Source organism: Phyllostomus discolor, chromosome 1 (genome assembly GCF_004126475.2).
Source record: "Phyllostomus discolor isolate MPI-MPIP mPhyDis1 chromosome 1, mPhyDis1.pri.v3, whole genome shotgun sequence".
NCBI classification, from domain to species: Eukaryota; Metazoa; Chordata; class Mammalia; order Chiroptera; family Phyllostomidae; genus Phyllostomus; species Phyllostomus discolor.
This window is the reverse complement of record NC_040903.2, coordinates 113,667,307-113,810,933: the sequence shown is the minus strand read 5'-3', so window position 1 is coordinate 113,810,933 and position 143,627 is coordinate 113,667,307. Positions and strand designations below refer to the sequence as shown.

General features: G+C 43.4%; 4 protein-coding genes, 1 long non-coding RNA gene, 2 other non-coding genes and 2 pseudogenes across 13 annotated transcripts in view; 2 read left to right on the top strand and 7 right to left on the bottom strand.

Annotated features, from left to right (window-relative positions):
* The window catches only part of PTPN9 (protein tyrosine phosphatase non-receptor type 9), an 87,600-nt gene extending 33,853 nt beyond the window's left edge, over nucleotides 1-53,747 (bottom strand). The window contains exons 1-5 of the mRNA XM_028505933.2: nucleotides 53,081-53,747; nucleotides 24,206-24,349; nucleotides 20,499-20,588; nucleotides 19,646-19,770; nucleotides 16,015-16,120 (exon numbers count right to left, since the gene is read on the bottom strand). Of these exons, the coding sequence (XP_028361734.1) occupies nucleotides 16,015-16,120; nucleotides 19,646-19,770; nucleotides 20,499-20,588; nucleotides 24,206-24,349; nucleotides 53,081-53,143 (528 nt within the window). The 5' untranslated portion in view covers nucleotides 53,144-53,747. The remainder of the gene's footprint in view (nucleotides 1-16,014; nucleotides 16,121-19,645; nucleotides 19,771-20,498; nucleotides 20,589-24,205; nucleotides 24,350-53,080) is intronic.
* Nucleotides 53,748-56,651: 2,904 nt separating this feature from the next.
* Nucleotides 56,652-60,131, bottom strand: LOC118501022 (annotated as a pseudogene).
* Nucleotides 60,132-64,623: 4,492 nt separating this feature from the next.
* On the bottom strand, nucleotides 64,624-103,942 carry SNUPN (snurportin 1). Of its 6 annotated transcripts, none has more exons than XM_036027602.1 (9): nucleotides 103,871-103,942; nucleotides 100,852-101,014; nucleotides 98,239-98,386; nucleotides 92,187-92,291; nucleotides 91,625-91,721; nucleotides 84,878-84,975; nucleotides 68,265-68,342; nucleotides 66,666-66,746; nucleotides 64,624-65,139 (listed from the first exon to the last, which is right to left on the bottom strand). In XM_036027602.1, exons 2-9 carry the CDS (start codon nucleotides 101,007-101,009, stop codon nucleotides 64,816-64,818), a joined length of 1,089 nt encoding a protein of 362 aa, XP_035883495.1. In that variant the 5' UTR covers nucleotides 101,010-101,014; nucleotides 103,871-103,942; the 3' UTR covers nucleotides 64,624-64,815. The 6 variants fall into 6 exon arrangements, with proteins under 6 accessions (XP_035883495.1, XP_035883494.1, XP_035883497.1 ...); XM_036027601.1 differs by having other exon boundaries at nucleotides 103,612-103,913; XM_036027604.1 differs by having other exon boundaries at nucleotides 100,852-101,022; nucleotides 103,739-103,913.
* Nucleotides 68,546-69,631, bottom strand: LOC114491456 (annotated as a pseudogene).
* On the bottom strand, nucleotides 72,016-72,119 carry LOC114493603. The gene has a single exon (XR_003684235.1). It is a non-coding gene; the product is annotated as a U6 spliceosomal RNA (small nuclear RNA).
* Nucleotides 103,943-113,154: 9,212 nt separating the features above from the next.
* On the bottom strand, nucleotides 113,155-114,291 carry IMP3 (IMP U3 small nucleolar ribonucleoprotein 3). The gene has a single exon (XM_036027596.1). The coding sequence runs from the start codon at nucleotides 114,200-114,202 to the stop codon at nucleotides 113,648-113,650; it is 555 nt and encodes a 184-aa protein (XP_035883489.1). The 5' UTR covers nucleotides 114,203-114,291; the 3' UTR covers nucleotides 113,155-113,647.
* Nucleotides 114,292-115,459: 1,168 nt separating this feature from the next.
* Nucleotides 115,460-115,626, top strand: LOC114493473. Its single transcript, XR_003684146.1, has one exon. It is a non-coding gene; the product is annotated as a U1 spliceosomal RNA (small nuclear RNA).
* A 510-nt stretch (nucleotides 115,627-116,136) lies between these two features.
* Nucleotides 116,137-120,959, bottom strand: LOC118501015. Of its 2 annotated transcripts, XR_004903591.1 has the most exons (3): nucleotides 120,666-120,959; nucleotides 119,693-120,031; nucleotides 116,137-117,740 (listed from the first exon to the last, which is right to left on the bottom strand). It is a non-coding gene; the product is annotated as an uncharacterized LOC118501015 (long non-coding RNA). The 2 variants fall into 2 exon arrangements; XR_004903590.1 differs by lacking the exon at nucleotides 116,137-117,740 and having other exon boundaries at nucleotides 119,617-120,031; nucleotides 120,666-120,955.
* Nucleotides 120,960-121,097: 138 nt separating this feature from the next.
* Nucleotides 121,098-134,592, top strand: SNX33 (sorting nexin 33). Its single transcript, XM_028506091.2, has 3 exons — nucleotides 121,098-121,362; nucleotides 121,669-123,758; nucleotides 129,569-134,592. Exons 2-3 carry the CDS (start codon nucleotides 122,291-122,293, stop codon nucleotides 129,820-129,822), a joined length of 1,722 nt encoding a protein of 573 aa, XP_028361892.1. The 5' UTR covers nucleotides 121,098-121,362; nucleotides 121,669-122,290; the 3' UTR covers nucleotides 129,823-134,592.
* The last annotated feature ends 9,035 nt before the right edge of the window (nucleotides 134,593-143,627 follow it).

Sequence of the window (143,627 nt, the reverse complement as noted above, 5' to 3'; positions counted from 1 at the left end):
TGCAAAATGTTTCCCTTTGAGGACTTTTTTCATCAGGGAAACAAAAAAATGTCAAAAGTTGGTATGGGCGAGATCCTGTGAACAGGGTGGGTAGGGCACAGGAATCGTGCTGTTTTTGGTCAAAAACTGAACACTCAGCGCAGTGTGGGCAGGTGTGCTTGTAAATCACCCATCATGAAATGGGTACACATGTTGAAAGAGTTTTCAACAAAAATTCACTAAAGCCAAACACAACCTCTCACAACAACACAACAGCAGGTATACAGACACAGATGGCTTCCTAGAACACTTACCTAGAAAGAAGAAGCCTGTACTAAAGGGGCCTGCCTTCCAGAAGATAATTACGTTTTTTTTTGGGGGGGTGCTCTCTCTGATATGTGTGTATCCTTAAGTTTTGCGTATTAAAACTTTAAGGAAAAATTAGATCATGAATCAACTGAATATGAAAGAAACACTTCTCTCATAATTTTACTTTTATTCTGGTATCTGTGTATTTTTAATTTTTTTTTACTGAACTCTGTCTATCTATGTATTCATTTATTTAATTGATAAATACAATCTAGTGGGCCCAGGTGCAAATGAGGTCCAAAAGAAAAGATGATCTGCACGAGGCATAAGAATGAAAAACAATGACTTTGTAATCCAATGCTCTAGGTTTCTTTTAGTTTCTCAGTATCTCAGCCCTTCTCATAGGCAGAGATACCATGTAATATTGGCAACCTAATGGAGAAGAAATTGTTCCCAAGGAAATAAAAAAATAAGAGAGGAAACTACAGCTAAATATCTTCTATCACTTTGTCCCTCTTCTTTTTCGAAAGGCTGAGTCTTAATTTGACATCACGCTGTGGGTACGCTTCAGTTCTATGAATTTTGGGGTCTCCAAACATTCCCTACAGAGAATATACAGCAGCCAGAACAAAATTCTCCAAAGGCCTCTTCACTAAAGTCTGAAAAATTACCTTTCATTTCTCTTCCCTGAAAGATGCAACAATTTATTTTCAGGGCCTAACTATATGGCCAAGCCCCTTTAACAGCCAGATCAAAAGCCAGTCTCAAGAAACTGCTATGTTTCCACAAAATGATAAATAGAAAGTGGAAGCCATTACCTCTGCTTTCAGGGCAAAGAGATACAGACTTAGACCTAGTTCTGTAAAATGACTTTTTGGCACACAGATACTGCTGATGTAACTTAGTAACACCTTCTAGAAGGCATCTGGCAGTATATATGGCCTTAAAAATGTGTATCCTCTGATTGCGTAATTCCATTTCTGAGACTCTATTCTAAGGAAATAATGAGAAACACAAAGATTTATAAATAAAAATGTTTACTAAACTTTTATCTCATCTGGGGAACACACAACCAAGGTATGTGCCCCAACTGGGAATCAAACCCACAACCTACTGGCAGATAGGACGGCGCTCCAACCAACTGAGCCACCTGGCCAGGGCTATACTTTTATTTTTGACAGTTAAAAATAATACTTTAAAACTGTAAATAATATATGTCGGAAAATGGGTAGTGGCTAACAAAAATGGTGTATCTCTTAATTAAGACTGCTATTTAAAATAAAGATTTCAAAGATTTTTTAGGCTTCCAGCCAAGACGGAGGTGTATGTAGATATGCTTTGCTTCCTTGCATAACCAAAAGGATAAAAAATTACATACTTTTACAGAAAAAAGATTATAAAAATTATATTAAAAGCTAAATAGTTTACTTCTTATAAGTGGATCATGAGTAATTTTAATTCTGTTCTTTACATTTTATTTTCTCTAATACTTTGCATTATTTTTATTTTTTTACCTCATTTGAAATGTTTATATTCTTTATTCCAGTAGTTCTACTTCTAGAAATTCACTTCAAACAAATTATTTAATGTACAAACAAAATATGGATATAAAAATGTTTGTTAAAAATGCTTATTATAAAAAATTTAAAAGTCCAACAACATAGAAATGGTTAAATAATTTTCAGTAAATACAGGATAGAGTAATACTCAGCAATTACAACTGCTCATAAAAAAGATGATGGAGCTTACTGTATATGAAAATTATATAAACATAATTAAGATTGTCATTATAAAACCTCCAGAAGTGCCATACACCAAAATGTAAACTGGTTATTTCTGCATGATAGTATCAAAGGTAATGTTTCTTCTTAATGCATATTTGGAGTTGTCCAACATTTTCTACAATCAAATTTTGTCTAATTATAATAATATTTTAAACAGTAAACTATATATATGACAAAATAAGCCCCCCTATAAATAAAAAGCATAAAAGTATAATGGTGAACACCTGAGTTACAACAGCAGTTGTGCACACACACAGCACTCACACACCCTATCTGCTCATCTTTCTCCCTCCCTATAACTCACTGGTCTTAGAAAAAAGATTATTTATCCTTGGTGTATGCTATGTTTTTATAAATGTATGTATATATTTTTAGAAATCTAAAAAACATGCAAGATAAATAACTTTAAAACTTTATTGAATGGCATAACAAAAAGACTTTTAAAAAGCTTAGCATTTCTGAATGGGAGAATAAAATACTATAAAGATGTCAATCCTCCCTAAATTAATTTATTAATTCACTATATTCAAATAAAATCCCAAAGTGTTTTATTTCATAAAACTTGACTAAATGATTCTAAAGTTCATCTAATCTAAAGATAACAAAATTAAAAAATTTTTTTTCATCAGATTTATAATTTTGAAAAAGTTACTTCTGGGGAATGGCTCTTGGGTGGCTAAGGGAGGGGAGTCAGAGACTTTTCCTTAAATTGTTTTCATAATTAAGACAACTAGTTGTAAACTTCATTTTAAGTATGCATGTTATATATATCATAAAAACTTGAATAAAAGCACATGAAAGTATATATAAAGTACTTGTAAAACAGTTTAAAACTACTTAGAAATAAAAGATTATGAGAAAGCTTATCCTAGAAGATATTAAACTTTATTATAAGGCTGCAATAAATAAAACAGTGCATATATTAGCCTACCTGGCTAGATAAATAGGACAGGGAGCCCAGAAATAGAAACACCAACCATACAGGAATCTAGTACAAGATAAAGGTATTATCCCAAGTGAGTAGGAAAAATCTATTAATTAGTAAATGTTGCCAATATAACTACTTGATAGCAAATTATTTTAACTATATTATATATCAAATATAGATGGTATATTGTTAAATATAATACATATACTATAGCATATAAAAATTACAATGAAAAATAAAGTAGCCCTGGCATGTGTGGCTCAGTGGACTGAGCGCTGGCCTGTGAACCTAAAAGTTGCCAGTTCTATTCTGGTCAGGGCACATGCCTCAGTTGCAGGCCAGGTCCCCAGTTGTGGGCATGCGAGAAGCAACCAATAGATATTTCTTTATCACATCAAAGTTTCTCTCCCTCATTTCCCCTCTCTCTAAAAATAAATAAATAAAACCTTAAAAAACATGAATATGATTAAAATCTGAATGATAAAATCAATGTTGATGAGATTAGTCAAAAAAGGAGTTAATAGGAGTGTAAATTTGAACCAAGTTTTGAGGGTTATTTGGCAAAATTTCAAATACAGGTACTCTTAGACTGTACAAATTTACTTACAGCAATTTACCCTGAAGAAATGATTGGTCAAATATGCAAAACTATATGTAAAATGGTGTTCACTGCAGCCTTTAGAATAACCACCCACCCCTAAAAAAAGGCATGTACTTCATTTTTCTGCTCCAAATATCTGCAACCATTAAAAAAAGTGAAGAAGCCCTGGCTAGTGTGGCTCAGTGGACTGAGTGCCAGCCTGTGGAACCTGAGGGTCACTGATTGGATTCCTAGTTGGGGCACATGCCTGGGTAGTGGGCCAGGTCTCCAGTGGGGGGCGCATAAGTGGCAACCACACATTGCTATTTCTCTCCTTCTCTCCCTCCCTTCCCTTCTCTCTAAAATAAATAAATAAAACTTTTTTTAAAAAGTGAAGAAAATATGAGTAACAGCTATATATACTGACATAGAAAGATGAAGAACATAACACTGTTTAGTAAAAATTGGCCAATCACTGGATATAACACAAGTCCATAACTGTAACAAAAAAATTATATACACATACACACACATATACTTTGAAAGCCTCAATCAAGCTCTTTATACTGATAATATCCAAGGATTATAATATCTTAGCCGTCATGTAATAGCTTGTATTACCTTTGACAGGTTCCTAAAGTCTCCAGGTCTAAGTTTACAGATAGGTAGGATGGGGATAGTAATACTAATAGCCATCACACCTCACAGTACAGATGTCAGGATTAAATTAATTTTAAAGCATGAGAAGAGCTTAGAACAGGATGTAAAGCACTCAGTAAGAATAATTATTGCTTTATAAATGTCTGCATTAATGAATTTTTAAACCTATATATTTTAGCCATGTGTTTCAACCATGCATTTCGTAATCAGAAAATAAGATGTATCCTTCAGGGGTGAAGTCCACATTGTCTGGTTTAAAATGGTTCATCTAAAATAACAATTAATGCCCTGGCCAGTGAGCCTCAGTCAGCTGGAGTAGTGTCCTAAAGGTTGCGGGTTCCATTCCTAGTCAGGGCACATACCCAGGTTATGGATTCGATCCCTGGTCCGGGCTTATACAGGTGGCAACCCATCAATGCTTCTCTCTCACATCAGTGTTTTTCTCTGTCCCTTTCCTCTCTCCCTTCCTCTCTCTCTAAAAGCAATAAAAAAATGTCCTCAGGTGAGAAATTAATTAATTAAAAAGAATAATTAAAGTTAAGAATCCAGATGATGACAACAATAGGGATTATGACATTTTGAAGTTTAAAATGAAAATTAATCCTATGAAATTTATGAAGATGTTAAAATCTACCCAGAGCAATTTAAGATGTCAAGGATTATTATTTTTATTCCAGTGTCATATTTTGACCCAAATCCTCATCACAGTAACTGCTGGAAATTAATTTGTGCTAAATAGAAATCTAAAGTATGAGACTGTTCATTACAGAAAAACTTCTATTTACAACTTTCATGAGAATGAAGATGGTAGGGGATTATATTTAAAATTGTATCTGTTCACAATGACAGAGCAACTAAGTCACTAATAAGACCATGATATACAGATTCTAAAGCAACAGGACTTTTACTGCAGCCTGTCTTAATTTATATAGCAAAAACAACAGAATATCTACTTTGGTTCAAAATAATGAAGGACACACAAACTGCATTAAGAAAGTGGAAAAGAGAAAGGACACAACTTTGTTATTACTTAAAGGGGTTTGCACAAATAAAAAAAAGGAGGTTATTTTAGAACTTCTAACTTTACTTTTTTTTTAAAGATTTTATTTATTTATTTTTGAAAGAGAGGAAGGGAAGGAGAAAGAGAGGGAGAGAAACATCAATGTGTGGTTGCTTCTTGAACAACTCCTACTGGGAACCTGGCCTATTTGGCATGTGCCATGACTGGGAACTGAACCGGTAACCCTTTGGTTTGCAGGCCTGCACTCAATCCACTGAGCTATACCAGCCAGGGCTAACTTTAAAAATATAGAAAAATTAGAGTTCAGTACTGGGATGGTTCAAGGAAACAGGTAACTCATACTTGTTGATGACAATGTGTTCCTTTCCACTTGTATCAAGGGTAACCTAGTGATGTATACAAGAGATATAAGAATATTCATAATCATTAGCCAAATAATCCAAGTCTTAGAATTATCTTTTTAAAAATAATTTAAGAGGAAAAGCTAAAATGATCACAAAAGTATTACTTAAACAACCTGAATAACACAGAAAGTTAGATGGTTAATTGAATTGTCTATAGTATATTAACTTACCAGGGTACTGTGACTTTGTTAAAACTGAGAGTCTAAGTCGTGAAAATGAGGGACTATTTGATATGTAAAACTGGGGAAAAAATAGCTATCCACATGGGGGAAAAATCAGATTCCTACATCTTGTACCATACTGTAAAAACAACTCCATAAACTAGAAACAAATGGCCCTCAAAAAATCAATTCTAGATATATAAGGTTATAAAAAACAAAATTTTAACCTTTTTTTAAAGAAAAGAGACTTCCAGTTAAGATGGTGGCACAGGCAGACATGGCTTGTTTCTTTACACAACCACATGAAAATTACAACTCAAATACAGAACAACCATTACTCAGAACCACCAGAAATCGAGTTGAATGGAAGTCTGACAACTACGGATTTAAGAAACCACATCCATCCAGGCTGGTAGGAGGGGCACAGACACAGAATGGGCTAGTCCCGCACTCATGTGTGGTGAATAAAAATTCAGGAGGGACAACTTGGGAGCCAAGAGTCCCAGACCCACACCAGGCCCCCCAGACCAGGGTTCCAATTCCAGGAAGATAAGTCCCTACAACTTCTGGCTGCAAAAACCAGCAGGGATTGAGCTGGTAGAATAAACTGATGGGGCCCTAAGCAATTCCTCTTAAAGAACCCACACATGAACTCACCTACTCAGACTCACTCCCTCTGAGCTACAGCACCAGGGAGCAGCTTGATAGGCACCAGTGGCATACAGCAAGAAACTGGCATCAAGGTGAGCAGAGGCCACTGCTCCTTTTCTGAATCTTCGCCCCACAGAGCCGGCAACCTGGTGCCAAATCTGAAATTCCATTAACCTGGCTAACACTGTTTGATCCACTTTGGATATCTCCAGGGACTCCATTCCACCCCACCCAACTTACCAGTCCACCTGAGCTGCTTTTCCATACGAATGGCTGGTCTTGGCTCATATTGTACATCTTCCTATATCCTCTCAAACAAGCAACAACTGGCCTCACTGAGCCCCAGGCCAGGCATACAGCAGCAGCCAGCCTAGATTCATAGCTTGGCTTTATCTAAGAATCTCCAAGCCCAACACAGGTGGAGGCTGAACTTGGCCTGTACCACCATGGAAACACCAGGGGCAGCAAACCCAGTGGACAGCTACAGACCACACTGGAGAATCACCACCCTGTCCCTGCACAGCTGATCTTCCACAGAGGGCGGAGGTTGGTGCTAATTGGTCACAGCCAATACTTACAGTTCACTGGCCTGGGTAAATCCCTCCCATTGATCTGCCAGTGGCAACCAAGGCTCAACTACAATAGGAGAGTGTACTCAGCCCACACAGAAGGTGCACCAATAGTACCCAGCTTGGATGATAGGAGAGGCTGTGCCACTAGACCCTGCAGGATACCTACTACATTAGGCCACACTACCAAGACATGGAGTCAAAGCAGCTCTACTAATACATAGAAACAAATCCAGGGAGGCTGCCAAAATGAGGAGACAAAGAAACATGGCCCAAATGAAAGAACAGATCAAAACTCCAGAAAAAGAGTTAAACAAAATGGAGATAAGCAATGTATCAGATGCAAACTTTGAAACACTGGTTATAAGGATGCTCAAGGAACTCAATGAGGAATTCAACAGCATAAAAAGGATCCAGTCAGAAACGAAGGATACACTTATTGAAATGAACAATTTACAGGGAAACAACAGCAGAGTGGATGAAGCCAAGAATCAAATCAATGACTTGGAACATAAGAAAGCAAAAAATAACCAATCAGAACAGCAAGGAGAAAAAAGAATCTAAAAAAATGAGGAGAGTATAAACAGCCTCTGGGACAACTTCAAGAGATCCAACATTTGCATCATAAGGGTGCCAAAAGGAGAAGAGAAAGAGCAAAAATTAGAAATCTATATGAAGAAATAATGTAAGAAAATTTCCCTAACTTGATATATGAAACAGACATACAAGTCCAGGAAGCACAGAGAGTCCCACACAAGATAGATGCAAAGAGGCCCATAGCAAGATACATCATAATTAAAATGCCAAAGGTTAAAGATAGAGAATCTTAAAAGCAGCAAGAGAAAAGCAGTTAGTTACCTACAGGGGAGTCCCCATAAGACTGTCAACTGATTTCTCAAGAAACTGAAGCCTAGAAGGGATTGGTGAGAAATATTCAAAGTCATGAAAAGCAGGGACCTATGGCCAAGATTGTTCTACCCAGCAAAGTTATCATTTAGAATCAAGGGCAAATAAAGATGTTCCCAGATAAGAGTAAACTAAAGAAATTCATCATCACCAAACCAGCAGTATATGAAATGTTAAATGGACTTATTCAAGAAAAAGAAGAAGATCAAAACTATGAACAATGAAAGGGCAAAATATAAAATGATAAAAAACTATCTAAAAAACAAACTAAGCAAACAAGAAGAACAGAGACAGAATCATGGATACAGAGAGCGTTTTGATGGTTGCCAGGTGGGTGAGTATTATGGGGAAATGAGTGAAGAGGTGGGGGGATTAAGAAGTACAAATAGGTTGTTACAGAATAGCCATGAAGATATAAAGCACAGTATGTGAAATGGAGTAGCCAAAGAATTTACACGCATGATCAATGGACATGATCAAGGTGTGGGGACTGCCTGTGGAAATAGGGGATGCTAGGTGGAGGGGAACAAAGGGGGAAAAAATCAAGACAACTGTAATAGCATACTCAATAAAATATAATAATAAAAAAAAGAAAATAGCTCCTCAAAATGTTACATGTAGAATTACCCATTATCCAACAATTCCACTTCTAGTGTATGTGCAAAAGAATTGAAATCAGGGACTCAAACATATATTTGCACACCAATGTCAACAGCAGCATTATTCATAAGAGCCAACAGGTGGAAACAACCCAAATGTCTATGGACAGGTGACTGGATAAACAAAATGTTGTACATATATATAATGAAATATTATTCAGCCTTAAAAAATGAATTCTGATATATGCTGCAATATAAATTAATCTTGAAAACATTATGCTAAGTAAAATAAAATACACACAAAAGGATAAACATTGTGTGATTCTACTTCAATGAGAACCTAGAAAAGGCAAAATACCAGAGGCTGGGGGGTTGGGCCAGAGGCTGGGGGGTTGGGGTTATTGGAAGGCATTGTTTAATGGGGACAGACTTTTTCTTTGGGATAACAAAATAGTTCTGAAAATGAATAGTGGTGATGGTGATGCACTGTGAACATATTTAACGTCACTGAACTGTACACTTAAAAACTGTCAAGATGTTGGGGGCCGGGACAAGCCTGAAACAGGCTGATGCAATCATGGAGAAGGATTGCACCTGCACAGACAGGATGTCTGCGGTCAGAAGCCATGCGAACGCCCGACCAATCAGCGCCCTGATCACGCGCCTATCACGCATAAGCCATGCGAACGCCCGACCAATCAGCGCCCTGATCACGCGCCTATCACGCGTCCCTTAACCAATCCCAGCTAAGAGCACGCCCCAAGCCCGCCAATCAAAGCTACTTCCCCTTTCTGCCTTCCTCTATATAACTCCCTCCATTTTGAAATAAAATTTGCAGCTTGATCAGAACTCTTTGTCTTGCTGCCGTTCTTTCGCGCCTCCTGTCCCATCCCTTTTCATCCGTTACAGGTGTATCGGCGACCCCGTTGACTGCCTCGCGGGCCGAGGCAAGTGGCGCCCAACGTGGGGCCCCGCTGACAGCCTGTGTGGACCGCTGTCCCCGTTGATCGCAGCGCTCCGTTAAGAGAGACGCCCGGCTCACCGCGACTACCGCCCGCGCGCCGGCATTTCCAGACGAGTCCCCCCGTTCCCCGACAGCGGCATTTCAAAGGTAAGGCCCAACCATGGGACAGGCATGCTCACAACGTGATTTATTCATTGGACAGTTGAAAGAATCTCTCAAGGTGCGTAAGATAAGGGTTCGTAAAAAAGACTTAAATTCCTTTTTCACTTTCGTTTTTAAAATCTGCCCATGGTTTCCTCAGGAGGGTAGTATTGACTCCCGCGTCTGGCACCGTGTGGGCGACTGTTTAAATGACTATTATAAAGTTTTTGGTCCCGAGACCATCCCTATAACTGCCTTTAACTATTATAACCTCATAACAGACATCCTTAAAAACCACAATAACTCCCCTGACATACAGCGCCTTTGTAAAGAAGGGCAAGCAATTCTCCGCAGACACTCCCAGCCCCCTCAAAGGCCCCCTCAGTTCACGGCCTCCCCGGCGCTCATGCTAACTCGCTTTCGCGACCCCCCTCACGAGCGCCTTCAAATTGCCCTTCTGTCTCCATCCAGATAGATACGGACCCTCAAGTCCCGTCTCTGTACCCTCCCCTCCAGGAGTTCTATTCCTCTGCTCCACCCCCCAATTCCCAGGACCCCGGCGACCAGTTAGATCCCTCTGAACAGGCAGAATTAGAGGATGAGGCCGCTCGCTACAAGAATCCTGACTGGCCACCACTCGTGGCGGCAGTCCTTCCGCCGTTCAAACCGCCTCCTTATAGTACCTCTCACGCACCCGCCGCCGCCATTTTGCCTTCAGCGCATGGCGCATCCGCCATTTCACCCGCGGCGTGCACGGCACCTACTACCTTGCCCCTGGCGGCCACCGCCGTATTCACTCCGTTTCCAAAGCCTTTCCTTCAGGAAACCCTCACTTTCATCTGAGATATTAAAACCATTGCCAATGTGCTCTCCGTTCTTACGATCAGTCCCCCTCCCCACGAGACTTTAGCGTTCCCTGTTACTAGATCCCAGACTCGCTCAGTTAGAACCGAGAATGTAGATAGTTCAGCTGCGGCTGCAGCTACCCCCCTTCCTGATAGCGACAACCCCGAGGACTCTGACAGCTCCTCTTCTGATATAGACGAAGCAGAGCCCAGTACAAGACATACTGCGGCCCCCCAAACTTATTCCCACACATACAAGAAACTTAGCCTTAAAGCATTAGAAAAGGTCAAATCTGCTGTAACACATTACGGGCCCACAGCTCCCTTTTCCCTCGCCCTAATTGAAAATCTTAGCGCTGGCTCACGCCCAATGATTGGTTCTTTCTAGCGAAGGCAGCGCTAAGTGGAGGTGACTTTATTCTTTGGAAAAGCGAATATGAAGACACCGCTAAACAGTTTGTTCAGCGCAATATGCGAAAATCCTCCTCTAAAAATTGGACCATTCTTAAGTTTCTTGGCTCTGCCCCCTATCATAGCAATGAAAAGCAAGCTCAATTTCCCCCCGGACTTCTAACCCAGATCCAGTCCGCGGGTCTTAAAGCATGGAGGCGCCTTCCACAAAAGGGCACCGCAACCACCTCTCTTGCAAAAATAAGACAGGGCCCAGACGAGCCATACAGTGATTTCATAAGTAGTTTACAAGAATTAGCTGAGAGGCTCTTTGGCGCGGGCGAAAGTGAAAATGCTTTCGTCAAACACCTAGCTTATGAAAATGCCAACCCCGCTTGCCAAAATGCCATCCGCCCCTATCGCCAAGGAGAGCTCTGTGACTATGTTCGCCTCTGCTCCGGCATTGTCTCTGCCCATGCTCTCGGACTTGCCATTGGTGCTGCCTTGCAAAATTTTATGCCCCCACAGCCGGCGCGCCCCCCTAATCGCCTTTGTTACAACTGTAACGAACCTGGACATTTTTCCCGAGCCTGCCCCCAGAAGACCCAAAATCAGACTCAAATTCAGATCCAAAACCCAACAAGGCCTAGTACTAATAGTCCAGGAGCCCCTGCCATGAAATGCCCTCGCTGTAAGAAGGGTTTTCACTGGTCTTCAGAATGCAGATCTAAGACAGACATTTATGGACAGCCCATTCCCCCAAAGCAGGGAAACTCCAACAGGGCCCAGCCCCAGGGCCCCATACTGGGTGTGAACTCCGGGGCTACACAGTTCGTTCCCCAATCACTCCACTCACAGATCCCTGCCCTCCCAGTAATCAATCACGCCGCTACGTCACAGACCTGTGGAGGGCCACAGCAGGCAGCACAGGATTGGACCTCTGTGCCGCCACCGACACAGTACTAACTTCAGACAATAGTCCCCTAATAGTCCCTACCGGCGTTTTCGGGCCCCTACCGCCTAATACTTTGGGGTTTATCTTCGGCCGAGTCAGTTCCACTCTACTAGGGATACAAGTCCTCCCTGGCATTATAGATAATGATTTTGAAGGACAAATCCAAATTATCCTTTCCACCACTTCAGATTTAATTACCATCCCCAAAGAAACTAGGTTAGCCCAATCATCCTCCCCCTGCATCTATAAGAACTTACAAAATAATTCTTTTGATATTTCTGTTGGTTTCGCTAGCTTTACCAATTGCAGCCACACGCTTAATTACAGCACATCCCTCTGCCCTGGTCCAGGACGAGCATTCGTTTGTGGTAATAATCTAGCTTTCACCGCCCTGCCCGCCAATTGGACAGGGCTATGTGCCCTAGCTGCCTTACTACCTGACATAGACATTATCCCAGGGGATGAACCCGTCCCCGTTCCTGCTTTTGACCACTTCGCAGGACGACACAAAAGAGCCTTAGTTATTATTCCCCTGCTTGTTGGTCTAGGAGTTTCTGGAGCGGTAGCTACCAGAACTGCAGGATTAGGAGTTGCAGTTCACTCCTATACAAAACTTTCCAAACAACTTTTCGATGATGTCCAAGCCTTGTCCAGTACTATTACTGACATTCAAGACCAACTAGACTCCCTAGCGGAGGTAGTCCTCCAGAATAGACGAGGCCTAGACTTACTCACAGCAGAGCAGGGAGGCATTTGTTTAGCTTTACAGGAACGATGCTGCTTTTTTGCCAACAAGTCAGGCATCGCCCGGGACAAGATCAAAACCCTTCAAGAAGATCTGGAAAGACGACGAAACGCTCTGACTGAGAGCCCTTTCCTTACAGCCTTCAACGGACTACTCCCCTTTCTTCTCCCTCTCCTCGGGCCTTTAATAGCTATCATTCTCTTCCTGACCTTTGCTCCCTGGGTTCTCAGGCGCACCACAAACCTCATCCGAGACCAACTTAACTCCCTTCTTGGCAAACCTATCCAGATACATTATCATCAGCTAGAAATGAATGAACCTGGCACTGACTCGCAGCATTTTCTCCGAGAATGCCCTCGCGCATAAATTCTCCTGTGCACCCCCACCTCTTATGAGAACAGTATAACCCTTGGCATTATACTATACATGTAAATTGTAATGGATACCGCTAGGTGCAGAGCAAAGCATTGCAAGGAGAAGCTGCCCCGAAGGTGGCCCTGCCAAGTCTCCTGAGAGGCAAGTCGGCTTGCATAGAGGTCAGTGCCCCAACCCTCTCCTCCGAAAAGGGTCCCTCAGAGCTCGGGACGAGCTCAGGAGGAGCCAGACCACTGCCTCCCCTAGTCGGTTAATGTCCACTCCTCACCTTAAAAATAAAAATAAGGGAGGAGATGTTGGGGGCCGGGACAAGCCTGAAACAGGCTGATGCAATCATGGAGAAGGATTGCACCTGCACAGACAGGATGTCTGCGGTCAGAAGCCATGCGAACGCCCGACCAATCAGTGCCCTGATCACGCGCCTATCACGCGTCCCTTAACCAATCCCAGCTAAGAGCACGCCCCAAGCCCGCCAATCAAAGCTACTTCCCCTTTCTGCCTTCCTCTATATAACTCCCTCCGTTTTGAAGTAAAATTTGCAGCTTGATCAGAACTCTTTGTCTTGCTGCCGTTCTTTCGCGCCTCCTGTCCCATCCCTTTTCATCCGTTACAGGTATATCGGCGGACCCCGTTGACTGCCTCGCAGGCCGAGGCATTAAAATGGTGAATTTTATTATGTATATTTCACCACAATAAAAAAATCAACTAAAAAAATTAATACATATGTAATCAGTGGTAAATCAGTAAAAAATAGTTAATATATTTTTTCTGACTTTGGAATATGAAAGGATTTAAGATGCAAATACATGATACAAAAAAAATACTCAAACACATTTAACCATATTAAAGTTAAGAAAGAACTTCTATTAGTTAAAAAGACTTAAGTGAAAACACAAGCTATAAACTAAGACAGTACATATTAATACATATGGATATATAAATGGATAATAATAATATATAAAAAACTACATAAATGGACATACCAATAGGAAACTGGGTAAAAGCTACAAGCAGGCATTCTGCAGAAAAAGAAAACATATGGCCAATAAATGTATAAAGAGATAATCTCATTACCATGAGAAATGCAAGTTGTACAAGATGCCATTTTGTCCCACTTGATTGGGAAAACATTAACAAGTCTAACATCACTAAGTGTTGAAGAAGAGGTGGGCCAATGGAAATTTTACACATGGCAGGTGGATACAACCATTTAGGAAAACAATTTGACACTATTTTATGAAGCTGAATCTTCACGACCTTATCACCCAGTAATTCTACTCCTAAGTGTATGAGCATGCATTCCCAGTGGGGTGATGATACTACCCCCAATGGGATAAAATGAGTTTTAAGGAGAGTGGAGAATGGGCAAAAACATCATAATCTTTTTCTGCATAAACCACAGATATGCATTCAGTACATCATGATATATATAGTACATCTGTGGTGTTAGAATTTCATTAAAAGAACTGTGGGTGAGGGGTAGGGAATGTCTTCAACACGCTCCTTAGTGAGGTAATAATGAAAAAATGGTTGAGAAACACATGCACTGGAAGATAAGTATAAACTATTCACAGAAGCACTGTTCATCATAGCAAAAATCAGGAAACAATCCAAGCAACCATCAGTATAAGAGTAGATGAATAATCTGATACATTCACCAATGGATAAGGAATTAAAAGGTAACAGTCCTTCAACCATCAATAAAAAGAAATGAGTCACAGTTACATGCTGCAAGAGGAATTTTAATAAAATAATGATTAAGTGAGTTCCAGAAAACAGCATGCAGTATAATACTTTATTTATATACTTTCTATTGTAAAGCTGCAATAGTAAATAAATATCTCTAGCCCTGGCTGGGTGGCTCAGTTGTTTGGAGTATCATCTGGTACACAAAAAATGTTGGGGGTGTGATCCCTGGTCAGGACACGTACACCAGGCAACCTATAAATGTTTCTCTCTTTCCCCTGCTCCCTTTCTTTCTCTCTGTTGTCACTCACTGGGTCCTGAAATTAATTTTATAGGTGATGACTAATATTTTTAAAATATGAACTAGAAGGGAATAATCAAAGTGACTGCCCATAGTAAGGATAAAGCTTACTTTGTGTAACTAACTTTTTTGTTTTATAAACATGTACACACAGACATACATACCTCTATTCAGATTCTGAAATCTAAATAACTCTGAAAACCTTAAGTTTCTTTTGTAAGTTTGGTGCAAAATTCACAGGGCAGCAATAGCTAACCTGAACTGCCCTAGGCTATTTACAGCCCTTATTCTTCTCCATTCATTAAGAATAATACATCCCACTGCAGAAATATTAATGTTGGATTATAGAGTGGCATACATATTATCCTTTAAAGTTCAGTCCTGGCTGATGTGCCTCACTGGATTGAGCGCTGGCCTTCAAACTTAAAGGTTGCCGGTATAATTCCTAGTCAGGGTGCATGCCTGGGGCCAGGTCTCCAGTTGAGGGCATACGAAAGGCAACCATTAATTTGCCTCTCACACATTGTTTCTCTCCCCCTCTTTCTCTCTCCTTTACCCTCTCTAAAAATAAATAAATAAATGAAATCTAAGGTTCAAAATATTAAAAAACGCCCCTGGACCTAATAGTTTGGGATAAGAGATTAAGAACCTTATTTATGTATGCAACTCTACATATATGTTTAAATGTACAAATACTTTTGTGGACTAAGTCATAACATAAAACATATTTCTGACTAGATTATGTTTAAAAAACTCTGAAAGTCACTGGCTAGGTGACATTTTTCAAGGACACTGGCCATACCTAGGCCTTCATTTACTCTTATTCTGCCAAACTCCAGGATGATTCAGAATGTTCCTGTACATTCTTATTTAAATTCTTCCCACTTTACTTGTAAGACCATTTCTTGTTCTGAAGAAGCAGGTATTAGTCTTCATTTACAGGTTGACCTTTAAATAGAACACAATGTCTAAAGTTTACATAATTCATAAATCTCCCAAAGAATAGAAAAAGGTATCCTAACCATTGTAGGACAGTTGAGAAGACCCTGTCACAGCCTTACCTTTAGCAAGTTTAGGACTTTCTTGCCAAGATCCAGCTCAAAGTTGGTATAATTAGAACCGCACATGTCATAGATAAACACCAGTCCATTCCTCTGAGTTTCAAAGCTGTAAACCAACCATTGAACAAAAATATTTAAGTAATCACATGAATGTGGCCGGTTGAAAGCCTGGGGCTAAAATATGGGACACATTTGGGACCAAAATAACCACCTCCCTAAACACTGGTCTTAAAGAAGGATGATTTATCTTTGGTATCTGCTATGCTTATTGTGATATTGTGACTTGTAATAAGAACTATATATTTAGTCTTTGACCCTGAACATTCTTGGAATTTCCTAAGTGAAGAGCTCAATAAAGGTGTCTGTTATGTTAATGAGGTGACTGCTGGAATGTCCTAAAGTCACCTAGGATGAAGATGGTTGCTAGGGGAACCACCCACTTGATTAGAGGGTTGCTGCTTTCAATACTACCCCCGCACCCCCAACCTGGGCAGGAGGGGTGGGTGAGGGGCTAGAGACTGAGTTCAGTCACCAATGGCTAATGATTTAACCAATCATGCCTAAGTAATGAGGCTTCCATAAAAACTCAGTAGGATAGGGTCCAGAGCTTCTTCTGGTTGGTGAACATGTTGAAGTGTTAGGAGAATGGCCCTCTCAGAGAGAGAGCATGGAAACTCCATGCTCTTTCCCCATACCTTGCTCTATATCCCATCCACCTGGCTGTTTCTGGACATATCCTTTTATCATAAACTGCTAACCTAGTAAGTAAAATGTTTCTCTGAATCCTGTGAACCATTCTAGCAAGTTCATCAAACCCAAGAAGGGAGAGGTTAGAACCTCTGATTTATAGACTGTTGGTCAGAAGCAGTGGTGACAACCTAAACTTGCCATTGTTTTCTGAAGGGGGTAGAAAGAGACAGTCTTGCAGGGTTATAAACCCTTAACCTGAGGGAGACCTGACACTGTTTCTAGGTAGACAGTTTCAGAACTGAGGTAAATTGTGGGACATTGAGCTGGTGTTGAAAAACTGTGTGGTGTGGGGGAAAGCCTCTCATGTTAAAACTGAAAGTGAAATTATACTTACTGACGCTTATTTGTCCAGATTTATCAAATACCAAACTTGTAAGTTAAGAAGGTTCCAGAGCATCTAAGTTGTCAAAATTTGAACTGTTTCTTCCTGTCTCTGAATGTCTATACAAATTCTATAACATTCCATGTTTAGCTCAAAAGTTTCCTCTTCCATGAAGATCTCCCTAATAATTGTAATCAAATGTACTACCATCCTTCACCTTCTTGAAACCCTGTAAATCTTCCTGTGGATCTTCATTGTGGCACTTAAAGTGTGCCACCTTTGTGTGGCTATCTGATTCTCCCCTAGAAGGAAGTGTATTTTGTTCATTTGTTATCCCCAACAGTTCCCCAGCACAGTCCGCGCAACACAAGTCCACAGTGAATGATCACTGAATTGTAATACAGTGGACTGGAAGCTATCACTCAGAAAATACTTTGGACTGTGAGAAACTGTAAAATAAAACTCTATGCTTAATGATTGTGAATTTGTGCCTTTTGACTTGGAGGAAGAAAACCCAAAAGGGGTTTTTGGAAAATATCTTCAAAAGTGAATGGTGATCAGCCTATTCCCAAACTGAAGTTAGGAATGCATGCAGATATGAAAGTATTCCTTAGTGCAATCTCCTAAATGCCTAAGGACTTTTCAAAGTTGCCCCTACGCCGAGCCAGATCCTTATTTGCTTTATTCTGTACACAGAATAAATTATTTGGCTGGATTATCCAGAGATGACAGCACCAGTTTTCACATTTACAGTGGTACCTCAGTACTCATCATTAATTTATTCTGACAAATGGCGAACATACAACTATTGATGAAATGTTTTCTATTACAGAGTGGTGTTGTGACTCATAGAAGTTGTAGCAAGTGCAAAGAGTGGTGAGTAAGCGCCGAGTTCTGAAACTTATCCTCATCAAAATACAAGTACCAGGTTTGACCAATTCTGAAGCTGATGAGTACCAAGGTACCATTGTATTTAAAACTGAGAAGTCTTGGCACAAAACACAATCCTGAAATTAGGGGTCCCATGTTATTTTGTATACTATTGGATTAGCCAAAAAGTTTGTTTGTTTCCTTAAGATGTCTCTAGTGGTGCTTGTCTTTAATGTCATTCAAAACAATTTTGTTAGATAGTATTATGACCACTGTCAGATCAGTGTTCATCAAAACTTATCAAAACTGGTGAATTTTTGTGTAGCCATTTTAATGTTGAAGATGGAAGAAAATATGCGACATTTTGGGCATACTATGCTTTATTATTTCAAGGTAAAAAAACACAGCTGACAAAAAAAAGATTTGTGCAGTGTATGGAGAAGGTGCTGTGACTAATCAAACATGTTGAAAGTGGTTTGTGAAGTTTTGTGCTGGATACTTCTCACTGGATGATGCTCCACAGTTGGATAGAACAGATAAATTTGGCAGCAATCAAACAGAGACATTAACTGAGAACAATCAGCATCACACCATGTGGGAGATAGCTGACATACTCAAAATATCCAAATCAATAAAGTTATTCATGAAATTAAAAAATGTGTCTTTTATTTTACAGAAAAAACTAAATGGGCTTTATGGCCAACCCAATAATTTTTTTTTAACTCCCATAAGCCTTTATACCTTTTTCCTGTCAATAAAATCCAAGATGGAAGCACTCACTAATGAAGTAGCATTTCAAAAATCTCTAATTGTGAGGTAGATCCAAGTTTCTCTAGTAGCCTTAGGTTCAAATCAAAAGAATTTATTTACTTATTTTTAGAGAGAGGGGAAGGGAGGGAGAAAGAGGGGAAAGAAACATCAATGTGTGGTTGCCTCTCGCACACCCCCTATGGGAAACCTAGCCTGCAACCCGGGTGGTATGCCCTGACTGGTAATTGAACTGGTGACCCTTTGATTCGTAGGCTGCCACTCAATCCATTAAGCTACACCAGCTAGGGCTGTTGTTCTACTTATTTATGCAATCATTGGTTGATTCCTTTTTTTAATTTTTAAAAAATTTTATTTATTTTTATAGAGAGGGGAAGAGAGAAAGAAACAGAGCGAAACATCAGTTGGTTGTCTCTTACATGCCCATAACGGAAGACCTGGCCTGCAACCCAGGCATGTGCCCTGACCAGAAATCTAACAGGTGACCTCCCAGTTTGTAGGCTGGTACTCAGCCCACTGAGCCACACCACTCAGGGCTCATTGGTTGATTACTGTATGCACCCTAACCAGGGTTTGAACTAACAACCTTGGTACACTGGGACAATGCTCTAACCAACTGAGTTACCTGGCCAGGGCTTCTCAAAAAGTAATTCTTAATACACTGAGGAATGATATTTAATTGTCTCTCCCAACTTCTGTAATCCTGAAAAGAGCCAAGCAAGTAAAGATACAGGAAACCCACCATCTTGATAGTACCTAGAAATATGTCAAGCCTTTAAGGACATGGGTCATTTTCACAGCACTCTCTGCCCAGGGCACATCCAAGGGGCATAGGAAAGGGACTGCTAAGTTTTACCAAATCAAGAACTGTCCCTTTCCCACCTGGATGCAGCCCACCTAAAAGATAATCTCCATGCTCACCTATCCACAGCTCTGTCTAGTAAGTAAAACAGAGCCTGAAGTACCACATGTTGGACTGACTTGTGTGGATGATGCAATCTGGCAGTGAAGAGGGCGATGGAGGCTCCTGTTGGATCCCGAACATTCTAGAGTAAATAAAACAAGAAACATTTAGAAATCAAACAGAAAATCCCGATAATCACTACAACTTCTTATATCCTGGATACAGCTTTCCAATAAAGAGAGAACAGATACCGACAATACTTCTCTGGCTTGCATCAATTGCTCCAGAAAGGGAAGAAAGTTTATGTCATCTTGTGCCTGATTTTTTGCACCCTCTGCCCCCCACTATATATTGGTGACAGGAAAGAAACACATTATCTTAACTGGCTGACTGGCTAATTTCCCAGGCAGGATGCCCAAACAAATAGCAGAGGTAAACAATAAAATCCACCCATTGTATAAATCCTTACCTGAAAGGCTATGGCCTCTAAGTGAAGAGATCTTACATTCAGTAAGGTAGGATGGGCCTCTAACAGATTATATATCCACCCCAAAAGCCTTTACTAACTTATAAACCAATGAAGAAACTTTTCTAAATCTACTGTACAATTAATTCCCAATAATTTCAATTATTACTAGAATAATTTTATGCCAAATTACACAGCTGTTTCACATCTGCTCCCAACTGCTGAGATGCTCTATAGAGTCGGGATACAGTATCCAGTGAAAAAAGTCCAAAGAGGACAACAGCTACAAAAAGAAATAATGAAAAAAAAAGGGAAAAATAAATAAATAATAAATCTTTAATTTTTCTCCTGTTAAAAAAAAAAAGGAAATAATGAGACATTACAAGAGGTCCATGAAGACTCACTAAGATGGTGAATTTTCCACTAAGGATCTCAGCACGAAGAGGTTCATCATGAGGTTTCAGCTTCACAATGCCTTCTTTCCTTCGTGTTTCCTAAAAATAAAGCATGCAAGATAAATTAGTATCAAAACATTGTATATCCAGAACAGATTTATACAATCACCAAATTTCAGAGATAAGGGACTTTACAAGTCAGTTAACTGAATCATAAACTCCTTTGTAACACCCTTCCAGGCCAACTAAGTGTTACCAGAATTCCTGTCCTAAGAACACCTTATCAGCTCCTTAGGTAGAATAGTTCCCCATGAATCAGGGAGAATCCTAACCCTGAAGACCGATCAATATGTATCATTAGCATACAGGGTCAAATTTCTTAAACATGCAGCAGCACAGATATTGGACCAGGATATTAAATATTCACCCAAAGCTCTCCATAAGCAGGTACTCTCACACATCTTCCAGGCACAAACCTCTCCTTCGAGTTTCCCCTCCTCTTCCCTCAATACTCTTAACAACAGCTACCATCACCTCATTTTTCCATTTTTCTCATCTTCATGGCCACATTCTTTTTTTTTTTTACTTTATTAGTATTTTATTAGTATTTATTTTATGCTGAATTTACTCCCAGGCCATAAGGTGTTGTTTCTTCGGTTTCTTCTGGGATATCTTTTTCTTCTGTGCAATGTCCTCTCCTGGTTCAGGAACAACCTGCTCTTTTTCAGCAGGATCATCTCAGTGTGGCAGGGAGGGCTCATGTGTGGGTTAATGTGCCCATGAGCTGTCAGTTCTGCACTGCATCTTGGGAGCCTTGTTCACCTGGATGTGCTCAATGACCAGAGAATCTACATCTAAACCCTTAAGCTCAGCATTAACTGCACTTTTAAGCATGTGCAGCAAAAGTCCAGCACTCTTTTTTGGGCCACCCGACCCTGTGTCCAGCCCCACTGTTCGGCCTGGGCACACCTACCAACTCCACCGTTGTAATGACGGAAAGGCACACATTGCTTCTGTAAACTGGCATCCTTCACATACTTGGTGGCTTTTTCAAATATGCATACCCTTGATGGCCTGGGCAGTTTCATGAGTTCTTGAAGTGAACACAAAGATATAAACCTCGTGATTTGTATGATTTTGTGGGGTTTTCTGGGTCAAGTGAATAGTGAACTATTTTCAGAGGTCACCTCTGGCTGCTTTGGGGAAGAGCCACGGTCAGATTCTTTAAGCTTATCCTCAGCTCCCTTAAGCGCAGTCTACTGCATTCTCATTTTGTCTAACTACAGAAGGTCCTTACTGTCACTGAATCCAGTGGCCATTTTCGGTCCTCCTTTATGTGACAAGGTTGACCACTAACATTCCCTTCTTCTTGAGACATTCTCTACCTTTGACAGAGAATAATTTCAGGGTTTTGCTATTTCTTCAACTATTCCTTCTAAGTCTCTTTTGTGGGCTTTTAAAAAATTATTATTCATTTGCTCATTCACTCATTTATTTATTCTGCAAATATTTGTAGAACAACCATGATGTACCATACACTGAGCTAAGTGCTAAGAACATGCTGGTGAATAAAACAAAAGCAGGTCTTCCTCAGTCCATCTCTAAAATCAAATTCAAATGCCTTCAGTAGCAGGTGAAGACAGTGTCAGTGCTGGGATCACAGAAGAGTACATGCTCTACCTAAAGCATTCCAATTCAACTTTTAAAAGGACTTTTCAACCAAAGAAAGCAAAAAGTCTGAGGTGAGAATCTGTCTTACATACTCTCCCAGGATGACCTCACCCATTCTCATGGTTCCAACATTCAGCTCTACTTTGTTCACTCCAAATCTCCACTTGTAGTCCAGATTTCTTTTCTAAACCCTAGACTTATAGTCCAACTGCTTAGAGGACATGTCTACGTAGATATCCCAATGGCACTTCAAACTTTATATGGCCAAACGGAACTCATGGCTTTCTCTGTCTACCTACCTGCACCCATTCAGTGTCTCCTATATGGGTGAACACCCTTTACATGTACCCTGTCATCCAAGGAACAGAACTGGAACCTTGGTCTCCTCCTGCCTCACACATCAGTTTAAGCAACCCTGTCTTACTGATTTTACTTACAGAATCACACCACTTTTTATTTATTACCACTTGACATTATTTCTAAAGACACCACAATCATCTCTATTCTAGTAAGTGCAAGAGCATTTTATACTTTTTAAAAAAAGATTTTATTTACTTATTTTTAGAGAGAGGGGAAAGGAGGTAGAAGGAGAGAGAAACATCAATGTGTGGTTGCTCTCATGTGGCCTCCACTGGGGACCAGGGCATGTGCCCCGACTGGGAATTGAATCAGCGACCCTTTGGTTCGCAGCCTGTGCTCAATACACTAAGCTACACCAGCCAGGGCATACATGAGCCTTTTAAAATTTGTCTGGCTTTAGCTTACCATTCTGATCCATTCTCTAAAGTAAAGTAAAGAAAAATCTTTCCAGAATGCAAATCTGATGAAGTCATTCTGCTGTTTATACCTTCAGTGAATTTCTCTGCCATAAGAAAAAGCAGTATGGATAGACCTGGAGAACATATGCTAAGTGAAATAAGCCAGTCAGAGAAAGACAAATACCATATGACCTCACTTGTATTTAGAATGTAATGAACAAACTGAACTAACAGGCAAAACAGAGACAGACTCATAGGTGGAGAGATGACAGCTAGTGGTGGGGGTTGGGGATGTTAGGGGGTGGAGGGATTGAGCAAAAAGGAAAAAAGACTCATGGACATAGACAACAATGTGGTGATTGCTAGGGGGAGGGGGTATAAGGGGACTAAATGGCAATGGGAAAAAATACAATAAAGATTAAATTAAAAAAAAAAAGAAAAAGCAGATAGATACTCCCTTATCTGACCCTGTTTACCTCTGCTGCTCAATCTCTTGCCATACCCCCACTCCTAGTCAGTGTTTCTGCTTAGCTCAATTTCTCCCTAGGTATCAGAGGCTTGTTATTACCTTTGTCATACCTTTGTGAACTTTTTTCCTCTACCTTTTTGATTCCTACTCATTCTTTAAGATCTTAATTTAGAAGTCATCTCCTTCAGAAAGACTTGCACAGAACCCACTAATGCCCTATCATAACATTTCTATAACTGATTGTTTACTCTGTCTTTCTAAATAGTAATCTCTATACCTGGAGCATAGCACTATACAATAAATTTCTGCTGAATAAATGAATAAATACAGAAAAAGATGACCCATAAGACAGGTCTAAGGAGCTTTTGTCTTAAACTAATCCTCGTGATTCTTAACCCCCTATGCCTCTCTCTCTTTTTTTAATTTAGGGAGACATGTCTTCACAGAAACTCTCTGACGCCAAGGTAGAGCTCTTGAATACTGACCCACTTTTTAAGTTTTAGAGAGAGAGGAAAGGAGGGAGAAATAGAGGGACAAAAACATCAATATGTGAGAAACGTCAATTGGCTGCCTCTTGCATGCTCCCAACTGGAGACCTGGCCCACACCCATGCAGGTGCCCTGAATGGGGTTCGAACCAGCAATCTTTCAGTCTGCAGGCTGGTGCTCAATCCACTGAGCCACAACAGCCAGCACATTTTTTTTTTAAATGAGAGTGGGGAGAACATGCAGAACCACTGTGTGTAGAGAGTGGCAAAGAAAACAGGAATATAAGAGAGCACAGCTGCCACAGGTCTGGTTCACCCCTGAGCTACATACCCTGTAGGTGTGGAACAACTCTATGGCACGGGGCACATCAAACTTCCGGGCCATGAGGAACTTTACAGCCACATTCCAAGAGAGAGGGGAAACGTTGTATTGAGCTGTCCACTTGTTAATCTCTTCAAGAAACTGCTTGGTGGCCTGTTGGACAAAGAAAGTAAAGAATAATGAGTAAGTAGAGAACATATTTACTGAATCAAAAAACAAACAGGCAAGAAAAAAATCAATCACCCTCTCCCCAAGCAAGTCTGAAACCATAGTTTACTACAGGGAGCAGGTAAAGACAAGAGTTGGAAACACATCTAAAACCAGAAATAGTGAAATTCATTCATACAACTCATGGAGCCCAGATGAAGGGGGGAGACAAAGGATCCCAAATGAGATGCAAACTACTGGCCCCAAAGCAAAAGTAAAGTTTGTTTTTGTTGTTTTTTTAAGGTTAAAAAAGGTAAACGGGCCCTCTGAAGGGTTATTGCATGACATGCTAAATAGTACAGGAATCTCAGCTGCTGCTGTGGTCCCACGAGCTGACTGGGCACAGCAAAACAATCAGAAAATGGTTTTGGCTTTGGAATTAGTAGTACCATTTGAGAGTACTATTTGAGAACTATCACGAAGAACCTCACAAATCAAAAGGACAATTGTTCTTTGCAGCAAACTGACCCCACAGGCCCTCTTCATGCTTCCCATGGCAGCCAAAACCGGACATGAGTGACCAGAGAGTCATTATAGCCCTTTGGTAATGGTTTGTCTGGGAGAGGGGCATGGTGGGGAGCCTGATATTGGGGGGAGGATGGTAAATTTTCACTTTTACTGCCTTATACCAAGCTGGCAAGATGCCTCTTTGTTCCTATCTCTTGATTAACCCATATTCTTTTATCCTCTCTCATCCTATTCCTCCTTACCTTTTTAACCAGTTTCCACTCTAGCCGTACTATCCTTTTTCTTCATTACAAATAGGATTTACATGAGGATTTTTGCACACACAAAAAAGTAAATTGTTAAAAATTTTCTGCAGAGCTATTCAGTTCTTTCCACCCAAAAACTGTTCTCACAACTGGTCTAAAAGGTGAGATCAACTTGATGAGAAATCTGAAATTTAATTAAGTAATCAATCCACAGTTAGAATGTATATATATTAAACTATTCTGTTCTTTATTAACTATTTGTTAATAGCTATGATAAGAATTATAAGGAATACAAAAATTAGGCGTGCTTCATAAGGTGTTACAGCCAACCTACTGAAAGGGAACTCAAGACTTGGAAAATTTTAACTTAAGGTAAAAAGTTATAAGTCTAGCAAGTAATGTGTATGTTAAAGCTTTTGTTTCAGAAACTACAGATGAGGCCCATCCTGGCTCCTGGGAAAACAGCTGACCTCCTGGGGCACTGCTAAAGATTACTGCCTGGGGACAACTGGAGGCATCTGGACCTTTGTGTTCCAGGGAGAGACAGACAACCACCCTCCCCTGGAAAGAGCTAACTAACTGCCCAGGACAGCAATGTTGCAGCTTCTGAATCTCAAAGCCCTCACCACACCTTGTTCATTCCCCCCTCACCGTTATAAAAAATCTGGTCTGGAAAAAGAAGACAAGATGGTCTGTTAGGGTATGAACACACCATCTTCTTGGATCCCCGGCCATCTGAATAAAGCGCCTATAAAGATTCAATAACTGTCATTGCTTATTGGGTTTGGTAGTGGCAGGCAGCATGAGCGCCAGTCTCTTTTCTGGTTTCACTACTACTATGTGTCCATGGACAAGGCAGTTCTCTCTTTACCGCTAAATTTTCTATTGAAAAACAAGGGGAGAAAGGGTAACAGCAATGACCTACTTTAGAGTCTTGGCAACAAGTCCTACCTTGCAAGTACAATCCAAATTTGCCACCTATGTGTTTAAACAAGCAGCAAACTAGAGTCCTAGAAGAGTTAGCAACCCCTCACCACAAAACACCTGATTTATTCATTCCCCAATTTCTAGGAAAGGAAAAAGGCACTTTACAAACTAGAGCAAAATCTAAGAGGCCTGAGGCAATATAGTTTACAATACTGGAAAAGGAGAGAAGCAGCAAAACAAATCAGGCAAAGAGCATTAAATGAACCAAGAAATAAAGGCCATGAAGAAAAGCTTTCAGGCGATCACTTTGGCTCAGAACCAGCTGAAGTAAGACCAGAAAAATGAATCCTAAAGAAGACAAGACAAACTTAGAATACTCCCCAGAAAACAGTGTGAATAGTCTCAGTGGAGTGAGCGGCCAGCATCAGAATGAGGAAGAACTGAATGGAAAAAGGAGAGAAGTGGGCACAGAAAGATCCCAGAAACAAAACTTCAGCCAGCCGGGAAGGTCCCCAGGAGACTTTGTAAAGGAGCAGTCCCCCAACCTTTTTGGCACCAGAGACCGGTTTTTCCACAGACAAGGAGGGGAAGAATGGGGGGGGAGGGGACAGGAGGTGGAGTTGAGGCGGGCAGGGTCAGAAGGAGGAGCTCAGGGGAGCTCCCCTCAGTGGCCTGGTTCCCAACAGGCTGACCTGGTACCAGTCCACAGCCCAGATTTGGATTTGGGGACCCCTGTTGTTTATTTTTAAAGAAGATACAAGGATGTATCAAGAAACAAGATACAAGAAACAACAAGGATTTTTATTTTTTAATTAACATATCACCTTTCAAATCCTGCCCTCTCCTGGGCATTTCTGAAGTTGCTTGTGGAATAAAACACCAGAATATTAGTAGACCATCCTTTTCCTCTTTTTCTAATAAAAACAATAGGCAAATCAACATGCAGGCAAGAGGAAAAATATATATACATTTTTTCATGCAGGCAGGAGAGTTAAATGACCAAAAGATTGGTTATACGAATTCATCATATATCTGTTATGACGAGTTTTCATAAGTAAGCCATGCCCCAATAAGAAAGACACAAGTTTCAAACACTTCTTTCAATGTTTTGGTTGGCTACCTTCTATTAAATTCAGTTCGTTCAAGGTTCTCAATGTCCTATAGCTCCCAAGAGCTGTTGCCTTGAACTGACCTCTGTCCCCTGCTGGTCAGGGTGTTATTCTTGGCTTTAAGCAAGGGAACAATTCCTGATTTGGTCTGTCTAGCTCCTGCATGAGGAGAATCTAGTGTACTGTAAGCAATGATGTGATATTTACAGATGCAAACACATACTGCCTTCCTCAGATTCACCCTCCTGCACAACCCATCCCTCTAAAAAAAGTCAGAAAGGATGGTCTCATCTTTTCTTTAAAAAGATTTCATTTAGTTATTTATTTTTAGGGAGAGGGGAAGAGAGGAGAGAAACATCAGTGTGTGAGATATACAAAGACAGGTTGCCTCTTGCACACCCCCAACTGGGGACCTGGCCTGGAATCCAGGCATGTGTCCTGATGGGGAATGGAACTGGTGACCTTTCAGTTAGGTTCACAGGCTGGCGCTCAATCTACTGAGCCACACCAGTCAGGGCGGGATGGTCTCATCTTAAATAGCCTTTCTCTAGATAGTTATTCAGATCACTCGTGTTTACACATGGTTTTGGTACAGTCAGTGAGTACAGACCAAGCTGTGGTCCTGTGGCTACCAGAAAACAAAAAGCAAAGCTTTCAGACAATTCAAATATATTAATGAGCAGTATACTCTTCAGAAAGGATAATTAAAATTCCTGAAATAAATATTCACTGTATTTCCTGGTGAAAGAAAGAATGAGTCAAAAGATCAGTCATAGCTTACAAAAAACCAAAAACAAACAAAAAAACCCCCTGAACTCAAAGTCAATGATTTGAATCTATCTAAGCTTCCAAATAACCATAGTGCTTAACATTTGGCAGCTAAAACAATCCTGAAAGTTTGAAAGACAAACTTTCAAATATATATTGTTCTAGTTCAGAAAATCATTTCCTTTTTGGCAACTTGTTATGCCCAGCAGCAGTAGTATTCCCCTTCAGGGCAACAGAACAGTAGAGCTCTTTCAGGCAACCAGTCATGTAGTCAGTCAAGCATTTACAAGTAAGTCTCTGTTGAGGGCCTACTCAGTGCTAAGCATACAGTAGCTGCTGAAGAGACATAATTTAGAGAGATAGAGACTCTATGCTGAGCAGCTGACAGTCATCTAAATATGGAGACAGATTTATTAATAGGTTACTATCATATAATTTGATACGTTCTAGGGCAGATTAGTGAACACAGTGCTTTGGGACTTGAACTCTCTCTAGGACAATTTTTAAAAAACTTTTCAGTTTTGACTGGCGCAGCTCGGTTGGGAGTCATCCTGCAAAAGAAAGGTTGCTGGTTTGATTCCCAGTTGGGTCACATGCCTGGGGAATGGTACTTTGGACTCCAGTTGGGGCGCAGACAAGAGGCAACCAACCAATCTTTCTCTCTCCCCTTTCCCCTTGATCTAAAAATAAATTTTAAAAAATCTTTTTAGGACTTCCGGCCAAGATGGAAGCATAGGTAGACACACTGTGCCTCCTTGAACAACCAAAATAAGGACAACAACAATTCAGAAACAAAATAAAAACCAGAACTGACAGAAAATTGAACTGTATGGAGGTCTGACAACCAAGGAGTTAAAATAGACCCGTTCATCCAGACCAGTAGGAGGGGCGGAGTCGAGCCTCAGAGAGAGGTCATGGCAAAAAAAAAAAAAAAAAAAAAAAAGGCAGTGGCATTGGGTGCACAAGGCAGCAGCTGACAAACCCCTGGTGCACAAGACGGCAGCGGGTGGACACTGGGTGCGCAGGCAGTGGCTGGCAGACCCTGGGCATGGGGTGGCAATGGGCAGACCCATTAAGGCAGCGATTGTGAAGCAGGGCATGGTGCACAAGGCAGCTGGCTGACCTGGTGGTCCCACATTTGTGCACAGATAAACCAGGCAAAACTGGGGAGTGAAACAGACAGCACAACCCAGGGTCCCAACATGGGAAAATAAAGCCTCAAAACACTGATTGAAAACACCTGTGGAGGCTGAGGTGCCAGGAGAGACTCCCAGCCTCGCAGGAAAGTTTCTTGGAGAGACCCATAGGGTCCTACCCCAAACACAAGCCCACCCACATGGAAATTAGCACCAGAAAGGCCCAGTTTGCTTGGGGGAAGCGGCAGAAGGGACTGAAATCCGACAGAGAGCTGAGCAAGCACCATTATTCTCTCTCAGAGCCCGTCCCACACACAGTGTAACAACTCAGCGAGGTGGGTTGCCCCGCCCTGGTGAACACCTACCTAAGGCTCATACATGTTAGGCACGACAAGACAAAAAAAAAAAAAATGGCCAAAATGGAAAAACAGATCAAAACCCCAAAGCAAATACAACTAAGGGACCAAGAGACAGCCAACCTATCAGATGCATAGTTCAAAGCACTGGTGATCAGGATGCTCACAGAATTGGTTGAATTTGGTCGCAAATTAGATGACAAAATTAAGGTTATGCTAAGTTGAAATGAAGGAAAATGCACAGGGAACCAATAGTAATGGGAAGAAAACTGGGACTCAAATCAATGGAGTGGACTAGAAGGAAGAAAGAAACGACCACACAGAAAAGAATGAAGAAACAAGGACTCAAAAAATTGAGGAGGGGCTTAGGAACCTCCAGGACACCTTTAGACGTTCCAACATCCGAATTATAGGGGTACCAGAAGGAGAAGAGGAAGAGCAACAAGTGGAAAAGTTATTTGAACAAATAATAAAGGACAACTCCTCCAATCTGGCAAAGGAAATAGACTTCCAGGAAGTCTAGGAAGCTCAGAGTGTACCAAAGAAGTTGGACCCAAGAAGGAACACACCGAGGCACATCATAATTACATTACCCAAGATGAAAGATAAGGAGAGAATCCTAGAAGCAGCAAGAGATAAGGAGACAGTTACCTACAAAGGAGTTCCCATCAGACTGTCAGCTGATTTCTCAAAAGAGACCTTATAGGCAAGAAGGGGCTGGAAAGAAGTATTCCAAGTTATGAAAGGCCAAGGACCTACCTCCAAGATTGCCCTATCCAGCAAAGCTTTCATTTAGAATGGAAGGGCAGATAAAGTGCTCCTCAGATAAGGTCAAGTTAAAGGAGTTCATCATCACCAAGCCCTTAGTATATGAAATGTAAAAGGGACTTATCTAAGAAAAAGAAGATAAAAACATGTATAATAAAATGACAGCAAACTCACAATTATGAACAACAGCACCTAAAACAAAAACAAAAACTAAGCAAAGAACTAGAACAGGAACAGAGACACAGAAATGGAGATCACATGGAGGGTTGTCAACAGATGAGTGGGAGGGGGAGAGAGGGGAAAAAGGTACAGAGAATAAGTAGCATAGACGGTAGGTAGAAAATAGACAAGGGGAGGGTAAGGATTGTATGGGAAATGTTGAAGCCAAGAACTTATATGTATGACACATACATATGAACTAAAGGTGGGGAATGTCGGTGGGAGGGAGGGTGGAGGGTGGAGGGGAGTGAAGGGGGGGAAATGGGACAACTGTAATAGCATAATCAATAAAATACATTAAAAAAAGAGAGAGAGAAAAGGAGAGTGTTACCTACAATGGAGTTCCCATCAGACTATCAGCTGATTTCTCAAAGGAAACCTTCAGACAAGAAGGGGCTGGAAAGAGGTATTCCAAGTCATGAAAGGCAAGGACCTACATCCAAGATTGCTCTATCCAGCAAAGCTTTCATTTAGAATGGAAGGGCAGATAAAGTGCTTCCCAGCTAAGGTCAAGTTAAAGGAGTTCATCATCACCAAGCCCTTATTTTATGTAATGTTAAAGGGGCTTATCTAAGAAAAAGATGATCAAAAATATGAACAGTAAAATGACAACAAACTCACAACTATCAACAAGTGAACCTAAAGATAAACAAAACCAAAAACAAACTAAGCAAACAACTAGTACAGGCACAGAATCAGAGAAATGGAGATCACACAGAGGGTTTTCAGTGGGCAGGGGGCTGGAGGAAAATGATGGAAAAGGCACAGGGAATAAGAAGCATAAGTGGTAGGTACAAAATTCAGGGGAAGATTAAGAATAGTATAAGAAATGGAGATGCCAAAGAACTTATATATAAGACCCATGGACATGAACTAAGGTAGGGAAACAATGGTGGGAAAGGGAGTCCAGGGCGGAGGGGAATAAAGGGGAGAAAAAAATGGGACAACTATAATAACTTAATCAATAAAATATATTTAAATTAAAAAAAGAACCCTGGCTGGTGTGGCTCAGTGGACTGAGCGCCAGACTGCGAGGTAAGGGTTCGCTGGTTCATTTCCCAGTAGGGGTGCATGCCTGGTCTGCAGGCTGGGTTCCCTGGTGCAGGGCATGTGAGATGGGACCACACATTGATGTTTCTCTCCCTCGCATTCTCTCTCCCTTCCCCTCTGTCTATAAATAAATAAAATATTTAAAAATAAAAATAAAAATAAAATAAAAAAGAATGTTCCCTGTAAGTAGGGATCCTTGTCTATTTTATTCACCTCATTGCTAGCACTGTGCCTAGCAAAAATAACTACCTCTACTAGTATTTCCTAATAAATATGTATGATGGAATGAATAACAAACAACAGAACTCTAAAGTATTTACATTTACAGGACAGACAGAAGAGAAAGAACCAAGGAACTTCTGACTTACTTTTAGAAATACTATGACCACTAAGTAACAAAAATATATAAATTAAAAAATGAAAGTTATCAAATATCTCCTACAAAAAAATCATAACACCAACAGGTTCAGATGATTTTTATTCCATATTCTATTAAACTTTCACAGTATAAATAACTCTCTTGTTATAGTAAGAGCAGTACAATAGAGGAAATATTCATTATAACCAAAGAGTGCTAATCCCAGGAATGAACAGATGGTTTACTATTAGGAGATCTAGCAAAGTATTTTCTTTTTTTTTTCTTTTTAAGATTTTATTAACTTATTTTTAGAGAGGGAAGGGAGGGAGATAGAGAGAGAGAGAGAGAAACATCAATGTGCGGTTGCTGGGGGTTATGGCCTGCAACCCAGGCATGTACCCTGGCTGGGAATCGAACCTGGGACACTTTGGTTCCCAGCCTGCGCTCAATCCACTGAGCTACTCCAGCCAGGGCTAGTATTTTCTATATTAACAGATACCGAGGCAGAAAAAGTACATACAATCTTCTCAACAGACATTAAAAATGCCCTGAGTAACATTCAGTACCCATCATGATTTTTTTTTTTAATTTAGCAAACTAGGAACAGAAGAAACTACCTTAATTTGGTAAAGATTATCTAGTAGAAACCTAAGCAAGCAATTATCATACTATTGATAATGATGAAACATTCAAAGTATTTTTTTTTTCTATTAAGGATGCGAAAGCCAGGAAGCCTTCTATTACCACCACTATGTAACATTGTATTGAAGGTTATATAATGCAACAAGACAAGAAACCTGATACATAAAGACAGAAATTTTAAACAGAGAGCCCAGAAATAACCCTATGTATATTAGGGGGTACCCCCCCCAAAAAACAACAACAAAAACAAAAACCAGAATTATCTTCTAGAGGGTGGGTCCTTTGTAGTACAGGCTTCTCCCACTAGGTGAGTGTTCTAGTAACCCATCTGTATCAGTGTACCAGCTGGTGTTGTTGTAAGAGGCTGCACTGGGTGGGCTTCAGTGAATTTTTCTGAAAGATTCTTTCAACATTGTTGCCCATTTCATGATAGGTGATTTATGACTATGCCTGCCCACACTGCACCAAATGTTTGTAAGTTTTTGACCAAAAACAGTGTGATCCAGTGTCCCACCCTCCATATTCGCCCAATCTTGCCCCAAACATTTTTTAGTTTCCTCAGATGAAAAAAGTCCTCCAAGGGAAACATTTACAGATGGGAAAGAGGTGAAACAAAAACAGCAGAAGCACTAAAAGGCATCAAAATCAACGAGTTCTAAAACTGAGCAGTGGAAAAAAACGTAAGAATAAATACACAATTTTTAAATAAATACCAGTTTTGGGGGGGGTCTTCCCTCGTATATACTTTTTTAGTCACACATACACATATATGAATGAATGATTCAAGTCACATACCAATTAATAGGAAGTGTTTTATATGAGTTTGTTCGTATGTGCATAAAATACTTGTAGGAGGATTTATTTTAAAACTGGTAATATTGGTCACCTCTGGGGAGAGAAACTAAATTGGGGCCAAGAAACATGATAGGATGGTAAACTATAAAGTTTCATGTCTTTCAAACCAGGTCCTTATATAACCTAGTAAAAAGCTAAATAAAATGTACAAAAAAAGATAAATTTTAAAAAGGGATACCATTTCTATCAATTGACAAAAATTAAAATGACTATTAACATACAGTACTGGCAATACTACAGAAATGGAGGTTTTTGCATCATGTTGCAAGTACATATTTCACACCACTTCTTCATATCAATATGGCATTTAACCAGCACAGTCTTAAATGTGCAAACCCTATGACCCACACCTCCACTTCTAGGAGTCTACTGTACAAAAATATAAGTGTGATGGAACAAAGGCATTATATATCTGTTGATTACCTATGTTGTTCCTAACATTTTGCTATCAGAAACAATGCTGCAGTAAATATTGATATATGGTTATTCACTGTAGCATGGCTTTGTTTGACCCTAAACAAATAGACAGCCAGATATTTCTCCAGCAAAATGGGTTTATTTGGGAACAACAGAGAATTCCACTTTAGGACATGCCATCTAATGGTGAACACGTGCAATCCAAAGTACAAAGGCGAGGAAAGTTGCCTTATAGAGGACAGGAGATATTCAGAGGGGCTGTTGTAAACAGAGTCCGTTGGAGGAAACTGGTAGTTTTAAAAGTAGCTTTTCACTGGGTGAGTTTTAAGTCTTCTACTGGCTAAATGGCAGGTAGCCAGGTAGAGAAGATCTTCCTTCTTCCCACTGGAGTTGTAGGGTGGAAAAGCATCTTCCTGTTGGAGATGGCCAATAAGGGCTCTTCCTGTTTGGGATAATTGATGATGAGTGGTAGGGCCTGAAAGATACCCCACAGGTACTCCCAGATCCAGTATAAATGACGTTTCCATTTTTAATCTTCAGTTTCCTATGGCAAAGTATCAGAAATCGACTAAATGACCAGAAATATCAGATCTGTCCAGAAAGCATCCAGCCACGTACTATGAAAAATAGAAGCATTATTATTTTTTTAAAAAATACAAGACACAAGAAACATTGTGCATAGGATAATGACACCTCAGTTCCCTTCAAAGTAGGCACCTTGGGAGCTCACACAGTTATTCCAATCACCACCAGCTGTCCTGTTGTATTTTCCTGAATCTCATCAACACTCTGAAATCTCTTCCCTTTCAAAGGTGATTTAAATTTTGGGAAAAGCCAGAAGTCACAGGGTACCAAAACTGGGCTGTAGGGGGGCTGAGTCACCTGGGTGATTTGATGTTTTGCCAAAAAACTCTGCACTAGATGTGATACATGAGCAGGTGCATTGTCAGTGATAGAGCTGCCAATCACCAGTTGCCCATAGCTGTGGCTTTCTGAATAATCAGAAGTTTCCACAGAGCAATGCTCAAGATTATCACAAAATCTGATGCAGATTCATTGCTCTATTCACTCATTTTTAATGGAACAGTCACACAGTACACATGCTCACTCAACGGCATCTACTGCCCCCACTGACTAATACAGTGAAGTCCTCATTGTTCACATATGTGCATTCCAGTCCATTTTCCTCAGCTGCCAGGTTACATCGATGCCACACAAACTGTTCTCATTATATCAACAACAGCTGGACTATTTCCAACAGACCTTGTACATAGGGAAATTAAAAAATTATGAATGTCGCCCCTGGCCTGTGTGGCTCAGTTGCTTGGGCATCATCCCACAAACCAAAAGGTCACAGGTTTGATTTCAGTTAGGATTCAGCTGGGTTCTGTCCCCAGACAGAGCATATACTAGAGGCAACTGATCAATGTTTCTCTTCTTCTTTCTCCTTCCTTCTCCCTCCCGTCCCCCCTCTCTCAATCAATAAAAAAAAATGTTTTTTAAATTATGAATCTCTACATAATGGACCACTATGCAGGTATCAAAATACATCATAGTTAGCCCTGGCTAGTGAGGTTCATTGGTTGAATGCTGGCCTGTGAACTGGAGAGTTGAGGGTTTGATTCCCAGTCAGGGCACATGCTTCAGCTGCAGGCCAGGTCCCCGGTTGGGGGCATGAGTGTTTCTCTCACACACCAATGTTTCTCTCCCCCCTTTTCCCTCCCTTCCACTCTCTCTAAAAAATAAATAAAATCTAAAAAAAAAATTCAGCTTATAAAAAAAAGTACATCACTCTTAGTTTTCTGATAAAAAACCAAAAGAAAACCTTAAGGACCCCAAACATGACAATCTATAAAACATTGAACCAAAAACCTTTTATTCTTTTGCTTGCACATTTTCTAACACTTTTCTTCTAGAAAAAAAGAAAATGAAAAATATACATGAATTTCAAATTAAATCCAAAATAGTTCTATTTGCTTACTTAAGTCACTATAAATATTACTTAAGTTATACTATAATTATTACTACCACTAAAAACTTTCTAAAAATGGTGGAGGGTGGGAGTCCCTCCAACGGGCAGCCCTCAAAATTTCTAAACTCCTCCAAACCCCCAAAAAGTTGGAAGTGAAAACCAAATCTAAGCAGCCATTTCTAACTATAAATGGTTCTCATTTTAAAGGCAATAATGAACTTTATCATTTATTTTTAAAAAAGAAAAAAAATTTTTTAATTAAAAAAATCACAGATCCATAGATCAACTAACCAAATAAAAAACTTAACATTTCAATGATTTATCATTTGCATTCCAAGTGTACCTCAGCTGGGGTCAATTCCTGGATCATTTTTACAGGTGAAAATACATACAGGAAGATAGTAGAGGTGGTGTGTGCAATCAGACCTGCTTTACTTTATTTTTTTCAAAGTATTTACAGTATATTCAAGTCGGTCCTACCCCCTTTTCTTCATTGTCCCTATTTACCTGCTCTATTTCCACAGAACCACCTCTTTTAAAAATCTGTTTTACTTTCTAATGCTTGCCTTCAAAAAGTCAGATAAACTATAGGATATTTTAATGTCTCTAATTTTTTTCCTAATTCCTAGTACAGGCCTTAGCTATAAGAAATTCTATATTTCACGCTTCCTATTATGTAAAACATGACATACAATTCCTAAGTGCACATATTCAAATGAGAAAGAGTTTCTACCTTTCAATGGTTCCCTCATTAAGGTCTTCTCTACCAGTCAATATACTAAATAGCAAGTCTTTTCAGAGAGGACACATTAAGTGTAATTTTTTCATGAAAGATAAATCATTAACAGGACTTACACTGAGCTATCTAGATAACAGTATTTTGGGAACTGCAATCAAATTCTTAAAACATCCAGCATAGAACCCTACACAGTGAGTACTCAAAAATGTTCTTATTTAGAACAGGGGTGTCCAGCCCCGGCTGGTGTAGCTCAGTGGACTGAGCACTGGCCTGCTAGTCAAAGGACCGTGGATTATATTCCCAGCTGGGGAACATGCCTGGGTTGAGAGCCAGGTCTCTGGTGGGGGGGGCACACGAGAGGCAACCACACATTGATGTTTTTCTGTCTCTCTTCCTCTCCCTTTCCCTCTCTCTAAAAATAAATAAATAAAATCTTAAAAACAAAACAAAACAGGGGTGTCCACATTTTTGGCATCTCTGGGCCACACTGGAAGAAGAGTTGTCTTGGGCCACACTTTAAATATACAAACATTAACAAAAACTGATGAGCAAAAGGTCTGTGCATAATTTTTGTGATATCCTCCACCACAGATAAGCAAAAATGTTCTCACATAATAACCCTAATTATGGAGTACCGGCTAAGATGGAAGCATAGGTAGAAACCCTTAGCTTCCTCGCAAACCAAAAGGAGGATAACAACAAATCTAAAATCAGTAAACAATCAGAAGTGGCAGGAAATCAAACTACATGGAACTCCGACAACCAAGGAATCAAAGAAAAAATCAACCAGAACAACCAGATCAGTAGGAAACAGCCGTGAGGCTGTGAGGGTGGGTCCAGCTCAGAAAAACCATAGAGAGGTGGTGGACAGGGCTGGCTGAGGGCGAAACTGAGACTCAGGGTTGACTGTGGACTACGGTGGTTGCCATGGTGCATGAAACTTCCAGCCTCACAGAAGAGTTTGCTGGAAAGTGGGCTAGAACTGAGCAGGTGAGTTGCATTGTTCCCTCTCTGGCCCCTCCCCCACAGACTGCACCACAGTGCAGCAAAGAGGGTTGTCCTGCCCTGCACCCTTATAACTTGACAGGTGCACTGAGACAAAGAATACCCAAGGCCCCACACCCTTATAACTTGAGGTGCACTGTGACAAAGAAATAGGGCCCAAATGAAAGAACAGAGCAAAACTTCAAAAAGACAGCTAAATGATAAGGAGACAGTCAACCTATCTGATGGAGAGTTAAAAGCCCTGGTAATCAAAATGCTCACAGAACTGACTGAACTTGGTCGAAAAATAAAAGAACAAATGAAAGATACCCAAAGTGAAATAAAGCAAAATATTCAGAGAACTAACAGTGACAGGAAGGAAACCGGGACTCAAATCAATGACTTGCAACAAAAGGAAGAAATAAACATCCAACTGGAACAGAATAAAGAAACAAGAATTCAAAAAGATGAAGAGAAGCTTTGGAGCCTCTGACACAACTTTAAACATTCCAATATCCAAATTACAGGGGTGCCAGAAGGAGAAGAACATGAGCAAGAAATTGAAAACTTATTTGAAAAAAATAATGGAGAACATCTTCCCCAATCTGCCAAAGGAAACAGACTTCCAAGAAGTCCAGGAAGCTCAGAGAGTCCCAAAGAAGTTGGACCCAAAGAGGAACACACCAAGGCACATCATCATTAAGTTACCCAAGATTTAAGATAAGGAGAGAATCTTAAAAGCAGCAAGAGAAAAGGATACAGTTACCTACAAAAGAGTTCCCAGAAGGCTATCAGCTGATTTCTCCAAAGAAACCTTGCAGGCAAAAAGAGGGCTGGAAAGAAGTATTTGAAGTCACGAAAGGCAAGGATCTACATCCAAGATTACTCTATCCAGCAAAGCTTTCATTTAGAATGGAAGGGCAAATAAAGTGCTTCCCAGAGAAGGTCAAATTAAAGAGTTTACCATCACCAACCCCTGATTATGTGAAATGTTAAAAAGACTTATCTAAGAAAAAGAAGATGATAAAAAATACAAACAGTACAATGACAAGAAACTCACAACTATCAACAACTGAACCTAAAAAACCCTCCAAAAATCGAACTAAGCAAACAACTAGAATAGGAACAGAATCAGGGAAATGAACAACACATGGAAGGTTTTCAGTGGGGAGTGAGAGGGAAGGAATGGAGAGAAAGGTACAGGGAAGAAGAAGCATAATTGGTAGGTATAAAATAGGGAGAGGTCAAAAATGGTATGGGACACAGAGAATTCAAAGAACTTATATGTACAACCCATGGACATGAACTAAAGGAGGGGGAATGCTGGAGGGTTGTGGGGTGCAAGGTAGGGGGGATAAAGGGAAAAAAATTGGAAAAACTGTAATAGCATAATTAAGAAAATACACTTAAAAATCAGTAAAATTACATTATCAAACTATAAGTGGAAATAACGCCTATTCTCTTTTCCCTTCCTCACCAGCTGCGTTATTCACTAAATGAATTAAAACCTGTAACATGCTTAGAATAATATTTAGCCATTATTACTTTTACTGTAGTAAAATATATATAATATTTATCATTTAAAAATTTTGTAAGTATACAATTCAGTGGTATTAAATACAATCACAATGTTGGGTATCCATCACCGCTATCTATACTCCAAAATTTTTCGTCACTCCCAGTAGAAACTGTACCCATTAAACAGTAACTCCTCCTTCCCAAATGTTCCCACAGCTCCTAATATTCTACTTTCTGTCTCTGTGAATTTGCCTATTCTAGTATAGTGGAATCATATACTTGTCATTCTGTGTCTGGCTTATTTCAGTAAGCATAATGTTTTCAAGAACCATCCATATTGTAGCATATATTAAAATTTAAATCTTAGCCCTGGCTGGTGTAGCTCAGTGGATTGAGCGCGGGCTGGGAACCAAAGTGTCCCAGATTCGATTCCCAGCCAGGGTACATTCCTGGGTTGCAGGTCATAACCCCCAGCAACCACACATTGATGTTTCTTTCTCGCTCTCTCTCCCTTCCTCCCTCCCTCCCTCTCTCTCTCTCCCCCCCTCCCTTCCCTCTCTAAAAATAAGTAAAATCTTTAAAAAAATTTAAATCTTTAAAAAATATTTTACTTATTTTTTAAGGGAGTGGGGAAGAGAGGGAGAAAAACATTGATGTGTGAGACAAACATTGATCAGTTGCTTCTCACACACCCCCAACTGGGGACCTGGCCCTCAACCCAGGCATATATGCCCTGACTGGGAATTGAACCAGAAACCTTTTGGTCCACAGGCCTGTGCTCAATCCACTAAGCTAGGGCAAAATTTCATTCCTTTTTAAGTCTGAATAATATACACCACATTTTGTTTATCTATTCATCTGTCCATGGACACTTGGGCTGCTTCTATCTTTCAGCTACTGTGAATAATGTTGCTATGACATGGACCTACAAGTATCCATTCCAGCACCTGCCTTCAGTTCTTTTGGATTTACATCTAGGAGTGCAATTGCTGGGTCATATGGAAATTCTATGTTTAATCTTTTGAGAAACTGACAAACTGTTTTCCACAGTGACTGTACTATTTTACATTCCCACAGCCATCAGCAAGGCTGATGTTTTTCTTTTCTTTTTTTAATTAGTCATCTTGGTAGGTAGTGCTTAGCCGCTATTATCATCACAAGTTTTGATATGGGCTTTTTACCAATACTTGTAGCACTATAAGGGCATCATGACAATAATCAGAGGCTCTGACTAGTTTACAAGTTCAAGTGGTCCTAGCAGTTTCATTTAAAACATATTCCCAGTTGTGTCTAATTTTCTCAGAAAATCATCTTCAAAGCTAGCATTTCCGTAGCTTGGTATCAATTAAGGAAGAAAAGGACTCTTGCCCTGACCAATGTGGCTCAGTTGGTTGGGCATCATTCAGAAAAGCAATAGATCACCGGTTCAGTTCCTGGTCAGGGGACACGTCTGGGTTGTGGGTTCAGTCCCCAGTCAGGGCATGAGCGAGAGGCAACGAACTGATATCTCTGTCTTCCATCAATGTTTCTCTCTCCCTCATTTTCCCTCCCTTCCCCTTTCTCTGAAAAGAAATAAATGAAATCTTGAGAAAGAAAGGGAGGAAGGGAGGAAGGAAGAAAATGACTGTTTGGGTAGCTGAAAAAAAAAAAAAGAAGAATTGTTTTCAATTAAAAAAAAAAATCTCTTGCCCTGGCTAATGTGGCTCAGTATATTGAGCTCTGGCCTGTGAACCAAAAGGTTGCCAGTTCAATTCCCAGTCAGGGCACATGCCTGCATTGTGGGCCAGGTCCCCAGTGGGGGGCCTGTGAGAGGCAAGCACTCATTGATGATTCTCTCCATCCCTTCCCCTCTGTCTAAAAATAAATAAAATCTTTAAAATAATTAAAAATAAAAACATCTCTTATAATTTAATTCCAAATAATGCTGAGTTTTACCTATAGACAAAATAGTGCACAGGCATTCAGTTTAAGAAATGCCAAATGGGCCCTAGCTAGTGTGGCTCAGTTGATCAAGTGCTGGCCTGCGGGGGTGTGAGACGTAACCAATCAATGTATCTTTCACACAGCCATGTTTCTCTCCCCCTCTTTCTTCCTCCCTTACCCTCTCTCTGAAAATAAATAAATAAAATCTTAAAAAATAAACGTCAAATGGTTTTCCTAAAACTTTTATAGAAGGATTTTTGAAAACAAAAGTATATTAGAAAAGCCTATATATTTAAGCATTGCTAGCTATATTACTTTCAGGTCTCTTCCCTCACCAGAAATACCTTTTTCACTTCACTTGGGTTTTCCAGCTATGGAAGAGCTAAAGCCTCAGTAAGACAAACAGCTATTCCCAAATAAAACTGTTTTCTTGTGCTCATGTATTACATCATGTATTAAAGAAGGTATCAGGCCTCTCAGTCAGTAACTCTTTTTCTTCCTTTATGAATATAAGAAAGAAAAATGTGGAAGTAGATAAACAGGAGAAAAACACCTTGTTTTTGTAAATGTTTTCTTCTTCAACTTTCATACATGGCAAGAGTTGAGAAATAAAATCTAGTAATAGTTCAAGTACAGACAAAAACATGGGCAAAGTGAAGGTATCGTTAAAAAAACCCAAACAATTAAAAAAGCTATACCAGCCCTGGCTGGTGTAGCTCAGTGGATTGAGTGCGGGCCGCGAACCAAAGCATTGCAGGTTTGATTCCCAGTCAGGGCACATGCCTGGGTTGCAGGACACCGCCCCCAGCAACCGCACATTGATGTTTCTCTCTCTCTCTCTTTCCCCCTCCCTTTCCTCTCTAAAAATAAAATAAATAAAATCTTAAAAAAAGCTATAGCTTCATCCTAGTTATATATACTTCCCATTATGCTGATAATAATATTAAAAAAATTACACTCCACCAACAGAAAACTAAAGACTGGTTTTATAAAGACAAAGAGCAGGCCTATGACATTTGAGAGGTACAGCCAAAGAGCTATACGAACACTCAAGTTCACTAACCCCATTATAAAAGCATATAATTTCTTTCATAAATAAATATACAACAAGCCACTAGGAACAATGGAGCCACATCACTGTAGAGAAACTTGTGAATGGCTAAAACCAGGAATGTTCAATTCACAAATGCCAAGAGAGAGCTATTTCTGGTTTATAGTAGAACCTTAGTTCTCGAATTTAATTTGTTTTGGAAAAATGTTTGAGAAACAATTTGTTTAAAAACTGAATCTCCTTTGTCACCTGAGAGACATGTGACTGGTCATACAGGTATCGGCATGAAAGTGTCAGGTAGAGAAGAGACCTGAAGTTTTGTTAGACAACCAAGTCATTTTTTCCATTAACAACTTGGTGGGGAACAGAACTAACTATTCAAGAACCAAAACATTCAAGAACTGTATATGTATATAGGTATGTCATATCCAGAAACCCATGGTTAAGATAGATGAAGCTTACTAGAGAGAATGCTGCATTTAATCAGAAGATTTTGAGTCCCACTGCTGCATTCCTTGGTAAATTACTGAAAGCCTCTGAACATCATACCTGTATCATAAAGATAACCAACCATCCTAAACAAAGCAATACACACTTCATGGGTTGTGTAAGAAATAAATAATTTCAATACAGTTTCATTTATTCTTTAGCAAACATATTTTGAAGCTTCACAATGTACACTAAAGATGCAGAGAAGATCAAGTTCCTGTCTTCACCGTACATATGCATAAAAAGTTCTCCTCCTTGCTGGGTACCCTACAATTCAAGAACTGTTTAGACAGAACTAGAAGGGAATTCCTCAAGGACAGAACCCCCTATCCATGCTTAAGAAGAACCTGGCAGACAGCAATAGACAATAAATGATTGCTGAGTGAATAAACAAATTGTCTTTCTGTTTATGATCTGTAAAACCTTAACTTTCAGTCCACATTAACCTGAAAAGGAAAAGAGATAAATACATAATAACCACCTCAAGGCCCTGGCTGGTATAACTCAGTGGACTGAGTGCTGGCCTGCGAACCAAAGAGCTGCCGGTTCCCAGTCAGGGCACATGCCTGGGTTTTGGGCCAGGTCCCCAGTTGGGGACCATGAGAGGCAACCACACATTGATGTTTCTCTCCATCCCTTCTCCTCTGTCTAAAAATAAATAAATAAAATCTTTACAAAAATTTTTAAAATAGTAATAATCACCTCACTCACTGGAAGAACAAAGACACTTCATAGCAGCAACACTCATTTGGAGGGAAAACCAAAAGTGACACTTCCCATTTTTACCACTCCATGGCAGGGCACAGTAGTGTTCTGCTGTCATATAAACTGCTCCATTTCTGAAAACCCTCGCAAAGGCTGTGCAAATGACTTCCTTTGTCCTCTGTGATGGTTATGCTGCAAAATAATTAAGTTTTAGACTAGAGTTTTTCAGTATGTGAAGCCAATCACTGAAACCGGTATCTGAGGGCACCTATTTGAATACTAAATGTGTTGACTAAAGACCCATCTTTAACTAAAATGTGGGAACTGAGCCCTGATTGGTGTAGCTCAGTTGGTTGGATGTCATCCTGCTAAGCCAAAAGGTCACCAGTTTGATTCCAGTCAGGGCACATGCCTGGATTGTGGATTTGATCCCTGGTTGGGGAGTGTGAGAGAAGCAACCAATCAATGCTTTTCTCACACATCAATGTTTCTTTCCCTCTCTTTCTCCCTCCCTTCCCCTCTCTCTAAAAATAAACAAATTAAAATATATACTATTCTTTAAATGTAAGAACTATTATAACTGTTACCATCCCCACGCCATCTCAGTTAGGTTCTCAAGTGTCTTTCAAAATTAAATATTAAAATGCTCATTCTAGTAGGCACAGGCCCTCCAGCACTGACGAGTACAAGCTAAACTACCCGTTCTAGGAACATTTGCCCCTACTGCAGGAGGAGACTATTCCAGAGCCAGAAAGAACAACCAAGGAGCTCTTGAGTTGGAGGTGTGTAAAGGGGGAATGTGATATTGATTGGTTTGGAAAAAGAAAGTACCCCCAGTTGTCTGAGACTTCAAGGCAGATGACAGAACAGGTATGAAGTGGCTGAAACTACACTGGAGGGTTTTCATATCTGAACAAATAATCAGAATTAGGGGGTGTGATGTCTAATTTTGACACTGCAGCAAACCAGCCATTCTGCTATAAAAATAGGACTTAATATTTAGAAAACGAACTTGAAGTATCCCAACATTACTGTTTTTTTCCAATACAATAAAAGTATACAAGTCAGCAAAGGAAAGACTCAAAAATACTAGCCTACAATGAGTTTTCACTGTTACCTCTGTAAAAACAGTTCAGCTCTGTTCTAAAGCAGGGTCTGTCTTACTTTTCAATTCATTAATAAGTATTTAAGTTCAGGTTTCTGAGAGAAAAACCTCCAGGTTCTCTACCATTTGCAAAACTAAAGTCCAAGACCCTTGATATGCTCAGATATTTTAAGAGTAAAATTCTTACATCCAAATGAGATTTTTACCTCATTGCTAATTACAGTATCATTAGTAACTGGTAATAACGAAAATAATGAGAATTCTTCATCCTTCCCTCCTCTCCCCTTTGCCTCTCTGGAAGACTTCAACTTAACATTATAAATCATGTCGTTCTTGACATATGGCTACTTCCGGAAAGACAGCTGACATTTAGCACAGGACATGCGAGGCTGTGGGAAAAGAGAAGTTCTTGGCCACAAGAACCAGGACAAAACCCCCGGCCTTGGAAAAAATTCCAAAAATCTCTTAACTCTACTGCAAGATAGTTAAATTTTTAGCTTTAGAAGATTCTAAGATCACAAACCAGAGCACAGAATTAGGATAGATTTTTGAAAACTACACTATAAAGTTGCAAGATAACTAGTTTCTGGTATTCATAAAAATCCATGCTAAATGACAGTCCCCAGGGAAATATGAATATTTTTCCCCCTTGGAATTGTTTTAAGCTAACTTAGCTCTAAAATCTTTCACTGTTCGAAGACAGCATTGCGAAAGTGGCTGACTTCACTAAGGGTTTACTATGGAAGCATCAGGACACATGCTCTACATGTATTTGTTTGTTAAGCCTTCCACAATGCTATAAGCTCCAAACGATATAAACTCTAAAATAGGAATTTTCTTTAGATGCTCTGAAAATAAATGTTAGGTTATTTGTTACAGCAACTTTAAAGAACTCATGAATTTTTTTAATGTAAGAGAAGCACTATGAGTTATTAAAACCATCTTTTGCCTAAAATGATAATATGAATAAAAGCCGAAGTACTTTAGAAAGTTTATTCTATTAATCACTACTTGGGAAATCCATGCCAAACCAAAAGATCCTAAAAGGCTATAACTGCTGAATTCAAATATCCTCAGAATCCTAGTTGAGGGTTTTTGTTCTATGGTTTATTAAAAAGAGAGAGTTCTACTCACAACTTATGCCCAAATACATGTAACCTAAGGAACCTCATTTAACTTTCTGTAGGTTACACAAACATAGAACATAAGAACACAGGCATATGACATAAAATACTTTTAGCTATCCTTAGTGGTCAAGTTAATCATAATTTAGCAAATTCAATAAAATTTCAGGTCAAGTTACAAATGTGAGTACATGCTTTGGAAAAGTAAAGTTAAGATAATAACACAGAATAAAGATTAGTACTGATATATAAAAATTACCCATCACACTGCCAAGTTTAGGCTGGTAGGAGTGGCAGAGACAGGCAGCCAGGGCAGAGGATACATGTGGCAAGGTAGCAACTGGGTGGCCCCACATTTGTGTCTGGATAAACTGGGAGGAACAACTGGGGAGCCAGAGAGACTCCAAAACCCAGGGTTTCAGTGCAGGGAAAGAAAGCCTCAAAACCTCTGGCTGTAAAAACATGTGGGCGCTGCGGCAGCGGGAGAAACTCCCAATCTCATAGGAGAGTTCACTGGAGAGACCCACAGGGTCCTAGAATGTACCCACCCAGGAATGAGAACCAGAAGGGCCTAATTTGCTTGTGGGTAGCTGGGGAAGTGATTAAAGCCAGCTGAGAGCTGAGCAAGTGGCATTGTTCCCTCTCTGACCCCTCCCCAACATACAACGCCACAACAAGTGACCTAGGTTACCCCGCCCTGGTGAATATATAAGGCTCTACCCCTTACAACATAACAGGTGCGCCAAGACAAAGAAATATGGCCCAAGTGAAAGAACAGATCAAAGCTTAAAAAATAGAAACTAAGTGATGAAAATATAGTCAACCTATCAGATGCAGAGTTCAAAACACTGATAATCAGGATGGTGACAGAAATGGTTGCGTATGGTACAAAACAGAGGAAAAAGTGAAGGCTAAGCAAAGTGAAATAAAGTAAAATATATAAAAAACCAACAGTAAAGGGAAGGAAACAAGGACTCAAATCAACAATTTGGAGCATAAGGAAGAAATAAACATCCAACCAATGTTTATTCAACCGATGTTTCTTCAACAGAATGAAGAAACAAGAATTCAGCCCTGGGTGGTGTAACTCGATAGATTGAGCACCGGCCTGCAAACCAAAGGGTTGCTGGATTGATTCCTAGTCAGGGCACATGCCTGAGTTGCAGGTCAGGTTGGGTCGGTCCCCAGTGAGGGGTGAGTGAGAGGCAATCACACACTGATGTTTCTTTCCCTCTCTTTCTCCTCTGCCTAAAAATAAATAAGAGCTTAAAAAAATAAAAATAAATGAGGAGAGGCTTAGGAACCTCCAGAACAACTTTAAACAATGTTCTAACATCTGAATCATAGGGGTGCCAGAAGAAAAGGAAGAGCAAGAAATTGGAAACTTATTTGAAAACATGATGAAGGAGCCTTGGCTGGTGTGGCTCATTGGATTGAGCACTGGCCTGCAAACCAAAGGGCCGCTGGTTCGATTCCTAGTCAGGACACATGTCTGGGTTGCAGGCCATGTCCCCACTGGAGAGGAGCATGAGAGGCAACCACACATTGATGTTTCTTTCCCTCTCTTTCTCCTTCACCCTCTGTCTAAAAATAAATAAGTAAAATCCTTTAAAAAAGGAAGAAATCATAATGAAGGAGAACTTCCCTACTCTGGCAAAGGAAATAGACTTCCAAGAAGTCCAGGAAGCTCAGAGTCCCAAAGAAGTTGGACCCAAGGAAGCACACACCAAGGCACATCATAATTACATTACCCAAGATGAAAGATAAGGAGAGAATCTTAAAAGCAGCAAGAGAAAAGGAGACAGTTACCTAACAAGGAGTTCCCATAAGACTAGCAGCTGACTTCCCTACACTTTCAGGCAAGGATGGGCTGGAAAGAAGTATTTGAAGCCATGTAAGGCAAGGACCTACATCCAAGATTACTCAATCCAGCAAAGCTTTCATTTAGAATGGAAAGGCAGATAAAGTGCTTCTCAGATAAGGTCAAGTTAAAGGAGTTCATCATCACCAAACCCTTATTTTATGCATTATTATATGAAATATAAAAGAGACTTATCTAAGAAAAAGATGATAAAAAATATGAACACTAAAATGACAACAAACTCACAACTATCAACAAATGAACCAAAAAAAAAAAAAAAAAAGAAAAACAAAAGCAAACTAAGCAAACAACTAGAACAGGAACAGAATCACAGAAATGGAGATCACATGGAGGGTTATCAGTGGGGAGAGAATGGGGGAAAAGGTACAGGGAATAAGAAGCATAAATGGTAGGTACAAAATAGATAGGGGGAAGTTAAGAATAGTATGGGAAATGGGGAAGCCAAAGAACTTATACGTATGACCCATGGACATGAACTAAGGGGGAGAATGCTGGTGGGGGGGGTGCAGCCTGGAGGGAAATAAAGGGGAGAAAAAAATGGGACAACTGTAATAGCATAATCAATAAAATATATTTACAAAAATTAAAAAAAGACATCAAAAAGGATGTATTCTTGACACAAAAATGCCTAGGTTTTAGTTATTTCTCCTTTACTAAAGAAAAAGAAGATATATAAATTGCATTTTGCACTCTTGGTGGTAAATTGATGTAGCCACTGTGGAAAACAGTATGAAGGTTCCTCAAAAAATTAAAAATAGAACTATATAATGACCCAGCAATTCCACAGAGTATCTGAAGAAATCTAAAACACTAATTCAAAAAGACATGCATCCCTATGTTCAATGCAGCATTATTTACAATAGCAAGGATATGGAAGCAACCTAAGTGTTCATTTATAGATGAGTGGATAAAGAGATGATACATATGCATACAGTAGAATATTACTCAGCCATAAAAAAGAATATAATTTTACTATTTGCACAACATGGATGGACCTAGAGGACATTATGCTGAGTGAAATGAGTCAAACTGGGAAGGAAAAATACCACGATTTCACTTCTATGTGGAATATAAAAAACAAAACATGCCCTGGCTGGTGTGGCTGAGTGGACTGAGCGCTGGCCTGGGAACCAAAAGGCTGCTGGTTTGATTCCCGGTCAAGGCACATGACTGGGTTGCTGGCCAGGTCCCCAGTAGCAGGCTCATGAGAGGCAACCACACATTGATGTTTCCTTCCATCTCTTTCTCCCTCCCTTCCCCTCTTTCTAAAAATAAAAAGTAAATTAAAAATCTTAAAAAAAAACAAAAAAGAAATAGACTCATAGATACAGAGAAAGACTGATATTTGCCATAGAAGAGGGGAATTGACAAGATGAGTAAGAGACCTACAAAATTACAGTTACAAAATCATCATGGGGAAGATGACCTGTTGTGGAATTGTGTACCTGAAACCTTATATAATTTTGTTAACCAGTATCAACCCAATAAATTGAATAAGAAGTAAAATAATGCCTCACTTAAAAAAAAGTTGCCCTGCCTAGTGTAGCTCAGTGGATAGAGCATGGGCCTATGAACCAAAAGGTGGCTGGTTCGGTTCCCAGTTAAGGCACATGCCTGGGTTGCAGGCTAGGTCCCCTATGGGGGGTGCACAGGAGGCAACCACACATTGGCGTTCCTCTCCCTGTTTTTCCTTCCCTTCCCCTGTCTCTAAAACTAAATAAATAAAATATTTAAAAACAAAAGTCACGGGAACGTAAAGTACAGCGTAGAGAATATAGTCAATAATATTGTACTAACTATATATGGGGCCAGGCAGATACTAGACTTATGGGAGGGATCACTTAGTAAGTTATATAAATGTCTAATCATTGTGTTGTATGCCTGAAACTAATATAATAATATAAACTATAACTGGAAAAAAATAAACCTTTTTTTTTAAAGATTTTATTTATTTATTTTTAGGGAGAGAAGGGAGGGAGGGAGGGAGGGAAAGAGAGAGAGAGAGAGACAGAGACATTAATGTGCGGTTGCTGGGGGTTATGGCCTGCAACCCAGGAATGTACCCTGGCTGGGAATCGAACCTGGGACACTTTGGTTCCCAGCCCGCGCTCAATCCACTGAGCTATGCCAGCCAGGGCTAAAAATAAACCTTTTATATATACTACCAAAAATAAATAATTTTTTAAAACTACAATTTTTATTGACTACACCTCAAAAAGGAGAGCTGCCAACTCTATCTTCAGGAACAAAATTTTCTTCAAGAAAAATTTCATCACAATTTCTTGTACAGACTGTATGATGTTTCTGCTGGCAATATATAGGTCTCACTAAAGGTTTCCACATTTTTTCCTCTGCCGGACTTTTTAAAACCATATTTTAAGAAGCATCATCAGAACGAAACACATGTATCAATATTAAAACCCACAAAATTAGTTTTCACATATCCATATAGGCATCTAAGTAAGTTGGCTAATTGCTTCATGAGAAGTTATATAGTATATAATAGAGGCAACATTTGCAGTGGAGGCAGAATAACTTAAACTTGGGTGGAAATCATTGCCCCATCATTGCTAGCTATGTGACCTGGGCAATTTTCTTCTCTTGGTCTGAGTTTTCTCATTTGCAAAATGAGGTAATAGCTCCAATCTTATGAGGATCAACTGTATGTGAAATGCCCAGCACAGAGCCTTACTCAAAGCAGGAGCTCAGGAAACAGTTACTGCTATTACTCTGCTGTTGTTGGTGCAAGCTCCTCAAAGGCAAAGCATAATTTTTCCTGTAACTCAACTGTAAGATTTATAATTGAGACCTGAAAAAGTAAAGGCAAGAAACATCAAAGTTACAAATAATGAGACTATGAAGTAACAATGATGACTGATGACCTTTACCCTCGCTGGCATGGCTCAGTGGATTTTGTGCTGGCCTGAGAATCAAGATGTCACTGGTTCAATTCCCAGTCAGAGCACATGCCTGGGTTGCCAACCAGGTCCCCAGTTGAGGGCAAGCAAGACTTAATCACACTGATGTTCCCTCCCTCTCTTTCTCACTCCCTTCCCCTCTCTCTAGAAGTAAATAAATAAAATATTTATAAAATAATAACAATGATGGCCTTCAATACATATCAAAATGAACAATGTCCTTATTTTTATAAGCCACTCTAAAAGGAGATGATACTGTCTGTGTACAATCCACATGTAGAATTACTTTCATTCATTCCACAAGTATTTCCTTAATGTCCATAAAGTGCCAGACATTATGCTAGGCAATGCTCATATGACGGGGAACAAAAGCAGACACAATTCTAGTCCTTATGGAGCTTCTGGTCATGAAATCGAGCAGAGTGTAAATTTGTTATATGTGATATAAAGGACAGTACATGGTACTCTGAGAGCCAATAACAGAGATCTAACCTAACTGGTGATGTCAAGGAAGGCCTTTCAGAGAAAGTGAAAGCTGAGAACTGAAGGATAAAGAGGGAGTTAGCAGTGAAAAGTATTTCTAGACACACAAAAGCAGTCTCTACACAGACCTTGTGGCACCTGGCAAGAGGTAGAATCAAAAGGCCTGTGTGTCTGGGGCAAAGAGGAAGTTTGAGCATTAGCAAGGGCTCTAGACCACTCAACGGCTGAGGCTTTGCAGAACACATTCAAGAGTTGCGATGATCCAAGAGCAGTGAAAAGGCCACTGAAGGGTTTTATGAATGCTTATTTTGGGGGAAGGTAGGCTGAAGGGAAGATGCAATCAGATCTGCAGTTTGCCTTTGACTTCAGGAATAAGAGCTAAGGAAAGCAGATGTGTCAAGCAGGAAACAAGTTCTGTCAGGATATGACAGTTGGGGAGTAGGGTGATGAAGGTGGTGGTGGAAGAAAAACAATGTAAGAGGTATTCAGGAAAATCTGATGATGTATCCATATAATACACAGGGGCTGAGAGAGAACAGTGTTCAAGAGAACTTCTGGGTTTCTGATTCACAATACTGTATGGAAGACAGGTACCACTCAGGAGGGGTGTGCTCCAGAAGCATCTGTAAGGCAATTTCCCACACCCCAAAAAGGACCTAAATGCATTTCAATTTTGCCTTAACTCAGTTGATTCCCTATTTTACTTTTGAAATCAGGTTCCAAAGGATTTTTTTGCTATTTCCAAAAATCAAATTGACTTTCAAAAATAAAAAATTTTTCCAACATTGAAGATACTTCTACAAAGATTCTGCCACAGCTTTAAAATCAACTCCAAATGAGTTGTAAAACTGGTTTCGGCAAAGGGCTAGCATTATGGAATGAATGTGTCATTTCCCATGATGACTACTTTGATAAGACTAATATGCATTTGCTACTTAATTTAAATATTTTAAAGAAACCTTAACAGTTAAAAATATTCATACATGATATTAAAGTAAAATATGAAATTTCATCAAGCTTTACAATAACTGGAACTGTACTTGAAAATATGCAGCTTTTATGTTTGTTTCAACATTTTGAAATGTCAGTAGAGAACTTGGTATTTTGTAGAAAAGCAGATGGTTATTTTAAAAAAACACGTAACTCCTTGATTTTGATTCCATCCAGTTCTTGTAATACCCATCACGATCATTTGATGTAAAAGATTTTTACTAAACACACTTTATGTATACTTTTATCAATACTATCAATATTTGTTTCCTAATACTTGCAACCTAATGCCATTTTCATAGTGGAATATTGATGTCATTAAGTCTCAGAAACATAGAAACTTCAAATTTGACTAACCCTCCAAAAGAGGAGTGAATAAGATCACTTCTTAAAATCAACCTAACACATCACACCTTAGTACTACAGTATTTCTTTAATTTTGGCAGGTTGGGTTCCTTGGCCACCTGCTTGTATTAGGCCCTGACTAGCATTTTATTAACGCTCAATTTCAGTTACCAGAATGTTAACATGGCTTGCACAACACAGCAGCATTTTTCCCCCATGCCGATTTTGTCTCAAAGCGTCAAAAGGCAAGACTGCAGTTTGAGGCCAAACATGAAAAGTGTTATCTCCACAAATGAGGAGAAAGGGGCTTTTAAAAAATCAGGTCTTAAGCCCATTAACCAATATTACTTTGTAAAACCAGATTGTCTCCACGCTGGACACTGCACTATCAAGTGTGGTTCTTGGAAACAAGGGTTTGGAGAGTTTGAAGTGGGTTACCATCTTATTTCAGATTTTTATTAAAACATGGAATCAAACTCATGGCTCTGAGGCCGGGTATGGGCAGTGCCAAGAAAGGCAGAGAGAAGCCGGTAGGGGTCCCTTCTTACCCCAAGGTGTGGTCCCTGTCTGCTCCGCAAAAATGTGCGAGAGGGAGTTAGAAGGCCTGGCTTTTCCCGTACCAAAGCCCTCAAAATGATACCGCAAACCACTTCCTTCTGGGAAATGACGGTCCCAAGAGTTAACGGACAAAGGAGCTGCACGCAGGCTCCGGAAAGATGGAGACCGGAACGAGACAGAGTCGGGCAGCGGGCCTGCGGCACAGGGCGTTCCAGGCCGGGGTTTCGGAAGTATGGGAAGGCCTGCACCTTTCACGACGTGCCCGCACGTTACCCGGGCTGCGCGGAGCCCGCGGCTCTTGTCTGCAGACCTAGTGCATCCTCGAGAGAGCAGGAGGTCCCCGCAGGAGCCCTGCCGCCCAACCGGGGTATTTCCTGTCCTAAAAAACACAAACTCGCACGGAAGGAAGTAAAACCTGTTTAAGGAGGCAAGGCCCGAGGCAAGGGGTTGCGCAAACTTAGGGCCCGGGAGGCCTGGGGGAAGGATGGCAGGGGCGCGGCCGCCGCGGACAACCCCCGCGGGCTGGGGCGCGCATAGCCGGGGGTCCGACACGCCCACTGTCGGGCCGCTTACCTGCTCCTCCTCCGGGGTCAGCTCCGGCGCCATGTCGGTCTGGGGCGCGGTCGCCGGCTCCATCCCGCAGCCGCGGTGGACACAACCCACGGGGAGCGCGACGCCCGCTCAGCAGTCCCGGGACGGCCCGCGCATGCTGGTCCCGCGCCGCCGTTCCTCGCCCAAAGGCTCCCGAGTGTCGCCGTCTTCTGGGCGGAAATCCTTGCGTATTTTCTCCGCTCCCTCGCTCACTCCCACTCCTCTCCCGGAAAACAGCAGACAGGAGCTGAGAGTCCTCGAGAGGCAGGAGGAGGAAATGAAGAACGTTAGAGGCCTCGGCGGCGGCGCCCCGCAGCCACCCGAGCGTGACGGGTCCTCCGGCTGCCGGTCTGGCCACCGCGGCCGCCTCAGCGCAGCTCCTCAGAAGCCGAGCAGGCCACAGCGAGGGACAGGGAGGCGGCAGGACCTCGCGGCCGCCCGAGCTCCGCGCGGCTCCATTGAGAAACTGCGCGTCTCCTTCGCTAATGGGCGGGCCGCGAGCTGGGTCCGCTGGGCTGGGACGCAGTCCGGGAGGGGGCGACAGAGAGGAGCCGCTCAAGCAGAAGGAAGAAGGGCGGGAGGAGGAAAAGCAAGGCGGGAGTGTGCGTTTTTTGTGAGGCGAAGATCCGTGGAGAGAAGAGTGCAATCTTTCAGAAACGAGCTGTGGCGGGGCGCGTCACTGCGGTGGCGCAAGTGAGGGACAAATCCCCCGCACCTGTCCCCGTCGCTGGCAGACTTAAAGCCGGGTCAGCTCCGCCCAGCTCTCGCTCTGCCGCGTTATCCCGGACTTCATTGCCAACGTAGCTAACTTTACTTCTCCCGCTACAGCAGCCTCGCACTTGGAAACCTCATCCAGAACATCGCAACTTCTGCAAACCTCCGATTCCCCTAAGGCGGTACCGCGAGTGGGGTCTTAACAGTGTGGCCTAGGCCCGTTCGGAGTCACAGGGAAGGCAGACCGCTCTTCTGTTGCTGCATCATCCCAGACCAAAAACAATGTAAAGGGCTGAGCCCTGGAGAGCTTAGGAGAGACCCAACCGAGGGTCTTCAGACAGCTGAAGAAATGCTTCTTCCGGAACTTTAAACGCAGCCTCTGACCTAGCCTCATTGCTGCCTGACAGCCACAGGAACTTCAGTGCTTGCCCTTGCTTGGTTAGAGAAGACACCCCTGGTACTCGGTCGTTATTTTACTCTTGGCGCCAATAAGGCTGACTCTGGATTGACCTCATACCCCTTACAGAAGCTACAGTTTGTGTTACACCGAAGCGCTCCCCTGGGAGATACTACTCCCAGAAGATACTACTTATTTAACAAATATATTTCTTTGTCAGGCACTGGGTTGTGCACTGGGGCAACTTCCACGTGTTAGAATTTGGAATGATCCCTGAGCTATACTATAAAGTGAAAAAAAAAAAGAAATACTGTGTGTAATATGCTGTCATATGTATAAAGGAAAAAATACATCTGTAAATTTATTTGTATATACAAAAGCTTTGGGAGGACACAAAAGAAAGGTAACAGTGGTTGTCTCTCAAGGGCGGAACTGGGAGTCCGGATCAGAAGGGATAGGGAAACTTTTTATATGCTCTTTTGTACATTTTAAGTTTTTTTTCTTTTTATTGAAGTACATATACACAAAAGGTGAAAATGTAAGTTGAACAGCAAGATGAACTTTCATAAACTTAACATATTCATGTAACAACCAAACAGATCAAGAAGTAGAACATTCCCACCCTGGCTGGTGTGGTTCAGTGGGTTGAGTGCCAGCCTGCCAACTGAAGGGTTCTGGGTTGGATTCCCGGATGAGATTCTCAGTCAAAACACATGCCAGGATTGTGGGCCAGGTCCCCAGTTGGGGACATGCCAGAGGCAACCAATTGATGTTTCCCTCCCTTTCCCCTCTTAAAAAGAAAAGAAATAGAACATTCTCAATTTGCCAAAGTGACCTTAGTCACTACCCCCAAGTCACTATCTTCCTCAGAGTAACTCTTGGGTTGTAACAGCACTGTGTAAGTTTTTCATATGGATGTATACATGACCTTTTCCAAAAAATTTTTAAATAGTAACAACACAGTTGACCCTGATCAACACAGGTGTTTTGTTTTGTTTTTTTTGCCGGGACCCCTCTCCGCCTGGTGGCCTGACTCTGCCCCTCCTACCTGTCTGGATGAATATCTACTTAACTCCTTGGTTGTTGGACTTCCATACAGTTCAATTTTGTCAGTACTGGTTGTTTTTTTGCTTCTAAATGTTTGTTGTCCCTATTTTGGTTGTGCGAGGAGGCACAGTGTGTCCCCCCACGCCTCCATCTTTCCCGGAAGTCTCTGAACACCACAGATTTGAAGTGCATAGGTCTATTTACAGGTGGAAATTCCTGTGTACTTTTTCTCCCCCAGGGAGGCAAATGGCTGAAGGAAGAAATGGCAGGACCTGAGTAGTACAAACCACTGAGTAGACACAGGAGAGGATGAAGTCTCTCAATCCACTATTTACAGTTCTGTATTTGTTTTGCCCAGTGAACCTCACTCAGTACACCAAGGGTCAGTGATTTGTCCAAAGTCACACAGCTAATGAATTAGTATTGAACTAAAACTTTAACCCAGGCATTGTAATGACTAGTGCAGGGATCAGGTGAGGAAAATTAATAAAGGGAGAAGTTTAGCAGAGTGAACTGGGAGAGAAAACTCAGCAGTGGTTTAAGCAGCACAGCTGTGTATGGGAGCGCGTGGGTGTGAAAGGGAACAGTTCTCAGAACTCACAGGACAATGTTTGGAAGTTTCTGAGCAGAGACATGTGGGTAACAAACTAAGTTCAAGGCAGCTGTCTAAATTTACTCTGAGAGGTAAATCTTAGGATAATCAGAGTACAAAGTCTTGTCTGTAACTGTAGGCTCAAACCAAGGAATCAAGTATGGTACTGCCATCCTGCTCAATCAAACCTTAAGAGATGCAAAATGGTTTGTAATAGCAAAAGAATGGGCACAACATAATGGCCTATCAATTGGAAAGTCAGTAAATAAACTATAGTACACATACACACTGAGAATATAAACTCACATTTATTCCATCCTTAACATATGCCACGCTGTTCTAAATGATTTGCATTAATCTATTCTCACCACTATAGACTGAGATAACTGAAATTATGATCCTTACAAAAAAATGCATATAAGGTAGACCCATATGTATAGACATAGCCTTCTTGCAATTTTAAATGCCTGGCTGCAGAGCCTCTAAAGAAAGGCTAGGGTAGGATTGGGGGAGTGTAGGTGACAAAAATCACATTTTTATTAAATTAACCAGGGTAGGGGGAGGAGGAAGAGGATGAAAGCAGTCAAATACAAAGTGAAGGAAGGAGACTACCCTTTCAATGGTGAGCACACAATAGAGTATACATGTTGTATTATAAAGTTGTACTCCTGAAACTTATTTGTTATTAACCAATGTTTTCCCCAATACATTTAATATAATTAATTAACATCAACTGAAATCTGAAAGTGGAAAATAAATTATAAAGAGGGAACCGGGAGGGGGTGTTATGGGTTCTATTTTTGTTTTTTGCTTTTAAAGCACTATGTTTCAGGTCTCTGTCTAGAAAGCTTATCCTCCCCTTCTTCTTACCTTCTTCACCAGACAAATCTGACTCATCCTTAAGGTCTCAGCTCAGAAGTCACTTCCTCAGGAGGATCTTCTGTGGCTACTCCCTAAACTGAATTAGACTCCCTGTTTGCTATTCTCACAGTACCATCTTATCTTTTACCAGAGAGCTAATCACAACTTGCTGTTGTGTATTTGTTCATTAGCCTAGTGTCTGTCTGCTCTATGAAACTGTAAGCTCCAGGAAGGTAGGAACCACACCTGTCCTGTTGGCCCCTGGAACCTCAGTGGCTAGAGCCTACCATCTAGTAGGCAGGCACTTCATAAATGTGTGTTCAATAACTAAATCAATGAAAACAGTCATCTTAACTCTGAAGTCTCTGTCTTACCATTTTCTCCTGCCTAGTTTATATCTGTTCTTGTCTAAGAATAGAGATACTTCCAAAGTTGTGATTAGAATGTTATAACCTTTTCCCCAAAACAACTTTACTTCTAAAATCCAAAGCTCCTCTCAAAATACTGCTCCAAAATACCTACTGCCTATGAAAGAGACGTGTATTGTGCTATATAAGATGTGCTTTGGCTATAAAAAATCCAAAGTTCTTATTGTCATTTTTTTTGAGCAGTCATCTGATTTATAAAAAGATGTAACAAATATTAAAATGATACAAAATACCATTTTTAAAACAACATAAAAAAGTGAGTGCATTTAACCATACTTAGCTCATAACAGAGCAAATGGGTGAGTGAAACAATAATAGCTCATTCTGTAACATGTTTAATAAACCAGCAACAGAGAAAGGTAGTTGAAGGAAAGCAGAGGAACTTTGTTTTTTAAGTATTAGAACTGAGGGACTCCAAAATCATCTGCAATTCACTCAATATTGTACCTATGGTTAGAAATGTACATGTTGGGAACTCCAGGGATCTTCCCAATTCTTGGTTTAAGGTCCTGGTCAACTGTGATTGCAATGTAACACTTGTGCTGAGTTCCTCTCTGTACTAAACCGTCATCTGTATAGGTTCCTTTGTTCTGTGCATGGTAATTGTTCAAATCCCGGATCCTTGGCGATCCTTAGAGCCACTTAATACTTCTGCCCCAGTTTCTCAATTTCAGCCACTACACAGTCAGTTATACAAGGGATACACTTGGCATAGAGACAGCCCATCACTGACTGCACTAAGTCCAGTTTAGCCTTAATGGAAAAATTGATGAAGTTGATATCAACCAGGATGTGGTAAGGTGGGCCCAGTTGTGTGTTATATTGGAAGAATAAGCAGAAAGGGTATTGGAGAACATCGCTTTCCTTGAGTGCATTAGGATCTTCCTTTTCCTTCTTTTTAGGTTTTAATCTATCCTTTTCTTTCAGCCTCTGATCTCTCAGACTAAGCATTCTCTTCATGGTCACATATTTCCTTGTTTTCTTTTGCTTCCCCATGATCACGCCGCACTCTTGTTTCTTACTGCCATTTTTTCCAAAAGACAAACAGATACAGAGTAAAGAGGTCATACTGCTAACCAATGTCTTAGGGTGAATATTTTTTGTTTATGCATAAGCCACGTCTATATAATCACTAGGATGGCTGAAGGTGAGCTCTATAAAGAAGTTGAAAAATTTTATCCCATTGTACAATAGATTACATTTTGCCCCATTACTGCAGGGACTGGTCTTTACCATGCCTATTCTCTTTGTTTGTTTCTTTTAATTAAAATATGATCTGCCTCTTTCCTCACATAATTTTCTCATCTGACATTCCTACTTACCACTCTCAGATCACAGGTTAATCACTACACTATGTTAATTTTATACCTGATACTTGTGTCTAGAGTTTATACAACACTCTGAATTATAATTATTTGCTTCCTTGGTAGTCTCTCCCATTAGACCATGAGCTCTTTGAGGGCAGGGACCATGTCTTATTACTCTTTCTTCAGAACCAGCACAATATACACTACACAGTAGGAGGTGCTCAGTCGGTGTTTGCTGAAAGAACGGATCTGTCCTTTTCTAGCAAAGTCCAATTCTTACCAAAGAATACCAAACAAACAGGTTTGGTTACGGTGGATACTTAGTTGCTTGTGAAAAACATTCACTATAACAGAGAGGTACCATCTGAATTAGATTACATCACTTTCACTCACTTTGACTTGTGTGTGTTAATGGGGAAGCCAGAACAGACAGAACCTTATTTAAGCTTTCAATTTCTTCCCTTGCTAAAGTTGCCAATGAGAAGCAGAACTGACAGATTTGAATTTTATTTCCCCAGGCTGACTGCAGAGAAAACCAGAAGGGCAAAAGCAGAGAGACAAAAGGCTTGAAAGACTGCCAGCCCACTGGGAGGGAGCAACTTTGCTACAAATGCAAACAGTCAAGTTCTAGCCAGAAGTGATCTCTAGGTTTCAAAATTTGCCTCTTTGGATCCCACACTGTCCCTCAAAAAGCAGAGAATGCCTCTGGGCTAGGCCAGTGAGGTTCACCTTCCAGTTGCCCAGGCTGCCTCCGGGTACTTTTCTGCCTCTGCAAAAGAGATGAAAATTCATCTTTTCAAAAGACTCACCATCACTTGAAATGCATGTGAGAAATAAATGTACACTTGCCCCTTCCTGCATATTTGTTATCTAAGGCCATTCTTTATTCACTTTCCCTACTGCCAGCCTTCCAGCTCTCCCAGGTCCTTTCCACCTGCCTCTGCCTTTTTACTAGACGGTGGGCCCTTTGGGGAGTTGGGAGGAGGTAAGGCACAACCAAATCAAGACCCCAAACCAAATATCTCAGCACTTGGTAAAGAAACATAAAAAAATTCATTTGGTTCTCCTTTGATGTAAAAATTGGGTATAATCACAAAATTGCAAGACAGGATGGGAGTCAAATACCACCTCATCTTACCAAAGCAAGCAGTCTTCTTTCCCTGCCCTACATATCAGAAGGCATAAAACAAAAGATACATTTGCTTTATAAATATATTGTGCAGTGGTTTTTACTCATCCCCTTATTAGAAAGGAAGGCTGTAGCTAAGAAGATTGTTTCTTTCCCTCCTCCAGTGTACACAGTGCTAAGTTTTTAGGCTATACTTTTAATCACACCCACAGAACTAAATACAGTTCTTATTATTAGCAGTCTGCAGCACATCCAACCACCTGTTTAGCAGCCAGCCACACACCTCCAATCAGCCTCCTCTCTCCAGGGTTACCCCTCTGTGCAGTGGGAGAGGGAAGTGGGCTCTCCTCCAAAATGTGTTCTCATTCCCACTCATCATTTCACTTACTGAACCAACATTTATTGATAAAGTGCCAGGCAGAATGCCAGGCACTGGGGATCTAAAGATGAATTAAGATCAGATCCCAGTCATGGCTGATATGGCTCAGTGGATTAAGTGGCAGCCTGCAAACTGAAAGGTCACTTGTTTGATTCCAGGTCAGGGCACATGCCTGGGTTGTGGGCCAGGTCCCCACTGAAGGGCATGCCAGAGGCAATGGATTGATGTTTCTCTCACACATCATTGATTGTTTTTCCCTCCCTTCCCCTGAAAAGAAAAAAAAAAAAAAAAAAAAGACCAGGTCCCTGACCTGAAGGAGCTTGTAACTGAAGAGAGGAAGTGTGTAGTCAAGAATTTAACCTTGCCCAGAGAAAGGTTGGCCTTTGCCCTTGGCTTCTGGGAATTAACCTAAAAGTCCTTGGAATGATCTAATAGTAGTGTCTTTGTTTACCTGGGGGTCTTTGGCCCTACCAAAAGTCCAGCAATGTGACTAGGGGAGGGGGACTTTAAATCACATGTTACCTGCTACACCACTGCATGGGTCTACAACAACAAGGCCCTGATAAAGATGTTGGACACCAAGGCACAGGAGACAGTCCCTGGTTGGTAATACTCTATTGTCACACATAGTTACCAAGAAAGTTTAATGCTGTCCATGACTCCACTGGGAGAAGACAATTGGAAAATCTACCTTTGGAACTTTTCTGGACTCTGCCCCATGCATTTCTTCTCTTGCCTGACTTTAATCTGTTTCCTTTCACTATGATAAACTTATCGTGTATAAAAGCTTTCAGTAAGTTCTGTAAATCCATCTGGTAAATTATCAAACCTAAGAATGGTCTTGGGGGCTATCCCTAACTTGTAACTAGTGTCAAAATGATGGTGTTCTTGTGGATCATCCCTAACTTTGGTTGATAGACATGTAGTAGGATGGTGAGGGCATGAAGATGAAAATGGTTAATTCTGCCTACAGAGGTAAAGTTTCAAACAGGTATCTGTTGAATGGAGTTTTTAAAAGATGAGTAGGTACAGTTACCAGGTAAATGCAATCAGAATAAGGAGAAATAGTGTCTGTAGGGGTGGAGAGGCAGAGGGACTATGAAACAGGTGTGTACAGAGAACGTAAAGCAGCATCACTAGAAAGGAGACAGCAAAAGAGACAAGATTATTTATGAGACCAGACAGATACACTAAGGCCAGATCACGAGAAAGTTTCCTACCCAAGGTGACTAAACACTATTAACAGGGGCAAGGATCCCAGGAAGAGCATGACTAAGGGAGAAAGATAATGAGTTCAGTTTGGGTCATGCTAACTTTGAGATGATTAGGAAATGTCTGGTAATAAGTTAGATACATATACAGTGCCAACAGTAAGGTAGAGGAGGCATCAGCATATACAGGGCAGGTAAAGCCAGGTAAGAGAAATCCTGGGAAATATCCCTTAGATTTGGAACACAAGAGTCAACCAGTCCCTTGATAAGAGCACTTAAAGTGGATGGACAAGTCAGATTTCAGTGGGCTGAAACGTAAGTGAGAAGGAAATTAATGGTTGTTAATACAACTGGATTTGTTTGACATCAACTCTTCCATGCAGGCATTAGATTCCAGCACAGCTTTTCTCAGCTAACATTAAAGTAACCAAGACTTCTTATTTTGCCTGGTCTTTCCTAGGTCCATGGGTTCCAATGGCACTTCAGCTAAAATAGGTGATCGCAACCACTGTAGTAGTTCTTTGCTACCACATGCCAAGCTGGTCCTCCAGTCACAGCAAGCAATGCAAGGCCACACTGAGCAGTAGTATCAGGAAATCCGTTCTGGCTACTTTAAATAAGATGAAGTTTACTGGATGTTTACAGGTCTTGTAACAAGAATAAGAAACACTCCCAGCCCCTCAGTGGGCCAAATAAATGAATTCCTACTGATCACTCCCTTTGTTTCTCTGCTCAAGACATGAATTTTTGGTGAGGAGCATATGATCTTCCCAAGTTGAGTCATGAGCCTGATGGTTGGCTAAGGAAGGGAGTTACCCCAAATTATACTTCTACCATACCATACCATAATGCCTGGGGAAGAGGTAATTCTACAAAAAAGAAGCTGAGAGCTATTCAGAAGAGTGGCCGGAAAACTAATATCCAATCACAGTACCGTATAACACCAATATCTTTGTAACAAGTGGCATTTTTACAAAGAAGTATTACCAGGACATACATTCTGGTCAGTAATCGATAATACTAGCTCCTCAGTTAAAAACAGAAGGGGCATTCCTCTGAGAAACATCCTTCCAGCAACCATTCGACAATATCAAGTTGTGCATGGTAATAATTTTGGCCAATACATTCTTTGACTGATGTATCTGTCCCCAGAGTGTCCTATGGGGAAGTAGTCCTTCCAGACCTGGTTATTTCTGGGCAGAGCCCAGCCACGTCTCACTGATGCTAGCTAGCATGCACTGCTCCTGAAATGACACAGCTAGCTGCTGAGAATACAGACTACAGGTTCAGAAGGCAGGTGATCAAACAGAGACAAAATACCTAGGCAGCCAACGAGATCCTTCTTGACAAGAGGAACATGAGGTTCCTATTGCTAGAACTGACCCTACTGGACTTTAGGAAAGAGCTTATTGATACAGACATGCTGAAATATGCCGGCAGCAGGAACATCACTGGGTGTGGGGGAGGAGGCTTCTTCTTGGATTTTAAAAAATATTTTACTTATTTTAAAGAGAGGGGAAGGGAGGGAAAAAGAGGGAGAGAAACATCAATCAGTTGTCTCTAGCACACCTCCACCCAGGGACCTGGCCTGCAACCCAGGCATGTGCTCCAAACAGGAATCAAACCCACAACCTCTTGGTTTGCAGGACAGAACTTAGTCCACTGAGCCACACCAGGCAGGGCTTCATCTTGGATTTGACAGAGTTGGTTTGAGCAGTTGTCTAAGAGCTCAGTAGGAAGGCCAAGTCCACTGCTGTGCTGAACCTATAATTAGGCTCCTCTCAACCACAAGTCCCACCAAGATTTGTTCCCAGAATTAATCACAAAAGAACAACTACATGTCACACATATACACATATGACCCAGATCCCTCTATAAATTTTGTCCACAGGACACTACTGTTGCTGGAGTGGAATAGTGAATTATTCTGTCCAATAAGGTAAGTGCTAGGAAGGTGGAAAGCAGTGTGGGGGCAGATTCCAGCCAATGGGAAATGATACATGTTTCCTGAACATAGGGCAGACACCACCTTCCTTCCATTCCTATAGCTACCAAAGAGCTCTATTTCATAAATCTGAATGGATCTTTTCTGCTCAAAGCTCTTCATAGGCTCCTTTACATTCATGACATAAAACTCAAAACCTCTGTATAACACAATCAGGCCTATCTCTCTTTGTAGCTTCCTCTTCCACAGCCCTCCAATTCTACATAATGCTTGAGCCATGCTAAACCAACTTGAGGTCCCACAGCAAGCCCTGCCCTACCCTGCCTGCCCTGCAGGAGGGCAGCTGTGTACACTCCTGCCTCTGTGAGGACTCCTAACCACCTTGTCTCCAGAGCACATTGCTGTCCCTCCTCTGAATTTCAGCCCTGCTCTGATCTCGTCTGTGAAACCTCCCTCTGCTCCTTCCAGCACCCGAGGCTCTATGGCTTTTCTGTACTACAGCAGTCAGCTCACCATCTGCACTCATTCTATATGCTGGTGGGTTTGTTTTCTTACTGGTCCTCTCTAGCTCCATAACCCACTCTATATCACTGAGGCCTAGCACAAGGGCTTATTTGCTAGAAGGTGCTCAAACATTTGTTGAAGTAGTAAATGAACACCATTTGCATTTTATCTCTGGCAATGTCTAAACCAAAGAAAGTCACACTTGTCTTCTCAGAAGAGGGAAGATATTCAAATACTAAGAACTGCAGTTCTTGGTAAGACCTCTTAGAAAATGACATTAGCAACAGTAGCAACTGGACACTCAGCAGAATGCTTAAGTGCTAAAACCAGAGTGAAATGGGCCATGGTTTAGGGAGCCTGGGAGTTCAAGATTTAAGAGTCACAAGTTCTTGGCTTTTATTTTTATTTATTTTTTATCCTCACCAGAGAACATTTTTTTCCCATTGCTTTTAGAAAGAGAAGAAGGGGTGGGGGAAAGAGAGACAGACAGACAGACAGACAGACAGACATTGACTGGTTGCCTCCTGTATTCAACCAGACCAAAAACCAAACCCGCATCCTAGGGATGTGCCCTGATGTGGAATCAAACCAGCAACTTTTTGGTTACATAGCAATGCTCCACCCAACTGAGCCACATGGACCAGGGCAAGTTCTTGGCTGTTAGACCACAAAAGCAATCTTCAGATTGATACAGTCACCTGTACAACTGCTAATAAAAAGTCCCTTGCCCGGCTGGCATAGCTCAGTGATTGAGAGTGGGCTACGAACCAAAGCATTGCAGGTTCAATTCCCAGTCAGGGCACATGCCTGGGTTGCAGGTCACAGCCCCCAGCAACCACACATTGATGTCTCTCTCTCTCTCTCTCTCTCTCCCTCTCTCTCTCTCTCTCTCTCTCTCTCTCTCTCTCTCTCTCTCTCTCTCTCCCTCTCTCTCCCTTCCTTCCCTCTCTAAAAATAAATAAATAAAATCTTTACAAAAAAAGTCCCTTGAAAAATAAAAAGAATCACCAGTTCTTTCTTAAGAATTGCATGTATTTACATTGTGGTCCAAGATACACTTTTTACAGGAATTAAGCTGTTTCCAGTGGAGTGGCTTTGAAAAGTCCACTCTAAAATAAAGTCACCTGTTGTACCTGTCCTCCTCCTCAATCTTCTTTCTGGGACCAAGCACTGTCCCATGACTCTCAAAGGAGGCTGCCCTCTTTAGTTCTCCATGAGGGTCCCAGGCTGGTCTGGGCTGTGGGGATTGCTCTTCACCTTAGGGGTAGATAGGTGCTCTAGCTCATAGTGCCCGTTGTCAAAGGACTTGTGTGTAGATTTCTCCTTCATGCCCTCCTTTTGGCTCCTCTTGTGCTCAATAATCTGCTGGAGCTGGTGCCCAGCATATTCCGGTTTGGTGGTCAGCGGGCTAGCTGGCACAGCCATACCAAGAATATCTGACACCATGTACGGGCGCAGCCAACCCACCAGAGGAGTGCTTCCAGGACTATAGTGGGTCTGCTTGTGGTAGAAGAGAAGTCCATCTACCTACAAGAAAGGAGACCAGGGATCAAAATGACTTCTGGGGCCACATGTTTCCAAGAAAGCCTATATACACAGGACAGCTCTTGTGGTCCAAATCCTGTTCCTGGCTCATTGCCAAAGGAAAGAGTTCTTGTTTCTCACACATACAATTTCTCTAAATGAAGAAATGGCCTAGAATACTAAATTTTAGAAAATAAAAACATAAATAGTACTTTCCTATTGATAGGGTGTTTTCCTACCACTGTTTCACCCTCTTACTCACCGCGAGCGTACTTTCAAGATGGGGCTGGTTCAAAGTTCTGGGGGATTCTCTAAAAACACACAGTGAGTATGAAGCAGAAATTCAACTGACCCCAGGTCTTCTCTCTCCAAATCCATGTACCACCCAGAGGTCTCATAATGGGGTATATGTTCCACACAGGGAACAAAGCAGGAGAACTGGATAGACCCCTATGAGATGCTGGACTGCTGCACACAGGGGAAACTGGCTATCAAGAAGCCATGCTTCCCAAGCCATTGTTGGGGGCCTAAATCTCCCCCTAAATTGTTTGTGAGCTATGTTCTGGGAAACTCAGTTTTTCTCAACAGGAAGACCTTCTATAGTCCAAATTTTCTTTTCCAGGAATCATCGACTCCACTCTAAAAGCATTTCTTGTCCTTATAGCCCTTATGCTATAAATAAAGTGACACGTTCTTACCATCTTATTAATTGACTCCCAGAAATGAAGGCAATGTAGCCTTTGCTATTTTCTCATGCAGGAAGATGTGATTCTTTCTGCAAAATTATATCCAGTTCAAGCAAAAACTTGTGGATGACTAGAAAGAATTGTTTTTAAGAGAATAAAGTTTTTATTCATTCTCCAAGAAAGGAGAGGGGCATGCTGTGGAAAGATACACCAGCCAGAATTGCAAAGGGTATGATGGGCAAAGGAAAGTTTGCTTGTTGAGCCTGGAGAGAATAATCGCAGCTTCTAAGGTTGACAAAAGACTGCCCAAGACTGAGGAGCTTCTGGAGATGTGAGACTTTTAACACTAAGACTGGGAAAGTCTGGGGCACAAACTGGGACAAGTTGGTCACCTGCTCCATGTCACCGCTCTCCAAGCACTGATATGCCTAGGGCCCATTTGCTCTCCCTAGGAAGGAAGGATTGAGAGTTCAAACCCTTGTGGTCAAAGAAGCCCCTCTAGACTTTACAACCTGCATGGCAGTTAAACAAAGGGCGTGGTTCTCAGGCTTACAGCAGGCAGAGACAAAGAACGACCTAGGAATGGAAGCCTTGCCCCAATCCAGGCCTCAGTTTCTGCATCTGTAAAATGAGGGAGTGAGATGAGTTGTCTGTTCAGGGCCCTTCCAGGTGTGGCATCCTGACCTATGTAGCAGTGAGTGCATCCCTTCTCAACAATTAGTTTTTAGCCCTTTTCTGATGCTTGGACACAGCAAAGTCAGAAGGTATCTTAAGACGCTGAGTAACCACGTTTCCCTGTGTCATGAAATCACATCAGAACAATAAAGACAATGGTTTTGTTACCTCGAAGGGGAAATCCATAGATAGCACCTCACACAGGCTCTCAGGGGTACAAGGAAAATTCTTTAGCCCCACAAATTTAAACTAAAATACAAATTAGAACAAATTAGTAAATATTACAAATATTGTCCCAGCAACTGAAAAGCTGTATCAAAGAAGAAAAGTTTTCAATCTCTTTCTTCCAAACCACCTCCCCTCCATTTACCCACTAAATTTCTAGGTCACTGGTTCTCAACCTTGCTAAATACAGGAGAATCATTTGGGGAACTCTTAAAAATTACTGATGCCCAGGCCCTAACTTGAGATTCTGACTGAAGTGGTCTGGGAAAGGCCCAGGTATTCTTTTTGTTTTTAAGTTCTCCAGTTAATTTTAACACGCAGTCAGGATGAAGAACCACAGTCCTGTGTTAGGGTTAGGGATTGTATGTTATTCTCTCAGGCCTCTGACAGTTGCTTTTAATAAAGGACTACTGAAACTTCTTTCACAGCAGCCAGGAGTTTTATACCGAAGCAGTATAATTAAGCGATAAGGACAACAAATTCTAAAGTCAGATTGCCTGGGTTTGACTCCCAGCTCTGCCAACCATTTAATCTCTATATGCCTCCAGTTTCCCATCTGTAAAATGGGATAATAAAGGTATTTACTTAGGATAATTAAGTACCTGCTTAACAGGGTTGTTGTGTGGATACAGTGAGATAATAATACATGTAGAGCACTCAGAACAGCTCCCATGTTCTTCTTCCTCAATACACTTGTTTCCAGGACCTTATTGATACATCAGTGGAAGTGCTATACTGACCCCATTTATTGTCCTCTAACTGTTATCCAATTGCCTTTAAAAATGCTGTAAGCAATCCAGGCAAATACCAATCTACAGGGCTTACCTAATAAAATGCCCTCAAAACAGCTGTGACATATTTAATCATTGATCAGATAGCAAACACACTCGGACTATCATCCTGTACTGCGGGACCCTGGGGAAGGCAGTCCCTCGCCAAGCCTGTATTCTCATGTGTAAAATGAGGGAACTGACTAGATGAGGTCACTCTCAGCTCAGATATCAAAATGTGGTTCATGGACCAGCAGTTTCGGCATCACTGGGGAACTTGTTAGAAATGTAAGTCTAATGGGAAACTCTGGTATTCAGACAGAGAAGTCTTTTTTACCAGGCCTCTTGGTGCTGCTGATACATGCTACAGTAGTGAACCAAAGTACCAGAATTCTAAATACGTTATTAATAAAAGCAGTTATTAGCATTTTACATCAACCACTATTCACTGAGAGCCTACCATAAGTAGGATGTGCTAGGAGGAGGTGCGTTTTTTTATCATTTGATTCTTAGAGTAACACTGTAAGGTAGGAGTTTTTAACCTTATTATACAAATGAAGAAACTAAGGTCAAGTGATGTTTTTAACTTACCCTAGTCATCTTTAAAGCCAAAACCAGAATCCAGATCAGGATGACTGTTAAGCCTATAAACTTCCTATTATGCCTACTGTCTCAAAAATAGATAATTTCATTCATAATGATTATATTTAGATAATAGACCAACCCAAACCAATCCCATAAAGAAATTGGCAACCCTAACCCCAGGCCTTACAGGATTGAGCTTGGTATTCTCTCCCAGTCCTTCTTCTTCTGGTAACTTTGAATGCATCCAGTAGAATCGGAAATCAGTCTGCCACAGAGAAGGAAAAGAGAAAGATAAAATACTGCTCATCTCAAACTACAATAGAACACCCGATTCTAAATAGTGGTCTGATTTATTAAGACCCAAGCCCTTCTATCATTACCCTCATTTCCCTCACACTGCCATAAGGTCAAGAAGATACTTACAAAATCTTTGAAGAGTTTTTCTTTTTCTTGTGATTTGCCAGCATGCAAAAAGAACCTTTATTACTTTTATAATAGCCTCCTATGTTCTTATATTTTCTTGACAGATGCCTTGGGAGCAGATGCTTTCTGGGCTGGAGATTTTAGACCCTTTTGAACTTTGGGAGGTGCTGCCTTCTGGCTGCAGCAGTCACCTTTTTTTGCTGGAACCTTTGCAGCAGCTACACCTTTAGCAGCACATGCTTTTTTGGGAGAAGCTTTCAGCAGAGGTACCTTCTGAAGCTTCCTAACTTCAAGCTCGATTATTCAGTTCTTCTTTTTCTTTGCCTTCATGCTCTGTAATGATCAAAGTCAGTCATCTGGGCTTTGTTTTCTCTGGCTTCAGTTTTCTTGGTCCATGGCATGGCTGCCCATTTTGTACTGATATCTGCTTTCTGCCAGGCTTGTTGGAAATACTTCTGGCAGGCACTTTGTGGGAACTCAAGAATAAAGTCAGTGAACTGCATGCATTTGAAAAGCAAAGCTTGTCTCCTTAAGTGCAAGGTCCATCAACCAAAGCCCAGTTCTGATCAAACACCTATAACCGCAACCAGCTTCCTGGCATGAAGCCCAAAGGAAACATAGGCCACCCAACCAACCTCCAGGAAGCACCTGAACGCCATGTTGGCAGGGTTCTATGAAAAGGAAGAAGGCCTGAATATTCTTTTTCTTTTTTGAATATTCTTTTCTTAAAATCTAGTAGGATTATTAATAGCAGTCAACCCAATATTTATTATGGAAAATCTACTATGTGTCCAGCATCAAGTTAAGAACTTTATACACATAATCTCATTAATCCTCAACCACCCTGTGAGAGTGGTGTTATCATCATCTCCATTTTACAGGTGAGAAGTCGGAGGCTCAGAGACATTACGTCACTTGTCCAGGTACACACAGAAATACTTAAGGGACCAGGACTCTCCAACTCCAAATCATATTAGGTCGTCTTTTGTTTTATTTTAATCCCGAGGATTAGAAACTACTATATAGTTGCAATTTCTCATAAACTACTTTATTCTCTGAATCACTGATATGTACCTCTCCGTACTTATCTATGTCATTTTTTCCCCTTACGTTATTTAAATTTTGGAAATTATAAAAGATATAGTTTTTCTTTTTCTTAAAGATTTTAATTATTTAATTTTAGAGACAGAGGAGGGGAGAGAGGGTGAGAAATATCAATGTGCAAGAGATACATCAATCGGTTGCCTCTAGTACACCCCCAACCAGGTACCTGGTGTGCAACCCAGGCATGTGCCATGACTGGGAATTGAACCTTTTAGTTCACAGGCTGGCACTCAGTCCACTGAGCTGCACCAGCCAGGGCCAGTCTTTTCTCTATGCTATAAAAACATTGGTGGGCCCTGGCCGGTGTGTCTTTGTTGGTTGGAGCATTGTCTCATAGACCAAAAATTTGTGGGTTCGATTACTGGTCAGGGAATATACCCAGCTTGTAGGTTTGATCACTGGTCGGGGAGCATATGAGAAGGCAACCAATTAATGTCTCTCTCTCCCTCTCTCTCTAAAAGCAATGAAAAAATGTTTTTTGGGGAAAACAAACAAACAAACAGGTGGTTCCAGGTACCAAATTCATATGTTATAAATGCATATGAGGAAACTTCCTTCAACACGATGAAAGGAAAATATGTTCTGGACCAAATTTACAACTTCTGAGTTTTAGGCTTGGCTCTGCACTTGAGCAAGGTAATTAAATCTGTGGCTCTCAACTTCCATGTCTATATGATTAGGAATAGCAGTACTTTATAGAGATGTTATAAGGAATTCAATGAGATAATCCTTAAAAGTGTTTAGCGATTCAATTCCTGGCAGTTATTGTTAGAAGGAGGTACATGTTAGAGTTCTGAAGTACGGCCACTGAACACAATGAAGAAACCTAGCTTTGAGGAATATGAAAAGAAACAGCCCATGGTAATAACCATGATTCCCACACTTGGGCCTGCATCACCTGCAGGTTTGTTAAAACATAAGCCACACCCATAGTTTCTGATTCAGCAGGTCTGAGAATTTGCATTTCTTTTCTTTTTTTCAATTACAGCTGAAATTCCACATTATTTTATATTAGCTTCTGGCATTCAACAGTGTTTAGACATTTATGTAATTTATGAAGTGATCCCCCTGAAAGTCCATTACCTTACCTAGCACCATACATAATTATTACAAGATTACTGACCATATTCCCTATGTACTTGACATCCCTATGGCTATTTTGTAACTGACAATTTGTACTTAATTGTTTCACATTTTAAACCAGCCCCCCAAATCCCTCGAACCTGACAACAATCAGTTTGTTTTTTGTATTTGAGTCTATTTCTGTTGTGTTTGATCATTCTTTTGTTCTTTAGATTCTATATGTAAGTAAAATCATATATTATTTGTATTTCCATCTGACTTATTTCATTTAGCATATTACCTTCTAAGTTCATCCCCGGTTGTTACAAATGGTAAGATTTCCTTTTTATTGCCAAATAACATGTGCCACCTCTCCTTCATCCAATCAATTGATGGGCACTTGGTTTGCTTCCATATCCTGGCTATTGTAAATAACACTGCAATGAACATCTATCTTTTTGAACTAGTGTTTTGAATTTCTTCAGATAAGTACTGAGGTAGAATTGCTGGGTAATAAAGTAATTCTATTTTTAATTTTTCGAAGAAACTCCACATACTGTTTTCCACAGTGGCTGCACCAATTTGCAATACAACATTGCTTGAGAGTTCCCTTTTCTCCACATCCTTACCAACACTTGTTTGTTGATTTACTGATGATAGCCATTCTGACAGGCCTGAGATGATATCCCATTGTGATTTTAATTTGCATTTCTCTGATTAGAGACATTGTGTATCTTTTCATATGTCTATTTACCATCTGTATGTCCTCTTTGAAGAAATGTCAATTTAGATCCTCTGCCAATTTTTTAATTGGATTGTTTGATTTTTGGTGCTGAGTTACATGAATTCGTTATAAATTTTGGATATTAACCCCTTATTGGTTGTATCATTGGCAAATATGTTCTCCCGTTCAACGGTTTTTCTGTTTTGATGTTGGTTTCCTTTTTAGTTTGGTTTACTTTTTAGTTTGATACAGTTCCATTTCTTTATTTTCAATTTTGTTTGCCTTGTCCAAAGAGACACATCAGAAAAAAATATTACTTACAGCAATGTCAGAGAGTAAATTTACTGCCTATGTTTTCTTTTAGGACTTCTATGGTATTTGGTCTAACATTTAAGTATCTAATTCATTTTGAGTTTATTCTTGTATACAGTTTAAGAAAAGTGGTCTACTTCTTTTTTTACATGTATCTGTCCAGTTTTCCCAACACCTTAAAAAGTGATCACCCTGATATATCTAGTACCCATCTGACACCATAGTTATTAAAAGATTATTGACTATATTCCCTATACTGTACTCCATATCCACATGACTATTCTGTAACTGTCAACTGGTACTTCTTAATCCCCCAAATATGGAACATGTCATGAATTTGCATGTCATCCTTGCCCAGAAGCCATGCTAATCTCTGTATCGTTTCATTTTTAGTACATCTACTGCTGAAGGAAGCAAGTTTTACTTCTTCCTTTGAAATTTAGATGTTTTTATTTCATTTGCTCATCTCATTGCTGTGGCTAGGACTTCCAGTATTGTGTTGAATAAAAGTAATGAAAATGGACTTCCTTGCCCTGTTCCTCACCTTAAGTACTTTTAACTTTTCTCCATTGGGTATGATGTTAGCTGTGGGTTTGTCATACCTATATGGCCTTCATTGTATTCAGTTATGTTCCTTTGATTCACAATTTGCTGAGAGTTTTTATACTAAAATAGTGCTGAATTTTGTCAAATGCTATTTCTGCATCTACAGATATGATCATAAGATTTTTATCTTTTATTTTATGTGGTGGAGCACATTAATTGATCTGCATATATAGAAGCAACCTTGCATTCCAGGAATAAATCCCTCTTCGTCCCTCTTGGTCCTTAAAAAATATTTTTAATATATTACTGAACTCAGTGTGCCAATATTTTGCTGAGGATTTTTGCATCTATGCTCATTACAGATATTGGTCTATAATTATCTTTTCTGTAATGTCTTTGTAAGGCTTTGGAATCAGGGTGGTGCTGGCCTCATAAAATGAACTTGGAATATTCCCTCCTCCTGAATTTTTTGGAATAGTTTGAGTAGGATAGGTCTTAATTCTTCTTTAAATGTATGTAAAATTTACCTGTGAGACATCCAGTCTAGGGGTTTTCATTTCTTGGGAGGTTTTTGATTACTGAATCAATTTTGGTTGGTAGTAATCAGTCAATTGAGATATTGTTTTTCTTGATACATTCTTGGAAGATTGTACGTTACTAGAAATGTATCTATTTCTTCCAAATTGTCCAACTTTGGGAATACAATGGTAGTATTTTCTTTTTCGTTTGTTTATTTTAATATATTTTATTGATTATGCTATTACAGTTGTCCCATTACCCCCCCTTCATTCCTTTCCACCCTGTACACCCTCTCCCACCCACGTTCCCCCCTTTAGTTCATGTCCATGTGTCATAAGTTCTTTGGCTTCTACATTTCCCACACTATTCTTGCCCTTCCCTTGTCTATTTTCTACCTACCATCTATGTTACTTATTCTCTGTACGTTTCCCCCCGCTCTTCCTCCCACTCCCCTGTTGCTAACCCTCCATGTGATCTCCATCTCTGTGGTTCTGTTCCTGTTCTAGTTGTTTGCTTAGTTTTTGTTTTTGTTTTAGGTGTGGTTGTTAATGATTGTGAGTTTGCTGTCATTTTACTGTTCATATATTTTGATCACCTTCTTTTTCTTAGATAAGTCCCTTTAACATTTCATAAAATAAGGGCTTGGTGATGATGAACTCCTTTAACTTGACCTTATCTGAGAAGCACCTTATCTGCCCTTCCATTCTAAATGAAAGCTTCGCTGGATAGAGCAATCTTGGATGTAGGTCCTTGCCTTTCATGACTTGGAATACTTCTTTCCAGTCCCTTCCTGACTGTAAGATCTCTTTTGAGAAATCAGCTGATGGTCTGATGGGAACTCCTTTGTAGGTAACTGTCTCCTTATCTCTTGCTGCTTCTAGGATTTTCTCCTTTATTTTAATCTTGGGTAATGTACTTATGATGTGCCTTGGTGTGTTTCTTCTTGGGTCCAACTTCTTTGGGGCTCTCTGAGCTTCCTGGATTTCCTGGAAGTCTATTTCCTTTGCCAGAATGGGGAATTTCTCCTTTATCATTTGTTCAAATAACTTTTCCACTTGTTGCTCTTCCTCTTCTCCTTCTGGTACCCCTATAATTTGGATGTTGGAATGTTTAAAGATGTCCTGGAAGTTCCTAAGCCTCTCCTCATTTTTTTGAATTCTTGTCTTTTCATTCTTTTCTGATTGTATGTTTTTTTTCTTCCTTCTGGTCCACTCTATTGATGTGAGACCCAGCTTTCATTCCATCACTATTGGTTCCCTGTGCATTTTTCTTTATTTCACTTATCATAGCCTTCATTTTTTTCAGCTAATTTGTAACCAAATTCAACCACTTCTGTGAGCATCCTGATCACCAGTGCTTTGAAGTGTGCATTTGATAGGTTGGCTATCTCTCGGTCGCTTAAAAGTACCGATTGTAAGGCTTTCAACTCTGTTTAAGCCATCTTCTCCCCACCTTCTTTGGTCTGCTCGTGCCTGTTATGTATGAGGGGCGGAGCCTTAGATGTTCACCACTGTGAGTCAACCCAGTTCCTGGGTTGTGATGCTGTATTGGGGGTGGGGTCAGAGAGGGAATAATGGAGCTTGCTCCACTCTCTGATGGACCTCAGTCCCTTCCACCGCTTCCCCCAAGCAAACCAGGCCCCTCTGGTGCCAATACCTGTGTGGGTGGGCTTATGCACCCTGTGGGACTTTCTAACGATCTCTCCTGTGAGGCTGGGAGTCTCTCCCTGTGCCTCAACCCCCACAGGAGTTTTCAATCAAGGTACCAAGGCTCTATTTCCCAGCACTGGGACCCTGGGTTGTGCGCAGTGTCTTGCTTCACAATTGCCGCCTGAGTCTGCCGGTTGCCACCCCTCGGCCAGAGTCTGCCAGCTGCTGCTTGTGCGCTCAGGGTCCACCCACTGTGGTCTTGCATGCCCCGGATGCCTTATGTGCCCGCTCCCAATGCTCCCTGCTCTCTGCAACTTGCGCCTGGCTGCCCGACTCCAACCCTCCTACTGGTCTGGATGAATGTGTCTCTTTTAACTCCTTGGTTGTCCGACTTCCATACAGTTCAATTTTCTGTCAGTTCTGGTTGTTATTCTGTTTCTAAATTGTTGTTGTCCCTATCTTGGTTGTGTGAGGAGGCACAGTGTGTCTACCTATGCCTCCATCTTGGTCAGATGTAATATTTTCTTATAATCCTTTGCATTTCTGGGCAAAAAGTCCGTTGTCACTTCTTTTTCATTTCTGATTTTACTTATTTGGGTCCTCTCTGTTTCTTGGTGAGTCCCATAAAAAGTTCATCAAACCTGTTTATATTTTCAAAGAGCCATTTCCTGGTTTCATTGATCTTTTATATTGTTTTTTTCAGCCTTTATGTCAAGTTTTTCCACTCTGACCTTTATTATGTCCTTCCTTCTACTTACTCAGGGCCTTGTTTGCTGTTCTTTTTCTAGTTCTTCTTTTTTTTTTTTTTTTAGATTTTATTTACTTTTAGAGAAGGGAAGGTCTCCTTCTCAGGAGAGGGAGAGAAACATCAATGTGTGGTAGCCTCTTGCATGACCACAACTGGGGATCTGGCCAGCAACCTAGGCATGTACCCTAGAGAGGGAACTGAACCAGTGACTCTTCGATTCGCAGGTTGGCACTCAATCCACTGAGCCATACCAGGCAGGGCTCTAGTTCTTTAGGTGTAGTGTTAGATTGTTTATTCTTCTTGCTTCTGGAGGTAGGCCTATAATGCTATGAACTTCCCTCTCAGGGCAGTTTTCTTTTTTTTTTTTTAATTTATTTTATTGATTATGCTATTACAGTTGCCCCATTTTTTCTCCCCTTTATTCCCCTCCACCTTATACTCCACTCCCACCGTCATTCCCCCAACTTAGTTCATATCCATGGGTCATATACATAAGTTCCTTGGCTTCCCCATTTCCCATACTATTCTTAACCTCCCCCGCCCTCTATTTTCTACCTACCATTTATACTTCTTATTCTCTGTACTTTTTCTCCCATTCTCCCCTCCTCCCTGCTGATAAACCTCCAGGTGATCTCCATTTCTGTGATTCTGTCCCTGTTCTACTTATTTGCTTAGCTCATGTTTGTGTTTGCTCGTTTTTGGTTCGGTTGTTGGTAGTTCTGAGTTTGTTGTAATTTTACTATCCATATTTTTGAACTTTTTCTTATAAAAGTGCCATTAACATTTCACATAATAAAGGCTTGGTGATGATGAACTCCTTTAACTTGACCTTATCTGGGAAGAACTTTATCTGCCTTTCCATTCTAAATGATAGTTTTACTGGACAGAGCAATCTTGGATGTAGGTCCTTGCCTTTTGTGACTTCAAATACTTCTTTCCAGCCCCTTCTTGGCTACAAGGTTTCTTTTGTGAAATCAGCTGAGAGTCCTATGTGAACTCCTTTGTAGGAAACTGTCTCCTTTTCTCTTCCTGCTTTTAAATTCTTTACTTATCTTTCATCTGGGGTAATGTAATTATGATGTGACTTGGTGTGTGCTTCCTTGGGTCCAAGTTCTTTGGGACTCTGATCTTCCTGGACTTCCTAGAAGCCTATTTCCTTTGCCAGATTAGGTAAGTTCTCCTTCATTATTTTTTCAAATAAGTTTCCAATTTCTTGCTCTTTCTTTTCTCCCTCTGGCACCCCTGTGATTCTGATGTTGGAATGTTTAGAGTTGACCCAGAGGTTCCTAAGCCTCTCCTCATTTTTTTGAATTCTTGTTTCTTTTTTTAATATATTTTATTGATTATGTTACTACAGGTGTCCCATTTTCCCCCCTTCACTCCCCTCCACCCTGTACACCCTCTCCCACCCATATCCCCCTCTTTAGTCATGTCCATGTGTCATACTTATAAGTTCTTTAGCTTCTACATTTCCCATACTATTCTTACTCTCCCCCTATCTATTTTCTTTCTTTCTTTTTTAAAGATTATCACTGTTTTTTTTTTAAAGATTTTATTTATTTATTTTTGGAGAGGGAAGGGAGGGAGACAGAGAGAGAGACATCAATGTGCGGTTGCTGGGGGTTATGGCCTGCAACCCAGGAATGTACCCTGGCTGGGAATCTAACCTGCGACACTTTGGTTTGCAAGCCCATGCTCAATCCACTGAGCTAAGCCAGCCAGGGCTCCCCCTATCTATTTTCAACCTACATTCTATGCTACTTATTCTCTGTACCTTTCCCCCCCCTCTCCTCCTCCCACCCCTCTGTTGCTAACCCTCCATGTGATCTCCATTTCTATGGTTCTGTTCCTGTTCTAGTTGTCTGCTTAGTTTCTTTTAGTTTTGCTTAGGTGTGGTTGTTAGTAATTGTGAGTTTGCTGTTGTTTCACTATACATGTTTTTTCTTTATCTTCTTTTCTTAGATAAGTCCCTTTAACAATTCATAAAATAAGGGCTTGGTGATGATGAACTCCTTTAGCTTGACCTTATCTGAGAAGCACTTTATCTGCCCTTCCATTATACATGAAAGCTTTGCTGGATAGAGTAATCTGGGATATAGGTCCTTGTCTTTCATGACTTGGAATACTTCTTTCCAGCCCCTTCTTGCCTGTAAGGTCTCTTTGGAGAAATCAGCTGAAAGTCTGATGGGAACTCCTTTGTAGGTTACTGTCCCCTTATCTCTTGCTGCTTCTAGGATTCTCTCCTTCATTTTTACCTTGGCTAATGTAATTATGATGTGCTTTGGTGTGTTTCTTCTTGGGTCCAACTTCTTTGGGGCTCTCTGAGCTTCCTGGATTTCCTGGAAGTCTATTTCCTTTGCCAGAACGGGGAATTTCTCCTTTATTATTTGTTCAAATATGTGCTCAATCTGTTGCTTTTCCTCTTCCCCTTCTGGTACCCCTATAATTCGGATGTTGGAACGTTTAAAGATGTCCTGGAGGTTCCTAAGCTTCTCCTCATTTTTTTGAATTCTTATTTCTTCATTCTTTCGTACTTGGTTGTTCTTCTCTTCCTTCTGGTCCACTCTATTGTTTTGAGTCCCAGTTTCCTTCCCTTCACTATTGGTTCTCCCTGCATCTTCCTTCATCTCTTTTATGGTAACCTGCTGCATTTTCTCATGTAATTTGCGACCAAAATCAACCAATTCCGTGAGCTTCCTGATCACCAGTGTTTTGAAGTGTGCATCTGATAGATTGGCTATCTCTTGGTCACTCAAAAGGATGAGTCCTGGGGGATTGAGCTGTTCTTCTGTTGAAGACATCTCTCTCTCTCTCTCTTTCAGTCTGGTCGCTCTTATTACAGTGAGGGGCAGAGCCTTAGGTGTTCACCAGGGCTGGACACCCCAGTCGCTAGATTGTGACGTTGTATGTGGGGGCGGGGGTGGGGGGGAAACAATGGTGATAGCTCCACTCTCCTGGGGCTTCAGTAACCCCCTTGGGATCCTGGGTTGCACACTCTGCCCTGGTCCACAGTGTCACCTCACTGGGTCCACCAGCCACCGCTTGCATACTCAGGGTCCACCGCTGCACTGCAATCTTGCGCGTCCCGGAAGGCTTACACGCTCGGTTGCCTTATGCACCCAGTTCTCCCCAATCTCCACGCGCCGTGACCGCTCCTCCTCTCCGCTCCTCCTACCGGTCTGGATGAACGGGTCTACTTCAACTTCTTGGCTGTCCTACTTCCGTTCAGATAAATTCTCTGTCAGCTCTGGGTATTATTCTGCCTCTAAATTGTTGCTGTTCTAATCTTGGTTGTGCATGGAGGTACGGTGCATTCAGGGCTTCCTATGCCTCCATCTTGCCGGAAGTCCTGAATTCTTGTTTCTTCATTCTTTTCCAGTTGAATGTTTATTTCTTCCTTCTGGTCCAAACTGTTAATTTGGGTCCTGGTTTCCTTCCCTTCACTTTTGGTTCCCTGTATATTTTTCTTTATTTCATTTTGCATAGCTTCCACTTTTTCCTCTGTTTTTGCAACCATACTCAACCATTTTTGTGAACATTCTGATTATTAGTGTTTTGAACTCTGCATCTGATAGGTTGGCTATCTCTTCATCGCTTAGTTCTATTTTTGAAGCTTTGATCTGTTCTTTCATTTGGGCCATATTGTTTCATCTCATCGCACCTGTTACATACGTTATAAGGGGAGGAGCCTTAGGTATTCGCCAGGGTGGGGCAACCCAGGTCACTGCACTATGGTGCTGTACATGGGGGAGGGGTCCAAGAGTGAACATGCCGCTTGCTCAGCGCTTGGTGGGCTTTCAATGACTTCCTCCACTACCACAAGCAAATTGGGCCCTTCTGGTGCTGAATACCAACCGGGTGGGTGGTTTTTTGTACATTCTAGGACCCTGTGGGTCTCTCCAATGAACTCTTCTGTGAGGCTGGGAGTTTGTCCTGCCTCCTCAGCTCCCACAGGTTTTTTCAGTCAGAGACTTTATTTCCCTGCACTGGAACCCTGGCTTCCCGGGTCTGTCTGGCTCCCTAGTTGTTCCTCCCAGCTTATCTGCACACAAATGTGGGACCATCCGCTCCACCCGCTGCTGCCTTGCTGTAAGTCCTCTCCACAGTGGCTGCCCATCTCTGCCCCTCTTACTGGTCTGGATGAATGTTTCTTTTTTAACTCTTTGGTTGTTGGACTTCCACACAGTTCAATTTTTCTGGCTGTTCTGGTTATTTTTTGTTTTTAATCTGTTATCCTTTTGATTGTGAAGCAGGAAAGTGTATCTACTTATGCCTCCATCTTGGCTCTTGGGTCTGTTTTCAATGTGTCCCATGGATTTGGGGTTATTGTTTGTTCACTTTCATTTTTTTCCAAGAAACCCTTAGTCTCATTGTTAATGCATTTATTATTTTTTTGAAAAGATTTTATTTATTTTTAGAAAGAGGGTGAAGGGAGAAGGGAAAGAAAGGGAGAGAAACAATGTGTGCGAGACAGATCAATCAGTTGTTTCTCACAAGCCCCCAACCAGGGACCTATCCTGCATCCCAGGCATGTGCCCTGACCAGGAATCAAACCAGTGACCTTTTGGTTCACACGCTGGGAATCAATCCACTGAGCTACACCAGCTAGGGCAGCATTCATTATTTAATAATGTTATTTAGCCTCCATGTGTTTGAATGTTTTCCACTTTTTAAAAATAATTGTATTTCAGTCCTGGCTGCTGTAGCTTGGTGGATTGAGTGCCAGCCTGCGAACCAAAAGGTCGCCAGTTTGATACTCAGGGCACTTGCCTGGGTTGCAGGCTAGGTTCCCCAGTAGGGGGCACCAAAGAGGCAATCACACATTGCTGTTTCTCTCCCTCCCTTTCTCTTCCCTTCCCTGCTCTCTAAAAATAGATAAATAAAAATCTTTAAAATTGTATTTGATTTCTGGTTTCATACCATAATGGCTGGAAAAGATGCTTGCTATGATTTCAGTCTTCTTAAATTTTTTGAGAACTGTTTTGTGGCCTAACGTGGTCTATCCTGGAAAATGTTCCATAAGCACTTGAAAAGGATGTATTTACTGCTGCTTTGGGGTAAAGTACTCAAAAATATCAATTACATCACTTTGATCTAATGTGTTATTTAAGGCCACAATTTTCTGGTTGATTTTCTGTCTGTAAGATCTATCCAGTGGTAATGATGGAGTGTTAAAATCCCATACTGTGACTGTAATTCTGTCAATCTCTCCCTTTATGTCCATCAATATTTGCTTTACATACTTAGGTGCTCCTATGTTGGGTGCATGAATGTTTACAAGGGTTATTTCTTCTTGTTGGATTGATCCCTTTATTATGAAATTTCCTTCATTTTCTATTATAGCCTTTTCCCCATCACCATTTATCCCCTCATACACTCTTCTACCTCCACCCTCCTCCCTGTCCCTGCAATCACCTCATTGTTGTTAGACTTTGTTTTAAAGTCTATTTTGTCTGATATAAGTATTCCTACCCCAGCTTTTTTTCACATTTCATTTGCATGAAGTATCTTTTTCTATCTTTTTATTTCAGTTTGTGTGTCTTTTGATTTGAAATGGGTCTCTTGTAGATAGCATATGTATGGGTCTTATTTTATTATCCATTCAGGTACCCTTTTGATTTGAAACTTAAATCTATTTGCCATATTTTTCCATGTATAATATGTCAAAATTTTTGAGGGAAAAATAAGGATGTGCATTATAATGGGAATAATGATTACATACTATTGGTATAAAAATGGGTATAATAATCCCATGTATAATGTGCACAAAAACATGGATGTGCATTATACACAGCAAAATACGGTACATTCAAAGTGATTATCAATAGGTACATAGTTATTGCCATTTTACTATTCATATTTGTTCTTTTAAGATTTTACCATTTTAGAGAGGGGGGAAGGTGGGGAGAAAGAAATGAAAAGAAACATAAAATCAATTGCCTTGCTCATGCACCCAACTAGCAACCCAGGCATATGCCCTGATTGGAAATCAAACCTGCGACCTTTCAGTTCACAGGTCAGCACTCAATACACTGAACCACATCAGCCTGGGTTATTCATATTGTTCTTTTTGTTTTCCTTCTTCTCCTTAAAAAGTTCCTTTAACATTTCTTTTAATACTGGTTTGGTGGTGCTCCTTCAGCTTTTTCTTTCTGGAAACTCTTTATCTCTCCTCAATTTCAAATGATGGCTTTGCTGGGTAGAGTAGTCTTGATTGTAGGTCCTTACTTTTCATCACTTTGAATATTTCATGACAATCTCTTTGGGCCTGCAAAGTTTCTGTTAAGAAATCAGCTCGCAGTCTTATGGGAGCTCCCTTTTACATAACTGCTTTTCTCTTTCTGATTTTAAGATTCTTTCTTTCTTTCTTTCTTCTTTTTTAGAGAGAGGAGTAAGGAGGGAGAAATACAGGGAGGGAAACATTACTGTGCAAGAGATATCAATCAGTTACCTCTCACATGCCCCCAACTAGGATCTGGCCCCCAACCCAGGCATGTGCCCTGACTGGGAATCAAACAGGTGGCCTTTCAGTTCACAGGCCAGCACTCAATCCACTGAGCCACACCAGGCAGGGCTACTTTTTTTTTTTTTTTTTTTAATAAATAGTAGCCATCCTAATTGGGTGTTTTCTGTTACTAGTCTCCCAAATTGCTGATTCTATCCTCTGTTTTATCTAACCTGCTACTGATTTCTTCTAGAGTATTCTTGATGTCAGTTATTATATTCATTTCTCACTGGTTCTTTTTATGATTTCTATGTCTTTTTTCATGCTTATTATCTCTTTGTTGATGTTCTCACCATGTTACTTGGTCATCCTTATAACCAGTGTTTTGAACCCTGTATCTGGTAGATTGCTTTCCTCCACTTCATTTAGTTGTTTCTCACTTTTCTCCTCTTCTTCCATTTGGGACATGCTTCTTTGTCTCTTCATTCTGGCTGCCGCTGTGTTTGTTTCTATGTATTAGGTCTGCCATGTCTCCCATTATTGGCAGTCTGGCCTTATCTAGTAGATGTCCTAGAGGCCCGGTCATGTAGTTTCCCTGGTCACGTGAGTCGGGTGCTCCAGGAGTGTCTATTGTGTGGGTTGTATGCGCCCACCTGTTGTAGTTGAGCCTTGATTACTTTAGGCACATCAGTGGGTGGGACTGACCATCAAGCTGAATGGCTGTGAGTACTAGCCATGACCACAGCATAGGAGCTCCTGTGGGGACTGACCACAGGGAGTGAGATCACTCCAGCAGGCTCTGATGCCTGCCAAGACTACCCTTTCTTTGTATGTGATCCTTGGGGAGTTAATTGCACGGTGCACTGTCATGGTCTGAAGCCAGCCACCAGGTATGTGGGTTCTGGGGCCTCTTAACAGGGGTTCCAGTGTAGGCCAAGGTCAGCCCCTGCTTATGACAAGCCCAGCACTACCTGGTCGGAGCTACAAAGAGACTGCAGTTGGTACCTACCAGTGCTACACCTGGGGACACACCGGAGATGCCACTCTGCGAAGTGAGGCCAGCTGCCACCAGTACCAAGCCTGGGGACACTCAGCTAGACTCTGAGCACCCCAAGACCTATTTCTGCCTGCTGGCTGCTGGTAAGGCTCAGTTGCTGAAAGAGGCTCAGGTAGTATACAAGTTAGGTGAGGCGGCATCTCATGGAGTCATCAGGGTCTTGCAAATGATGTGTTGGTTAATGCAGATTCTGATTTTGCAGCAGTGCTGAGCCTGGAGACACTCAGCGAGCAAAAGGCACAAGGTACACTGAAGCCGGCTGCCACCAGCCTAGGGCCAGCAGACCTTTCAGAGTTTTTTAAGAAAACCCGAAGCTCAGGCCAAGGCCACTGAAGGAGCCTCTGGCAGTATGCAAAGTGGGTGGAGTGGGGTCCAGGGAATCATCAGAATATAGCAAGTGGAGTTCACCAGGTTAATGTGAATCTGATTTGGCTGTATGGGAGAAGTGTTCAATATAGGGACAATGATGGCTGTCCCTCCAGCTCTCACCCTGAAACCACACAACTCAGTTTCTCTCTATGTCTCTGACATCTCCCAAGCTGATGTCCCTTCACTGGAGCCCAGGGTGACTGCTTGCAAGCAGGAGCCTGTGCACGGGCCCTTTAAGAGGATACCTGGATTTACAGTAGCCTTCTGTCTCACCTATATGGATGAAATCCACACTGATTTTCATAGCCAGATATTATGTAGATTCCTCTTCCAGGCACTAGTGCTCAGGGCTGAGGTGAGCAGTAGGTGCAGGGGGAGGGGGCGGTGAGCAGTGCGGGGCTGTGACCTCTGGTTCTTAAGGGGGTCCTGTGAAGCTGAGATTTCTCCAGTTCATGGGTGTGGAGCCAGCCTGTTCCCCATCTCTGCTTCTCCTAACAGTCTTGGTATGGCTGCTTCTGTATATGCTTACTATGGGAGGTAGGTTCAGCTTTTATTTAGATGGTTCTCCAATTTAGTTGCAATTTCGATGTGGTCATGAAAGGAGGTGACCACATCATTTACCTACTCTACTATTGTGACAGGAACTCCTGAGAATTTGCATTTCTAATAACACCGAGAACCACTACAATAAACTAATTGACAGGGAAAATAAAAATTCACCACTGTAAAACTGGGACAATGCTGGCAGACTACTGGTAACAGAAATGGAGCCTGAGGGGCTGACTTTGCCTCATCACAATGACTATTATTGTCACTTATAAGAATCACCAATTTGAGGAAAAATGTTGGAACTTGAGGAAAGAATACTGGGGTCTCTCCTCACTTGGGAAATCTCCTTCTACAGCTATCACCTCAGATTCAAGGCTTTGTGTTATACCAGAAAGCTTCTGACATATTCAGGGTCAGGATGTAGCTGGTGAAGGAGAAGAGGTGGCAAGAGCCTACTGGATGATGTCTTACACTCTACCTTCTCTTCTTTGTACAAAGGCATCCCCTTGACCCACAATCTTCCCTGACAGCAATCCTCCCACACTCTGGAAAGGACAACAGGCAGCTGCAGCTTCTACAAAGTCCCAGCCTAACCCTCTGCTCTGTTTCTCTCTTTCCTCCCATCAAGAATTTGCTATGGCTGGTGTGGCTCAGTGGATTGAGTGTCAGCCTGTGATCTGAAAGGCTGTCGGTTCGATTCCCAATCAGGGCACATGCCTGAGTTGCAGGCCCAGTCCCTGGTTGGGGGTGTGCAAGATACAACTAACTGCTGTTTCTCTCACATACCGATGTTTCTCTCCCTTTCCTTCTTCCTCCCTTTCCCTATCTCTGAAAATAATACATAAAATCTTAAGGAAAAAAAACTTGCTATGCTTCCCTTAGTTTCTCCTTTTTTAAAAAAAAAAGAAACAAATATGCCCTGGCTGGCATGGTTCAGTTGGTTGGAGCATCATCCTGTACTCTGAAATGAAAGGTTGCAGGTTTGATTCTTGGTCAGGGCACATACCTAGGTTGAGAGTTTCGTCACAGTTAGGGAGCGTACAAGAGGCAATAGACATTTCTCACAACAGTGTTTCTCTCCCCCTTTCTCTCCCTCCCTTCCTCTCTCTAAAATCAGTGAGCATGTCCTCAGGTGAGGATTAAAAATAAAAGCTAATTTAAACACACTCAAAGAAACACTGAGTAATATTCTTTATATACCATATCCTCTACACACCAAGAACCTATATACTGAGCCATTTCCCCAGGAAGAGAGAAGAAAACAAAAGACATTAGGGAATTATCAATCCTTACCTGGCAGTCATAAAAAGGGTGCCCCCGCCAGCACATCACATCCAGCACATAGTAGGTCTGCTTCACTTCACTGTAAATGCAGTCCAAAATGGTGTAGTCTAGGATACAATGCAGAAACTCATTAGGCGGTACCCCTCCAATCAGGATCCCTACACCACAATCCACGGAGCCACATCTTAGGGCTTGGGAACTGAGTCCAACAATCCTTAATGCTAGCAGCAAGCACCAGCCCTGAGGAATCAGAATTCAGTAGGGAGTGCATTCTTCATGATGCAGCTGAAGGGTGACCTCGAGTAGGACAGCACAAGAGGGATCTAGGCAACCCTTAAGTCAAGTGGAAATTCTGAACTTTAGATAAATTGGAACACTTAGTGACCTTAGAGAAGATCAACTTTAAAATTACTTTGTAAGATTTTATTTATTTAGACTTCCAGCCAAGATGGAGGCATAGGTAGATACACTGTGCCTCCTCGCACAACTCAAATAAGGACAAAAATTTAGAAACAAAAAAAACAACCAGAACTGACAGAAATTTGAACTGTATGGAAGTCTGACAACCAAGGAGTTAAAATAGACACATTCATCCAGACTGGTAGGAAGGGCGGAGTCGGGCAGCTGGGTGGAGAGGAGTCGCAGCAAAAAAAAAAAGTGGTGGCTTGTGGACTCCCTGGCACACAAGGCAGCAGCTGACAGACCCGGGCACACTGGCGGTGGCTGGCAGACCCTGGGCTTGCGGTGGCAGCTGGCAGACCCAGCGAGGTGCACAAGGCAGCTGGCGGACCAGGTGGTTCCACATTCACATGCAGATAAACTAGGCAAAACTGGAGAGTGAGACAGACGGTGCAACCCAGGGCTCCAGCATGGGGGAAATAAAGCCTCAAAACACTGATTGAAAACACTTGTGGGGTTGAGGTGCTGGGAGAGACTCCCAGCTTCACAGTAGAGTTTGTTGGAGAGACCCACCCACACAGGAATTAGCACCAGAAAGGCCCAGTCTGCTTGGAGGAAGCAGTGGAAGGGACTGAAATCCTACAGAGAGCAGAGCAAACACCATTGTTCCCTCTTGGACCCCTCCCCCACATACAGCGCCACAACCCAGGAACTGGGTAAACTCACAGTGGTGAACATCTAAGGCTCCGCCCCTCATACATAACAGGCGTGACAAGACAAAAAAAAAATGGAACAAATACATCTAAGCGACCAAGAGATAGCCAACCTATCAGATGTACAGTTCAAAGCACTGGTGATCAGGATGCTCACAGAATTGGCTGAATTTGGTTGCAAATTAGATGAAAAAAATGAAGGCCACACTAAGTGAAATAAAGGAAAATGCACAGGGGACCAATAGTGATGGGAAGGAAACTGGGACTCAAATCAATGGAGTGGACCAGAAGGAAGAAAGAAACGACCACACAGAAAAGAATGAAGAAACAAGAACTCAAAAAAATGAGGAGAAGCTTAGGAACCTCCAGGACATCTTTAAACGTTCCAACATCCAAATTATAGGGGTATCAAAAGGGGAAGAGGAAGAGCAACAAGTGGAAAAGTTATTTGAACAAATAATAAAGGAGAAATTCCCCGTTCTGGCAAAGGAAATAGACTTCCAGGAAGTCTAGGAAGCTCAGAGAGTCCCAAAGAAGGTGGACTCAAGGAGGAACACACCAAGGCACATCATAAGTACATTACCCAAGATTAAAATAAAGGAGAAAATCCTAGAAGCAGCAAGAGATAAGGAGACAGTTACCTACAAAGGAGTTCCCATCAGACCATCAGCTGATTTCTCAAAAGAGACCTTACAGGCAAGAAGGGGCTGGAAAGAAGTATTCCAAGTCATGAAAGGCAAGGACCTACCTCCAAGATTGCTCTATCCAGCAAAGCTCTCATTTAGAATGGAAGGGCAGATAAAGTGCTTCTCAGATAAGGTCAAGTTAAAGGAGTTCATCATCACCAAGCCCTTATTTTATGAAATGTTAAAGGGACTTATCTAAGAAAAAGAAGATGATCAAAAAATATGAACAGTAAAATGATAGCAAACTCACAATCATTAACAACCACACCTAAAACAAAAAGAAACTAAGCAAACAACTAGAACAGGAACAGAACCACAGAAATGGAGATCACATGGAGGGTTGTCAACAGGGGCGTGGGAGGGGGAGAGAGGGGGAAAGAGGGGGAAAAGGTACAGAGAATAAGTAGCATAGATGGTAGGTAGAAAATAGACAGGGGGAAAGTAAGAATAGTATGGGAAATGTCAAAGCCAAGAACTTATATGTATGACACATGGACATGAACTAAAGCGGGGGGGAATGTGGGTAGGAGAGGGTGTACAGGGTGGAGGGGAATGAAGGGGGGGAAATGGGACAACTATACAGCATAATCAATAAATATATTTTTAAAAGATTTTTTAATTTATTTTAAGAGAGAGGAGAAGGGAAGAAGAAAGAGAGGGAGAGAAATATCAATGTGAGAGAGAAACATTTATGGGATGCCTCTTGTTCGGACCCCAACTGGAGATCAACCCTATGACCCAGGTATATGTCCTGACTGATTATCGAATCAGCGACCTTTGCTTTGTGAGACAATGTCCAACCAACTGAACCACAACTAATTTTGGAGTTCCCATCCAGGGCACTGTGTTATATGGTGATATTAACTATTAGTCCCTGCCTTTTAGGAAGTTATAATACAGTTAAGGAGGTAAGATGATCACAGAGGAAAGAACCAAGAGATGAATTATACAACCCTGACTGGTGTGGCTCAACTGGTTGAGCGTCGTCTCACAAAACAAAGGTTGCTGGTTCAATTCCCTGTCAGGACACAAGTGTGGACTTTGGGTTCAGTCCCTGGTTGGGGGAACACATGGGAAGCAACCAATCGATGTTTCTCTCACACAGTGATGTTTCTCTCCCTTTCTTTCTTCCTCCCTAAATAAATAAATAAATAAATAAATATTTTTTTTAAAAAGAGAGAGATCACCTTGGCTGGTGTGGCTCAGTGGATTGTACATTGACCTGGGAATCAAATGGTCACGGGTTAGATTCCTAGTTCGATTCCCAGTCAAGGCACATGCCTAGGTTACAGGCCAGTTGGGAGCATATGAGAGACAACCAATCAATGTTTCTCTCCCTTTCTTTCTCCCTGCCTTCCCCTTTCTCTAAAAGTAGATGGGTAAAATCTATCTTTTAAAAGAGAGAGAGAGAGAGAGAGAGAGAGAGAGAGATGATCTATATAGCACAAACTGAGAACAGTGCAAATTCCATAAAAAAAGAGGGATTGGAGCAAGCAGGACATGCTTCATTAAAGACATGTGATATGAACAGAGTCTTCTGTGATAAGAGAATTAAAACAATAGGGCAGAGGGGAGGTGGGAGGGCATTCCAGGCCAGAGTATTGAAGTTGCATGAGCAAAGGCCCAGAGGTAGAATAAACTGGGTACATGCTGGGAGCAAGGAGGCAAACCAGATTAACAGAGCTAATGATGGATATGGAGAGTAGGGAAAAGATACAAGGGTGGGTGGACCAAAGCCAATGTGTGAAGGGCTCTAAAAGTCAATAGAGAAGTCTGAGCTCAGTATGGAGGATATGAGGAACCATCAAGGGAGCTGAGCAGGCAGGGAAGAGAGCAGGGTTCAGCCCAGGGTCCTCGCTGAATGACCATGAGCAAATTATTTAACGTCCATGATATAGTCTCCTCAGATAAGTTCAGGTGGGAGGAAAAAGCTTAGGTTAGGATAACAATAAAGGAGAAAAGGGAATTTGGCAGGGAAGCCCCAGCAACAGCTTACTGTACATTATACTCAACATTCTGAGGGACCTTTCCCCAACTGTAGCTATCAGCTTGTAATGGTGGTTCATGGGAAAGGGATGTTAATTTTCATTCAGGGGTGTTTTTGTCCAGCAGGCTTCACTGGGCTGCATCTATTCTGCAGCTGAGGAGGGCAAACATTGAAGAAGATAGCCTAAGTTCAGTGGAAGGACAGTGTCTATGCAACTTCAAAGGTATGCTTTCGAAGCTGGACTTTAAAACAACTGACAGAACAACTTACACTATCTTTTACTGATTATAAGACTTAATAATTATAAAGCTTAAAAAAAAGAGAGAGCTTTGGCAAGATGGAGGTGTAGGTAGAAACGATTCATGTCCTTGCACAACCAAAAGAAGGAAAACGACCAATTTAAAAACAATAAACAACCAGAAGTGCAAGAAAATCGAACTGCATGGGACTCTGACAACCAAGGAGTTAAAGAAACTGCATGGGTGAGGTGGAGCTGGCTGAACAGGAAACTAAAGATTCAAAGCTAGTTGTAAACTGCTGCAGGGGTTGTGACAGCAGGAGAAACTCCTTGTCTCACATGAGAGTTCCTTGGAAAGTGGGGCTAGAGTGGAGCAAGTGAGCAGCATTGTTCCCTCTCTGACTCCTCTCCCACAGACAATGCCACAACCCAGCAAAGAGGGTTGCCCCACCCTAGTGAATACCTAAGGCCCCACCCCCATACAGCATAACAGGTGTGACAAGCCAAAGAAATATGGCCCAAATGAAAGAACAGATCAAAACTCCACAAAAAGAGCTAAGCATCAAGGAGATAGACACCCTATCTGATGCCGAGTTCAAAACACTGGTAATCACCCGCCAAGATGGAGACAGGCAGAAACCCTTCACTTCATCGAGAGGATAACAACCAATCTAAAATCAATAAACAGCCAAAAGCACCAGAAAAATCAAACTCAATGAACTCTGACAACCAAAGAATTAAAGAAAAAATCAACCAGAACCAGACTGGTAAGGCGGTTGACCGAGTAGGCCAGCTCAGAAAAACTGCTGCAAGGTTGCAGAAGGGGCGGGGTGGGTGGGCACTGGCTGCTGCAAGGTGGCAGGCTATGTGTGTGGGGCCGACTGAAGGCAAAACTGAGACTCAGAGTTGACTGTGGACTACCGCAATTGCCAGGATAGGAGAAACCCCCAGTCTCACACGAGAATCCATTGGAAAGTGTGCTAGAGATGAGCAGGCCAGCTGCACTGTTCCCTCTCTGGCCCCTCCCCCACAGGCAGCACCACAGTGCAACACAGAGGGTTGCCCTGCAATGGTGAATACCTAAGGCTCCACGCCCTTACAACTTTCCAGTTGCACCAAGACAAAGAAATATAGCCCAAAAGAAGGAACAGAGCAAAACCACAGAAAGAGAACTAAGCAATGACAAGATAGCCAACCTATCTAATGGAGAATTTAAAGCCCTGGTAATCAAAATGCTCACAGAACTGATTGAGCTTTGTTGAAAAATGAAAGAACAAAAGAAAGATACCTAAAGTGAAATAAAGCAAAATATTCAGGGAACCAACAATGACGGGAAGAAAACCAGGACTCAAAGCAATGATTTGGAACAAAAGGGAAAAATAAACATCCAACTGGAACAAAAGAAGAAACAAGAATTCAAAAAAGTGAAGAGAGTCTTACAAACCTCTGGAACAACCTGAAATGTTCCAATATCCAAATTACAAGGGTGCCAGAAGAACAACAGCGAGAAATTGAAAACTTATTTGAAAAAAATAATGAAGAAAAACTTCCCCAATCTGGTAAGGAAACAGACTTCCAAGAAGTCCAGGAAGCTCAGAGAGTCCCAAAGAACTTGGACCCAAAGAGGAACACACCAAGGCACATCATCATTAAGTTACCCAAGATTTGGGATAAGGAGAGTATCTTCAAAGCAGCAAGAGAAAAAGAGACAGTTACCTACAAAAGAGTTCCCAGAAGGCTGTCAGCTGATTTCTACAAAGAAATCTTGCAGGCAAGAAGGGGCTGGAAAGAAGTATTTGAAGTCATGAAAGGCAAGGACCTACATCCAAGATTACTCTATCCAGCAAAGCTATCATTTAGAATGGAAGGGCAGATAAAGTGCTTCCAAGACAAGGTCAAGTTAAAGGAGTTCATTGTCACCAGGCCCTTGTTACATGAAATGTTAAAGGGACTTATCTAAGAAAAAGAAGAAGATCAAAAACCACAATCAGCAAAATGACAATAAATTCATAACTATCAACAACTGAATCTAAAAACAAAAACAAAAACTAAGCAAACAACTAGAATAGGAACAGAAATGAACAACACATGGAGAGTTTTCAGTGGGGACAGGGAGGGGAAGAATGGGGGGGAAGGTACAGGGAATAAGAAGCATAATTGGTAGGTAAATAATAGACAGGGAGAGGTTAAGAATAGTACAGGAAACAGAGAAGCTAAAGAACTTGTATGTATGACCCATGGACATGAACTAAGGGGGAGGGGATGCTAGAGGGTGGGGATGTGCAGGGCAGAGGGGGGATAGAGGGGAGAAAGTAATTGGCAAAACTGTAATAGCATAACCAATAACATTTATGTAAAAATTAAGAAAATAAAAAAATAAAAAACAAACTAAGCCAACAACCAGAACAAGAACACAATCACAGATATGGAGATCATTTGGAGGGTTATCAGCTGGGAGGGAGAAGGGGAAGAATGGAGAAAAAGGTACAGGGATTAAGAAGCGTAAGTGGTAGGTACAATATAGACAGGGGGAGGTTAAGAATAATATAGGACATGGAGAAGCCAAAGAACTTCTATGGACAACCCATGGACACGAACTAAGGAAGGGACTGCTGGAAGGAAGGGGGGTACCAGGCAGAGGGGAGCAAAGGGGGAAAACTGGGACAACTGTTAACAGCACAGTCAATAAACTATATTTAAAAAAAACTTTAAAAAAGAATTTTATGTAGGTACCTTTTGCTGTTGTTGAGTTTCGCCTGTTGCCCCCTGGCAGAAGTGAAGGAAACCTGTTGACGCAGTAACCACTCTTGGTGTAGGCACTGGTAGAACCCTGTTTGGAAAGAAAGATACCATTCTCATTAGGTATCTGGTCTCCTCACCCTCTTGCTTCCACATTCTGCAGGGGTGTCATTAGCCCAAAAATGGCTCTCAAAAAATCTTCCTGAAGAAAAGTGTCTCAATCCTCATGCCACGCAGAGCTGCTGTGGCAGACAAGGAATACGGAGTGCAAGAATCCCTCTTGCGCCCTGGCTGGGTGGCTCAATTAGTTGGAGCATCACTCCATACACCAAGAGATTGTGGGTTTGATCCCCAGTTAGGGCACACACCTAGAGGTTGCAGGTTCGATATCCGGTTTGGGGTTGTATGGGAGGCAACCGATCAATGTTTCTCTCTCCCCCCTCCCCGCCACCCTCTAAAATCAATAAACATATCCTTGGGTGAAGATTAAAAAAAAAAGGAATCCCTCTTGCTACAGACTGGGGAGGTGGCATAGAGAAAGGAGGCAGCTACTCACTCTGGAGGCCACAATAAGGGCTCTTTTTCCAACAGGGCACACGACCACAATCCATTCCTGCCCCAAATCTGAAGGGATGTCAATTAACCACTCAGAGAGCATCAACTGGCAACACAAAATATGGTGTTAAAAATTAACAGGGGAAAAAAAACAACAAGGGTGTGCTGTTACACTATTTACAATGATAAAGAATCCATATCCTACATCTACAATGAAAATACAAGTCAATGAATGAGGGCAGAAAAGACTGACAGTGGAACTTCCACCCCACTTACTCTTAGCAGTCAACTCATCTCCTGCTCAACTGATAGGATGGAGGCCACTCACTGTGAACTTGAGCTTCTCTCCTCACCTTCATTACTGAGTTCATACCCATTCTTACTACCTCACCCTCTGTATCCAGGTGATGGAACCCTCTTCCTTTTCTTACTTTGTCCACCCACCTACCATTACCATAATTATCCTGTAAAGACTATACCTCAGAGATGAATAAGGTCCTTCATCTTGAAATGCTTTTAAACTAGATCCTTATTTTCCAAACTATAATGACACAAATACTATATTAAAGGGTGTTAGGAAATTAGCCTCAAAAAAGGGGTGAGGGGAGGCTGTGGTGAAATGAATTTGAAAGGATTAACTTCCACTCATCACTTATAGTCTCTCCCATCTATATAAACTTAGGCCTATCAATTAACCCCACTGAATCTTTCATCGCTCCTTCCCCTCAGCCCACAAAATACTTCACCCCTATGCTTTAAAACAAAAACAAAAATGAAAACCTTTTATCACTATGCATTTGTTAAGCTACTCTACTTTCTCCTTTTTTTCAAACTACTGTTGCTGTGTTCTTGCCCGCTGCCACTCTCAGTCTAAAACTGCTCCCCCACAAGTCCTGCTAAAGGCCATAAGTAATCTCTTTGAATCAAGTATCTCTTCCCTCACCTCCTTATCCTTCTGCTTCCACTCCCCCTGTTATGCTACCAGGCACATGCTCCTCCTTGACACATGTTCCCTTGTCCCTGTGACACACTTCTATTGTTTTTCCTCCAAATATTCCTTCATACACTCCCCCAAACATGTAGATAATCTTCAGGAGGCTATTTTAGGCCCTGCTTTGCTTTTCTCTTAGATACCGCCCCCTTGTGGGTGGATCTCATCATCTACTATAGCTTCACTCTTCATTCTAAGAGGATGCTTCCCAATTGCTTTCTTTTTCACATCCAGATTTCCTTCCTTTTCCCTCCACATGTATATTTCAAGCTGGCCATTTGATACCTCTTTCTCTGTTTGTCTTCTCTCTAGCTTAGACTCAGCATATTCAAAACTAAATTCACTGCCTTCTGTTGACCAAGTACTTCCTAATCCTGAAACACCCACCCTTCTCCTTCTGCACTCTCTCTGTAGCCCTGTTAACTAAAGCACCACTATCTCTGCTACTAAATCTTAAACCCAAGGCATAAAACACTCCCTTAAAGAAGAGTGGTAAATACAACACTAAAAGCATAAACGACGAAAAATAGATCAATTAGACTACACAAAATTTAAAACATCTGTGCTGCCAACAATACCATCAAGAAAGCGAGCCCTTGCTGGTGTAGCTCAGTGGATTAAGCGTGGGCTGTGAACCAAAGCGCTGCCATTTGATTCCCTATCAGGACACATGCTTGGGTTGCAGGCTAGGTCCTCAGTAGGGGGCACAAAACAGGCAACCACACATTGAAGTTTCTCTTTCTCTCTTTCTCCCTCCCTTCCCTTCGGTCTAAAAAATAAATAAATAAAATCTCTAAAAAAATAAAAATAATAATGGGCAAAGGATACACATTTTTCCAAAAAAGGTATAGAAGTGGCTAATAAGCACATGAAAAGATGCTGTCTTTAGTTATTAGGGAAATGCAAATCAAAATCATGAGATACCACTTCACATCCACTAGGATGGCTATACTTAAAAGAACAGACAAAAGTATTGATAAAATATGTGGAAAAACTGGAATTCTCATATACTACTCGTGAGAATATAAAATGGTGCAATCATTTTGGAAATCAGCCTGGCCGTCTTCAAAAGATTAAGCATAATTATCATATGTCTGAGTAATTCTACTCCCAGGTATATACTCAAAAGAAATGAAAACATGACCACACAAAAACTTGTAAAGGAATGTTCATAGCAAGCCATAATAGTCAAAAGGTGGAAACAACTCAAATGGCCACCAACTGATGACTGAATAAACAAAATGTGATTGCAAAAAGTGAACAAACACATGCTATAACACAGATGAACTTTGAAAAACTTATGCTGGAATTCTGGCCAAGATGGAGGCGTAGGTAGAAGCACTTTGCTTCCTCAAACAACCAAAAGAAGGATAACAACCAATTTAAAAACAAAAGCAACCTGAACTGCTGGAACATCAAACTGTATTGAACTGTGATAACCAAGGAGTTAAAGAAGCCCTCATCCAGACTGGTAGGAGGGTTGGAGATGGGTAGCGGGACAGAGAGGACACATAACAAGACAGTGGACCACGCTAGTAAGGCATGGGCTGGCTAACCGAGCTATTCCACATTTGTGCACAGGTAAGCCAGGAAGAATGAATGGGGAGTGAGGCAGCCTCTGAAACACAGGGTTTCAGTGCAGGAAACTAAAAACTTGAAACCTCTGGCTGTAAAAAATCTGTGGGGGTTGCAGTCGTGGGAGGAACTCCTAGCCTCAAGGAAGAGTTCATTAGAGAGGCCCACAGGGTCCTAGAATGCACTTAAACCCACGCACCTGCAAATCAGCACCTGAAAGGGCACAATCCACATGTGGGAATCGAGGGAAGTGATGGAAAGTGGGGTGAGAGCTAAGCAACTGGCATTGCTCTCCCTTTGACCCCTCCCCACACAGAGCACCACAAGGCATCAACATGGGTTGCCCTGCCCTGGCAGAATACCCAAGGTTCCACTCCTTACAACATACCGGGCATGTGGAAACAAAGAAATATGGCCCAAATGAATGAACAGATCAAAACTCCAGAAAAAAGAACTAAGTGAGGAAGAGTCAATCTATCACATGCAGAGCTCAAAACACTGGATGCTCACAGAAATGGTTGAGTATGGTCACTAAATGAAGGCTATACAAAGCAAAATAAAGGAAAACATACAGGGAACCAACAGTGGAGGGAAGGAAACCGGGACTCAAATGATTTACACCAGAAGGAAGAAATAAACACCCAACTGGAACAGAATGAAGAAACAAGAATTCATAATAATGAGGAGAGGCTTAGGAACCTCTGGGACAACTTTAAAAGTTCCAAAATCTGAATCATAGGGGTGCCAAAAGGAGAAGAGGAACAGCAAGAATTGGAAAACTTATTTGAAAAAATAATGAAGGAAAACTTCCCCAATCTAGTGAAGGAAATAGACTTCCAGGAAGTCCAGGAAGATCAGAGTCCCAAAGAACTTAGACCCAAGGAAGCATACACCAAGGCACATCATAATTACATTAGCCAAGATGAAAGATAAGGAGAGAATCTTCAAAGCAGGCAAGAGAAAAGGAGACAGTTACCTACAAAGGAGTTCCCATAAGGCTATGAGCTGATTTCTCAAAAGAAACCTCAAAACCTCGCTGGCAAGAAGGGGCTGGAAACAAGTATTTGAAGTCATGAAAGGCAAGGACCTACATCCAAGATTACTCTGTTCAGCAAAGCTTTCATTTAGAGTAGAAGGGCAGATAAAGTGCTTCCCAAATAAGGTCAAGTTAAAGGAGTTCATCATCACCAAGCCCTTATTATATGAAATGTTAAATAGACTTATCTAAGAAAAAGAGGATGATTAAAAATATGAACAGTAAAATGACAACCTCACAACTAACCTCACAACAACTGAACCTAAAAAACCAAAACCAAAACTGAACAAATGACTAGAATAGAAACAGAATCACAGACATGGAGATCATACATGGAGGGTTATCAGTGGGGAGAGGGAGGGGAAGAATGGGGGAAAGATACCCCTGTGCCTTTAGAGTTGTTGATAGTTGTGAGTTTGTTGTCATTTTACATAAGAAGCATAAATGGTAAGTACAAAATAGACAGGGGGAGGTTAAGAATAGTATGGGAAATGGAGAAGCCAAAGAACTTACATGTATGACCCATGAACATAAACTATGGAGGGGCGTTTCTGGAGAGTCGGGGTAGGGTGCAGGGAGGAAGGGGATAAAAGGGAGAGAAAAATTGGAACTGTAATAGCATAATCAATAAATTATACTTTAAGTAATTTTTAAAAAGAAAGATAAAAGAAAAAACTTATGCTGAGTGAAAGAAGCCAGACACAAAAAGATACATTTTATATGATTCCAATCACATAAAATGTACAGAATGGTAAATCCATACAAACAGAAGGGAAATAAGTGATTGCTAGGAGCTGGGGGAAAGGAGGAATGGAGATGGACTGCTAATGGGTATGAGGTTTCTTCTGGGATGGTGAAAATGGTCCAGAATTAGTGGTGATGACTGCACAGCCCTATGAAATACTAAAAAACACTGGATGGTACACTGTAAGTGTGTGAATAGTATGGTAGGTGAATTATATCTCAATGTGGCTGTTAAAAAAATAGTAGTAGCAACTAACACTCAGGGAGCATTTATGTTACACTATCTCATTTAATCCTTCTAATAATCCTGTGAGTCAAGTACCATTTTACAGATAAGAAACCCAAGAGACTTAGAGTGGTTAAATAACTTGCTCGAGGTCAACAAAGAACATAGCTTTGAGGTCAGTTCAGAGTTTAAACCCTTAATCGCTTCTCATAGTGCCTCTTCAACCCACTGCTAAATTCTGTCCATTCTTCCTGGCAACACTTCGACATTTCTTATACCCATGACCTCATTTTCCTCCCACCTTCTCTGCCCATCATCAGACCATTTTAGAAAACCTAAGCTCCCTATTGCTCTCCAGACCCTTCTGTACATTGATGTGGGTGTCATCACATGAAGTCCCAACTCTGCCCTGGCTCAAAAGTTCTCAGTGGTTCCCCACAATCTAAAACACAGCTGAAACTCCTGCATGTATTTCTATACCATCTTCCCCCACCCTATGCTGTCCCATTCTCACTGCTCGTGAACATACCATATACTCCTCTCCTACCTCTGGGCTCTTACTCAAAATGTTCCTACTACTTGGAATGCCCTGTACTTCTGCCTGTCGATGTCCTACCCATGCTTCAAAGCTGACCCCTTGTTTATTAACTTTTTCCTGATTTCACAATCCTGCTTTCTTGCCTATTGGAAGTTAACCTTGCTTTCTTACAGCGAAAACCATAACCAACAATTATTCCAGGAGTACAGGGATATTTCTGACCCATGTCTACCTCCCCCACAGCATAGCCTAGCTTAACACAGGGCCTTCAGCAACGTTTGCTGAACAGAACTAAATTATGCTGTCATAGAGGATGTTATCTGTTCTGTATTTGGAGCAGAGACGATGGGAGTGATGTACTCAGGGACCATATTCTGAAGGCAGAGGAGGATTCTCAGGTGACAAGACACTTAGGTTATGGAAAGAAGTACACAATAGCAGGGTAGACCCCTGCCCCTACTAGGTCCCCACCCTGCCTTCTGGGTTACCTACACTGCCTAGAGCACTGGACAATCTCCCTGCCTGCTTCCCCTATGGCACCAGAAGGCACACTGGTTTCCTCTCTTGAACCAACAGGGCACTCAGTTCTAAGTTTGTGACAGTGATCTGTTATTTCATGGTCTCAGTCCCACAGGCCTGAGCTAGGAATGACTACCAAAGGAGTGCATGAAACCCATTAGTCTATCAGGAGCAAGCCTGGGTCAATGGTTCCCAAACCTCACTATTCAGTTTTCATCAGTGATCCCTGGTCAGCACATGGCACTGTAAACCATCTTTTCTCTTCATCTGTAAACTTTCTAAACATCAGCATTGTCTTTGCAGGTCTCATTCCTTTTTCCTGCCTCCTCCTCCTATCTTTATAGCAACAGTTATTGCAGTGGGGTTTGACTGCATAGTAAAGGGAGTGGGAATAGCTGGGCCTAATCTTCTCTGGAATACTCACTTGATTAGCATAGTGCTTTGGTAACTTCTTGGCAGTGTCAATGTCCATTTCTTCATCATCTTTCTTATCTTCTTCTTCCTCACTCTCTATCCCAGTCCAGTCATCTTCAGCCAGTCTTCTGGCGTGGTTCACATAATCCAACCGCTTGCTGGAGAAAGAAAAGGCATACATGCCCTGGCTAATGTGGCTCAGTGGACTGAGCACTGGCCTGTGAACCAAAGGTTTGGCAGTTCAATTCCCAATCATAACACATGCCTGGGATGTGGGCCAGGTCCCTGGCTGGGGGCGTGTGAGAAGCAACTGATATATGTTTCTCTCACACATCATACTTCTCTCCCTCTCCTTCTTCCTCCCTTCCCCTCTCTAAATACAAATTCTCTCTTTTTTTTTAAGGAAAGGTATACAGACAGATCTTTACGTCTTATAGAAAGATACCTTACAATGTGACAGATTGATTAAATTCAAAGGCTCCAAATTCAGGAGAAATTTGGGGATTCTGATGGGAGTAAGAGATGACAGAATTTCCTCTGTAAAGCTAAACCAGTGACCGCCTCCTTGCAGGTCCTAAATAGGACACCCACTCTGAACACACACAGCCGTCCCCAGAGTTTCCTTCAAATGAGCCAAGTAAAATATTTAAAGGAACTTTCAAGGCTCACTAGCTGGAAAGACTGATCTCACTCCTACCTCCAACCCAGGTGACAGCTGACACTTCTCTGTCTGGCTAGATATCTAGTCCGAAGGCTTCCAGGGACTGAAGAGAGGACTTACTAAGATGCAGTAAGGATGTTAAAACAAGGGCAGCTTCTGGGGCTTTTCACTTTATACAGTTTTCTGAGAAGAAGCCAAGCCTTTCTCCAGCTCCTGTCTAACTTTCGAAAAAAGCCACTTAGTTTACAATTTAATGTCTTTTACTTATTTCTTTCCTTTTATTGTTATCTTCCTCTTTTTAAAACACTACATATTGGCTCTGTCTGGTGTGGCTCACTTGGTTGAGCACCATTCCACAAAGAAAAAGATCGCCAGTTTGATTCCCACTCAGAACACATGTCTGGGTTGCAGGCGCGTGCAGAAGGCAACTGATGGATGTTCCTCTCTCACATCAATGTTTCTCTCCCCCTCTTTCTCTCTACCTTCCCCTCTCTCTAAATATATAAATAAAATCCTAAAAAACAAACAAACCACATTGTGGGAAATTCAGGAAGAGAGAAGGAAGAAAAACAATCTGTGGAAACTAACTGTTTCAAAGTGATTTATAGATACCACATAACCTCCTAAGCTTGGTTTCTTCAATGATAAGGCCAAGAGATCAAGCACTGAGAGAATGAGACCAGCTCAGCTGGTTTCTTCTCACACACGTGTTCATGCACACAGAGGTGCACACCAGAGAGCATATGCAAGCACAATGGTCTTTTGTTTCAACAATAAGGGAGAGCTGATGTACTTGTACATGTGCAAAAGGGTGCATGTCTGTGGTTATTTCCTAAGCATTGTCTTAAGCACTACAGAAGGAAACTACCCAGATACTTGTTTGTAGCGGACTGCTTAGATTGAACTGTCCATTCAATGGAATACCTGGCACTTTATGAACTGATACAGAACCTCTGCAAAATACCACTGTTAACTAAATGTGCAGGACAGTGTACCATACACTCTACTTCTGTTTAAAAAAAAAGGTCACCACACACTTGTTCATATAGCAGAGACTATCTTTGCAAGGATACACAAGAAACTAATAAAATGGGAGAAGAACTGGATGGCTAGGGACAGAATTAGGAGGAAGACTTTTCACCAATTATTTTGCAACAGGTAAAATATTCACTAAATGTATTCATAGTTCAATATTCAAAATATATAAATTATAATTTTTGTTAAAAGGTGTGGTGGGGATGATCTGGGAGTGTAATCTCCAAGTAGCCCAAAGGCCACAGGAACCACTTCTGCTAAATACACCCAGTGATGCAGCACTGGGCAAATACAGCTCTTAATAGCTGCTCTTGATTTTCAATTCCTTATGGTTACCCAGAAGAGGCCCATGTTGCTCTGAGAATAGAAGAATAGGCCCTACATTCAGAGCAGACCAGTCTCAAACATTCCTATCCTGTTCTCTTTCCCTGTGTGCTCATCTTGACACTGAGAATTACATGTATGGAAGACATGTCCTCAGGTCCCCTGTGGAATTATTTGTCTGGAACTCCCAAGAGCTCCACAGAAACATTTGGACTGCAGGCAGACAGGAAGACAACACCAATGGCAGGATTCAGAATGTGGGAGAAGCCACACAGGGACTGTGAGGAGTGGAAGTCTGGGTGTGACTTTCACAAGTCCATAAATTACAAAGCTCAGTACTGCTGCCAGGGGAAAAAAAAAAAAAGAAAAATTTTACCAAATAACTGAACTTTACTTTTAAACTTCCTCATCTTTTCCTAACCTCTGGGTGTAAAGGACATCTACCTCTGCCGGGATTTACTGCTCCCAACCTTGTGGGCAAGATGATAAACTTACAAAGGGTCTACTTTGAAGGTGGTTCTGTAGAAGCAAGCCAAGAACCTCCTGAACAGTTCATAATGCCCAGCCTAGAGAAAAAAGCCAGGGAGTTAAGGCATCCCTTACAGTTTCTGCAGTTCCAGTAACCGGCGGCGCCGCTCACTCTGCTCCAACGTACTGTACTTGGACTTGTACTGGGACAGGCGGGGGTGTGGGGCAGCTGTGCTATTCAGATCTTGAGACACAGAAAAGCTACTAGCCAGGGCTTGACTCAGCTCTTCCATTTTCCCTACAAGGGAAAACATAAAAAAATGGTTCATTCATTTCATATTACCTCCTATGTACAGGTAGTTATAATGTGACATCATGGCTACATTCCTAAAAAACCTCACTTAATCCAAAATCCTAACTCTTCCCATGGGAAAATGAAAGTTAAAGGCTAAAATGAGTTACCGCTGAGCAATTACATTATTTCTTGCAGATATTTCAATAATGCTTCTTCTGATAGTTCTAAGTGTATAAACTTAACCATTAGTCACTAAGCAAACTCACCTGTGACTGAATCTAACTTTTGCTCTTTGTCATCCATCACCATGTCATTAATTCCTTCTTACCATCATTGTTAACCAATGATGTGATCAAGTACTTAATTTTTTCCTTAACAGTTCTAGTCATTACTTATTAACTAATATAACTTTCTGATGCAAATTTTATTCAACTGGTTGTTTAACTCTCTAATAAATTACAATTCATATTAAGAAGATTTAGCTCCAGGAAAAATACTGGTTCTGGGCTCCCTAGAGGAAGGCAAATGAAACCAAAAACCCAAACCTGGCCGTTACTTTCCCGTTTTGTACTTTGTTTGGGAAGGGCAGAAGAAAGGTTTCAGGACTACCTATGTAGAATGATACATAGAATGATACACTAGAAGAATAATAGCTAAAGAAACAAAAACAATGATAGTTAGAATGTGGAAGGCTATCTACTGGCTAATACCATGTGCTTTAGAAACGTGAAGGACAGGCGCTGGCTGGTATGGTTCAGTTGGTTGGAGCGTCTTCCAGTAAACCAGAAGGTTGAGGGTTGGACTCCCAGTCAGGGCACATGCCTGGCTTGCAGGTTCAGTCCAAGGTTGGGGCGCAGAGGAGAGGCAATCAATTGATGTTGCTCTCTCTGTTTCTCTTCCTCCCTTCCCTTCTCTCTAAAATCAATAACCATGTCCTCCAGTGAGGATAAAAAAAAAAGTGAAGGACTGATGTACATTTGGGAGAACAAAGAGCAGAGGTCATATGGGAGAGAGACTACCCAGGTAGATCCTAAAGAATGAAACTGGAGAGAAAGAGGTGAATTCACACTTCAATCACTCTCCTGTGATTAAAGGTATAAGGTGGCAAATTTAGCCTAACAGTTAAAGGTGTGCCTCAGAAGGTAAGAAAATAGAAACATTTGAGAGAAGTCTGATTCACATAGCTGGACTGGCTTAGCCCTTCAGTTCTAGTGCTAGTTCAGTTCTAGTCGGCATTATAGTGCTTAAAGTCCACCTCAGGCCAGGTTCCACTGCTTGGAGCACTACAACTAACAGGTCCATTCCAGAGCCTCTATAGTTAAAAGTACAACTTCATGGACCTCTACTTGGCAACGACTTACTTTCCCTTGTGCACTTGAAATCAAATATTTTTTTCTTAATTTTCATCATTACATTTTTTATTTGAAAGGAGCTTATTAAAAATTGTGGTTAATGGAACACTACTCAGCTGTAAAAAAGAAGGAAACCTTACCATTTGGGATAGCATGGATGGACCTGGAAAACATTATGCTAAGTGGAATAAGCCAATCAGAGAAACACAAGTACCATACGATTTCACTCATACGTGGAATCTAATGAACAAAATAAACCGATGAACAAAATAGAGACAGACTATTAAAGAGCAGGCTGAAAGCTGGGGGATGGGGAGGTTCTGGTTGAGGGAGTAGATGGACTGAGCAAAAAAGAAGAAAAAAGAGAAAAAACTCACTAGACACAACAGTATCGTGATTGCAAAGGAGTGGAGTAGGGTATGGGGGAGGGATAAATGGTGATGAAACTTGACTTGGGGTGGTAAAGACACAATACAGTGTACAGGTGATGTACTGTGGAATTGTGCACCTGAAACCTGTGTAATTTTGTTAACAGTGTCACCCCACTAAAGTCAATAAAAAGGGAAAGAAAGGGAAAGAGCTTAAAAAAATAGTGGTTAGAAAGTCATGACATAAAACTTACCATTTTACTGTACCAAAGCAAAACAAAAAGAAAATTACCATTTTAATCATGTTTAAGTATACAGTTCAGTAGTGTTAAGTACATTCACACTTTAGAGCAATCGATTTCCAGAACTCTTTTCGTCTAGCAAAACATAACCCATTGAAATTAACATATTACCTCTGTTGATTTGAGGCTTAACACACTTGTAATGCAACCAGGGTGGTCATTTGTGTTTGAGGCTAGGTGATGAGTAGCTGGGAACCATAATGGTGTGCTATTTTCTGTATTTTTCTCTACTTCTGTATAAGTCTGAACACTTCCATAATAAAAGCTGTGGGTTCCTGCTGTACCCAGAACCACAAAAATCCTTAATCGTAGCTTTGGATACTGGGAAGGCTCCCTGTACTATTCTTGGCTGGCTCCTGCTTTTTGAACCCATTCCTCTTGAAGGGTTCTCACCTTAGCTGGGGTGATCCCATCCTCCAGCTGCGTCTGACCCCTAAATAACTCCCAAATCTCCGACTCACCCAGGCCCCTCCCCCGCGCTCCAGCGCCCCGCGCGACACCAGCGTCCGCCTACTCTTCTGCCGAGGTCCCAGCCGCGCATCTCCAGCCCGGGTCGAGGCCTGCAGGGCATCTCTCACCGAGCGTCTGTCCACTCCAACTTCTGTCCCCGCCACTGCCTTTCCCCCGGGAGGGGGCTGTTCTGGCCTTGCGGGGTTCCCTCTTTCCCCGGCCCCACCGCCCGGACCAGAAAAGCGGAAGCGCGCCAGGGCCTGGCAGACCTCGCCTCTGAAGGGGAGACCTCGGGTGGCTAGGGGTGTAGAGCCGGCCGCAGCAAGTCAGAGCCTGCACCGAGGGGCAGATCGAGCTGATGGGGCCCAGGCTCGAACGAGAGCTCACCCGGCCGAGGTGACAGTTCCACGCGCCCAGTTGCCGCCGCCGCTGCCGCCAATCAGTCGCCCGAAAAAGACGTCCCGCCCCTCGGCTGCCGAGGGCCTGCCCACACGCCCCAACTGCAGAGTTTCCGGCCCTTCCGCCGCCGCGCGTTTTCCACAGTTTCGCAACTTCCGTCCCGGGGGCTGAAGGTATCGTTGTCGGCTCGCAGGCCTTTGGGTGTGGTGCCTGGGCCTCCCTGGTTCCCTGTCCGGGAGCTCAAGCTCCTGGGCTCCTGGTGCTTACGGCCGGAGCCCCAACCTGGTCCCGGGCGTTCTGAACCCTGCAGCTGTGGGTCCTGCCCCAGACCCGCTCAGGGTGCAGTGCCCTCCCACAACCTGCCCCTCTCCCTGCCCGGTCCGTGACTGTCTCCCCACACCCCTCACATCCTCTCCGGGTTCGCCCGTGCAACCCTGGAACCGGACCTGAAGACCTGTCGTGTTTGGCTTGGGAGCCTATTTCCTATCAGATGGGGGGCTGGGCAAAGGCAGGGATGGCTGATTCCTGCTTAAGTAGTGAGCATTCAGTACAAAGCTAGGGGAAGGCGCCCAGATACAAGGCGAGCTAATCAAACTACAGTGCGGCCTCTAAAAGAGATGACTAATGATGCAAAATACAAATAGGAATACCATTTATTGAATGCTTACATTTACCAGACACTGCCTCACGTGTATTATTTCACTTAATCTACAAGAAATACAAGGAAGTAGAAACAAGCCCGGAGAGGTTAAGTAACTCCTAAGTCACACCAACTTTTGAGCAAAATATTTGAATTTGCTGAATATTTGACCTAGAAATTGGATATTACTGTCCTACAGAAGGAAAATATACAAAGTTGGCACATTTTGAGTCCAAAGTGTGGACAAAAAAGGGGGGTTGTATGGAAAGTAACTTTTTCAGGGGTAATCTGATCATATATTGCTAACTGGGCAGGGCATGGTGGATAGTCATGCCGCAGGCCTGTGAATTCTTTAGAGAAATTATAGCTCTGTCTGGTCCATTGTTCTGGAGCATCTAGGTTAACACACATTTGAAATGATAGAAGTAATATACCTTGAAAAGGATATTAATTCTTATGAGAGCACATAAAATCTTGTTAACTATCCTGTAATTGATCCCAGCCTTGCTTTCTCCAATCCTCCTTACATGCCCTCCTTAATTTCAAATGCATAAAAGAAGATGCAAAACTGTTATTGTCAGGAGCATTTGAGAACTTGATCCCTGCATATCTGGTCAGTTTGGCTCAAATAAACTCTCACAAAAGTTGTCTACAGCCATGGCTGGTGTGGCTCAGTGAATTGAGTGCCCGCCCATGAACAGAAAGATTGCTGGTTTGATTCCCAGGCAGGTCACATGCCTGGGTTGCAGGCCAGGTCCCCAGCTGGGGGCCTGCGAGAGGGAACCTATCAAAGTATCTATCACACATTTATATTTCTCCCTTTCTTTGTCTCTCCCTTCTCTAAAATAATAAATAAGTAAAATCTTTAAAAAATGTTTCTGCCTTTACAAAAAGAAAACAAAAAAGTTAAAGGGAAAAAGCAAAAAAAAAAACAAAACCCAATAAATAAATAATTTAAAAATAAAATAAATGTTGTGAGGATGTGCAGAAATTGGAACCCTCACACACTGTTGGTGCGAATATAAAATGGTGCAGCCACTATGGAAACATAGTGGTTTCCAAAAAATTGAACATAAAATTACCATGTGATCTAGTAATTACCACTTCTGAGTATACATTTGTGTATGAAAAGGGATTCTATAATAAAACTGACAAGTCCAGTCATGGAACATAACCTCACAGAGTAATCTGATCATCAATTCCTAATTGGACAGGTCAGTGTCGGTAGTCACATTTTTTATCTCATCCTTGGGAGTGTTTGAGATCTTGCTTCCCAGTAATTGTCATCGGTTTGGCCAAAATAAACTTTTGTAAAAATTCTCTACAGGTTTGGAGATTTCTTATGTCAACATAGTAAGTCCTCACTTAACTTATACAATAGGTTAAGAACAATGCAGGGATTAGGGATACTGAACCCCACCCCATTCCCCCTTCCTGTAAGTCTAATATAACTTAAATGAGCCCTCCAAATTCAAGGATTTCAAACTGAGAATCAAAAATATTTTTTTAATCCATAGCAGGTTGAATCCTGGATGTAAAACCCAAGAATACAGATGGCTAACTGTATATTTACTGAAAAAAATTTCCCCATATAAGTGGACTCCTTAGTAGCAAAATGGCACCACAATGTTACCAGCAATTGGACCTCTCAGATCAGCAATGTTGGTACTTGAGTTCTGGCTATGCAAGAATTCAGAGCCAAGACTCAAATACAAGCAAAAGTTTATTTAGAAAGTCACAGAAGCAGAAGTGAGGCCTGGAAGAAGTGAGCCAGCTGGGCTGCATGGGCTCAGGAAACAAATTACAGAGGCAAAAGAAGGGCCCTTGGAATTTAGGAAAAAGAAAGGCAAAGAAAATGCACCATGGGGAAGGAAAGAGGGAGAAAGGCGAGAGCCTGAGTTGAGAGAGAGAGAAAGAGAGAGAGTCCCCCCACCCTCCCTGGGGAAGAATAGGGTGGGGAAAGGCACTTCTTGAGGGTTTTATCCACTCTCTAAAGGTGGGGATCTTAGGGAATGTCCCAGGGAAGAATCTCAATGAAATATTCATCAGCTTTTCCAGGTGTGTCCTTTCAGGGTCATGGTCTCTGCTAAGTGGTTGGTGCCAGGGCAGGGGGGTGATTAATCAATGCAGCTAGTCCTGATGTCAGCCATGGTGTCTGGTTTTGCAGCTTTTATGAGCCTGGAGTTGAAACACAACTGAGGCCTAAATGTCATCTTTAGTTGCACCAAAACTGTGTCTCTGTGGTCAACTGACCCAGACCTGAGGCTTTGACTCTAAGAGTATTTGATGTGGGTCATAACCTCATTGTCTCGAGGGTTTAATGCTTAAGGGCAAGGGTTTCTATGGGAGTCTTATGATGAGGCTACCATATTTTGCCATGTATGATGCACACTTTTTTGCCCAAATTTTTGAGGAAAAAACAAGGATATGCATTATACTTGGATATAATGGTTACAAACCCTGGATATAATAATGGGGTCTAATAATTTCATGTATAATGCACATAAAAACATGGATGCACATTATACATGGGAGTGCATTATACATGGCAAAATACATATTTTCTAGCCCTCTAGTTTCTCCTCTAAGGGAGTCTACCACATTACTAGTGACATGCTAGGAAAGAAATGGTCAGAGGAGAGTCCAAACCACATGACCAATGATATGGTCTAAACTGCATGACCAGTGATATGCTAGAGGAAGAAGGATAGCCCCAGGGGTGAAGTCCTTGTTTTCAGTTTTGCCCATTGCAAGGTATGCAGGGCTTTCCTCACTGGTGACTCTATACCTGGCCTATCATGCTTGCTTTGCTCATGCCTGTCTTAACTGTCTACTACAGACCCTTACAGTTCAAACCCGTATCGTTCAAGGGTCAATTGCATAAGAAACTTAAGTTTACCATAGGTTAACTGACATAAACAAGAGTTAAAGTTTCTACAGCATGTCAATGTCGCAACAAAATGAGAATGAATGACAGAAAGGAAGCCTGAATGTACCCAAGAGAATTAAAAGCAGGGACTCAGATATTTGTATGTACATGTTCATAGCAGCATTATTCAAAATAGCTAAAAAAGCAAAAGCAATGTCCAGAGACAGATAAGTAGATTTTTTTAAAGGTGGTATATACTGTTTAAAAACAAAATTCACCATCTCTGGGTGAGTAGCTTAGTTGGTTAGGGCACCATCCTAATACCCCAAAGTTGTGGATTCAATTCCCAGTCAGGGCACATATAAGAATCAACCAATGAATGCATGTATAAATGGAACAACAAATCATTTCTCTCTCTCTCTCTCCCTTTCTCTCTAAAATATAAATAAAAATTGAAAAAACATTATCTGAATAAATTTGGAAATCTAATTGGCTTTATTAAGTGATGAATGGATTGCGGCAACTGGAAGAGCACTCCAAGTGCAGTTGTACAAATGGAAGGTTTTTATCAACAGAAAGAGAGAGCGCTCCTTTTATTTCAAATCTTCTTACCCATAATTCCATGGGCTCTGGTGGCATTCAGTTTCTCAGCCAATCTGGTCCTGGGCTGTTTACCGTTGCCTTGGGCAACCTCCTCCTACAGCCCCTCCCTACCTTCCCAGTGATCTGATCAGATCTCTCTGTATCACTCTTACACCACATCCAGGTATTGGAGCTTAGCTGAATTGCAGCCATCCAGCTTTGATTTGTAGGAAACTCATCTGACAGAATTGCTTGATGTGTGACTCACCCCCACACATACATTTGGTGCCCAGAGTGTCATTACACACATATATTCTGGTGCCCAAAGTGAAGTATTCTGAGAGTAGTGTGTGGTAGAGTAAAGAAGAGAAACAAATTTTTTCTTTAAGTAACCACTGCAGTCAAGTTCATACAGAAGTAGAAGCATTGGAGTGGGGAAGGGGGATGGAGAAGTAAGATTGGGAGTGAGTGTTTAATGGGGACAGTGCTTCAGTTGGGGAGGATGAAAAAGTTCTGGCGATTGATGGTGCCAATGATGCACAAGAATGTAACTGTATATAATGCCAGTGAACTATACACTTAAAAATGGTTAAGATGGTAAATTTCATGTTATAGGCATTTTACCTCAAAAGAAAAAAAGAGAAAAAGAAGAACTGGTAAGTGCTTGAAGTACTTTTTTTATTGACTACTGTAAAAATAAAAATAATATTACCTTGAACATCCCTTCTTGTTTGATTAGTGCTTACTCACTTTCCTGTTTTCATGAAATGGCCTGGCTAATTTGTCTTCAAGAAGTTCCTTGAGGGGAAAAATAAGAAGAAAAGAAAAAAATTAAAGAAGTGAGGGGAACAAAAAAAAGTTCCTTGGAGACATCCTAACTTCAAAAGCTTCCAGTTATAACCTGTAGAATGTATCATTCACCTCAGGCAAATGCTACTAGGTGTTAATTATGGGGAAACATGTTAACCCACCTGCTATGACTTCAGATACTTTATTTTGTAAATTCTGTAATTTCACTATTATAGAACACCTTAAACTTATGATTAAATCCGAAGGCATCAAGGCAATTTGTCTTGCCTTCACTCTCAGATATGACTGGTTAACATCCTTAAAGCTTTTCTTTGGGCAGTTTACTTTTAAACAAAACTTAAGTAAAAAGAAAAGCAATATGATTTAAAGAAAATTACTGAGAAAATAATTGTTATGAGAGTTTAGGCAACTGCAAAATTAGGGCATACAGCCCATCCACACAAGACTGTCCTCATTTTTAAAAAAAATTTAAGACTGTCCCCATTTTGGACAACACAAGTTCAGGGGGTTCCCCAAACTCTCAGATTTGGAGATTCATTAGAAAGACTCCCCAAACTCACTAAAAGCTGCTATGCTAATAGTTATGAGAAACAGAAGGGATACAAATCAGACCAAGGGAAGAAGCACATAGTGCAGAGCTCCCATTGTGCTCTCTCCATATAGTTAGGACAGCATACCTCTCTCAGCTTCAGTATGTGACAGTATTTGTGGAGTACTGCCACCAAAGAGGCTCACTGGGCCATGGTATCCAGAGTCTTTATTAAGGTTCCATGATGCAGAAACAGTTAACGGCCCATGAGGCTGATCTCAATTTCCAGCCTGCCAAGAAGTCCAGCTATAAGACCCAAAGCTCCCACCCTACATCACATTGTTGGTGTGGCTCAGAGCTCCCACCATTGCTGCTATTTGACTGGTCCCAGGACACCAGGCAAACAGAGGCATTCCTATCAGACATGGCATTCTGTAGTAGACTGTTCCATGATGCGGCTGCTGCCTTGAGGCAGAATAGTAAGAAGCTAGGAAAATTCCTTGGCAAGTGGAATGAGGAAAACAGAGACAAAATAGTTAAATAAGGCTGAGCAATTAGTAGCCAGCTAATAAGTAACAAGATCTTGTCTTCCCTAACCAAGGATACTTAGGAGCAGATGGTTTATAACTCTCTTCCCTAACTATAGAGTGAGTAGATTAAATCATCCTGGTCACGGAGATTAGATAACAGAGACCCAGTTGGTGGCATTAGTGGCAGCCAAACCCCAGAATGAATTAAGTCAGGGGAATAAAAACCAAAAAAGCTCAATTAGACCCAAATCCAAGATAAAAGTAAAGCAGTGAAGCTGACCACAGAATGATCCCAAACTCTCCTATATGATCATTTTGATGCATCAGCATATTAAAGGACACACCTGGAAACCTATTGAATATTGTTGAAATTCTCCCCTAAAACTCCTGCCTTTGGAAAACAAATAAGCTCTGGCTGGTATGGCTCCGTGGACTGAGTTCCAGCCTTCAAACTGAGAGGTTGCCAGTTCAATTTCCAGATGGGGAACATGCCTGGGTTTCAGGCCAGATCCCCAGTTGGGGGCATGTGAGAGGCAACCAATGGATGTATCCCTCACACACTGTTGTTTCTTGCTTTCTCCCTCCCTTCTCCTCTCTCTAAAAGGAAACAAATAAAATCCTAAAAGAACCCCAACAGGTAAGAACCCTCAAGACAAAGGACCCAGTGTGCATTCTCTCTTGAACACACCCATCCCCAGACCCCTTTCCTCAGGCAGGTACTTTTGCTTTCTTTCTCCTAAACTCTAAATGTTCTCAGGAGACTTGCAACCAGGTGAGCAGCAGGCAGTGGCTGCCCATCCTGGTCTAACCCCCTGAATCTGTCTCCAAGGGCCCTCCTTTTACCTCCGTAACTTCCTTTCCTCAGTCCATGCAGCCCAGCTCACTTCTGTTACTGTGACTTCCTTTCCTTCATCTAGGCATCCCAGTCTAGGCTCATTCCTGTTGCTGTGACCCTGTCTCTTTTATCTTAAGCCCTTCCTTTGTTTCACTGACCCTAGATTTAATAAGCGTACTCTCAAAATCACCTGGATAGTGTCTTGAAACCTTTTCTGCAAGGAGTCAAGAACCCACACATTCCAGCACGCTCTTCCCACCTGGAAGCATACCCATGTCTTTCTTCCCTTCCATGCAACTCCTAAACTCTTAAGGGTCTCCATGAGACTTGCAACCAAGGGAGCAATGGGCAGCAGCAGTTTGTTCTGGGTTAATCCTCTTAACTGTTCACTAAGCCCCTTTTGTCTGACTTCTCATCGAGCTGACAGTAGCTCTATCTTGGCTCACTTCTTTCCCATTACATTTCTAGAGAGCCAAAGCAGCCCCGCCTAGGTCTCTTCTGTTGCTTCCCTATCCTAGGCTGTTCCTTGTTTCACTGTCCCCAGCTTTAATAAACGTTCTCTCTAAAAACAAATCTCACAGGAAACCTGAGGTTGAATCAAGATTCAGAAAATCTAGATGTAGATGTAGCTGTCATTATTGCCTATATCATGGAGATCCTTCTGATAATATTAGCATGGGGAATAATTATGACATGGAGCCACTTTAGTCATAAACCTCATTCTTGTACTTTATTTTGTTAGTAATTTTAAGGTCATTATGGAGCAGCTTGGAAAAGCTACTCTATGCTAGGATAAACGACATATCAATATTTTTTAAAAGATTTTATTTATTTATTTTTAGAGAGAAGGGGAGGGAGAGAAACTTCACTGCATGATTACCTCTCACATGCCCCCTACCCAGGACCTGGCCAGCAACCCAGGTGTGTGCCCTGACTAGGAATCAAACCAGCAACCTTTCTGTTCGCAGGCCAGCACTCAATACACTGAGCTACACCAGTCAGGGCTGCATATCAGTATTTTAACAACCTATTAGAGAAATTTTGTGATGTCTTTTTCTTGTATCTTTTCCTTGTCTACCTTTATGTCAGTAATTTATAAAGAATATGTAGTTTGGCCCTGGCTGGCATAGCTCAGTGGATTGGGCGTGGGCTGCGAACCAAAGTGTCGCAGGTTTGATTCCCAGCCAGGGTACATGCCTGGGTTGCAGGCCGTGACCCCCAGCAACCGCACATTGATGTTTCTCTCTCTTTCTCTTTCTCCCTCCCTTCCCTCTCTAAAAATAAATAAATAAAATAAAATAAAAAAGAGTGAGTCACACACACAAAAAAGAATATGTAGTTTGTATTTGAATGACTTCAATACACTTCCTTTTTTCATTTGACTGAAAGAAGCACTAATAGGTCTGGGTGGTGTTGTGTTTTAAAAGCCTGAAGTCAGTAAGATGTCACCCAAAATCAAGATTTAAAAGCAAGTGACCTGTGTAGAAGGAATATAAAAAAGAAAACATGGAATGGTTTGGCTAGAGTATGATTAGTGCAGGGTGCATTAATTCAATTCTCTGGTTTTTGAAAATTTGAATTGTAATATATTTCTTGGCAAGCTATTTCAATTTTTAGTAGCAAATAAATATGTATATAGGGCATCTTATTAATATTTGAGGCATACTTGAGACCTTAAAGAAAACCTGACACATCCTAAGTGTCAGCAGTGCCAATGTTGAGTTTCTTAAGGGAGCGTGATTCCAGCCCCACCACTTACTGGCTATGCAATCTGGGGTAATTTGACCCATCGCTGTCTCAGTTCCCTCACCTGAAAAGTAGAATACAGTAATTGGATTCCCTACTTCATAGGAGCATTGGATGAAATGGTTAAGATATGTAATGTCCTTAAAACCATACCTGGCATGTAACAGATTTGCTATTGTCATCCCTTCATTGTGCCTCATTCCCTTCATTGATTCTTCAAGAGCTGCCACATGCCAGGGGATATGGAAGAGGTACCATGTAAAAGCCATTCCATTGGTTTTGGCATTCTATTTATTCTTCTTGGAGAAGTCTGGTGTGAGAAACAAAGTGTCTCCCTACTCTTCTTTCCAATTCTCTCCCACGCCTAGTAACATCTACATCTTCAAGAACCTCCTGGGCCACTGGCTGGATGGCCAAGCTACAGGTCGATTATTTCCTTAAGGAAGCAAACACTTCAGCCCTCTAATATAGTATTGGGCTGGAATATCAACAGAAAGTTCTACAGGAAAGAGCTCTGTGGAAACACTCATTGCAAAGAAGGAGATCGGTAAAATGACAAATTTGCTCAGTCTGTACAACAAACACCCTGCAACCTTACATGCCACCCCTGTTGTAGGGCTTCACTTACCGGCAGGCAGCTGCTGACCCTATTACTTTTCTCTAGGTTCCTGAGTCAAGGAGACCTGTAGATCCGACTTCACTTGAAAAAAATCAAACAGGCAAAAATTTGTACTTACAAAGCAGTTGGACCATTTATTAGCATTAAAAAAAGCATTCCTTTAAACAAGGGACGGGATACTGTTCACTAAAGTCTTACCCATTTTATAAAAACTTAAGACCAAATTCTCTACATTGGCACATAGCTTAATCATGAACAGCAACAAAAATTAGAATTAAATGAACCAAACTGTCCCGCTAGGGCATAAAAGGAAAGCAGGGGTGGGATGCGAAGTTTTTGCTTTCACATTACAATGTTAAAGGAACATGAACCTAATAATTCCCCAGCGCAGCACAAAACCGCTTCCCGTTGTTTCAAGGCAGTCACATTTAATTATCAATAGTCCAAGGGCTAAGAAAATTTCGTGGAAATCAGGGGCGTACCCTTTGGCTCCGAGTGTGCTAGGACTGGCTGACATACTTGGAGAAAAGCGCCCTTATAGAATCTCCAACATCAGGTCTCAGCTTCCCAACCTATAAAATGCAGCAGTGGCGAGAGAAGACCCGTTAGGCTTCCAGATCAAAGTCATCGCGCTCCTCATTGTACTCCAGCACGTGCTGTTTGATCTTGGATGAGTCAACCCAAGTAACGAAGTCCTCCATGCTGCGGGTGACAAGAAATGCGGGGTCGGTGACCACATCGGGGCCCACGCGCACGTGGCCCTGCTCCACGAAGGCCACGGCAGCCTGGAGGTGCTGCGCCATGCGCAGCTTAAGAAGCACGGTGGGCAGGCGGCGGCGACAGAAGGACGAGGCTGTGACGAAGTCGCAGAGCTCGAGTGAGGTGCGCGTAGGTACCAGGCCGAGAGCATACAATTTGTCCAGCAGCGCGGCGGAGGAGCGCACGCGAAAAGGGTCGCGTTCAGGCAGGTCGCGCAGGCGCCGCGCCAACTCGCGCACTGAACGGCTCAGCTGGTTGTAACGCGTGTAGTCCTCTCGCCGCTGCAGCCGATAACGCCGCAACACGCGCAACTCATGTAGATTTTGGTCAGTGACCTCCCAGTTCAGAAAGTCCACCTGCTTCAAGAGCTTCTGTTCGTGAAACTTAAGCTTCCGGACCATGACGGCGGCTGCAGTAACACTAGGACGCTAAGCAGAGCACAGGTTCCGGGTTCTGCGTGACTTCCGCCTCTACGGACGAAGGCCCACTCGGACAACTGGGCCAATGAGGGGAAGGCCCATGGCCACGACCCCAGTTTCCATTGGTCAGGATGGAGCCACGCCTCCACACTGTATCTCGCGTTTTTTCTTTTCCCTCACTCGACCAGAAGGAGAGGGATCTGGGCGGGGCCGGGAGGGCGGAGCCGAGTTGAATTGCCAGGAGCCGGTCTGTTTCTACTGTGATCCTTTTTTGTCATTCTGATGGATGTGTTTTAGGGACTCCTAGGAGAGTCTCCCTACAAAAGCTTAAGAGGCCAGTTGCGAGGAAGGGGGAAGACGGCTCTTGTTTCGTTGGGTTTACGTAGTGCTGACCGTTAGGTTCCTTTCACTTTGTAGGAGACCTCGCGGGAGGGTGGAACGTTTTTTTTCCTGCTAAATGGGGCTGGGCTGCAGTAAACCTGTGAAATACAGATTCTCCGGCTGCTTCCTACATGGACAGAATCGGGATCTGTATGGGAACCACCTGGAAACCTGCATTTTGGCAGGATTCCACTTGATTCATAAAACCCAGCAAGTTTGAGAAGCTTGGGTAGTAGGTACAAGTCTTGACCCTTCAGTGCAGACTCAAACGAATTTGCTTGACAGGGTGGATATCCTGTCACACCTAATACCGAGTTAACAAAAGTAACTCAGTTATTTCTAACCTATACCTGCGTGTAGGCTGCAAGACTAACCTCTTTATTTGCCCAAGCCTTTGACGCCACCTAGCTTCTTCGCTGATCATTTTTTGTATGCTTTTTTTTAAAGTATAATATTTTGTATATGATAAATAGAATTTGTATCATATGTAAGTTATAAAGTATAATGAATAAACCCAACAACCAGTTTAATGCCACCAGGTCTCCCACCCAGTCTCCCAAATAGAGGTAAAAGTATCTATTCTGAATTTTTTGTTTAAAAAAAAAGTTTTAGCCCTAGCTGGTGTGGCTCAGTAGATTGAGTGCCACACGAAAAGATTTGAGGGTTTGATTTCCAGTCAGGACACATGCCTGGGTTGCTGGCTGGGCCCCCAGCTGGGGGTGTGTGAGAGGCAACCAATCACTGTATCTCTCTTACATCAATGTTTCTCTCCCTCTCTTTCTCTCTACCTTCCCATCTCTCTAAAAATGGTAAGTAACATATTTTTTTAAAAAATGGAAAGAAAAGAAAAATAGTTTTATACTTACCTGGCTGGGGAGATACTATAATCACAAAGGTGGTTTTTCTCAGAGTGAGGTTTATCCATTGCACCCTGGATGTGCTGACCCCAGCAATTTCCCCAAATGTGGGAAATTCGACTGCATAATTTAAAAAAAAAATTTTAATCCTCAACAGAGGACATTTTTTTCATTGCTTTTAGAGAGAGAGGAAGGGAGAGAGAGAAATATTGATGTGAGAGATAGGCATCCATTGGTTGTCTCCCATACATGCCTGGAGTGGGATCATATGAGCAGGGACCTGGATGGAAACACAACCTAGGCAAGTGCCCTGGCTGGGAATGGAAACTGCAACTTTTTGATTACAGGACATTGCTCCAACCAACTGAGCTACACTGGCCAGGACACCACTGCATAATACTCCAGTTGGCTCTATCCAATTAATCTTTTTTCCTTTTGGATTTTTTTTGAAGGGACTATTTTTTTTAAAAAGCCATGTTATTTATTCATTTTCAGAGAGATGAGAAATGAGGGAGAAAGTGAAGGAGAGAAACATTGACTAGCTACCTCTTGTTTGCTCCCAAATGGGGACCTGGCGGTGACCTAGGCATGTGCCCTGACAGGGAATTAAACTGGGAACCATTTGGTTCACAGGCCAGCGCTCAATCCACTGAGCACACTAGCCAGAGCTGGAGGGACTTTTTTTTTTTTTAGCAGTGCTGCCAGTAACATTCTTGTAGGTTTTCTGTTGCACATATACATATAATAACTTCTAATATCTTGGAGCACAATTGCTGAGTTGTAAAGTATGTGTATGTTCAAACTTACTACATACTGTCAAATATTTAATGAAAGTGTTGTCCTTTGTTCCTCGTTCTCAATTATTTTTAAAATTTTTTTAGTAATTTGGAGAGTGTGTGATGGTATTTCATTGTGATTTTAGTTTTTATTTCCCTGATGAATAAAGGTTTCATATGTGTTTACTCCGTTTTGGAATGTCTTTTCATGTCTTTTGTCTATTTTTCTATTAGACTGTATAGTAAGTAGAATTATGCCCCCCCACCCCCAAAGATGTCCACCCAGAACCTGTGAGTATGTTACCTTACATGACAAAGGGGATTTCGCAGATATAACTAAATTTAGGATCTGGAAATGATGAAATTATCCTGGATTGTTTGGGTGGGTGCCCTGTTATCACAAGTGTCCTAGTAAGTGAAAGAAAGAGACAGAAGAACCAGAAGAGATATGATGATGGAAGCAAAAGTCTGAGTGATGTGATTACTGGCTCTGAAGATGAAAGGGGTCCTTACTAGAGGAATGTGATCATCCTCTAGTAAACCCATAAAAGCAAGGAAATGGATTTTTCCCTAGAGTCTCCAGAAGGAACACAGCTGTGCTGACACCTTGATTTAAGCCCTGTGAGTTTGGATTTTTGATCCCCAGTACTGTAATAAATTTGTGTTGTCTTAAGTCATTAAGTTTGTGGTAATTTGTTACAACAACTACAGTAACAAACTTATATAGATGGCTTTTTTTTTTCTGGTTGATTTGAAGGTGTTCTTTATATATCCTGGATATTAATCCTTAACCAGTTATATATGGTACAAATATATTCTCCCAGTTTGCACTTTATCTCCACCCTTCATATTCCCTTAGCCTCATTCCCTTCTAGCTCTTGCTTAACATGTCTGGAGCACTTCTCCCCAAATATGATAAATAAGTAAATTATATGTTAGCAGGTGGTGTCATGAAACAATTCAGCAGGATTTAGAAGGGCTTGGGGTGAAGATGGGCTATAATTTTAAACAGGGCATGTTGGGGTGGTTTTATTGAAGTGGTATTTAATAGGTAGTCATGTGCATATCTAGGGGAAGAGCATTTCAGGAAGAGGCAACAGTACAAATGCCTTAAGACAGGAATATGCCTGGCATGTCAGAAGAGGAGTAACAGCCATCTTGGTTGAAGCAAAGGGGGCTAGGCAGGCAGGCAAGGGGACTCACATAAAGAAGCTTGTTGGCCTATGTAAGGATTTTTTATGCTGAGTGAGATAAGAACATTACAGGGTTTTGAGCAGAGGATTGACATCTAACTTACGTTTTAAAAGGATCACCCTGATGCCATGTTGAGAACAGACTATCAGGAGGCAGAGGTGGAAACAAACCATTAGGAAGCTGTTGCAGTGATCCAGGTGAGAAAGATGATAGCTGGGACCAGGAGAGCAGCAGTAGCAGTGAGATGATGATTAGAGGAGTCCCAGGATAGTGAGAGAAGTCAAGGATGCCTCCAGTTTTTGGCCTGAGCAACTGAAAAAAAGTATTCATCATCTGACATAGGGAAGGGTGCCAGGTAGAACAGGTTTGGGGGGCAAGACCAGAAATTCAATCTTGGCCATGTTGGGTTGGAGATGTGTATATATCCAAGGGGAGAAGTCAAAGAGAAAGACGTGAATTTGGAGTTTTAGAGAAAGGTTTGGGGTGGAGATTTAAAAAAGAAATTGGGTATTATTGGCAGATGAATGGAGTTTGAAGCTATGAGTCTGAGTGAGGTCATCAAAGGAGTGAACATGGATAGAAAAGATAAGAGGGCCACAATACTGGAGTCACTCTAGTGTTAAGAATTATTGGAAAGAAGAGGATGAATCAGGGAAATAGAAGGAAACCAGGAAAATATGGTCTCCCCAAAGCCAGTGAAGAAAGTGTATGCAAGGGGAAGGAATTACCAAATTGGTCAAATGCTACTAAGTTGAGTAGAAAGAGGAAGACTGAGAATAACTAGTGAGTCATTGACAACCTTGCTTAGTTTCAGTGGAGTGTGAAGGAGAAAGAATGGCGAGAGAGGTTTAAGAAGAAAAAGGGTTTTTTAATTGTAGGCAACTTGTTGGTATGGGTGCCGTTTGCACGAGCTTTGCTGCAAAGGTGAACAGAGAAATGGGGCAGTAGCTTGTAGGGGAGAGGAATCAATTTTTTTTTTTTTTTTTTACTGTGTGGGTTGATTCTTCCCTTAATACCCACATATTGTTGATTAACATTCCTGTCTGTCCCACCTCCATAAACTCCCATATTTACTTCTCTCTAGCCCATTACTCCTGCCCTGTTTCATGTCCTCATCATCTCTTGTCTGCATTACTGTAGTAATGTCCAGTGTGTCTGCTGGGCTGCCACTGGCCAGGTCACCCTGGAAACCACTGGCCATGGCTCTCCCTTGCTCACTCCTTTCCTAAGGAAGGAAGTTGGATGCCTGGATGGGGGGATGGATGCTGTTTCCTGTGCAGGAATCAGAGTCCCAGCAGGAAAGAGAGAACAAACTCAAATTACAATAATGTGAAGATAATTTAATAAAGGAACTTTCCCCAAACTAATGGGCAGAGTGTAGGGAAACCACAAAGGTTAGTGGTTTCCTGGGAAGTGTGACCAGAGACTCTGTAACTCCTAGGCTTGAAGAGAGTCCCTGGAAGGACGGGAATAGAGGATAAAAGCTCTGGAAATGTCTGTGAGGCTGAAGAATGAGTTTTCCCTAAGAACTTGGAAATAAGGGTGGCCCCTGAGAGTTAGGAAAACCCACCCAGAGCAGATGTGGAAGTAAATCAAAGACGGCTGGCCTGTAAATGTGTGACTGAAGTGTTTGGGAACCAACTAAAGACCATCAAGGTGGTGGCTGGGGGCCCTTCAAGGGGATGGGGCTGAAGTAGGACTCTAGACGTATGAGAGCAGAAATCCCAATTGTATTTAGTGAGCTAATAAAGATAAAAAGTTTACAACAGTATGAGGCACTAAGGAAGTAGGTGCTATTGTTACATCTAGCTTGAAGTGAGGCTTTGTGAACAGAAGAGAGATCACAGAAAAGAGGCCTCTCAAAGCAGCTGGGAGAAACATGTATTTATGCTCTGGTCATAGAGATACTAGGCTAAACTGAGTTCTTAGAATCAAGGCTGCTACCACAGAGGGGGATAAGATCTTACAGTTTCTTGGTTGACAGGCTTGTCATACCATTCTCTTTTCCTATCCTGGGGGTTCCAGGTTCACAGTGCTAACCTTCTGGTACCTGGGCTTCCCAAGGAGCAGCCCAAACTGCCTCTATCTATTGATGCAAAAATTTGGATTTTTGCAACCACACATTGATGTTTCTTTCCCTCTCTTTCTCCTTCCCTTCCCCTCTCTCTGAAAGTCAATAAATAAAAAATCTTAAAAAAAAAAAGACTTTATTTGGGTCAAATGCCAGCCTTGCACAGGGAGGGTATTGGATCTGTTCACTGCACCAATGAATTTGAGTTTTAGAGCCAGAAGCCTGCAGATCACATCCCTCAAAATAGCCAAAAGTGTCCACCTTAACTGGTGCCCAGTTAATCTGCAACAAGTGGGAAGAGTGAGAATGAGTGGGAAGTAAATCCTAGCTAGAGGGGTAGGTAAGGTTCCAGGGCATGGCCAGGAAGGGGAGTAGGAACTGAAGCCTTTGCTTCACAACACCTCCTCCTCCAGGAAGACTTCCCTGCTCCTTGATTCTTGCTCCATACAGGCTGCGATCTGTAGCACATTTCATGGGACTGGTCACATTGGGCAGGGAGCATCTGTCTACCTCGCCAGACACACCTGAGCATCTGGAAAGTCAGGACAATGTCTTATTCCTCTTTGTAGTCCAGGGACTTGGTACTGAAAAAGCTACTTAGTTAATGTTTTCCTGAGTGCATGATTGGAATGAATGAGACAGAGACAGAAAGGATGAATTAAGGTCAAGAGGGTGAACTGTAAACCCTCCAGAGCAGGAACCCAGACTGCCTTGTGCTGTAATTCCAGGGCCCCTGAACAGTGCCTGGCAGTCAGTACCCAAAATGTTCTGGATGAGCTGGCCAATGAAGGGTCAAATCCCCCTTGCCTCTTCCTGGAAGTCTACCTTGACCACTCCTCTCTCTCCCGGCTTCTGCAGCTGCTGGCAGACAGAACACCCCGTCCCCACCGCTGCACAAAGCAACAAGGAACCAGGTGTGGTGCCTGGGCCTGTTTCTGTCGCTACAACATGTCAATCAAAAACTTCCGTGAAGGAAACTTCCCAAGGCAGTTTCTGGCTCTTACTGGCTAAGGTACTAGGGTCCGCAGCGGCCACTATCCCAGACCACTGAGGCTTCTTCCGTGAGGGTGCTGCCGCCTCTGGGGGCCCCTCGGGAGAAAAATCCCCGGCTGCACCACCACTGCCCAGTCCCACCAGAGCTGAGGTGGGGAACGTCTGTGACTCACCAGGCACCCTTCTTTAATCACCTCTCGTGGTCCCAGCACTGGCACCCTCCTTGCAACCCCTCACTTTGCAAACTTTCAGAGTTCTCCTCCACTGGCGTCATGGAAAAGGCAAGGAGAGTGACTGGATCCTAGGAAGAGAGGAGGCGGCAGTGGCTGTCAGGGGAGGAGAGAGTTCAGGATGCTCAAGACCCTCAGGGCGAGAGGTTTTTCTCCGTGAGGGCTGGCTGTTCCTAGAGGCTCGTACCCCACCCCCCACCCCCAGCCGGTCCGGGTCTTCTAGTATCCGGATCAAGGAGCTAGCGAGGGTCCAAAACATTGCGGTAAGTTCAGGGCAGAAGGGCGGGTAGGGAGGAGCCGACGTCCCTGCCCTGCCCTGCGCAGCTCGCAGCTCGGGAGAGCAGTGGGGTTTGCCTGCTTTTCCTCCCTCCACGCCTCTCCCTGCCCAGCTCCTCCCCTGCGGCTGTTTCCTCCTTCTCCAGGACGCCACCTCCCGGAATCGACTTTTTTTATTTTATTTATTTTTTACTTTTTGGAGCTGGCCACTCGCTGGCTGTGCCGAGGGTCTGCGAGTGCTGGAGGAGCCGGCTGGGGCGCAGGGGCCGCAGCCTACCGCCCACTGCGGGACCCACGGAAAGGAGGCCGACGGCCCGCCACGCCATCTGCTCGCTGGAGCTCACTCTGCTAACTCCTGTTGAGTGTACGCGTGCAGGCTGGGCAGGGGTTCTGTACGCCGGGCGCTGGGCGGCTTACCTTTGGACGGGGTCCTCGGACTCGGATCAGGTCAGCTTCAGGCTCATAAACTGCTGAATAATTAGGCAAACAAAAGAGGCCACTCAACTGGTGGACAGAAATCGCCTGAGCGTCACTTTGCTCCCTTCCTTCCCTTGGGTGGGGGCTGGCCACTTGAGTGAGGAGCGGGTGCCCGAGCCGCCCGGGACCCCCTGTCCCGTCTGGTCCGAGAGTTGGCGGCCTGTTGTGTAAGCCTCAGTCCTTGTTTTCCCAGCCTGGCTCGTTGGGAAGCTGGACACATCCACCCTTGGACTCGATTCAGGAAGCCACTGCTTTTCTCCTTGCCCTTCTTGGATTTTCTGGATTTTTGAAAACCCAGTGGCCCAAGAGGAGTAGGAAGGAGGAAGGAGCAGAACTTCGGAGGAATGTGACAGAGTCTTCCAAGGCCTGAGGAGCCAGAAGGAGCTGGGAGCCAGAGCTGCAGGCATTCTGGAACCGTTTTGGAGTGATTCTCTTTTGTTTCAGAACGTTGTTCCAGTGGAAAGTGGAATTCTTGCCCTCTCAGGGCTGATTTCTCCGAGTCACTTGACTTTTCTACTGGGAGTGGGAGGAGGGAGAGACTCCCCTTAAGGGGCTGCTAAGGGAAAGGAGGAAAACTATGGATATGAGGTACCCCTGCCCCCAGGCACGTGCTGCGGGACTTGATAGGGATGTTTCTGGGCCATGGGCACAGCTTTGAAGAGAAGAAGGCCAGATAGCATCTCTGGGTGCTGAGACCTGCCTTAGGGACTGAGAGACTGAGCTGCTGGGGCAGGCATTGGTTTGCTAGTACCTTGTTGGACACCTCAGTTCCGGGCAGGACCCTCTCCTCATCTTTCTCTACCACTGGCCCAGCCATGGCACTAAAAGGCCGAGCCCTCTATGACTTCCACAGCGAGAACAAGGAGGAAATCAACATCCAACAGGGTGAGGACCTGGTCATCTTCAGTGAGACCTCACTAGATGGCTGGCTGCAGGGCCAGAACAGCCGCGGTGAGACAGGGCTCTTCCCTGCCTCTTATGTGGAGATCATCCGTTCTGGCACTAGCTTCAACCATGCTGACTACTCCAGCAGCCCCGCAGGCTCTCCAGGCACCCAGGTGAGCTTGTATGACAGCCCCAGTGCGGCCAGCCCTGGGAGTGGTGGGGGCAGTGGCTTCCTCTTAAATCAGGGTAGCTTCGAGGAGGACGATGATGATGACTGGGATGACTGGGACGATGGATGCACAGTAATGGAGGAGCCACGGGCTGGTGGGCTGGGCACCAATGGGCACCCCCCACTCAACCTCTCCTACCCTGGTGCCTACCCCAGCCAGCACATGGTCTTCCGGCCCAAGCCATCCCTGGAGAGACAGGACAGCCTGGCATCTGCCAAGCGAGGTAGTGTGGTGGGACGCAACCTCAACCGTTTCTCATGCTTTGTGCGCTCTGGAGTGGAGGCATTCATCCTGGGCGATGTGCCCATGATGGCTAAGATCACTGAGACATACTCCATTGAAATGGGCCCTCGTGGCCCCCAGTGGAAGGCCAACCCCCACCCATTTGCCTGCTCCGTGGAGGAACCCACCAAACAGACCAAATTCAAGGGCATCAAAAGCTACATTTCCTACAAGCTCACACCCACCCATGCTAGCTCCCCTGTCTACCGGCGATACAAGCACTTTGATTGGCTCTATAACCGCCTGCTTCACAAATTCACTGTCATCTCTGTGCCCCACCTGCCAGAGAAGCAGGCCACAGGCCGCTTTGAGGAGGACTTTATTGAGAAGCGGAAGCGGCGGCTCATCCTCTGGATGGACCACATGACCAGCCACCCTGTGTTATCCCAGTATGAGGGCTTCCAGCATTTTCTCAGCTGCCTGGATGACAAGCAGTGGAAGATGGGCAAACGCCGGGCAGAGAAGGATGAAATGGTGGGTGCCAGCTTCCTTCTCACCTTCCAGATCCCCACGGAGCACCAGGACCTGCAGGATGTGGAGGATCGTGTGGACACCTTCAAGGCCTTCAGCAAGAAGATGGACGACAGCGTCCTGCAGCTCAGCACTGTAGCATTGGAGCTGGTGCGCAAGCATGTAGGGGGCTTCCGCAAAGAGTTCCAGAAGCTGGGCAATGCCTTCCAAGCCATCAGTCATGCCTTCCAGTTGGACCCCCTCTTTAGCTCTGAGGCCCTCAACAGTGCCATTTCTCATACGGGCCGTACTTATGAAGCTGTCGGTGAGATGTTTGCTGAGCAGCCCAAGAATGACCTCTTCCAGATGCTCGACATGCTGTCTCTCTACCAGGGTTTGCTCTCCAACTTCCCAGACATCATCCACCTGCAGAAAGGTAAGAGCCAGTGTAGCATGTCTGGAGACCTGTAGTGAGTCTGCACTCTGCTGGATGTGGGGTTATGAACATGGCCTACACAGATAGAACAACTCGAGTTTTTCTGTCTCTGTCTTGTTCATTCATTCAACAAGTGTGTTGAGCACCCAGTATGTGGCAGGTGCTATTCTAGGTGTAGGGATATTATTGTGCCTAGATCTGGTTTCTGTCCTCATGGAGCTTGCTGTTTACCTTCTTGTCCTTTCCTTCCTTTCTTCATTGCTTTCTTCTATTTCTGTCTCACTTTCTCATTTATGTGTTATACAATGTACCCTTCAAGGTATCAGGCTGGAGTTGGGAACATGGGATGACCAGGGCCTGGACCTTGCCCTTGAGGAGCTTGCACAGCTATAGACTCAGACAACGAGCACAATGTGGCCTATCTTCCCACTAAGTCACAAGCTCACCTCCCTTCAGAGTCTGTTCTCACCACTGCATGTCCTATCTGTAAGCTCCCAATCTGTGTGCCAAAGGTCAGTGGCCCCCATTTTGCAGATGAAGAAGGTGGTGTCCACAGAAGAGTGGTTGCACAGGGAGCCCGTGGCCCAGCTGAAACTGTCCCTTCCTTCTGTGCCTACCCAAGCACACATCCATGTTGGCCACCTCCCAAACCTGGCCATGTTTTCAGTTCTCACGGACCCTGTGTAGGGGAGGGACAGGATGGGCCCCTCTCTGTTACTGCAGGGTTGTCTAGGAACTGCCAGGGAAGTGACTTATCCCCGGTTACCCAGGGGCACCTAGGCTGGGGCAGGGAGGAACCAGGGGCTCATGGCCCATCTAACTCCCCCTTCCTGAGCTGTTCTGCCTGAGCAGTGAGTGGGCTGACCTGACCCAGCGGTGACTGAGTTCTGGGGACAACAGGCAGGTCAGATGTCAGAAGAAGGTGTGGTCCTCCCTGGGGCTGCTTAGTAACTGGGAAGACTGTAGGGCGTGGGGCTGGCTCCTTGGCCCCTAGGCATTGAGGTCAGGCCTGGCTTGGTTGGGAGTTTTCCTCTGGGTGGGGCCAGGAGTCAGACCTCTGGATAAGGCCTGGGGGTCAGCAAAGGCCACTCCCAGGTGGCCCAGGTGGCTTTCAGTATCAAGGAGAGTGTGGTACAAACCAGCCCTGCTCTCCTTTACGAGGAGGTTGACTTCTGTAACTCCAAGATTCCCTTCTCCCTTCACTTTCTCTTTTCTCTTCTCTGCCCTTTTCTCTCATCTCCCCTTCCCCTCCTCCTCCTCTCGTCTTCTCTCAACTTTAGGAGACACTGAGCTCTAGCCTTGGCTCTTCCCCCTGGAAAGTACCTTCCTGCCTCTGGGGCTTAGTTTCCTGCTCTATAAAACAAGGGAGAGTGGACTCAGTGAGCTCTTAGGCCCAGGTTTGGGAAGGAGACTTAATGCGGAGGGTCTGACTGAGGACAGTGATGCCTGAGATCTAGCTCTGAGCTCTGGGCAGGGATAGGGCAGGGGAGATGGCCTGGCTGGTTGGGGCCCACTGGGGCAGGTGTCTCCCTGGTTCAAAGAGGAGCCACACCCACTGCAGCCTTAGGGCCTGGGAAAGCTGGTTCAACCAGTTCCTTGGGTGGCATGTTTCTATGTGGGCAGTGGGAGGGGGAAGCAGGGGCATAGTAGTTAAAGTGCTTCTAAACCACTGCTGTGGGGTGCCTGGGGACCTTCACCCAGGGCAGGGCTAGTTACGTCAGGCAGCCCCTATACCCAGGGCTCCCAGGCTTGTACTGAAATAGAAGAGAGTGAAGCCAGTCTGGCCTTTCTGACCCTTGTGCAGGGAGACAGAACTAAGAGAGGCCATTTCTGACTTTCCACTTGAGGTGTTTCTAAGAATGAGTGGCCAACAGTCCTCTGGCATGATGTATTCAAGCTTAGGCAGAGTCCAGCCCACCTCCCCAATAAGTGAGCCCCCTCTGGGCTTATTCTCTCTCCTTCCGGACTCTGCACTGCCATTCCTAGGCCTGTGTTCTGGTGAGTTAGGGAGGGGGCTTGGAATCTGGCTGACACAGAATTGGGAAGGTTTTGGAGGCTGATAGCCTGCTGGAAGGAGGAGAGATCCCATGCTGGCCCTGCACTAGAGCCTTTTATCAGAGGAAGGAGCAGGAAAATTGGGTGCTCAAGATTCTGTCCAGCTTGTCTGGACATCAGAAATATGGTGAGGGTGTGGGAGAGGCCGTGGAAGAAAGGAATGGGAGGCCTAGATTGGATCAGGGGACCAGGCTTTGGACAAACATTGTCTCTGGGGTGACCTTGAGAGAGTTCTCTCCCATCAGTGTTTACCTTGGTAAAATGGGACACAGAGTCTGGGTGACGCTAAGGTGAGGCTCACTAGCCTGTCTGCCCACTGGTCCGGCCCCTGGACTTAGTCCAGACCAGGGCAGTTTTGAGGGTGTGAGGGGGCTCTAATAATAGTTATCTTGAAACAACGAGGGGAGACAGTGACCATCTAGGGCTCCCACCTGAGAGCCATGGCTCCATCCTAAGACTCATCACATCCAAGCCAGGAAGGCCACTGTGGCACCCTCCATCTTACAGAGGGGGTGCAGTGAGGTGGGATGTTGAGCAGAGCAGAAATTGGAGCCCAGGTGTGTCTGACTCCACAGCCTTGTGTCCACTGTGCCTGACAGATGAGGGAAGGAGCTCCCGCAGGGATGGCTGCTTGGCATAGATGAGCTAAGAGGGGAAGGAGGGGGAAGGGAGGCTTAGATGCTCTAGCGCTAACTTATTTAGAATGCTCGGTGGGCTGGAGGCAGTCCCAGGATCACAGAGCATGCATGGAGGGGCCAAGGAGCTTCTAGATTGGCCAAAGTAAAGTGGCCCTTGCAGGCCAGGCACCCGCCTTGGGTCAGGTGGGCCCTCTGTTCTGGGCCATCATCTAACCCTCCCTCTACCAGCCATCCTAGGCTTCCATAAACAAAGAGAATGATCTCCATGAACCACCCCACCAGCTGGTTCTTGCTGTGACTAAAAAGCAGTTTGCACACAACTGCATGCAGCATCTTGAACCCTTATTGCTGTCCTAAGTACTTTATGCATTAATTCAGTCAAACCTCAGTTAACTAGAGGAAAGGTACTCTTACCTATTTTTCAGATGTGGAAACTAAAGCATTATTCTGCTGTGAGCAGTTGTCAGTAGCATCATATCTAGTCCAACCTGACCCCTGTGACATTGGGAGACCTGTAGACCAGGCAAGGGGAGTGGCTTGCTAGGGGTGACACAGTGAGGACCAGGACTTAGGACTCCTGCCCCCAACCTGGAGTAGATGGTAACAATCTCCAAAAGGTGGGACAAGACTGATTAAGGTCGGACTACGCCTGGGACCCTAGAGCTCTGAAGCTCTAGCTTCCCTTCCCCTCTTTCTGGGACCCCGCCTACAGGACAACTGCCATGGCAGGAGGCTCCCCTGCATCCTCAGCTCTCAGGTTGAGTCCACATTAGAATGAAGGGTGGGTGCTGGACAGGCCTAAGCCCTGACTCCCAGCCAGTTTCTGGGGCATGTTCGTGTTAGCTGGTTTAGGCCCCAGATCTGAGTCACAGGGTGGAGAGGTGACGGAGAGCAGGGTGGGGCCTCCCCCTTCCCCTCACTCCCTGGCTCCTTGCCTGTCTGTGGATACCTAGCAATTGCAGTAAATTCATTTCTATTATTTGGGCCTTAATCTCCTCATCAACAAAAGGGGCCTTTCCTTCCTCCAAGGCCATGGGCAAGAAGTACCCCCTCAAGTATAGGTCCACCCTCACTGTACCTGGACTTTCTCAGGCAGGTGGAATCCAGGCTGGTTTGTGTCTCCTCTTCCAGTAGGTTCCTTTTGTTAAAGCTTAACTTTAGTTTCTTTGTCCTGTTGTTTTCTACTTTTTATCCCTTGGTACTTTCTCAAATCCCTGAGTCCATTGTCTGGGGGCCCCACACAAATGCCTGGCTGACCTGGTATGGGCACCCTACAGTAGAAGTCATGTCTACCCCCCAGCTGTGGAAGGATACCTCTGGGCCAGGCATCTCCCATGTGAGGGGCAGGAAAGAGGTGGAAGCCCCTAGGCAAGTCCCTTCCCTTATGGCTTCAGTTTCCTCTGTTTAGCAGGGGCCTGGCAGATAGGCAGAGCATCTGGCCTCTAGGGCCTCTCCTGCTCTGAAGGCTTGTATTGATCTTAATCACAGGCTTTGAATTGATGCTACTTCTGCTGCTCAGGTCTGGGCAATTGGGGTGGAACAGGACTGAATGGGCTGGGAGCTGGTGACTGCAGAGTTTCCACAAGTGCAGTGAGCAGCCGTGGAGACAGTCCAACCTTGAGTCCATCTGGTCAAAATGCCAGTATTAACCAATTAGCTATGTACTTGATTACTAATATGGGTGCTGCCAGTTTTAAAAGCCTCCAGAGCTATTTCCAGAATTAGAGCCCTGGGCCTGGCATATAGTAAATGATCAGTAAATTGATCTTGAATGAAGTGAACAATTTGAAGGGAAAAAGAATACAATTTGAAGACCCTTGAGAAGCTTTCTTAAAGAAGAAATGGGAAGCATGGATAATGAGCATGTTAGTTTTGTGCAGTGGATCCTTTTGAAGTACTTGGGAGGGTGCTGCCCACTGTGCCAACCCTTCCCATCTCATTCTTTGCACAGTGGGTTCTCTACAGCACTGCAAGTAGTGAGTGCCAGGCACTGCCAAACTGCCTCCTCTTCTTAGCAACTGTCCCCACCAGCTTCATTGCAGAATTAGTCAAATACCAGTTAATTCAGAACTGGAATCTATTTTCCGATTGCTTGTTGATTCATTCAGATTCTTTCAAAGTGGGTCACCTGCCCAGGTTTATCTCCTGCCCTCCATCTGTCACCTGGTTATTACAATGGCCTCCTCTAGTCCCCTGGGAGCTGGAGTGAGGAGGGGCCAGGGCCTGTCTGTGGGGGAGACACACACAAAGGAAATCTCCAGGTGGCTTTTGAGGCCCTGTTTTAGAATCAGCAGTATGGTCGGATGGGAAGCATTATGCTTGGGAGCTCTGAGGAAGGCTTCTGGTGTACCTGATGAAAGGCACTAAATTGTTCATAGGGATCCAGGGGGCAGAGAGATGAAGTTAGGAAAGAGTAGGGTGAATCTGATGAACATGGGGTCAGTGTGGAATGGGTGCAGGGACCAGCTCCCAGAGGGCCTCACGAATGAGTGTGAACCTTGATCTGCAGACACAGGGGAGCCAGGGAAGGCTTGGGTGTCCAGCGTAGTTGCTCTTCAGGTGCTGTAGAAGACCTCTCAGAGTTCGGGACTGAGGTGGGGAGGCCCTGGGAGGCTGTTGTAGTTGTCCAGTGAGGAACAGGCTGGATCAGCTCAGTGGACACGTATCAGGATTTGCTGTGGGCTAGGCTTTGTTCTGGGTGCTTGAAACATTGAGCTCACAGCCCAGAGGGAGGCAGTTAGAGAAACTACAGGGTGGTAAGAGCTGTGGGAGCATTGAGAGCACCTAATGCAGTGGGGATACTGGGGAGGCTTTCTGGAGGTAATGTTTGAGCTGAATTAAGATGTCCTGGTCCTACAAATCAATGTAGCAAGCAGAGCTGTGACTACTTGGGTGTGGGCTGCTGATGGTGCCACAGGTTTGGGTGAGGATTGAGGACATCCTGTTGGAGATACCCAGTGGCTGGACCAGGGGTCTGGAGTCTTGGAGCTGGAGCTGATAAAGGTACTGTCTGATAACGGTGCTGTCTGCCCTTGAGGAGACTCATGGAGGGTTTAGGGAACATATTGGGGAGACCAGAGCCCTAACCTCCCTTGTCCTCTGCTCTGCCTGTGCCAGGCGCCTTTGCCAAGGTAAAGGAGAGCCAACGCATGAGTGACGAGGGCCGCATGGTGCAGGACGAAGCAGATGGCATTCGCAGGCGCTGCCGTGTGGTGGGCTTCGCCCTGCAAGCTGAGATGAACCACTTCCACCAGCGCCGTGAGCTCGACTTCAAGCACATGATGCAGAGCTACCTGCGCCAGCAGATCCTTTTCTACCAGCGGGTAGGCCAGCAGCTGGAGAAGACACTACGCATGTACGACAACCTCTGATCTCAAGTACCTGGCCCCACCCTGCCTTCTGCCTGGTCACTGCAATGTACTCTGGTTTCCAGACCTCCCGCACCAGCAGTAGCTGGGGGTGGGCTCTGGAAAAGTCATGGTTACCCCTGGGGATGTCTCTTACCCCTTAGAGGTCAGAGGACAACAGGGTGAGAATGGGGCCAGAAACCCTCCAGGCTGAAGCCTGGGCTGCTGGTCAGTCACTTGAGGCCAGGCCAGGGTCTTAGCCAACCTTAGAACCTTCAGAGCTTGTTCTCCTGGCTGCCACCCACTCATTCACTCAGCAGACACCGGGGCCTGCTGTGGTCCTGGGTCAGATGCTGGACACCAGGGCTGTGGCATGCTTGCCCTCAAGATGTCCCCAGTCAAGGTGGGGATCAGACACAGAAACACATGGGGGCAGTGCAGAATTACCCACAGTAAATAAGGGGTCCCTGGAAGCTCACAGAGGAGACCACTCATTTTACCCATCAGGGAAGGCTCCATGGTGTAAGTGATATTCAAGTGATATCCTGAAGAATGACAAGGACCTGCTAGGTAGTAAATGAGTGCAGTAGATGGGAGGACATTCAGAAGAAAGGTACAGCATGAGCAAAGGTATGGAGGCATGAAAACACCCTTCCTCTTCCCCTCACTTTTCCTACCTTGCTTCCCTACCTTGATGGGGAGGGATCTTCCTTGCTCCTTCGTCATCCCTGTCCCGGTCCAACCCCCGCCCCTTGTGGGATGGGCTGCTGGCCAACTCCCTCCTGACCCCCCCATTCACCTGCTAAGCCCCTGTTGCCCTTGGTTAGGGACCATGCAGCATCTTTCCCCTGGGCTCCAGGTGCTAAGACAAGTCATGGACCCCAGGACCCTGCTGTTGTCTTCCTGGTGGGGACATCCAAAATGTACCAGATTTTTGAGTTCACCAGCAATAACTCCTCACACTCCAGCAGGCTCACACCCCAGGCTCCTGGGGTCCTCTACTCTGTGAATCCTGGAACCCTTCCTGGTGCACGGTAGGAAACCCAAGGGGAAAAGATAGGCTGACCTGCCTACTACCCCAGGGACCCTGAGCCCGCCCACCCATGGCCAGCTGCACTGCAATGCCCACTTGGGTCCTGGCCAGTTGTTTACATCCTCAAGGGGGCTACTGCTACCCCCCAGGCCAGGGTCTGGTCCAGCACTGGGTTGGGTAGAACTGACAAGTGCTACTGCTAGCCCCTCCAGGAGGTCATGGCCATTCCTGGCTGCTGCTGCTTGAATATTTTTTCTTTTTTTTTCTGATGAACCTTTTACAATTAAGATAACAAAAACATGACTTTTTAATTTAGATCCTAGAGAGGATGAGGTTGGGGGAAGGATAGAACCCTAGTTGTCCCCGTGGCACAAAATTTACCCCATAACCTCAACAGCTGGGGGGAGGGCTGTGCTGGTGGGAGGTGTTATCTGGGGATCTAGAGGTGGCCAAGGACCCCAGCTGGATGCACACCCTTCTCAGACCTCACTCACATCTCACCAGTGGTGGAGTTCTGCCAGGGGTTTGACTCTGCTGCTCTTATCTATGGCTAAGTGTTGCACGAGGAAGGGATGGGAGGCTATGTCCCAGGATAGCCTAATTGGTGGGGTTCCTCTCACCAGGAGACCTCAGTCCAGGAGAAGGGGACAGAGCTCAGAAACTGTCATTTCCCAGGCAGTCCTAGGTATCCAGCCATGCGGTAGCTTCCGTGTTGGACACTGAGGACACCCCAGCCCTGCCCTTGGGATTGTCCCAGGCAGCTTGAACAGGAATCTTCACACCTGGGAAAGAGGAGTGTGGTGAAACCATGGTGCTCTTTGGGGGCAGTAGAGACTTGGTGGAGGGAGGAGTGCTGTGGTCCGGGCATCAGGGGAGTCTCTGGCCAGGCGAGGGGCCCAGGAGTACGGGCCAGCTGGAGTGGGGGAGCAGGCAGCAAGGGCTCCCTATTCAGGGCAGAACGTCCTCAGAGGAACTTCTCAAATGGGCCCTTGATCCTGGGTCAAAGTTAGGTCAGATTTGGGACTTTCTGTGGACCTTGCCTCTCCTTCCTCCCTGCCCTCCTCCCCTCATTTCCATCTCCTCTGAGGACCTTTCCTTCCTTAATCTTTTTTTAGCTTTGACGTTCACGTCCCTTCTACAGAGGGCAACCTGACCACAGCAAGGGGCCTGTGGGAGTTGGGGGGTTGATGGCTCCTTCTTGAGGCCAGTCTGGGTGGGATGGGAATGCTCTTCTTAAACCCACAGTGCCTGGAAAGTCCCCATTCATACTTCCTGCCCTGGACTGCCCTCTTGCATCCCTTCCTTGAGAGGGGCGGTCTCCTACAGCTCTCCTCCTCAGGGAGAGGGAGTTGGACCTAGGAGAAGAACCAGAATGTGAAGTCTTGGGATGGGCCAGGCCTGCTCTAGGTATCCTGAGGTCTCTAGGCAGAGATATCATGTGTGGTGGGCGCTGAGGATATCACAGCCCCTCTCTTTGGTTTCTTTCTATCTGTGTGTGGGTTGGGGTGTTGGAGGAATTTGAGATCTGTTGGGGCTGGGAGAATAGTGTGGGGAGTATCCTGGTGGTGACATGGCTTGCTGGCTGGCCTCAGTTAAATGCCAGGCACATGTTCCAGATTGAACTGGGCCATGCTGCCTCCAGTCCCCTCTCTCATTTTGCTCTGAGAGAAGTGGAAAACAAGGTCTCTCTGCCCTGGGCAACTACCAGGACCTGAGGGTTTGGGACCCCTGATACCCAGTCTTGGCACAATCCAGGGAAGGAGTCTGTTTTTTGGCTGTATGTGGGGTGGAGAGGTGGTTCTCAGATCCTGCATCCTGGTGTCTCCTGGACACAGGAGGGCTGTGAACCACTGTGCCACATCTGGAGCAGAGCAGGGGCTAGGGGAGACATGTGGCCCCAGGCCCAGTCCACTACTGCCCCTCCATTCAGTGACAAAACCATCCACATATCCACATGGTCCCAGACACTTTGGCCCAATCCAAAGCACACATAGTCACACACAGCTGCACAATTCCTCTATAGGCACATATGTCACACCTGGCGATATGCACATGTATGCATGGTCATGTGCTCTCACAGTTGCACTCCTAGCTACAGTGCAACACACACTCACATTCACAGCCACGTCCACACATGTCATCTGTTCACAGTGTCAGTGCCCACTATGTCATCGCTCACAGCCATTCCACAATCCCATGCACACAGTCATACCCTCATACAGTGATACACACATAATGCCCCAAAGTCACACATGCACATAGCAAAGGTGTCACACATGCATAGCTATACCTGGACCACACCTGCACCACCTTCTGGGGGAGCCACCTAGGATCATTCATCACCTGACACTACCATGTCCAGTTCTTTGTGCACACACAAGGAACTTGAGTTCTAGTGGCTGGTGGAAGTTGGCTGCATTACCCAGGGTTCCCGGGGGATGGGGGATGCTTCAAGCTAGCACTCAGCTCCCTGTAGGCTATGTGGCCTGGTCTTGCCTGCTTCCCTCCACACCACCCATGCCCAGGCCAGTCAATAGGTTCGGACTGCCTCTGAAGTCCCCTGGATGAAGCCACAAAACAAGTGTCCAGGCATCTCCCATTTCTTGAACCAGAGCTGAGGCAGCTGTGTCCATAAGAACAGGAGCCAGGATGCAGTGGACAGAGCCCAGGCCTTGGGCTGGAGGAACATTCCTGCACCATCTCCCCAAGCATGCAAGGACTGGGCCCGCCCTGACTGCCTACCCGCTGACTCAGATCTCCAGGAGCCAAGCCTCAGTTCCCTGCCTCTCTCCGCTAAAACTGCTTCCCCACCAATTCAGCTCCGGTACCTCTCTCACTGGGAAGGGTAGAAAGAGATGGTGAGCCCTAGCAAAAAGATCATGGGGAACAATAAAAATTCACCTCCCCAGACTTAGCTCAGGAAGGCCAATTGTGAAACGCCTCTTTGGGGTTCAACATAGCTTAACACAAACCTTTTTCCCTTGGGTTTTATTTGTTAGTCAAAGCTCAATGCAGTCCAGTTTGTTTAAGAAGTGGTGTCTCTCACACAGCTGTGGAGGCCCCAGGAGGCCACAGCCTCCTTGGTCCTTACAGCAGCCTTGCTAGGTAGGCATCATTATTCCATTTCATGGACAAAAGACCAAGACTTGGCCAGAGGGAGGATAGGACCTGCCTAGACTCACACGATGAGTCTGAGGCTTCTAGGCTTGAATCCAGCTCTCTGGCTTCATTCCTTCAATTAATTCATTTAAGTTCAAAGAAAGAGGGGGGTGGCAGATTTCTATTTCAGAGGTGGGAAAGAATGGGAAGGCTGGTGAACCCAACTGCTGAAATGGGAAGGGCTCAAGGGTAGGTGGGCCCCACCAGGCCCCAGAGATGAAGAGGCTGGCGGCGGCATCGCACGGAGGGACTTGGACTCCATTACAGATGAACGTCTGAGAAGCACCGCTTCATTTTTCTGTGACTAACCTGAGTTCCTTTCTTGCTGTTTCATTGCCCCACATGTTAGAAAATTAATCTCAGATCATAGGGGGACCGCTTCTTTCCTGAGGGAATGCATCTATGTTTTGGGGGTGGCACATTTGAAGACCATAGGCAGGCCCCTGGCACTTTGAATTTTACAGGCCAAGCCCCACACTCTGTCACACAGGAAATTTTGCTGGCATTCCACATTAAAAGTCATTAATATATACCTACTTGAGTTGAGTTCATTGCTACTTGACAATGTCTTATAGATTTTAATTAAACTTTATTAATTTTGATTTTGTCTTTTCTTTCTTTTGCCTTTTCACCTGCAGCCTTCCCACCTGCTTTGATTCCCATCCTGAGGCCTCTGGGGCTGGCCCTTTCTCTGCTTTGGCCTTCAGTTGCCCCTGTACCTTGGGACAGGGATGGCAGTGTTCCTTCTGGGCTTGTGGCCATCAATCCCAAGCTCCCATCTCACGGTCAAGCACAAGGAGTTCTGGGGGCTGCTTAGAGACACTGCAACCCTCTGTTATCCCAGTGCAGGCAGCACCGTGATGGACACTGGGTGGTCAGTATTTCATAACCACCCTGTGTACAAGGGACAGGAAATGAAGCCCAGCGAGGCAGGTGCTGGAGCATCCAAGGCTGGTGTGAGACCACCTGTGCAGTCCTGGGCCACTGGTGCTGGGAGGGAAGTAGCTGATGCCTGAGGTAGAAGGCTGGTTAGAGCCTCGAGGAATCTGGAGACTCATCTGGTCCGCCAGTGTGGCAGGAAGGCTCTGGGTGGAGTGGGTCAGTATGAGGCTCTGCTAGACAGCCACGATGTCCCCCAGATACCGATAAGCTCTCTGGCTTCTTTCCCTGCTCTATCCAGAGTCAGGACCCAAGTGGCTGAGCCCAAGCACAAATCCTGCCCTGTACATACTTGTTTTAGGGATAGTTCCTAACTGACCCAATGCTTCCATGAGTCCATTTATAACAGGAGTGTCAGGTGGCTTTTAGCAAAAAAAACTACATAAGTAAAACAGGTCAGCTGGTCAGTGCCCGCATGTAGCAAGTACTTAGTAATGGGCCTCAGGGATTATAAGCCTTTGAGCAGAAACTTAGAGCAGTTCAGGCCAAGAATATGGGAGCTTCATTTTATAGGTGAGAAAACTGACTGGGTGAAACCTTCAAAGCCACATTCAGGGTAAATGGCAGGGCTGGGCCTGGGACCAGGCTCCAGCTACTCCTGGATCTTGAGCCTTGCCACATATTGCCACCGTGTCTTTGTGAGAGCAGACTTCTTGGGGCTTCCAGGCTGTCACATTATTTGTCAGTACAAGGCAGGAGGCATCCACTGGGCCACAGGCTGTCATATATTCCACTGACACAGGATAGCATGGCCCAGGGGTTATGAGGCAGGCTCACACCTCAGGACTACCTCTGTGGATTCACTGGGGGACCTCAGGCAAAGTCACCACTCCATCTCGGTTTTCCTCCACATCACTCAAGTTATGGTAATCACAATTACACAGGGACATGAAATCATGACTGCGAGCACTGCTGCTGTCCCAGGTGTGTTAGGCCCTCAAAGCTGCACAGGCCAGTAAAGCAGGGTGCCTTGAGTGCACAACAGCTACTATGTGCTAAACATCATGCTAAGGATCTTCCATGACAGTCTGACAGGTGAGAACTATTGCTGACCTGTCCCTGCAGATGGAGAGACTCAGAGGCTTTGAGTGCCCTGTGTGGGTCTGTGGGGCTGACTGTGCAGCTGCTCCATGGTGGGAGGAGGGTGGGGAGTGGCCATCCTGCAGAGTGAATGCAGAGGTGCTGGGAACTGAGGAGAGTGGGGGACAGGTGGTGGGTATTGGGTGAATGTGGCTGCGGGCCTTCAAGTCAGGGTGAAAGGGCAGAGGGCTTGGCCCAGAGAGAGCACTGAGCAAATATTTACTGAGGGATTATTTTCTGTAAGGCCTCAGGTTGGGATGTGAGAGCAGGATCTGATAATGGAGGAAGGGGCTGGAGTCAGGGGCCAGACTCTGGTCTCTGAGAAGAATCTGAATCAGGAACCTCCTTGCTAAAGGAACCAGTATGGGCAGGAGTGCGGGTTGATAAACACTTGGGGTGGGGGGCATGTCCTGTGAGTGACCCGGCTGAGCTGGGAAAGATGGGGGTGGGTGAGGGCTCTGACCTGGGGGCTTGAATGTGGGAGAGAGTGAAGCAGCAGATGTTGAGTTGTTAAGTGGTGGGGTCCGTGCATATGCCTGGTGCCCTGGAGTGTGTGCTTCCAGCTGTGTGGTGGCTGAGTGCATCTGTGAGCACCCGGGCCTGACTGTACCATCCTCGGGGAGGCACGTTATGGCTGCAGGCACATGTTTCCCAACCTGGATGAGCTACCTCTCACCCCAGGGCTCCGTCCAGCCTTGGAATCATGCTCAGCTCCTCTCTTTCTCTCACACTCCACATCTCCTCCACCAGCAAAACTTTGTCAGATCCTCAAAAGAGGTCCCGAACCTGACCCATTTCATCATCTTGCTGCTTGACCTGAGCCACAGACACACCTGCCTGGACTATTACAGCAGCCTCCAAGCTGCTCTCTGCCCTCTTTTCTGCTCCACATCAGTCTAACAGGAGCCAGAGTGATCTTTTAAAACCATGTTCTAAATCAAATTATGTCCCTCCCCTGCTTTCAACCTCCAGGGCTTCCTGCCATTTGTAGCATAGATTCCAAACTCCTACCACAGACCACAAGGCCTCTCTCTAATCTCACTGTGGACACAGAACTGCAGGCTCACTGGACTGCTGGCTAATCCTTACACAGGCCAAGCTTGCTTGGGCCTCAGGGCCTTTATACTTGCTGTCCCCTCTGTGTAGAATGTTTTTCTTCCCAGTGTCTGCTTGGTTCACACTTCAGTTAATTTAGGTCTTTGCTTACATGTCATCTCCTTGGAGAAGGCTTCCTGATCATCCAGAGTCTTTCTAGTCAGTCTTCTCTTCCCACACCCTGCCTTTTTCTCTTTGTTTTACTTATTACCAACTGCCAATTATATATGTGTATGTATTTAACTTTTTATTATGGAAAGCTTCAAACATGCAGCAATAGAGAAGCTAATACAGTACAGTGGATCCCCATGTGCCATACCTCAGACTCAACAGTTTTCAACCCTGGGCAATATTTTATTCCCCCACATCCTTTGCTTCCCACAACTCCAGACATCACACAATCTTATCTGTAAATACTTCAGTGCAAAAGTTAGATTTTACATGTATCTGTTTGTTAGGAGGCAGCCTTCAGGGCAGTTGGCGTTTGTCTGTCTTGCTTACTGCTCTGTCCTCAGTGCTTAGAACAGTACCTGGCTCACGGCAGGTGATTTGAGATGCCTGCTAGGCTGTGTCTCAGGTCTCCGAGGCGGGTGTGTTCGGGTTCTAGTTTGCACAGGCCCACTGCAGCCAGTGAGTACGCCTGCACACGACCGTGCACAGCTGCATGGGGCAGTCCCAAGAGTATGTGTGCATGTGCATGTGTGCTGCCATGGCAACTGGGTTCTGAATGCATGCTTCTACCCTGACATCATCTCCCACCTTTCAGGACCCAGGACTTGCTCTGGGGAGTATTTCTGTCTTTCTCAGCAAGGCATGGGTGTGAAGGGATAGGAAAGGGTAAGCACCAGTCCCTGCCCCACCCTCTGGAAGGCTGGCTTGAAGCCAGGGTGGCCTAGAGAGCCCTTCCCTGTCCTTCTCTGGCTAACAGGAGGCTGTGTTGTCCCAGTTGGCAGAGTGGGAAACCTCCTTCTTACTTGGCACTGAAGCTCAGCCCAGTATTGCTGGCATCAGCTGGGTGGGGTATAGGGAATGCATGTATGCAGGGTGGGGATATCCTTTCCTGGCCAACTCCTGAGGCTTCTAGGATGACTCCTGGGTAGTTGGACAACTGAGGCCACTCAAAGTAGGGGCAACTGGGTACAAAGTTCTGGCCCAGGGTCTTAGCGGTCCCTCCCCCCATTTCTTCATCTTAAAGAATTTGACCCTGAAAGGTGGACAGTGGTGGAAGAACATGCCTCCAGTCCAGTACCAGGTTTACTCCTGGGGCCTCTCCCTAACAGATTGGGCCTTTCACAGCTTCTTTCAGCCTGGCCCCCAAAGTCCCCGGTCTCCAGGAAGCCTGTGCTCTGGCCCTCCCTGAACCCACCCATCCCATCCTGCTCTCTTCCTCCAAGGTAGGCCATATGGTCCCAGCCCCCCCTCCCCCAACCTCAGGGGTGGTCCTCTGAATCAGTGGGGTAGGGGTGGAGAAAGGGAAGTCAGAGTGGGGTTGCTAGCTTCTACCCCAGAACTTAACTCCTTGCTGCACAGCTTACTCTCCCTTCCAGAACCCAGCAGAGATGAGTGCCTCGATGTGCTCTTTTCCAGAAGGGGAATGCATGCGTTTGACTTTCCAGGATGACTGAGCATTTGTTTAGCACGTACTATGTGCCAGGCACTAGTGATGGCTGTAATAAATTATAATAATAACAATTACATCAACTTTGAACATTTGTTAAGCATCTAGAATATGCCAGACCCATGTGCTAGGCAATTCGAAATCACCACCATTATAACAACACTAATCATATGGTCAACATTTACTAAGCATTTACTATGTATCATGCTATTCTAAGAGCACTCTCACAACAAAGACTATTTGAAAAGAAATCTTGGTCAGTTGCTCTGTTTTGATAGGTCCTAACTCCAAAGGAGAAGTGGCACCTGGTCTGGGGCCTCCTGCTAGCCACATCTCATGGGTACCGGTATGGATGGGCAATGGGGCAGAAATAAAGACAGGGGTGGGGCTTTAGATAGAAACCAGGCACCAAGCTCCTCCAGGCTTAGATCCATACTGTCTTGGGTTAATGATCCCACCTGAGTTAGAGTAGGTAGGTGAACTTGCACAAGTTCATTGAGCAGAGACAGTCCACCAGCCCTGCCCTCCCTCCTTTAGGTCATGGGTTCTGTCCCTAGATCCTGAGGTTCTCAGGGTACATCATGGGACAGAGGGTCTGAGGTCCTATGGTCTGGAATCTTCTTGGGGTTCATGGGCTCTGCCCCAGTTGCTTGTCTGGATGCCATGCCCACGAGGTGACCTCTTACCAAGGTTGACTCAGAAGGGGACTTTCTGTCCTGAGTCACTTCCAGGACTCTACCAGCTTTGCCTACCTGCCTGCTCGCTCAATGACCCTTTAGAACAGGCTCCACCTTCCCCAACAAGACCCTGGATCTTGGAGGTCACTGCCAAGGCCAGCGTGTCTGATATTCTGGCCCACTCAATGCCTCTCCTGGTGCCCAGAGTTCCACTGCTGAGAGATGTGTCCTTGACATCTGGAGGGGCTCTGAGCTTCTAGAAATGATGCTGTGTGGTTGTGACAGTTACTCCCATAAGGTTGGGACTCTGAGCCCTCTGATTGATTGCATGCAGAGTCCTCTGGGTGGGTAGCAGTGGGGGCACCTTTGGCTCTACTGTGCTCCTTCCTCTTGAAGGTTAGGTCAGGTGAGTGCTGTAGTCATTAGATCAGCTGGCACAGGAGATTCTGAGGATGGGCTGTAGGGCAGGAGAAGGCTGAGTAGGAGGGGGCTCTGCCTTATTTCTTCCTTCTGCCCCATGTAATCAACTTTGATTCTGTTTGTGGTGGGCTCTCATGTATGATTTGTTGAAAGTAGGTAGACCTAGGATGTCTGGGTTGGAAGGAGCCATAGAGAGAGAGAGGCATGAGCTCTGAAGAATCTGAAAGGGACAGGTTAAACTTGCTCCTTAAAAACTTAGGGCCTGGGGTCAGCTCTGCCTGGGCCCTGAAAGGTATCTGGGAGCCAGAGCAACAACTGGGAGCCCAGCCAGCATCCCTGGGAATGAGGGAAGCCAGGGGAACCAGTGGCAACTCAAGAAAGGAGGTCCAGTTGGAATTGGTGGTTAGAGACTTCTTGGCCTGTGGGGCGGGGGAGCTGTAGTCAGGTGATAGATGTTTGCTGAACATCTACTGTGCACCTGACCCTGGGCCAGGCTGGGTACTGCCCTGAAGGAGCACACAGCAAAGAATTATGTTTACTGTAAGAGGTACTGAGGAACCTCACTCATGCCAGGGTCACAGCAACCTGGAAGGGGAGGGGAGTTGGGTGCCAGGACCAGGGCAGCACCTAGACTGGGAGTCATGGACAATATTTGTTCTGGGGGACAGAAGGGACAGTTAGTGTAGCAGTGTCTCTAGCTTCCACCCTCTGTGGGACAGAGAACTCTTGGGAGCCCAACCCCTCCTTCCTGGCCAGGCTTGGTGGAAGCCTGACAGACAGGTAGCTCCTCCCCTTTCTCTGCTGACCCCTCTGCTCTGCCATGGCTGAGACAGGTGACCAGCTGGTGACTTTGCCTGGACACCTCCCTTTGTCCTTCACTCTATGTGAGACCCAGACAGGTGGGTCGAAGCCAGGGAGAGGACCAAGCTGGGTTGCAGAAGGCAGGGTGTAAGGATGCTGCTGCACTTCACAGGGACCAGTCTTTGGGAGGTAAGGGTGAGTGTGGGCTTCCTTCCTAAAGACACTCCCTACTGGATTAGACCTCGCTTCCAGCCTCACCCTCCTAGGCTTCCTTCTTTGCCTCACTGGAGGCCCCTGGAGTAGGAACCCCCATATCAGAACCCTATTCCCAGCCCTGGCTGGTGTGGCTCAATGGATTGAACACTGGCCTGAGAACCAAAGGGTGACAGGCTCGATTGCCAGTTAGGGCACATGCCTGGGTTGCGGGCCAGGTCCCCAGTAGGGGGTACATGAGAGGCAACCACACATTGATATTTCTCTCCCTCTCTTTCTCCTTCCCTTCCCCTCTCTAAAAAATAAATAAGTAAAATCTTGAAAAAAATAAAAAAATAAAAAATTTATAAAAAGAACCCTATCCCCCCAAATATATGGGGGCATATAGGCACTTCAAAGGAGTGTGGGGGAGAAGGACAGGGAGCCCAGGGTTAGGTGGTTAGTAGATGTTCAGATACTACTCTTGATCTTAGCCAAAAGGCTGAGGAGAGATTAGTCGATGTTCAATGAACATCCACTTCCAGTGGAGTGAAAGACAACGGAACAGAGTCATAAGGTCTGACCTCCTTCCAGGCTGAGTGACTGCCTTAGTGCAACGAGTTTCAACCATGTGCCACAAAAGTTTTTTACAACATGCAGAACCTGACTCTTTTAGTCAGGGGCACTGCCCTCTTTTCCTTTAGATTGTCAAATAAAAAATGACAACATCCAATACAACAATAGCTATTTGGTGTGAATGAATCAAAATTATATTTTAAAAATATAATTTTATTTTATTGATTATACTATTACAGTTGTCCTGCTTTCCCCCCTTTGCTCCTCATACCTATTTTTTTGTCAGATCAGCAAAAATTGTATTTTTTGGTGTGCTGCACAATTTTAGTAATTAGTTTCTGTGCCATGAGATGAAAAAAAGGATTGAAAATCGCTGCCTAGTGTGACATTTGCCTGGTCCCTGTCTCTTCTGACTCAGTTTCCCCAGTGGTTGAGGGGGAAGACTTAGTGTGTCTTCAATTTTGCTCTTTGGTTGTGTTCTAAGTACCTGGGACTTTGTTCAAATGCAGTGTGTGATTCAGCAACTCTGGGGTGCACCTGAGATTCCTCATTTCCAGCAAGCTCCCAGGTGTTGCTGGTCCCTAGACCCTACTTTGAGCAGTAAAGGCTTAGAGAACTCATTGAATTTGGGCCTTCAGGACTCGTCACTTGAGTCCTTTGTGACCTTACCAGCCATCAGAAGGAAGCCTTGGGATTAGCTCCCAGCTCCAGGCTAACAGAGTTGGCAGTTCCAAGCTTTGGAGCCGGGGAGCTCCTCCAGCCCCCAGTAAGGCTGTGTTCAGGTAGAAAAGTCCCTTCTTGGCCACCGGTTGATTTAACCAAGGGCTGCCTCAGTCTTTAGGAGCTCTTAGGACACCTGAAACATGAAGGAACACTGTAAAGTTTACAAGTTATCCTAGAGGCCACAGGTGCCCTCTGAGAAGCTGGCACCCTTTATGAGGATAGCAGCTCTCAGTTAAATTATGCATCTCATTGCACTGAGAATAGAAATGTAATCAGAAGGTAAGCTGGGCATGCTAGGCTTGGCAGCTGCATGGCTGCCCCTTCCCAGGAAAAGCCCATACTCTTTAAAGAGAAAAGGATGCAGACAGAGCCAGCTGCCCTCTCACTCTGGGCTCCGCCTCATCAGCCAGCTCCAACCACTGGGCTAGGGCATACATCATGGTGTGCAAGGTACTCACTGGCAGGTCCGGGGCTCTTCAGGAAGGGATGGAGGGATTCCTATTTGCAGTTCCCACAGCAGTTTTGGCACAAAACGAGCTTGGCAACACCTGAATAATCATAGCAGTAACTACACGACATTAACTAAGAGGACCTACAGTGGGCCAGGTGCTGTGGAGAGAGCTCCTGCTCCACCCACTTGCCAGGGCTCCCTCACCTGTTATGGCCGGGAACAGGAGACTCAACTAGGGATCTCTGGGGAGCTGCACAAGTATGTCTGCTATTTCTTTAAGATATGGAATATTCAGGGCCCAGAGGAAAATGTCAGCAGTTCACATTGGTCAGCAGGAAGTGGTAGTGGGGGACCATTTCTCCTGCTTCCCTGTTGGAGAATGATGTTCTAACTCTGTGTGTTTCACAGTGGCAATAGCAACTCCACTTAAAGGGCCAGCCTCTAGAATGAGGAGAGGGGCTGAAAGTGAGTCCTTTCTCACTTAAGAGGTTAAACCATTTACGGTTGGTAGGCTGGGCTCCTAAGCTGGGATCTCTCTGGAACCCCTATCCTGTTCCTCACACTCACTCCAATGCCACCTTTCCCACTATGGGGCACTTCCCAAATCTGCTGATGTCACCTTGGTTCCCTGGATGGCAGGGCAACATGGCCCTTGCTCAATGTGCTAGTTGCTGGGACTGTGGGAAGGCCACAGGCAAGAAGCATATATCCCCAAAGTTTGTGTGTACAAGTATGTATTATGTAGGTAGGTGTTTATGTCTGTGTGTATGTCTGAAGAGCTGAAGGTGCACAGCTGTTTGTACAAGTGCATATTGTGTATATGTGAGAAAGAGGGTCAGAGGCTCCCAGACATTTCTGATCACTTGTATACAGGTTGGCTTCCATCCTCAGTGCCTGGGAGGAGTTGGCTCTTTACCAGAAGGAGGTGGTGAATTATTTAGTGAAGTGGATAGCAACCCCCTTAAGCTTCAGAGGCATATCTGAAATTTGCAAGATCCTGGAAGAGCTGTTGGCCCCAAGCCTTGGGTGCCAGCCCACTGTCCAACAGAGGTCTAGAGGAGCTGG

What these genes read in the sequence shown, in the direction of transcription:
- SNUPN (XM_028507364.2), bottom strand. Translation starts at nt 101,030, where the DNA reads ATGTTTTCCCTTGTAGGGAAAATGGAAGAGCTGAGTCAAGCCCTGGCT. An exon ending in TTACTGGAACTGCAGAAACT is followed by an intron (nt 98,387 to 100,851) that starts GTAAGGGATGCC and finishes TTCTTTCTCCAG; the next exon opens with CAAGCGGTTGGATTATGTGA. An exon ending in CCCTTATTGTGGCCTCCAGA is followed by an intron (nt 91,722 to 92,186) that starts GTGAGTAGCTGC and finishes CTTTCCAAACAG; the next exon opens with GGTTCTACCAGTGCCTACAC.
- IMP3 (XM_036027596.1), bottom strand. Translation starts at nt 114,202, where the DNA reads ATGGTCCGGAAGCTTAAGTTTCACGAACAGAAGCTCTTGAAGCAGGTG.
- SNX33 (XM_028506091.2), top strand. Translation starts at nt 122,291, where the DNA reads ATGGCACTAAAAGGCCGAGCCCTCTATGACTTCCACAGCGAGAACAAG. An exon ending in CATCATCCACCTGCAGAAAG is followed by an intron (nt 123,759 to 129,568) that starts GTAAGAGCCAGT and finishes TGCCTGTGCCAG; the next exon opens with GCGCCTTTGCCAAGGTAAAG.